This window comes from Brassica napus, chromosome C1 (assembly GCF_020379485.1).
Source record: "Brassica napus cultivar Da-Ae chromosome C1, Da-Ae, whole genome shotgun sequence".
Taxonomy (NCBI): Eukaryota; Viridiplantae; Streptophyta; class Magnoliopsida; order Brassicales; family Brassicaceae; genus Brassica; species Brassica napus.
In genome coordinates, this window is record NC_063444.1 from 14,213,078 (window position 1) to 14,317,832 (window position 104,755).

At 35.7% G+C, this 104,755-nt stretch overlaps 9 protein-coding genes and 2 long non-coding RNA genes across 12 annotated transcripts; 7 read left to right on the plus strand and 4 right to left on the minus strand.

Annotated features, from left to right (window-relative positions):
- The first annotated feature begins 5,520 nt into the window (after positions 1 to 5,520).
- LOC106374474 lies at positions 5,521 to 6,539 on the plus strand. The gene is made up of 4 exons (XR_001274964.3): positions 5,521 to 5,709; positions 5,800 to 5,921; positions 6,005 to 6,262; positions 6,345 to 6,539. It is a non-coding gene; the product is annotated as an uncharacterized LOC106374474 (long non-coding RNA).
- Positions 6,540 to 37,160: 30,621 nt separating this feature from the next.
- On the plus strand, positions 37,161 to 41,835 carry LOC106373180 (plant intracellular Ras-group-related LRR protein 8-like). The gene is made up of 4 exons (XM_013813393.3): positions 37,161 to 37,701; positions 40,170 to 40,339; positions 40,403 to 40,814; positions 41,260 to 41,835. The coding sequence occupies exons 1-4, from the start codon at positions 37,414 to 37,416 to the stop codon at positions 41,584 to 41,586; spliced, it is 1,197 nt and encodes a 398-aa protein (XP_013668847.2). The 5' UTR covers positions 37,161 to 37,413; the 3' UTR covers positions 41,587 to 41,835.
- A 494-nt stretch (positions 41,836 to 42,329) lies between these two features.
- On the minus strand, positions 42,330 to 43,868 carry LOC106376079 (protein phosphatase 2C 56-like). The gene is given in 4 exon segments (NM_001316021.1): positions 42,330 to 42,688; positions 42,780 to 42,885; positions 42,991 to 43,281; positions 43,362 to 43,868. Coding segments are annotated over 4 exon segments (1,263 nt in total).
- A 2,115-nt stretch (positions 43,869 to 45,983) lies between these two features.
- On the plus strand, positions 45,984 to 48,077 carry LOC106376086. Its single transcript, XR_001275401.3, has 4 exons — positions 45,984 to 46,723; positions 46,794 to 46,915; positions 47,002 to 47,100; positions 47,622 to 48,077. It is a non-coding gene; the product is annotated as an uncharacterized LOC106376086 (long non-coding RNA).
- Positions 48,078 to 56,253: 8,176 nt separating this feature from the next.
- LOC106444477 (disease resistance protein RPS2) lies at positions 56,254 to 60,334 on the plus strand. Its single transcript, XM_013885947.3, has one exon. It carries the CDS (start codon positions 57,499 to 57,501, stop codon positions 60,220 to 60,222), a length of 2,724 nt encoding a protein of 907 aa, XP_013741401.3. The 5' UTR covers positions 56,254 to 57,498; the 3' UTR covers positions 60,223 to 60,334.
- Positions 60,335 to 60,522: 188 nt separating this feature from the next.
- On the minus strand, positions 60,523 to 62,437 carry LOC106376078 (glycylpeptide N-tetradecanoyltransferase 1). Its single transcript, XM_013816127.3, has 2 exons — positions 62,280 to 62,437; positions 60,523 to 62,011 (listed from the first exon to the last, which is right to left on the minus strand). The coding sequence occupies exon 2, from the start codon at positions 62,006 to 62,008 to the stop codon at positions 60,704 to 60,706; it is 1,305 nt and encodes a 434-aa protein (XP_013671581.2). The 5' UTR covers positions 62,009 to 62,011; positions 62,280 to 62,437; the 3' UTR covers positions 60,523 to 60,703.
- Positions 62,438 to 62,519: 82 nt separating this feature from the next.
- On the minus strand, positions 62,520 to 65,601 carry LOC106376077 (casein kinase 1-like protein 1). 2 transcript variants are annotated; one of them, XM_013816126.3, is made up of 14 exons: positions 65,249 to 65,601; positions 65,133 to 65,173; positions 64,875 to 64,944; positions 64,630 to 64,778; positions 64,440 to 64,535; positions 64,272 to 64,342; positions 64,101 to 64,162; positions 63,924 to 63,987; positions 63,757 to 63,841; positions 63,542 to 63,668; positions 63,386 to 63,468; positions 63,244 to 63,307; positions 63,032 to 63,159; positions 62,520 to 62,921 (listed from the first exon to the last, which is right to left on the minus strand). In XM_013816126.3, exons 1-14 carry the CDS (start codon positions 65,322 to 65,324, stop codon positions 62,655 to 62,657), a joined length of 1,383 nt encoding a protein of 460 aa, XP_013671580.1. In that variant the 5' UTR covers positions 65,325 to 65,601; the 3' UTR covers positions 62,520 to 62,654. The 2 variants fall into 2 exon arrangements, with proteins under 2 accessions (XP_013671580.1, XP_022550506.1); XM_022694785.2 differs by having other exon boundaries at positions 65,133 to 65,575.
- A 260-nt stretch (positions 65,602 to 65,861) lies between these two features.
- On the plus strand, positions 65,862 to 68,549 carry LOC106376076 (regulatory protein NPR1-like). Its single transcript, NM_001316011.1, has 4 exons — positions 65,862 to 66,513; positions 66,826 to 67,561; positions 67,804 to 67,971; positions 68,053 to 68,549. The coding sequence occupies exons 1-4, from the start codon at positions 65,959 to 65,961 to the stop codon at positions 68,331 to 68,333; spliced, it is 1,740 nt and encodes a 579-aa protein (NP_001302940.1). The 5' UTR covers positions 65,862 to 65,958; the 3' UTR covers positions 68,334 to 68,549.
- Positions 68,550 to 89,367: 20,818 nt separating this feature from the next.
- Positions 89,368 to 92,031, plus strand: LOC106396840 (nucleosome assembly protein 1;1). Its single transcript, XM_013837340.2, has 12 exons — positions 89,368 to 89,588; positions 89,676 to 89,719; positions 89,900 to 89,989; positions 90,169 to 90,261; positions 90,373 to 90,460; positions 90,552 to 90,613; positions 90,709 to 90,893; positions 90,991 to 91,165; positions 91,233 to 91,276; positions 91,376 to 91,562; positions 91,656 to 91,673; positions 91,771 to 92,031. Exons 1-12 carry the CDS (start codon positions 89,543 to 89,545, stop codon positions 91,840 to 91,842), a joined length of 1,104 nt encoding a protein of 367 aa, XP_013692794.1. The 5' UTR covers positions 89,368 to 89,542; the 3' UTR covers positions 91,843 to 92,031.
- Positions 92,032 to 98,381: 6,350 nt separating this feature from the next.
- On the plus strand, positions 98,382 to 101,154 carry LOC106390207 (regulatory protein NPR2). The gene is made up of 4 exons (XM_013830621.3): positions 98,382 to 99,065; positions 99,145 to 99,880; positions 100,338 to 100,541; positions 100,614 to 101,154. Exons 1-4 carry the CDS (start codon positions 98,526 to 98,528, stop codon positions 100,949 to 100,951), a joined length of 1,818 nt encoding a protein of 605 aa, XP_013686075.1. The 5' UTR covers positions 98,382 to 98,525; the 3' UTR covers positions 100,952 to 101,154.
- A 1,272-nt stretch (positions 101,155 to 102,426) lies between these two features.
- BNAC01G18140D (pathogen-associated molecular patterns-induced protein A70) lies at positions 102,427 to 103,622 on the minus strand. The gene has a single exon (XM_013836857.3). The coding sequence runs from the start codon at positions 103,544 to 103,546 to the stop codon at positions 102,683 to 102,685; it is 864 nt and encodes a 287-aa protein (XP_013692311.1). The 5' UTR covers positions 103,547 to 103,622; the 3' UTR covers positions 102,427 to 102,682.
- Positions 103,623 to 104,755: the final 1,133 nt, after the last annotated feature.

Below are 104,755 nucleotides of genomic sequence, written 5' to 3' on the forward strand. Positions count from 1 at the left end.
ACCCGTAGTATCAACATCACAACCAGGAGATCGGCCTATATGGCCAAAGATCCCCTAGAAAACAACATTTCCACAATCTCTGCACAAACAATAATCACTACCAAGCAATCATCACTAAGGCATGTCTAATCCATAGCTAATCAACCAAGTAGTAAATAATCAAGACATGCATCTCATCTTAATCTTAATTCACCTATAATCGATCATCTTAGTCCTATTCAGGTTAATATCTCAGTCTTAATTCCATTTCATCTCAGCATAGCCCGTGCTAAACTGAGTCCGGTGTAATAAATAACCCTAAGGACTCTATCATGCAACAGTGTAAGCATTCTACTCAATATGAATACTCAATCTTCCCTAAGTTCCAAGTGGAACTCAAACAAACCAACTCACAGTGTTCTAGGCGAGAAGCAGCTGGTTGATCGGAGAGGACTTGGCCAAAACCCAAGGGACGACTTGAATGGACTGGACTGAACTGATCTCGACTTGGACAGAACCTCGGCTTCGCCATGAAGAAACTGATAGGCCTCGACAGGCTGATCTGGACTCGGACAGAACCTCCTCTAGCTTCTGGACAGTTCTTCGGACTTCCCGGCGGAGTATCGAGCAGAACTTTGACTGATCTGAACCCGTAGAACTGAACTAACTCCGGACAGCATCTCTAGCTGATCATCAAAGGAACTGAGTGGCCTGGACGAATTCAGTTGGACAGAACCGTCCTTAGGCGCTGACTCGAAATCAGTAGAGAACTGACCTCGTAATCTCTCTAAAATTCTCGAAATAGATCGGAAACTCTTGCTTTCTTTTTCTACTTTTCTCTCACGTTTTAAGGTGATTTGGACAGGTCTGGATGTGATGAAATGAGATGGGGTTGTGGGATATTTATAGAAGACATCAACCAATCAGCTTCAGGTTGGTGGCATCCCGTGTGTCGCTTCGCATGGCTCCGGACGCATGCGCGGCGGCACCTCGTGCTCCACATGGCTGGCTGCATGTCCAGGACACATGCAGGACGCCACCACTCCTCCCAGATGTCATGCTGCATGAATAGAACTCATGCAAGGCGCCACAGCAGCACACACATGTAGATCAGCATGCTTCAGTTGCATGCGCGGAGACACCTCGTGCTTGATCGATCCACCTCGTGCTTCTACATGTCAGGCTGCATGTACAGCTTCCATGCACGACGACACCTCGAGCTTCTGTAGACACTCAGGTTGTTAGATGGTTGACACCACGTTCTGAACCCATGCAATGAGCCACGTCGAGCTTCTCGGTTCATTCGCTTGATTTCGGTCCTTCCGGTAATTTTCTGATCCGCGATTAATCCCGAATATTTTTCTACTCCCATTCTGATGTTCTGAATAATTTTTAATAAACTCCAGACTCCATTATAACCTTGATGGTAATATTTCCCGAGCCTCCGGCTTCTCCGAAAAATATTACAGAATACCAAAATTAGGGTTTCGTCCAATTTTGGGTTTTCCCGTCGTGCTTCGATCCCGTCGTGCTTGATTCCCGTCGTGCTTAATTCCCGTCCTGCTTCCAATATCTTCGAAATAATATTCCGCTGATACGAAGTTTCGCGGAAAACATCGTGCTGAAAAAATGTCATTCTTCCAAAACGTCGAGCTTCTAAACCGTCGTGCTTCCAAAATTGTTATGCTTCCAAAACGTCAGTCTCATCAATCTATGACATCTTCTAACTATGGTCGAGCAACTTATTCGACTCATAGTTCATTCACGATCATTTCTTCGCCCACCTCGTACTTTAAAACTTCTCGATCGATTCTTATTGCCCGCGACTCGACCACCACAAAGATACTCGACCATTCTCTTTTTTTTTTTTAACGGGTTTCTACACTATATCTCCTGAGAGTATTTCTAGCAAGCGATACATTTTTGTCTTGGTTGATGACTTTTCAAGATACACCTGGGTGGACTTTCTCCGTAACAAGTCTGATGCTATAGAGAGTTTCAAAATCTTAGCATTTCAACTGAAACAACAGAAATGTGGGATCATTCAGATCAAGAGTGATCATGGTGGTGAGTTTCAGAATGAGCAATTCGATCAGTTCTGTCAAAGTCAAGGCATTCGACATCAGTATGCTGCTCCCAGAACCCCGCAACAGAATGGAGTTGTGGAAAGGAAGAACAGAACTTTGCAAGAGATGGCATGGGCGATGTTGTGTGGTAACAATGTTCCATCTGGGTTTTGGACAGAAGCCATTGCTATTGCGTGCTATGTGATGAACCGAGTGTATGTCAAACCTAAGACTAAGACCACGCCATATCAGATCCTCAAAGGAAAAACCCCCAACCTCAGTCACATGCATGTTTTTGGTTGTCTCTGTTACATTCTCAATGACAAGGAACATTTTGGAAAATTTGAAGCTAAAAGCGATGTTGGTATGTTTCTGGGTTACTCAACAAACAGCTCAGCCTACAGAGTCTACAATCAACGCACTAAGTTTATTAGAGATAATGTGAATGTTGTGTTTGATGATAATGTTGGTTTCTATCAGACAAGAGTAACACAAACCATGGAGTGTGTTACACAGACTACAACTGCACCTCTTGAAGCTAAGGTTAAAGATGAGTCTAAAGATCAAAACGAGCCTTATGGTGAACAAGTCAATCTGGATGAAGGACGAGTTCATAAAAATCACTCGTCTGCTGATGTTATTGGGGGAATATTTGATGAGAGAGTCACACGTAAGAAGCAGATTAGCTTCAAAGATATGGTCAAACTGGCGTGTTTCATTGCTGAGATGAAGAAATTGGAGTGCTTTGTCTCACTAATTGAACCAAAGAACATACAGGAAGCTCTAGATGATGAATTCTGGACAGACTCAATGCATGAAGAAATGGAGCAGTTTGATCGTTTTCAAGTTTGGGAGCTAGTTCCTAGACCCGAAAATGTGAACATTGTGGGCACTAAGTGGATTTACAAGAACAAGACAGATGAAGAAGGTAATGTGGTCAGGAATAAGTCAAGACTTGTTGCTCAGGGTTACTCTCAGATTGAAGGCATTGATTTCGATGAAACATTTGCACCAGTTGCTCGGCTTGAGTCAATTAGACTCCTTTTCGGAATTGCTTGTCATTTCAGAATCAAGCTTTATCAAATGGACGTAAAAAGTGTGTTCCTGAATGGGGTGTTACAAGAAGAGGTTTACGTGACACAGCCCAAGGGGTTTGAAGATCCTCATTTCCCTGATCACGTCTACAAGCTTAAAAGAGCTCTTTACGGCCTGAAGCAAGCTCCTCAAGCTTGGTATGAGAGATTGACTGATTTCCTTCCCAAAAACGGTTTTCAGCAAGGGAGAGTTGACAAAACTCTGTTCATTGAAGAGAAAGGAAAAGGAATTCTGATCATTCAAGTCTATGTAGATGATATCATATTTGGAGGAAACTCTCAGGAGATGGTGGATGAGTTTGTAAAAACAATGACTAGGGAGTTTGAGATGAGCATGGTGGGTGAGCTGAACTACTTTCTTGGACTTCAGATCAAGCAATTGGAGGATGGTATCACGGTTTCACAGAGCACACATGCTAAGAATTTGTTCAAACGATTTGGTATGCAAACGAGTAAGATAGCAAGAACTCCTATGAGCACTACGACTAAGCTCTCTCGGGATGATGAAGGAAAACCGGTGGATGAGAAGCTATACCGGGCAATGATAGGCTCTCTTCTCTATCTAACGGCAAGTCATCCTGATTTGTGCTTGAGTGTGGGGATATGTGCATGCTACCAGGCACATCCTAAGGAATTGCATCTCAATGCTGTCACACGAATTATAAAATATGTGAAGGCTACACTTGATTTTGGTTTGCATTACACTTTTTAAACTAACGTGAACCTTGCAGGTTATTGTGATGCTGATTGGGCGGGCTGCTTAGATGACAGACGAAGCACCTCTGGTGGTTGTTTCTTTCTCGGAAATAACATGGTGTCGCAGCACAGCAAGAAACAAAATTGTGTGTCTCTTTCGACAGCTGAGGCCGAGTACATTGCGTTGGGAAGCTGTTGTACTCAGTTACTGTGGATGCGTCAAATGCTTGTGGATTACGGTATCATCTCTGATCCTTTGCTTGTTCACTGTGATAATATGAGTGCAATAAATCTGTCTAAGAATCCTGTTCAGCACTCACATACCAAACATGTGGATATCAGACATCACTTTGTGAGAGAATTGGTTGAGTTAAAAGTTGTGATCCTCGAGCACGTATCATCTGAGAAGCAACTGGCTGTTCTGTTTACTAAACCACTAGATTACAACACCTTTCTGGGTCTCCGGAAGGCGTTGAGAATCGTGAATCTCTGAGAAAGTCATGTCTGACAGGAGGGTCGCTGTAAATATGTGATGTTGCATGTTTCGATGTCACCCCAACATCAACACCTTGAACCGACACGTTCTCTCTATGAAAGCTATTCATCTTGATTTCTGATCCCACACTCGTCTGATTCACTTGTGAAAGACATTCATCTCGGACCAGGATGCTACAACATTTCGGTTTGAGTCTTGATCACTGTCTGGATTGAATGAGGAAACAAGCTGAGTGCTTAATATGGAGAAGTCTGTGTGCTAAACAGCTGAAACAAAGTGTTGCACAAAAAAAGGGCCATTCGGATTCGTCTAAGGAGTAAGAGTATCATACTTAGTTGTTACTTAGTATTTGATCTTTCTAACTTGGATTTTTTATCTAAATGTGCAACTAAGCAGGGGGAGAGTATGACCAGTACGTGGTGCAACAGGAGGTTGATGAAGATGAAGATGAAGACGGTGATGTTGATGAAGACAGCAACAGTGACGGAAGTGCGAGTTCTTAGTTGTTCGGTTTCTAGTGTGATGTATCAATTGTCCTTCGGTTGATGTGTACTTGGTTATTTGACTTTCTTATTTATGTGTTGTTAAAACTTCTCATTGATGTCTGACTAAGAATGTGTTTCCAGTTACATTTCGTGTGCTATGGTTTGAGATAGAAAGTTATCTTTGTGTGTGGTTGTTTGGCTTGTTGTGATGTCCTTGCAGGTTGCTTAGGTTGTCACATTCAGATAAAAAAGGGGGGGGGGGGAATGTAAGCTCAAGAGAACTGAGCTTGACTATGTGGAACAGAAGAATGTGTTACACATACTGATCGATGTGAGATACATGATTACGAGTTTGTTATGGAGCGATGACGTGTCAGATTATCATTGGGCCCAAAATATTACTTTGGCGTAAAGTAAAGAAGATTTGGGTTTAACACAATATTAGGAAACAAAATATTGTGGGGAACGTATATAACTAGATTACCTTGGGTAGATTTAGGTTAGACGTTCAATTGGAAAAAATCTTGAGCAAGAGGTGTGTTCTTGTCAAGTAATCGTGAACAAAAGCAAGTGTCTTGTGAGAGCAGCTTGGCTTTTGTGATTTGAGAATTTAGAAACTGGTCCGACTCTAGTCGTGTGTGACTGAGAATAATTCAGATTAAACATATCTAGAAAGATTGTTTAAAAGGTTTCTAATATACAAGAAAGAGTTTTTGGTATCTTTTGTGTGTTCCTTTATTTGGTTATCCCTGAACTTTCATTCGCCGTCACAGATTATACCAACTCCTCCAAAGTGCCTGTCTGTGGTTCTCCAGTTCCTGAACCCGCCGTCCTCCACTCAACACCAAAACGGTGAATTTATGGGAATAACTCATCTCTTCCTAGATGAAAAGGTAACTAGATCTTTCTTCTATCACCACTGATCTGTTGCTTCTCTTCTATAATCGATTGTCTAACTCTGTCTCTTATGTCTAAATATGCAGGATTCCATGATTCATGGGTTCATTCCCGCTGGTTGTGCCAATCACTGCCAGATTTGATTGCTGGTTCAGATTTGATAAAATTAAATGGATTTAGAAGATTTGGTGGGGTTTTGAAGATTTTGGTAAGGATTTATGTGGGGGTTTTTGATAGTATTTTCTTTTAAAAAAAAATCCTGACAAGAGGAGGACGTGTGTTGTATCTCAGTTTCATCCGAGGAAGATATTATTTTTGAGAAGGAAATATCAGTTGAGATTGGACATGGGAGTGTGCTAATGAAGAATCCACCTTCCTTTGCTCGGGAAGAGGTGACTAAAACCAGCTCACTCTCTTCAGTTTGAAAACAAGTCATTCATCAGTGAATCAGTGATGCGTACTCACATTCCTTGAAGCGTGTTGATATTGGAGCAATAAGAGAGATTCAGAGTATGTTGGAAAAGCAATAAAGAAAGAGCAACTCAAGAGGTAAAATACCCTTAATATATATCTTCAAGACGTTCTGTACATAAGCTCACAACTCAAATGTTTTTTTTTCTATTGTTGACAGGAGGACCAAGACTAAAACTGGAAGAGTGCTTGTCCTTGGGAGCCATAATCAGTAGCGGCCAGGACTTTCAGTGGGCTGGAAGCAAAAATTGTATTTTGGGCCACTAAAAGTTATTTTAATTAAAAAGTAGAAAATGTAGGCTATATTAATCGAACCTGTCACCTGAAAATAATATGAAGAGTACTTACCAGTCAATCTAGTCTAACTTTCACTGTAAAATTGGCCTGAAACATTTTTATAAATTTAAAGGCCGGAAGCAGATGCTTCCTTGGCTTCTTGCCAGGGCCGGCACTGGCCATAATTCACCACTTTGTAGTATAGACTTCAAGATGAGTTTCAAGCGACTCTGTTAATGTGTTGAATATCTGCATCTGCAAGTCTCATATTTAAGAATTTGTGACAATGGCCGTGAAAAATGATACTTCATTGTAGGATGTTATCAGCTTTAACGAGTTCATAGAACAATTCACCGAGGAAAAAAAAAAGATCATAAAATTGAAAAAACTCTGCTCTTTTTTGATATAAATATATACAAAATGCATTTCCGAGCTCAAGAAACTGTTCGTTGAGCTCATCTCTACGTATCTTCTCACACGACCGTTTGAATATTCCGGTAAAAAACTGACTCTTTCTTCACTTCCACCATTTTCTCATGCCTGAAGAAAAAAAATAGCAACTGAAAACAACGAAAAAGCTTCAAACTAATACATTTTCAAAGCCTCAAAACCTGATATAAGAAGAAGAATGAGGATTCATCAGATAAGGAGAACTCAGAAGAAGTTTTGAGCTTCTTTGTTTGCTCCATTGCAAATTAATAAACTCTCTTCGTGAATAAAAAGGATATTTTAAGAGATCAAAGATAAGTTGGTTTCTTCTTCTTCTTCTTGGTGACTATATAAAAACCGTGGTGACAATGGTTGTGGACGCCGCCGAGTCAAATCAATAACTTGCTTAATAATACAGAACCTAATGCAAAACAGCTTACCTCTCTACCAAAGACTTAAAATACTAGAACCTATTATGATTTCAAACATGTTGATGATGATTCATGCGTATGGTTAAGTTAAACTCATTTAGTATGATGAGGTATTTTAAACAACTGAGCTTAGGTACACTCTAGAACCTCAACGATTCCGCATATAGTTAATCAAATAAAAAAACACAGCATAACACATCACCATCTTCAGATTCTTATATAGAACAACGATAATGCCAATGACCCGCGTTCGCGCGAGACTATGCCCCTAGTTAATAAAATATCGCAGTTCCAACATTATTAATTTATAGAGTTTTTACTTCACTGTGTTGGAAACACAATCTGTTCACACCTGTAACACGCATGAAAGGCCACATTCTAATACTACGTCTAATATCTTTAATTTTTTACATCTATTTTAGCCAAAGTCAAAGTTCATCGTGTTGAAATATATTTTCCAGAATCGTTTTTTATTAATGGTCAACTTTACATTGCCATATCAAGAGACAAAGTAGAGAGTAGGGAAAGTATAAAGATCTTAACTGTTAGTGAGGAAGGGGAAAGGGATACAAAAACAACTAATGTTTCTAGAGATTTTTTATCAAATTAGAGCATCATGAATCATCTTTAGGTGAAAATAAAATAATAAGCGTAGCCACTACAAAAAAAAAGATAGGGATCTTCGGAACCGGGAAGATGATGAATCCCAGAGAAAGGTGATGAAAATTTTCTAGCTAAATGCAACTTCTTAGTTAGAGTGCAGTCATCTCTTATCACATTTGTCGAATATTTGACTAGAATAATAACTTTTAGTGAAAGATATATTTAATTCGTGATCAAGTAATTTAATAAAAGGTGAAATTAATTCGTGCATAGCATGGGGTAACACTAGTATCTATATAAAAAAACAACCAATTCTTTCAAATTTAAACCATCAACAAATTTATCGATATCTTAGAATCTAACTTATTCATAAATATTATGTATTTTTGTCGAAAAAACTATTATCTTTAATATCAGAGAATTTTATCCATCTTTGTATACATGCAAAATGAAAATAAATACCATGAGGCTTTGGTAAAAAAATATATCAAATGAACTATTTATAGTGTGATTGTTTGATTAAATATGAGGTATTTCTAAACTTTAAATTTGTAACGTCTGTTAATCCTGCAATTACAAAAATTATAGCTTAATTTTTCAATTCTATGAAACTCCTAACTTATATTTACTTATTATTCTAAAATTACAGCTTACTTCTTCAATTATACAAAGAATCATATTTATGCAATAGTAGAAGGTGACGATTTGGTTATTAAATTCAACAATAAATTAGCAGAAAGGAAATCAAAAACTATTAAAACACTTAAAGTAATTTTCTTACTGTGTTGATTTTAGGACCACTCCATACCGTTTAATATACAGTAGAACCTCTATAAATTAATAATATTGAGACTTTAAAATTTTATTAATTTATAGAGATATTAATTTATAAAAAGTTTCCTTATTTAGATTTTTTATTTTAAGATATATTTATTCTAAGATAAGAAAAATATTTGATTTTAGTATATAGACATTAATTATTATTTTTTAAAATTTTGATATTTATATTAATTTATTATATTATTTGGTATATATAATATATATTGAGTTAAATGTGATTTTAGATATAATATTAATAAATCTCATCAAAAACATATTAAGTGTTAAGAAAATATTAAAATAATTTTATTGTAAATATAAAACAAACAATATAATAATAGATTCTTATTTATATAAAATATGTATACATATAAATTATTAATTTATAATTTTAGTGGGACCATATATGTACATAAAATTTTCTAAAAAATTATTATCTTATTATTTTACCGATTTGTGTCAAATTTTGAACTGACCAATTGGGACCAGCGAAATCTATTAATTTATAGAAATTATTAATTTATAGAAATTATTAATTTATCGTTTATTAATTTATAGAGGTTTTACTGTATGTTTTTATTGAATTGTTTATGTGGATCACTATGAAAAATTTCCAATAGAGACGCAGAAAAGATTGTACCAAATTTACATATTTTATAACTCGAAACATCAACAAGAATTTGTTAGTTGGTAAGCTTTTCTTTTATATACCAGAATTTTCAGCTATTTTAAGTGTTTTATTTCAAAAACATTTATTCATTACATTTCTCTTACGCAGATATAATAAAACAAATTATTAGTCTTAGACTTTTACAAAATCCTAATGCTAAGAAAAAGCCACTTCAAAAATTGATATTACACTAAGGGAAACAATGTAAGTTAATAACTAAATAATTTTAAATTATTTCTCAAATTGTTGATTTCATTAGTATTTCAACTTGCAAATATTCATAACCCCCCCCCCCCCCCCCCCCCCCCGAAAATAATTATTTAAAATAATCAAAGGTATAAAATTACATTCATAATAACCATACCAATCATAATTAACCAACCATACCAAACCTGAACAAAATTACATTCATAATAACCATACCAATCATAGTTAAACAAAAACTTTAACTAACAAACATAAAATTATACAAAAAGTATTGATAAATATTATATTTTAGTTTTAGTTACGTGCATGAGCGCGAGTAAATCACCTAGTTACATATATAATGTACTAGGTGTTTTCATGTACCATGTGCAGTGATAAAAAATTTAAATTTAAAAATAAAATTTTATTATTCTTTTCTATTTCATTATTTTCTTTTCAATATTAATATATAAATTTTGATTTAACTGAACATAAAATTAAGATAAAATAAATAATTTTGTTTATTTTAAATTATATTTAAAAATATATATGTATATATTTAAAATTATCATCTTATATATATTTTTATCTATTTATTTAGGATAAAATATATTAAATCATGTTGGATAAAATTAATAAAAAATTAAGTTGTATAATTATCAAAGAGTATAACAAAACAATATTTCTAAAATTTGTAGATATATAAAAGAAGCTAATAATATTACGATTAAAAAAATTAAAACTAATTGTAAAAAACTGAAAATCCTTTTTAGTAAATTTTTTTTATAGTTATAAGAAATATAAATAAATAATATTTCAAAATTTGTGAAATATTATTATATTATGATTATGTTATTTAATGTCATATTGAATATATTTACTTTAATAATGATGTATAATTTACTAACATATTCTAAAAAGTTTACCAAACATATAAATAAGCACTAAATCTAATTTTCCATGTTACATTTAGTTAGGGGTGGACACTCCGGTTATTTTATCGCTTCGGTTTGTATTCAGTTTGATTTGTGTTTCGGTTCGGTTCAATCGGGTTCCCTAATTTAGTTCTTTTAAGAGAAATTATGTTTTAAACATAAATGCATGGCTATGAAATCATCATGTTGGTGACTATGAAAAATAAGTTATGTAAATTAAATCTAATATAAAATTGAAACAAAAATCTATAAAAACATAATTTTTTTATAAGAATACAATCAAATGAAAATTAACTAAAGGTAAAAAAATTTAAAAAAAAAATCGTTAATGATGCCTCTTAAAAATAAACTATGTGAATTAAATCTATTATAATCTTAAAAACAACAAAAATATTATAAAAACACGATAAAACCAAAGTTAAGTAAAGTAAATAAAAAATTAAAAAAAACATCGTTAATAAAATTAACAGTGAATTTAGTCTTAGGATTTTAGTATATTGTATATTGCTAGTATGTTTAATTCAATAATTAAAAAAAACACATTGGTTTATCGATTCGGTTAAGTCAGCAATCTCAAAACAATCAAAGACTTATAATTAAGTCGTCTAGCAAGTTTTCCAGCTGAAAGACTTATAATTAAGTCGTCTGAAAAGTCTTCCAGCTGGAAGACTTTTCAGACGACTTAATTATAAGTCTTCCAAGACTTCCAGTAAATCGTTAACTTCGTCGTAACCGTTTTTGACCCCAACACTAACCCGTGTAGGGGTTGAATATTTTCTCCCTTCAATGTATCCAGTGAAGATGGCAAGGTACGCGAGCCGCTTGCGATCATCCCGAGACCACCCTTCGCATCTCTCAAATGCTGCTATTATCTCCTGAGTAGATGGCCAGCTTCGACCTGAACTCCCAACATCTCCCAGAAAGAAGTCAACTCCTTTGTAACAACACAGTGAGGTCTCTCAAGGTCCTCGATGTACTCGCAGTTTAGACCAGTGAGGTTTTCAAACTCTAACAGTGAAAACCTCACAGGTTCTGGACCAACGAGACTCCACAGCTCATACTTCTTCTTTATGTCCAGCTGGAAACCGAGCATATAGTGAACCAGCCTTGAAGCCCAATCAAATCTCAGCTCTTGGAACTTGATGAAAACTCCCAACTTCGACTTCGTCAGCTCTTCATATTCGTCATCATGAAGAGCTTTCTTTAAAGCAGTATGCAACGTCCAACAAGTATGATACGAAATGCTATGCACTGCGGGGGGCTCTTCCAAGTCTGGGAAATTAGGTTTTTCCAAGTTTCCTTATTTAAACGGAAATCGACAGTGCGAATATCGGTTCCCACAATTTGGCGCTAGAAGGAGGGGGGTACGGATCAATCTAACTCTCAACCACATCACGCTCAACCAGACATGTCAACTGACGACACGGATAACGTGCAGACTCCTCTTAACGGAGGCAGCGGCACTGATCTCCACACTCCCGCAGCGGACGTATCTGCGGCCAACGCACCAGCCAACGCCGTGGCGCTCGAGGAGTTTAAAAAGATGTTTGCCACCTACAAAAAAAGGTCGGAAGAACAGGATAAGCTCGTGAGAACCTTGACCAAACAAGTTGAAACTTTAACGGCAAGGACTCGAGCATTCCGCCCCCGCGGAACCACTAAAGTCCGCGTGAAAAGACTCGACTTTGCAACCCCACTCAACACCACTTCTAGTTGGCTTAAAAATTGTCTCTGGAAAGATGCTCGATTCGTACCATACAAGTGGTATAAGCCGAGAACCTATCGCGGACTTTAAATCGGTACGAATCAGGTAGAAATTGCAACAGGAAAACCGATAGCCGGCTAGTCACCGCACAAACCTTAAAACCGAGAGTAAACCTAGGTCTTGCCCTAAACCCATCGCATTGGTCTCAGACATCTCAAAGACATGATATCTAAACGATACGAGATCCTAAAACATGTCTCTTCGTTCATATCTTAACGTTCCCGAAAAATCGTAAATAATTTTTACGAAAACTCGCGTCTCGAACAAACTAACAGATTGAACGCCTCAACGAAGATAAAAATGAGACGACAACTCATGTTTACTTCAAAATCCACTCTAAACAAAGTAACTCAAACAAACATCCATTATATAAACCGCATAGCAGTAGGGGTTCAAAGCCACCAACGGCCAGTCCCGACAAAAACGGCCAAAATAGGCCATACAAAGTTCGAAGGCCACACTCGGCCAGACATATATGAACAAAGGCCACACTTTTGCCGCTACATACTAGATAAAGGAAAAACTCCTTCCCGTCAAAATGCTCACAGATCAAAGTTAAAACTCCCGGACAAGGAAGTTCCGAATGCATCCGCGGGAAAGTTCACTTCCTCATCGTCACCGGCAAAATCAGTCGTAGTTTCTACGGTATCAGGGGAAACCGGAATGGGATCCCAGAATCCCCGAATCTTCCCATCGATCGGAGGAATGGTCGCCTCAGCGTGAGCATGATCCTTCATGCCACCCTTCATTAACTCCATCTCCCTCTCGACGGAGCCGCGACACTCACAGAAGTCGCCCAGCGAGTTGAAAGAGCCATTAAGATTCTCGTACTCAACCTGGAATTGAGAAGCGCGAGTCTTCATCACCTCGACGATTTCCCTCTTGCCCTTCCGTTCCGCCCTACGAACAGCCCTGGCATGATCACGAGCGAGTTGAGCGTCTCGCGCCAGCATCTTGTCTCGCATGCGAGCAAGATCCTTTTCCGCCTTCTCCGCTTTAAAGCGATAGATCATGGCCTCTCTATGGCTCGCCTCAATGGCCGATCCAAGCAAGTTCAAACCCTATAAAGCCGATTGACACGTTATAAGCAAAAAATAATAATAACGATCGTCAGAATTCTTAAAGTATATACTCCGTTAATGATACGAGATCCTTTTGCAACAACTTTCGGCCTCCCTGACTCACTCGTGGCCTGAGGAGCGTCAAAGCCCGACGGAAGACCAGCGAAGAAATCATCGAAGTCCAGAATAGGGACCTCGCTGGTACCGCTTCCATCGCCAAAAGCAAGGTTTGGATCCCATCCTGGAAGCATGCAGTCGTCCACCGAAAACTCCAGGTCGCCGAGATCAATAGCTTTCCCCTTCAAAGAGTTCGCCCCCGCCACAATCGTGGGAGCGGCGTTGGGACCTTGGTCTTCAGGTTCGGAATCACTCCTTGTTTCTCCGCCCAAAGCAGGACCAGGATGCACAAACCTCAGCACCTTTCGAACACTCTTCCGCGTAAAGGAAGTCTAGAAAAAGGATCATTCCTGAGCAGATCCCTCATCGCAATAATGTCCTCAGGAAACGGAGCAAGAGGGTTGATAAAGGGACGATCGTTCGGCAACCTCCAAAACAGTGGGATACAACTCTCCTCAACGGACGCTGCGTCTACACGAACGACGAAGAAAAACTTCCTCCACGAGTTGAAGTTAGAAGTGATCCCCTTTACCACTGACATGAAGTTCCGAGGAACCAGCCTGTACGTGTCTGTGTCCCTGATAATCTGTAATAGAAGAAGCGCTTCAAAGTGATCAACGGTGAGAGAGAGACCATGCTCGTAGCTCAGGACCAGGATCCCTATGAGGTGCTGGATGCCAAGAGGATTCAGTTGGCTTATCGCCACCCCGAAACAATCCGACACACGGGCGATGATCTCGGGGATCAGGAACCACAAACGGCAACGCACTACGAATGCCTCGTAACAAGTAAAGAAGCCCTCCGGGGGACTACTAGCGCATTCTCCTTGACGAGGAATCCTGAATTCCACCGCGTCCGAAATATGGTAGAACGACCGAATGACCTCAAGGAATTCGCTAGTACTCCTACTCGGCACACCTGCCTCCACCGGGCGATGGTTCCTTGACCGGGAACGATTTTTCTTTGGGAGGTGTGATCGAACCATAACACGCCACCCACCATGAATCGTTCTCGACAGGGTCTACTGAATGAGGAACGAATTCCATCTTCGGCACTCGAAGCTCTTCAGAAACGTTCGCGGGCAAGGACCCTTTCGCATGACGGTTTACGCTTGGTTCGCAAGGATAGATAAATGTCAAGTTTCCGCGGATAAATACGAAATTTTGAAGATAATTTTGAAGATCGGAAAAAATGGAATATCTCCATTTTTATGCTATGGCGGCTTAAGGGCAGAAGAGGAAAAGCGTAAACCGACCTTGGAGCCAGTATATAAGGAGTCCTAGGCGGAAGGCAAGGAGGAGGACTTTTTCACAGCAAACTTAGCACTTAGAGCAATTTTAGGCAATTTTCCATTTTTGTTATTTGAGCTGCGACTCAATTAGGTTTTGCCGTCTTAGGGTTTTAGAACTAGGAATCTCGCCGACAGCTCTCGTAGCCCAGGCACTTACCTTGTTGTAAACGTTCAAACGCAGATTCAGAATAAGAACTATCTTGCTCTTTTTTCGATTTCTCATTTAATTACTGTTCTCGTTTCGTGTTCTGATTGCTTGGCGTGTGGTATTAGTAGATATCCGGGACCTCTGGGAAATTAGGTTTTTCCTAGTTTCCTTGTTTAAACGGAAATCGACAATACGAATTTCGGTTCCCACAGTTAGTCGTCTGAGAAGACTATCCAGACTACTAAATTATAAGTCTTTTAATAAGTCTTCCAGCTGGAAGACTTTCCAGACGACTTAATTATAAGTCGTGTACTAAGTCGTCCAGCTGGAAGACTTTCCAGATGACTTAATTATAAGTCGTCTGCGAAGTCTTTTCTTTCCATCTTTCTTAACCCGTCAAATATCTAAGTTCATATCTTCTATTTACTGCAGACTAGGGTGATAAACTTTGTTCAGAAGGACATTGGTGAAATGTTTCCAAAATGGGAGTTTGATGTTGAGGACACGTCCGCGGAGAACATAACTAAACTCATGTTTGTGAAGAAACCGTGAAAGTGGACCATGGATTGCTGGGAAGTCACCGGTACTTGGTTCAATACAAAGCCGACGGTTGTGAGTCCAGCGAAGAAAAAAGTTGTGAAGGAAGAAAGTCCAAGACCTCGGAAGAAAGCTCGTAAAGAGGCTAGTGAAGAGGCAGCTGCAGTGGCTAGTGAAGAGGCAGCTGCAAAGGCTAGTGAAGAGGTTCATACGACTGTTGGTGGGTTGACCAAAGAGGATATTAAAACCATGTTCAAGGACATAGTTGATGCCATTAGGGAAGGGTTTGGGACGTGCCTTAAGGAGATCAAGTATCTGTCAGAAAGGGTGGAAGCTGTGGAGAAGAAGGTTGGTATCACCACAAAACGGAAAGGGACATCAGCTCAAAACACTACCCCTCCACCTAAACCGACGCTCGAACCCGGGGTTAGTAACGAATCCTCTCCCATCAAGAGATTGACTAGACAAAGTCTTAAGAATAAGAACTGAAAAGTTGCATTTGCTTTGTTTCTTGTATGTCAGAACATGTGTGATTTGTTTATAGTGTATGAAATGGATCTTTGGACAAAGTCATTGGTTATTATTGTTTGAAATGAATCTTTGGTTATTATTGTATAAACCCATCTTGTATATTGCAGAGTGAAAGTGTTAATGGGACGAACGCGGGAAGGAATAGCTTGCCGGAGGATAAAGGTCCAGATGTGCCCGCAGATGCTAGTTCCTCGAAAGATAAAGCTCCAGAACCGAGCCTTGTTCTATTGGAAAAAAATTAATCCACTGTTTCGGATTTACAGAAGGAAGATGCTAGATATCTGGAAAAGAGGGATGCTGCTATGGCACTTTGCCGCGCAAAGAGTGATCGAACAAGGAAACTTGCTGCCTCACAGCAATCTCCTCATACGGCAAACAGCACACCCAAAGTGATCATTCCAAACAAAAAGCTTTATCCAGGCTATAATCCTTTTGCACCAATTGACAAGAAGAAGTTGAAGGAGCTCGCTGATTGGTTGAAAACTTGTCCGTAAGTGTTTGCTTTTTCCATAATAGCTTGCTTTAGTTTACAAAAACTGATTGCTTTTCAACATTTTGTGTTTGCAGTCAGTATAGAACACCTCTCGATAAAAAACCACGTACAAGTAGAACTTGGTGGTATCAAATCCTCCGGACCTCCTTAGAGTGGCTGGAGGACAGTGTAAGTCTTCTGCTATGACTTAGATGACTTACTGATAAGTTTTCTTTGTAGACGACTTACCAACAAGTCGTCTGGTAAGTCATCTGATATCTTCTGACTTGTACCCTATTTTATATGCAGCATATTGATGCTTGGATTAATGTGCTGAGGAAGAGGTACGACGCTAACCCACGACATTTCAGGAGCGAGAGAATGTGCTTCCTTGATCATCTCTTTGCTCAGCAATGGAGATTCAACTACAAGGATTTTAAGGACTCGGAGCCCGATCAGAACGGTTTAGGAAGAAGACTCCCTGGTGGGGCGTGGAATTATTATGCAGGCACTATACCATCATTTTGCCAATCGAACAAGGCTTGGGGGACGATATTGATGATGTCTATGCGCCAGTGAACTACAACGACACTCATTGGATTGCTATGTGGATATCGATCCCTAAGAGGCACATAGTCGTCGGAGACAGAATTTGTTCCAGTATCTCCCCAGAAGAACTCGATGTGGTAATGATCACCTATGTTTTTGTTTAATCTTACAAATAAACTTCAAAACAAATATACCAAACCAATCAACTCAACTAAAACTCAACAACACATACATTGAGTCAGCTAAACAAATATAAACTACACGGCCAAATATTTAACAATTTACAAACTTACTTTCACAGATGCTTATGAAGAAGACGAAGACGATAACCAAGATCAGTGAAATTACCTAAACAAAAAAGCAGAGTAAATTACAAACTCTGATACATATAACTAACAATGATTTTTGTTTACATATTACCCATCAAATAAAAGAGAAACAAACACAGCCACACCAGGAAATACAAGAGATAATCCCTACAGATACAAAGGCGGTAACAACATATGCACCTGCTCACTCCTTTTGTCTTATAAAAATAGCTTATATGCTCAATGTCAACATGCCAACGCTATTTTCTTCTTATGAGAAATACATGTATTCGTTTAAAACTCATTAAGACCCAAATACCAATCTTTAACAAATATTGAGATGAAACAAGAAATATGTCTACATCTCCGCGATTGCGCGGGGGCAATGCCCCTAGTTAATCTAGTGAATGAAAGGTAGTAATATTACATGGTTGAGGATGCTTGAGAAGGTGACACATCAACAAAATGGCATATATGTAATGAATTTACTCTATTAAGGTTAGTCTTAAAAATTGCTTCATTTTTAATAATAAGTGGATATGCTTTCAAAGTGCAAGTAGCAAATAGACAACGGTAATCAATTATAATTAACTACCATGGACTAAGACAATAGATAAACAGCTTCACTACAAGCCTAGAATATGCGTATAATATATATAAGCTCTCTCTCCTACAAGTACTAACATAATTTTAAAAGTGCTCGTAAATATTTAAAACTTACGGTCAACTTCCATAGCTGTTAAAGAATGGTATGTCATGTATTTAAAATGAATTCTTCTGTAGGAGGAACATATTGAGGTAGACACAACAACAATGATTGCATAGGCAAGAAAACTTAAATGGACATTTCCCATGTGCTCATAATTTGCCGAGCGGCGGATTCTGTTGGCGCTTGCACCTGAGCCCACCTCACTGCTTTTTGTTTTCTACACAACAATCAGTTAGTATACTAAAGAAAAACAAAATTGGAATCAAAAGAATAATAATTTAACGATAGTTACGAGTTTATACTTCATAGTATGTTTCTAGCTTTTGGGTTCAAGTATATACACATATTGAATGTTTTGTTGTATCTCACATACAAAATTCAATTAAATAAATTTATTGACATTGTTAATAAAAAATCCAAACGAGGAAAATGGATACGAAGTATTTATTGTTCTTAACGTTTGTAATAGACTCAAAGATTAATAAGAATTTTGCTCTTCTTATTGCTCAAGAAACTCTCTCAAAACTTAAGCTCTCAAACTCACAACTCACAACTCACACTAATATCCTTAACTCGACATTGGTTTATATATCACCATATTTATCCTAATCCTAATGGTAATAACTCATATTAAGATATTTCCTAGATACACTTTGATCCTTATCTCAAAAGACCATAAACCCATTAGTATTAGGACTTGCTTCTTTCTTAAGCTATCTTCAAGTTTGCTCCAACATTCTCCCTTTCAAACTTGACTTCCTTTTCTTCAACATCATGCACGCCTATGAGGTTTCGCATCTCCTTGTATTTAAGTCTTCCAAGTGCCTTGGTTAGTATGTCTGCCTTTTGTTCATTTCCCGGTATGTGCTCAACTGTCATCAAGCCTTCCTCCACGCATTCTCTTATAAAGTGATGCCTGGTGTGAATGTGTTTGCTTCGTCCATGAAACACCGGGTTCTTTGTAAGAGCTATGGCTGATCTATTGTCAATGCGTATGTCAGTCTTCTCGCGTGATGGTCCAACGATCTCTTGGAGTAGATCTTGGAGCCAAATAGCTTGTCTAGCCGCCTCAGTACCTGTCATAAACTCAGCTTCACATGAACTCAAAGCAATTGTATCTTGCTTCTGTGAACACCATGTGATTGGACTACTTCCGAGATAGAAGATATGACCCGTTGTGCTTCTACCATCATCAGGATCTACATTGTGACTGGAGTCGCTATACCCCACTAGCTTTGTTGCATTTCTCCCAGCTTTCTCAAACGTAATACCGAAAGATGTGGCTCCTCTAAGGTACCTTAAGCATTGCTTGATTGCCGCCCCATGTGATACTCTCGGACTTGACATATATCGACTCAAAACGCCCACACAATAAGACAGATCAGGTCTTGTATGGAGAAGGTACCAAAAGCATCCGATGATCTTGCTATAACCTGTTGTGTCGATCTCCTTCTCCTGTTCTGACTTCTCTAGCTTGAGTCCAGACTCCATAGGGATATGTACGGGGTTGCAATCTTTCATGCCTGCCTCCTCTAAGATCTTCAAGGCGTAGCGGTTCTGGTTTAGAGTGATCCCTCCATCATGTTGTGTTACTTCAATCCCAAAGTAATATGTTAATCTCCCAAGATTACTCATCTCAACTGTGCTTGCCATCTCCCTTTTAAACTCATTAATAGCCTTCATACACGTTACAGTCACGAAGAGATCGTCAACGTATACAGCCACGATCAAGAGCTTTCCTCCTAGCTCTTTTTTGTACACCGACGGCTCTTTATGGCATCTTGTAAACGCAAAGCTGAGTATAATCTTGTTAAGTTTATCATTCCACGCTCTAGGCGTCTGTTTTAACCCGTACAATCCTTTCTTAAGCTTATAGACCTTCACTTCACTGCCTTTTACTTCGAACCCCTCTGGTTGTGACACATAAACAATATATTTTAGCTCTCCGTGCAAGAATGCGATCTTTACATCTAAGTGATGTATTTCCCATCCATTTGTAGCTGTGAGGTTGATAAGTAAACGTATGGTATCAATCCTAGCCACGGGAGCGAAGACTTCTTCGTAATCAATCCCATATCTTTGGACATAACCCTTTGCAACGAGGTGAGATTTGTACTTGTTGATGCTTCCATCAGAGTTCCTCTTGATTTTAAAAATCCACTTTAAGCCTATAGGCTTTGCTCCTGGAGGAAGATCCACAAGCTCCCAAGAATCAAGTTTCGTGATTGATTTTATCTCTGCTTCACACGCTTGTAGCCACTCCTTGTATCTCTTAGCTTCTTCAAAGCTCTCTGGTTCATTGTTTAGACACATAAGTAGACGCTCACCTTCTCCCTCCGCAAGTAACAGCACATAGTCTTTTAGGTATTTAGGCTTTGAGCTGATTCTAGTTGACCTTCGTAGCTCCATCAGATCAGTTTCACTGGTCTCGTCAGTATCATCTTCACTTTCAGCATTGTCTTCTTCTTCTATGTTGACTTCATGATCCTCATCTGCTACCTTTTCCTCTATTTTGATTTCACCCGACTTTGTTTCTTGTAGGCCATGATTCCCAAAGACTCCGGCTATTATCTTGAAGTTACCAGCTCCGTTCTAATCTGTCACGTTGGTGCTCTAGTTCCAACCTTTTGTCTCGTCGAACACATCGTCTCTGCTCACGATTACCTTCTGGCTTTGAGGATCAAACATGCGATAGGGCTTAGACCCCGGTTCTGTCCCTAGGTGGACCAACATACGCGACCTATCATCCAACTTCCTCAACAGTTTGGCTTCCACCTTCGCATATCCTATGCAACCAAATATTCTCAGGTGACTAATATTATGCTTCTTAGACCGGAAAGCTTCATATGGCGTTTAATCCTTTACAACTCTTGTTGCGATCCGGTTCAAAAGATAGGTGGAATGTCTTACCGCCTCACCCCAAAGATAATTCGGAACAGACATATGTTTCATTATGCTTCGAGTCATCTCCATCAGTGTTCTATTCCGTCGCTCGACTACACCGTTCTGCTGAGGGCTATATGGAGCTGTAAGGTGTCGCCTAATGCCTGACTCACTGCAGTATGTGTTGAATTCCTGAGATACAAATTCTCCTCCTCTGTCCATTCTAAACGTTTGAATTTGCATCTTTGTCTCTTGTTCCACTAATGTCTTGAATGTCTTGAACTTTGTAAACGCCTCGCTTTTCTCCTTTAACAAAGCTATCCACATGTACCTTGAGAAATCATCTATTAGCACAAGTATATACCGATTACCTGCACTTGTACTTGGTGTGATGGGACCACACAAATCGCCGTGTACAAGTTCAAGTGTTTTTGATGCTCGATAAGATGTTGCTTTAGGGAAAGCATGTCTTGCTTGCTTCCGAAGTAAGCATGATCCGCACACTTTTGCTTTGACATCAATGTTTGGTATACCAGTAACCAACTAACGTTTCATCATTTACCTCATAGTATCAAGATTGACGTGGCCTAACCTCGCATGCCACCTGCTCGAGTCACTCGTCTTGGTAGATAAGTAGCACATTGTTTCTTTCAGCCCCATATGTACTTTGTACAGTCTGTTCTTTGACCTTGTTGCCTTTGCGATGAGCTTGCCGTCTCGATCATGCATTATGAGATCCTCTCCTCTCATTCTTACATCACATCCCGACTCAGTAGTCTGTCCAAGGCTGATGATATTACTCTTTTAGTCTGGAATGAAGTAGACATCTGTTATCTTTCTTGGCTCTCTGTTCCTATCAGTGAACTCTATCGTCCCTTTCCCTTTGACGTCGATGCGAGAGTCGTCGCCAAAACGCACTTTACCCGTAACAGAATCATCAATAGCCAAGACGTATCGCCTATCTCCACTCATATGGTTCGACGCACCGTTGTCAAGATACCAGACATTGTCCTCATTGTTGCTTGCTTCATAATTACTCGGCACTATCTTTCCCTCATTCAAGTAAACAACCTCGTGCATCATGAGCTCATCCGCTTCTTGTGTCTCATTATGCTCGTTTTGTTGAACTTCTTGCAACTTTAACAATCTATCTGGACATTGAGCAACGAAGTGCCCAACCTTGTCACAACGAAAACACGTAATCTTCGATGCATCACGTGTTTCGTTGTAGTTCCCATTGTATCTCCCACGTACTCGTCCTCTATATGGAGAGCGTCCTCCTCGACCTCTGCCTCTATACTCATTATTGTAATCTCGATTAGAAGGTTGCTCATTGTTTGCATACATTAGTTAGCTTTGATCATCTTGCGATTCCTCTTGGTCGGTTACACGCTCCTCATATGCTTTCAAACGGCCAACAATGTCTTCAAAACCAGTAGTCTTAAGATCCAAGACTTTTTCTAGGGCTGCCACTATATAAATATACTTCTTCCGTGGTAGACTTTTGAAAAACTTCTTAAAAGTTTGGTTTCATCTATATTCTCTCCCAAAGATGCTGATTTTGATGATATCTCTGCGAGTTTACCCGCAAAAACATCTATTGTTTCTGTATCATTCATCATGAGACGATCAAAGTCAGCCATTACTTGCCTCTTTAACTCTTTCCGCACCTACATGACGAGTTTTGATCGCTTCCCAAACTTTCTTAGCTGTATCCAATTCTCCAACTTGAAGTATAAGTGCCTCCGGTATTGATTAAAACAACAATGCCATCGCCATGTTATTCTTCTTGTCGTCTTCAACTTCCATCTCTATTATCTCCCAAACCTTATGAACTTTGAGTAAGATCTTCATTCTCATGGCCCATACAGTATAGTTTGTTGTATTGAGAATGGGACACTTGATTGAAGACCCGCCTTCTTTTGGTTTCCAAGCTGCAACTACTAAATCTCCCATGACCTAAGCTCTGATACCAAATATTGTTCTTAACATTTGTAATAGACTCAAAGATTAATAAGAACTTTGCTCTTCTTCTTGCTCAAGAAACTCTCTCAAAACTTAAGCTCTCAAACTCACAACTCACACCAATATCCTTGACTCGACATTGGTTTATATACTCATATTAAGATATCTCCTAGATACACTTTGATCCTTATCTCAAAAGACCATAAACCCATTAGTATTAGGACTTGCTTCTTTCTTAAGCTATCTTCAAGTTTGCTCCAACAGTATCCATGAAACACAACTTTCTAATTCATCGTGTCGCAGGTCCACCATATCGTCGATCGGTTTTTCGTTAGTCCCTCACCTCACAAACTCGAAAGAACTTAAATGTCTAGACGAAAACAGAAGAGCAATAACAACACAAATGTGGTCGAGTCATACGATAGGGTTGAAAATTAATGTGCTAAGCACCCCGGATTCAAAACTTATCAAACTCATATTTATCCGTTTGTGAGGTTTGTGAGGTTAGACTATATGAATGTTTAATTCTCATTGCAAGCAACTGAATTTATTGGGCGTCGATAGATAACCTCCAGAAGATTAGTCGGTTAGGTTTGGATCCACTGAAGAATAACAGTAAAAAAATAGGCACGTGAATGTCCATGCATGATTAGGTCTAAATATCCAGAAAAGGCTATACAAAGAGGAGGTTGGTTACTCTTTCCGTATATAACACTATGGTTGTAACTGGTGAATCAAAAAAATAATAAATGGAGTAAGATAAATGGAATGCAATAGAAAATTGAAATAGATTCATTCCTTTTATTCCTTAACAAAATTGTTATAAAATGGTTTGCTTTGTATTTTGTTTAATTTTTTTGGAATTGTTGGAATGAATATTTCATTCCATTATGGTAAAAAAAATTATAAAACTACTGGAATTAATCATTCCAAAATATTTCATTCCAAAAATAAATAATCCAATTACAGCCTATGGGTATGACTGGTTCCCCCGTTATCACCCGCAAACGCAGCTTTTGCGGTTGGTAGCGGTTGTTGGCGTTTTGCAACAATCACTCAAACCGCTATAAACCGCTTCAAACCGCTCTAAACCTCATAAATTCAACGATGATTCCAGCTAGCGTTTGCGATTGCGGACGGTTGCGGGAGGATAAATTTCTTCTTTTTTTTTAAACAATATAAATACATAAATAAAAATATTCAATAAAAATATGTCTATTATATGTTAGTTAATGTTATAAATTTTTAAAATAAAAATATTTTATATAATTTTTAAAAATTTAAAACTATAACTTTCTAAATATAATTTTTATATTTATTATAATATTATGGTTTTTGATATTTTTTTAATTATATAAAATATAAATATTGTTAATTTTTATTTAACCGTTGTTGCATTTAGTAGTTAACCAGTCATAAATATCCCGTAAACGCATCATTTTCTAACTGCATAACCAATCATAAAAATCTCTCAAAACTGCTACAAACCGCAACCATCCGCATCTGTAAATTCCCACGGACGCAACACTACAAGAAAACAGGGGGATTCTGATGGCCGAAATCGTCGGTAATTCGTCGGAATCGGTCTATTCCGACGAATTTCCGACGAACCCGTCCGTCGGTATCGTTTCGTCGGAAAAAAAAAATTCGTCGGAATTTCGTCAGAAATTCCGACGACTTTCTGACGAATACCAAGAAACGTTATTCTGACGAACTTCCGACGATATTACGATGCGGCTACACGAGACCAGAGTTCATCGGAAAACTACAATTCCGACGAACGTGGTTCCTCGGTTTATTCCGACGAACTGTAGGCGTCGGAATTTACCGACGGACATCGGTCGTCGGAATATACCGACGAACCACGCGGTATATTCCGACGGAAATGAGTTTGTCGGTAAATTCCGACGGATATATGTCCGTCGGTATATTCCGACGACCGTTGTCCGTCGGTATATACCCTTTTTTTTTTACAAATTAATTTTGCATTTTTATATATTTTTTGATATTAATAAATTTAAAAAATTGGAAATTTAAAACTAATAATATTATAAAATTTAAATTCATAAAAACCGAAATAGGAAAAAAACATTCATAAAGTTTAAAATTCATACAAACCGAAATAGAAAAAAAAAACATTCCGAAAGTTTTATAAAGCCGAAATAAACTAAGAAGAACTCGAAGACATCAAACGATCTAGCTTCTGCATAATCTCGGTGTTGAACTTCTTCTGGGATGCCAACTCAGCAAGGATAGTGGCATCAATCCGCCGCGAATGAACTGATGTAACACCAAACGCATCAATCTTCACTCCTCTATCTGGGGTGGTGTCATACCAATCACAATAGAATACTACACAACGCAATCCAACCATTCCAGGAAATTGGATTTCCAATATTTCTTTTATGTTGCCGTAGTAGACATCGTCACCAGAAGAAGATGAAACACCAGCATCATATGTTGTCTTAGAATGACCTTTCCTTGTGAATGCATATCCTCGCGTACAAAATTTAGGATATGATTTGACCACATAGTTTGGTCCCTGCACAAATTCGCGTACCCAATCATCGAACACAAGACCTCTGGCCAAACCATCATTCACCTATAAAAAAAAACATATATGATTGCAAAATTAATTAGTTTATATATATTAAATTTAAACTAATCATTTGCATAGGGTAATAGGATATATGACTCACATAACTACGAAGCCACGCAGCAAATCCGTTATCTCTAAGTTGTCGAAGCTCATCTTCTGTTGCATGCCTGTGAGTCATACGCAACTCCGCCATATATACACTATATACAAAAATATTATCAATATGAAATAAATTTATTGAATATTAATCTAACAATAAATGAATAAATATTTTTACCTCTCATATTGTAGAACATCTTCACAGTTGGTGAGCAAATATGTTTGCAAATGAGCGTTCTCAGTGTCCGTAAGTCTCCGCTTCGTGAATTTTCCACTAAGTCGTCCTATTTCCTTGAACATGCTTGGGACAGTAACATGATATGTTGCTCTCTCCCCTCTATCATCATGCCGAGCAGGTCTTCGGTGTTTTGTTTGCACTTCTGGTGGAAAATAATTTTCAGCAAAGATTGCAGTTTCTTCATTGATCACCTGTGCCACTATAGATCCTTCCACCCTGCTTTGATTTTTTGACCATCTTCTTCAGATGATGCATATAACGCTCAAAAATATACATCCATCTGTACTGCACAGGACCACCAAGTTCCAATTCTCTTGCGAGATGAATAGCAAGATGTTCCATTACATCAAAGAATGATGGAGGAAATATCTTCTCAAGGTTGCACATGCTGACTGGTGCGTTTGTCTTCAAATTATTAATACCCTCTTCAGTCAATACTCTGCTGCATAAGTCACGGAAAAAAACACTAATCCCTGCAATTGCTTCATGAACATTACGTGGCAATAATGCTGAAAAGGCAAACGGAAGGAGGCGCTGCATAATTACATGACAATCATGACTCTTCAAGCCAGTAAACTTTCCTTCGCTTCTATCAACGCAGTTCCCCAAATTTGATGCATATCCGTCAGGAAATTTCACTTTCTCTGTAATCCAATCAAAGAACTCTTCTTTTCTAGCACCATCTAGCCGATAAATGGGAAAAGGGGCCGTACCGTTCTCATCAACGTGAAGTTCAGAACGATCACAAATATCGACTAAATCCAACCTTGGATGTTAAGGACTGTGTTCATCAGATTATCGAAGAAGTTCTTCTCAATATGCATGACATCTAAATTATGCCGCAATAGATGACTCTCCCAATATGGTAGATCCCAGAAAATACTCTTTTTGTGCCAGTTATGTAGCTCTCCAACCGCATTGACTCGAATGTTTTCATGTCCACCTACATCTGGCGTCCTTTCTGCATCAAAATACCTAAACTGCTTCAACAAATCTTTCCCACTAACTTCCTCAGGTGGACCATCAAACACCTGCTTGTTCTTCGTAAACGAAGTCTTACTCCTGCGGTATGGATGATCAGGTGGTAGAAATCGTCTGTGACAGTCAAACCAACACGTTTTCCTTCCGTTCTTTAGTTGGAAAGCATCTGTGTCATCTTGACAATATGGACATGATAGCTTCCCATGTGTTGTCCATCCAGATAACATACCATATGCTGGAAAGTCACTTATTGTCCACATAAGTACTGCCCGCATCTGAAAGTTTTCTTTGCGCGAAACATCGTATGTCTCAAAACCATGCGCCCATAGTTGTTGCAACTCATATATTAGTGGTTGAAGAAACACATCTAGTGATCTTTCAGGATGATCTGGCCCGGGGACTAGAATTGAGAGAAACAAAAACTCTCGTCGCATGCACAAGCTCGGCCGTAAGTTGTACGGTGTCACAATAACTGGCCATAGAGAATACTGCCTTCCATGCTTTCCAAATGGGCTGAAACCATCAGTAGATAATCCAAGATAAACATTTCTTCTCTCTTCCGCAAATTCTGGATATGTTGACTGGAAATGTTTCCAAGCCTTTGCATCTGAAGGATGTCTAATCTCACCATTTGTGGAATGCTCTGCATGCCATCTCATTGCTTTTGCTGTGCGCTCACACTGATACAACCTCTTCAATCTTTCCGTCAAAGGCAAATACCACATTCTTTTGAATGGGATCGGAACTCTTCCCCTCGTCTCCTGATAACGAGGTTTCCCACAAAATTTGCATACATTCCGTGTCTCATCCGCTCTCCAGTAGATCATGCAGTTGTCAATACATACATCTATCACTTCATACGGTAGTTGAAGACCTGCAACAAGTTTCTGAACCTCGTAGTATGAACCCGGTGCAAGGTTATCCTCAGGTAGAATACCTTTGACAAAATCAGTAATCGCATCCATACATTCTTCAGCCAAATTATAGTCTGTCTTAATACCCATTAATCTAGTTGCAGATGATAAGACTGAATGACCATCTCTACAATTTTGATACAAAGGTTGTTTTCCTGCATCCAACATGTCAAAAAATCTCCTAGACTCGGGGTTTGGTTCTTCCCCTCTATAATGATCATGTACCATCTGCTCAGTACCTACACCATAATCTATATCCGTTCTAGATTCTTCTAACCTAATATCAGGCTGAGGTTCACTAACAGGCTGAGGTTCGCTAGTACTACCATATTCATAACCAGTTTCCCCATGAAGGTACCAAACTTTATAATTACGTGAAAACCCTTTCATATACAAATGAGTCCAAACATCAAATTCTTTTATAACCTTATTATTATTGCAAGAAGAGCAGGGACATCTTAAAATACCACTTTTTGCATCCGGTTGCTGTTGAACAAGCCTCATGAATTCTCCAATCCCTTGAACGTATTCTTCCGTAAGCAAATTGGTGTTCGGATCCAAATGAGGTTTATCCATCCACGAACGATAATAAACTTCTGAAGACATGATTTTCACGGAATTGTTATGACTAAAGAGAATGAAGAGAGAATGAAGTGTGAATGAGTTGAATGAGGAGGGGTTGTATTTATAGGAAATTGCTTACGGACCTCCGACGACTTTCCGACGAAATTCCGACGGATGTAAAGAAGTCCGTCGGAATTCCGTCGGAATTGTCCAATCCCAAACGGCTATATAACGGTCATATGTATTTGTCGGCAACGGTCACATGGTTCGTCGGAATTCCGTCGGAAAATACCGATGGAATTCCGACGACTTTGCTGTTAATCGGAATGTCGTCGGAATTTCGTCGGAATATACCGACGAACTTCCGACGACTACAACGGTTACATTTTTTATCGGAATGTCGTCGAAAAGTCGTCGGAAAATTCCGACGAACCGTATGTCGTCGGAATTCCGTCGGAAATGGCCGACGGAATTCCGACGACTTCATTTTTTTGGATTTGGTCGGAAATTTGTCAGTATTCCGTCGCAAATGTCCGACGACCTTGGTGTCCGTCGGAAGATCCGTCGGAATTAGGAGTGTTTTCTTGTGGTGCAATCACAACCGATGCGTCTGAACTAGCCTCGTGTCTTTATTTTTTTCAACCGTTTCCACCGCTATTCATCTTTGACTACTTGTATCTCTTCATCAAGTGTAGTAAAAACATCATATTCCTACTATTTTCCTTTACGTATTTAGTTCAGTTTTGTAATATTTAGATGAGATTATTGGCCCCAATCAATTTGCATTGATAATATTATCAGTCTGACTGAAAAATGCAACTTGTTAGAAATGTGTAATTACAAAAATGAAATATAAATATACAGTATAAGGTTATGAAATTACCATCTTTCGCTTTTGAAGGTCCCAGACTTTATATATATGATATAATTTCAAATTTCAAATTTTTACGTAATTTACAAAGACAAAAATAAAAGGTCAGACGGTTAGTTTCTTAAATTCTTTCCACCAAGATAAGAAGATTATCTACTACAGAAAAAATAAACCGCCGTACTATAATAACAGGGGCCGGGTATATATATTTTTGAGACAATGCTATATTAAAAAGATAATATATATATAATACCATAAAAAGTCGTCAAGTCTATAGTGAGCTAAAACTATATATTATTTACATAACCCGAATTGAGTAACTCACAGATACATTTAAAAGATGAAAATATTATCTTCAACGATCATCCTTTTTTATTATTTGAGGAGCGTTATTTTAAACTAACTTTGACCTCATGTGTTATTAACCAAATTGATATTTTTTAAGTGTCAACACTAGAATCACTCTCACACCCTTTAATTAAAAGTCCTCTCCTCATTAGACTAATTACATATATTGCCATTATTCATTATAATATAGCTTAACATAATATATTATATGATTCATATCTATATAACTGATAACTCATTTGATCATTCATTACCTATTTCTCACGCGGCCTCCTTCGTATTAATAGAAAGTCTCTTTTATTATTGATTTTTGTAGTCTCCTTAAGTTTCTATATCCATCAAGTAAATACAAATATATTTTAGTAAAAGTAGTATAACACAGGTTTTAGTTCAAGAAATATTTCTCATCTATCTCGAGACGCCTATCATCTTTATGATATAAGTACAAATAAAAATCGAATATAGCTCGAAACGCCTATCATCTTTGAGAATATAGAAATCTCAAGTATAAATTTGTTTTTGTATAAGTAAGAATGTTTGTCTCACTTAAATGATATCAACTATAAGGCAATTTCAATATTTTCAAAATGTAGAAGGAGCTATATGACTGCTTGCTCTATACGGTTTGTATTAATCAGAAGTCCTTATTGTCCAATGGTCATATGTTAATTTTTTTATATCAACCTCACATATATAAACTCATTATAGGTATAGTTATATTGAATATATCAAAAGATGTATTAAGCTATAACCTTGACCGGTTAGCTACGTATGTTATTATGTTGAATTTGAAAAATTCATTAGCCCGCTTGGACAAATTAAATTAGATATCAATTCAAAATTTTCATTGATTGTCTTTTTAAAGTCATTAAGTATTTACCGGCAATTACGGTTGTATATAAAAAAAGTCAGATTATTTTGCTTGGACAAATTAAATTACATATCAATTCCTAATTTTAATTGATTGATTTTTTATAATCATTAAGCTCATCTGTAATTACAGTTGTATATAAAGAAAGTTAGATTATGTATTCAGATTTTAAAAATTATATCACATGATTTTGTTGTTTAAATATCATCCTGAAATCGAGGGTGATATCGTTACAAGTGTTTAAATTGATTACATCATTTGTGTATGATAGTATTTACCTAATTTGATCTTCTTTGATTTATTATATCGTGTATTAAGGCAAGCTTTTAAAGGGGATTAAAGCGCAAGTTTTGTGATAATAATTAGTGAATATTTTATATAATTAGGGTGAGATTGATGGATAGAAGATTAATTTAACGTATATAAATACGTAGCCTTGAGTTTTTTGTTATTTCTCTTTCTAGGATTGTAAACCTAGAGTTCTAAAGACATTTTTCACATTAGTTGTGGTTTTATCAGTTTTTTTATTTGTTTCTTTATAATTTGTTGCTTTTGTGTTTTATTATTCTATTACCTATGTTTCGTTTCATATTATCATAATTTTTATTATGAAAGTAATAATTATATTCATATGTGTTGTTTTATCTTAAATTTATAATAAATTTATTTAATTATTTGCTTGCGCTTAAATATTCATTTCCATATAATATACTTCAATTACACCTAACCAATTACAGTATATAAATCCGCATAATTTCGTTCAATTTTTTATTATATCTAATATTTATGACTATATATTTTTACTTTATAATATCTATAGATTAAAAGTAATAATCTCTTTTAATCACTCATTCCGTGCAGGACGCGGTTTATCCCCTAGTTAACACTGTATTACGTACGTATGAGCTAATATTATAATCAATTTATAGTTGTAGATAATGCCAGTAGTGGAGCCATGACAAAGGAAGGGGGTCTTTGACCCCTATGAATTTCACTTACTTGTATTTCAAGAAAGAATTTGGTCAAATGTTACAAAGTAAACTAATATGACCGCTATAGCATATGGTTGGAATCAAATTGACCCCAGTGGAAAATTTGACTAGCTTAGCCACTGGATAATACAATATATTGATGGCATTCATATATTGATAGACCAGAAAGACATATTGTGGCTAATATTGTGGGGGTCGGAAGGTTTTTTTTTTTTTTGGGTCGGAAGTTTTTCAAAGTTACGTGACGGCCAAGTTGAAAGTAGTGTGGTATATAGATGGTGTATATACATACATACAGACATGTATTTGCGTTGTCTTAGTGTGGTAGTAGACGATGTAGTCATGTGGCTTCCTAACCTTCAAAAGAAAATATTCACCAAATTTAGTAGATCAAATATCTCTAAAATATCACAAGGTCGGCTAAAAATCTGCCGAAATCTTCTCTATATCCTGCCTTATTGTACACTAATCCAGATTTATAATCGTGCAACGTGGATTTGATTAACTCCAAAAAATCGTTGTCAAAAGAAAAAAAGATTAACTCCAAAAAATTCAAATTGCGTTTAATCAATCGAATTTATGTAATTCTTAATTTTATTTATAAACCGATTAGTTTACTAAACTAATCCCCTATATATTATTCGAGGATCTTTTAAAAAATTGTAACCTCAATTTTGTATTAATTACAAAATGATCTTTTGTTTAGGTGTCATCATCTCCATGTATCAATTAACTGCTGATTTGGCATCATTACAAAGAATTGGACAAACTTTAGTTGGTTTTAATTTCTCTAGAAAAAGTTAAGGACGAATACATTTAAACACCCATCCACGTAGATAACGTCAGGTGGCCTAGCGGCAGTACTGAACATTTCTCACACACGACTACCCGAGGTTGCCAGTTCGATACTCGGGAAAAGCGGGGTGGTACTGGGTTAGCTAAAAAATCCATACGGGGATTTCTGGCGAGGTGACCCTTCGGGACGAGCCCAGTCACTATAAAAAGTTCAACCTATACAGTTTTAACATTTACACGAAAAAAAACATTACACCAAAAAAAACACCCACCCACGTACATACAATTATAAAGACTTTTACGCAATATAGATACTATAGGGGATATAGATATTTATGTAGTCTTAAGGTATTGTACCAATGTTTCTCAACTAATGAAATGAAACATAAGTAGAAGTCTAAATTCGACATACATTCGAAATGATAAATTGGATCATACTCGACATCCATTCGAAAACGTCTCTCTTATTGGCCCTCCCAATTATTATCATTTGTTCTACAGCACTACAACAGCCACTTGAGCTTAAAATTGTTGAAGGTTCTTTAGTTTTCAAAGTTTGTTTATTCCTTTGTTCACCTACACCTTATAGACCTGAATAACAAATTAACAGACCAATAGAGAAAGCAAAGCTTTCATTATTGTAATTATGTGGTGTTCGCTACATTTGAGAAAAGCGAACCTTATAGATCATTACTGTGTCCGCACATTTGACAAACCTTGGTGTGACCAAGATTACAATTTTCGCATCAACTGAACTGAAGAACAAATTAACAGATGAATAGAGAAAGCAAAGTTTTTTTTATTGTAATTATGTGTTGTTCGCTACATTTGAGAAAATCAAACCTTATACAGTAAAAACTCTATAAATTAATAATGTTGGAATTTTGAAATTTTATTAATTTATAGAGATATTAATTTAAAAAAAAATTCCTATTTATATTTTTATTTTAAGATATTTTTTATTTTAAGATAAGAAAATTATTTGATTTTAGTGTATAGATATTAATTGTTATTTTGAAATTTGACATTTATATTAATTTTATTATATTATTTGGTGCATATTATATATATTGCATAGAACTTAAATGTGGTTTTAGATATAATATTACTAAATCTCATCAAAAATATATTAAATGTTAAGAAAATATTAAGATAATTTCATTGTGAATATAAAACAAACAATATAATAATAAGTTTTTACTTATATAAAATATATATACATATATATTATTAAGTTATAAAGCTTGAAATGACCGGTCAAAGGAATTGATCCAATTTTTCTTAATAAATGCTTTGATACAAAAGGATTTTTTTTAGTGAACATGTCACAGTTAATTAACTCCTATTTTATTTTAAGACGTTTTAATGGGACCATATATTTACATAAAATTTTTTAATATTATCTTATTATTTTATCGATTTATATCAAATTTTGAATCTGTCCAAGTTGAAACCGGTGAAATTTATTAATTTATAGAGATTAATAACTTATAGAGATTATTAATTTATTGAGTATTAATTTATAGAAGTTCTACTGTATGTAGTATATCGCTTTGTTTGAGACATGGTCTGGCCCATCAGATTGATGATTATATAATCTCTTATATATTAAAAAAAGAACCATTACAATATTTGAGGTAGTCATTTGTCATCACGATAATCATTTTTAAAATCTTTAGAAAAATTTGTTGGTCCATCTTAACATCTAATAAGCTTTTTATTAAACTAACCATAAATTAGTTAATAATGTTCTTCATTATTTCTTTAAATAAAAATTACGAAATTTCCTAATGTGGCTAAAGTATATATGAAAAATAATAATTTTGAATAATAAAGATTTGTTAAAAATTAGTGTATCCTCTATCATTTTTTAAAATTTTAACTTATTAAAATAAATTAAACAACCACATTAACCATATAATAAAAATTTAGATTTTTAGTATATGTTATATTTTGAATTCTTAAAAATGGCTATAAATGACTAACACTGTTAAAAATCTCAGATTGAAATTTTTGTAATTCATGGTTTAAAATTTTTGTTATGACAAAATACAAATGATTACAAAATCATATAAGTAGTAAGTCTCATTCAATAAATATTAATATATATATCATTTAAAATAAATTATATACCATATAAAAATAAATTACTAAAACTATTAAACATCCCACAATGATTTAAAGTTTTTGTTATAAAAAAATTAAAAGTGATTAAAAAGTATGAGAATAAAACATTATTTAACATATATCAATATTAAAAATATACTATATATATATATATGTTAATATCATTTAAATTTAATTATATATCATAGAAAATATAAAAATGTTTGTTTGAATTAATAAAATTTATTAATGTGCTCGCATCAATTTAATTACATACGTAACAGTTACTAAATTTTTAATTATTTGATATATAATTATTATTTTATAATATGTAAAAGAATATATAATACGTAAAAATAAATTATATATAATGTTCATTCCTAACCTAGTTACCAATTAAAAACACATTAGACGGTGCAGCGAAAACCACCTTAGATAAGATTGTTTTTTCTTTCCTAATATGTACGAAGAAAATCGGGTTGTGACTTGCTAGATTAGCGGATTACTCAAATGAAAAATAAAAGTCCACCCTGCTGAAAAGTTGACTCATTCAAATTACTGACGTGGCATACAGCTAATACGGGACCGTACCTTCGCTTCTCTTCTTGGACATATCCTTTTGTTTTTAAAGTATTTCTCGTACATATATCATATGACATATTAATCATTTAATAATGCGTAATAATCAAATTTCGCATAACGATATGTATTATAATGTCGTAGAAATTGTTGACAAAGCTCTAACGGATATCGTTCTAAAATATTCTTTAGCTTTATGTTTTTTTTTTTTTAATAGAAAAAGTTAAATCCAGATCTATTAAAGACACAGACCTAATCTCCGGATGGAGATACAGTCCACGGATAGACCCTCTCTTGGACATTCAAATGAGCCGAAAGCAATAGCTCATATCCGTGTGGTCAGCAGGGTTCGAACCAGGGTTCGCCGTATTAGGTTTATTTTCTCAAGCGCCACTGGACTATCACCACTGGTTGACCATTACTCACTATTCTAAGTCTTCATCTATGTAATAAAAATTTTAGGGTTGTTCAAATATACATATTTTTATATATAGTATTTCAACAAAAAGAACGTATAAATATTTAAAAATAAAGAGATGATGGATATAAGTTTTCAAATAAAAAATCATAAAAATCTCTTTAGAACTTCTCCAGCCACCTTATAATTGGCTAACTGTTTTAAAAATATTAAAATTCAATAATTTACAAAAAATATATTAAATAATAATATTTTATCGTTGAGATTTTTTTAGGTATCTCATTAAAAGAAGTGCTATATATCTCTTATACCTAATTACGTAGGTGGGGTGTCAAATTTTTTATACATATATATACATGTATATATATGTTCATAGGTTGGGACCATCCATAAAAATAGTTATCAACTTGGAAATTATCTTTAAATTTTAATTCTTCTGAACTATTATTGCGATTTTACGTAACAAATTAATAATCTACCGACAAAATTAACATCCATCGTCAGAAAACACAGAAATACCGTTTTAGGGAGGATTATTGGGAGATTAATTTGTGTAGAGTTTGTGAATTTTGAGAGTTGATAGATTTTAAAAAAGTTATGTAGATTGTGAAAATTTATATACATTGACTTATGAAATTTGATCATAACTTTTTTAGATTGATATAGATTTTCATGAATTTGTATTACCTTTTTTCTATCATTTTTTTGTAAAATAAATATAGAATATATTTATTTTCTAAATCATATAGCATGATTATTTATTGTTTGCTTTCAAATTAAAAAGAAAATAATATTGATACATACAAAATTGAACAATTTTCTTAAATAGCCATTTTAAAAGATTTTGTTACAAAAGAGCATTAAAAAAAGAAAATGACCAAAAGAAGTTTCGTTAAAAATGTAAAAGATTATTTTACCTCTTACGGTATAGATGTATAAGTAATAAAAATTAAAAATTAAAAAGTTGTTTTCATATTTTTTTTTCAAATTCGAACATTTTTATATTTTTTCTATTTGAAAAATATTTTTTTTGAAATTTTTCTTTTTGAAATTCGAAATTTTTTTTTGAAACTATTTAAAAATATATTTTAAATTATTAAGATTAGTAAATGTGATTATTATTATTTATATTAAAAATATAATATTTTTAAAAATAATTATATATTCAAAAATGTAAAAGTATATAAATGTAATGAATTATAGTTTTGAACATATAATTTGGATTTAACGTGCAATAGATATTTGGTAAAAATAATTATTTTGTTTTTTAGTATTTTTATCACAATGATTTTGAAAATCACATGGATACATATGATATTTTTAAAGTTGAGTCTCATGAGTAAAAATGTATAGAATTCATCTCCCAATAACACTAGATTTAGTTAGAATTAGATAATCAATAATAACTAAATTTTTTGAATAACAAGAGATTTGAATGGATTTTGAAAATTCTTAAACCAATAATAATGGATTATACTAAAAAATTTGAAATCCAAAAACCAATAACAATGGATTCATAAAATTCACAAAATTTACACTAATTCATCTCCCAATAACCCCCTTAGTTTCCAGAGCATGTTATTTTGATAATTACAATACCATAAGGAGATGGTTTCAGTTTATAACTAAATAAGATAAATATAGAAAAAATGTTTGATATGTAAATATATAGGAAGAGCCAAATTATAAATATACTAGCTAGTATAAAATTAACATCCATCGTCAGAAAACACAGAAAATACAGTTTTAGTTTCCGGAGCATGTTATTTTTATAACTACAATACCATAGAAGATGGTTTCAGTTTATAACTATATAAGACAAATATGGAAAAAATGTTAGATATGTAAATATATAGGAAGAGCCGAGGTAAACAGATACTAGCTAGTATAAACAACACCAAAATCTAGAGAGAGATAAATTTCAAGTTTTCAATAATTTCAAGTTTTCAACGCCCTCTCTGATCATCCGTACATATCCTACATTCCAGTTTTCAACTCTCTCTCCGATATCTTTATTGTATATAAGTAGGATATCTTTTCAACTCATTTATAACACATCTTCATAACCTCTCTCTCTCTCTCTCTTTCTCCATCTCTTTCCCCTTAGCTCTCTTGCTTTGTGGGTTCTTCTTTGTGTATATAAATATATGCATATACACATAGGAAGATATGATGGGTTACGAGCACATGAATCAGATGACAATGACGACAACGGGGATGATGAAGAATTTCAATAAGGTGGGACCAATCAATATTCCACGTAAGAAAACGACGAGGAGAAGTGTATCGGCCATTGATGGTGGTGCGGCGGCGACAGCTGCTGCGGCTGGAGAAGGAGATCGCCCGCAGGATCTCAAGACTCTTGATCTCAGCGGGATGTCCTTGGCTTCCCTCTCAGCATCTTCTATCAACTTAGCTTCAATCTCAAAACTCGATCTCTCCAACAACAATATTCAGGTATATATATATATATTGGATCATATATACTTTTCATCAACCGTAATTACTCAGTTTTGACTAAAAATCCGTGGAAAGAAGATTTTTATGATGAAAATAGACATTTCTGTCGCTATTAAAAAAAAATTTATTCTTGGGTTCACCGTGGTGAACCACCAACCAATAGTATTGTGTTATTTTATATTCGATATCTTTAGAAAAAAACAAAATATTATCAAATTATATTATTTTTTAAATATTGAAAGGTAAAAAAAAATAATAAAAAAATAGTAATAATTACAAAAAAAATATTTTTAACGTCGTCAGCAAAACATTAAACCTTATATCATAATCTCTAAATCCTAAATCATAAACCCTAAACTCTAAGATAAATCTTAAACTCTAGGATAAATCTTAAACTCTGATCAAAATCACTAAACACTAAAACACTCAAGGGTTTAGGGTTTAGGATTTAGGGTTTAGAGTTTTAAGGTTTAGTGTTTTTATTTAGAGTTTAGGATTTATCCACGGGTTAGGTTTACCCAAGGATTTAGAGTTTACCCAAAGGTTTAGAGGTTACCCAAGGATTTAGGTTTATCCAAGGGTTTAGGGTTTAGGATTTAGGGTTTAGGGATTAGGATTTAAGGTACAGTGTTTTGCTGACGACGTTAAAAAAAAAATTTTTTAATTTTTTTTTCTGTAACTGCTATTTTTTTTTTTTTTAAACATAATATAACTGGATAATATTTTGTTTTTTTTTTTAAAAAGATATCGAATTTGAAATAATGAAATTCTATTGGCTAGGGGGTGAACCTAGAGGTTGAATAACTCTTAAAAAAAACTAATACGGTTTGTGCTCTAGTTAAATGAATTTTATTTAGTGGTGGGCTCAAATTAAATTAAAAAGATCGTTGCTAACTACAAAATAAAGAAATGATAAAGATCGTAGATAAAATTCCTATTGCATATGCATGATTTGTTGTATATTCCTTAATTTGTGGATTTTGTCATTTCCTGTTCGATTTTTCTTTGAAAAGATTCCTGTTTGATTTCATGAAAAAAATATAATTAAATGTCTATTATGTATAACAAAACAAAAGGTTTACGGATTAAATTTTTTTTGAGCAAAAGTATAGCACAACAAAGCAAATTTTTCCAGAAATATTAAAATCATCTTGGCATCGTGCACATAAAATTTCTTAGCCTATTTGTTTACGTCAACTCGAATCTTAGAAAGCATATTCGATCTTTTATTTACTCACCGTTTGGGTGTATAAGCAATTGAGCCACAAGTGTCCATTTTTCTTAAGAAAAGTACTCGTGTTACAAAATTATTATATATAAATATATAATATTTCATCCGTTCTTTACTGATAGACTTTTTAAAAAAAAATTGTTTCAGAAAAATGTATTTTTTTATGTTTTCTATGAAAAATTTGTAAATTTCAAAAAAATTAATTGACTTTATTGAATTAATATTGGATAAAAGTTATTGAAAACTGAAAATTACGGAAAAAAAACGATACATTTATTATGATAATTTAATATATTTTTTAATATGTGTACTGAAAAATTTATATTTGTCGACTATTCGTAAATATGATATCGATTTACTAACATTTAGTTCTGTATTTTACTCTGTTGTATTGAATATGTCTTCTTCCGGGAAGCGGGAGCAATATTATCTAGATAAAATACGATAAATACCCGTTGCCAAAAGATATTGACTATTCGTAAATATGATATCGATTTACTAACATTTACTTCTGTATTTTACTCTGCTGTATTGAATATGTCTTCTTCTGGGAAGCGGGAGCAATATTATCTAGATAAAATACGATAAATACCCGTTGCCAAAAGATATTGTCTGATACTTAAATAACACATCACCACTGATGAAAAAAACATAACATCAGTTTTAACAATTTTTTGAGAAAATATCAGTTTAAACTTTTAAATTTTAACTCTCTCTTCTCTTTTAAATTTTAACTCTCTTCTCATGGGTTGAAATCCCCGCCCACTCCAATGGGTTAGAGAGAATACTAAAATAATGAAAGAAAATATACGGAAAAAAAATCAAATTAGTTTTTACTGTTTATTCCGTTAGATTTTTTTTTTGGTCTAAAATTTCGTTATTCCGTTAGATTTTTCCAGCTAGGACAGCATGCAGAAGTCGTTATAGTAGTTGTAGGTTAAATGATACCTAGTAGTAGTACATTTTTATATAGTAAATTTTTTTTGTCAATATCGTAACATTTTTATTAGTACTATATGTATGTATATATATATATATATGAAGACATGTAAATTTGAACGTCTCCAATGTCCATCTGAAAAATACAATTGGATATATAAATATGATTCATCCTTTCTATAGATGTACCCTTCGGATTTGAATTTAATCCATTTCACTAGCCTTCTTTTATACATGTAAGACTTAATTAAAACTATGCTGTAATTAAGATTTATTTATCTTGTTTCTAATACAGCAAATTCCGGAGTCTCTAGTAGCGAGAATGTTAAATTTGTGGAAATTGGATTTGCATTCTAATCAGCTCAAAACGCTCCCCAACTCCATTGGATGTCTTTCCAAGCTTAAGGTACTTAATGTCTCTGGAAACAACCTACAAGCTCTCCCCAAAACTATTGAAGATTGCAGGTACGTAAGATCCTTACCTCGCATCCATATCATCCATATGTACTAAAACGCAACGACACGCAGATCGTTGGAAGAGCTGAACGCCAACTTCAACGATTTGACAACACTTCCAGACACGATAGGGTTCGAGCTAACAAATTTGACAAAGCTCTCCGTCAACTCGAACAAGCTTATCGTGTTACCAAGCTCCCTTGGCCACTTAACGTCGCTTCGTGTACTCGACGCTCGGCTTAACCATCTTGGATCGCTCCCTGAGGATCTAGAGAACCTCGTGAACCTTCAGGTCCTTAACGTTAGCCAGAACTTCCAGCACTTGAAGACGTTGCCTTACTCCGTTGGGTTATTGATATCTCTCGTGGAGCTTGACGTTAGTTATAACGGAATTAAGGTTTTACCGGATTCCATCGGCTGTCTCCGCAAGATTCAGAAGCTGTCCGTGGAGGGTAACCCCCTCGTCTCACCACCTTTTGAAGTGGTATGGATAACTTAATTTATCTTTACATTACTATACTAATGATTAAATTATTTTGTTCTTTTTGACGAAAGTAAAAAGAGACGTTTTATGTTTTAATAACAATCTATTTAAAGTTCTTATATAGTCGATATTTAATTAAGAAATGCATTCAACAGAAAGTAATATATAATACAGAGCTTAGATTGCTTCACAAGCATTACTATCTGTAGTGTGTAAGAAAACGCAAGTATTGATATTTATTTGGATATAAGTATTTGTTAGATTCTAACGCTAATTAAGATAATTCGTCTAATGCACTACGGAATTAATTAACATTTCAAAAGAAACTTCTTTTTTTTTTTTTTGGTAAAACATTACAAAAAAAACTTGAGAGTAGTGAATATATAGATTAATAACATATAATAAAGTTTGTGATATAGTTTTATGTTTCATGATAATACACCAGGTGGAAAATGGTTTGGAAGCAGTGAAGCAGTACATGAGCGAGAAGATGACCGAGTCTAACAAGAAAACTCCGACGAAGAAGAAGTTGTGGGGCATTGGTAAGATGGTCAAGTTCAAGACCTTTCACGGCCTGAGCTCATCTCCGGGAAGGTCTCCAGGAAGGAGAACCGGCGGTGACCGCCATGGAGACGAGAGGGAAGGTTTCATCAACGTCTCCGATTATCGCCAAATCGACGGAATCGCTTCCCCAAGACACGTGTCCCTCTTCAACCCTCGACGCCTCTTGTCTCCTCTCTCTGCGTATTTCTCTCCTCCAAGGTATAGGTAGACTTCTGTGTGTTTTATATTCACCAAACCGTCTTCACACTTTCTGTTTTTTTTTTTTTTGCATGCAACGTTGTTTCCTTAGTATCTATTTTTGCATGTAGCGTTCCTTTATATGTATCATAGACTTTTGGGTGGCTTTTGTGGCTGTTTTTCGTTTCAGTTTTGTTGAACACATTTGTAAATTATGACATAGACTTGTAGACTGATTCATGTCTGTATGTAATAATAATGTAAGATCGCATTTTGAAAATATTATCAGTCGTACTATGCAGTATCTTCCCCAACTAGGCCTGAGTCCGTCTGTGAAGTAAAATATGGGCCTAGCCGCCCAGATGAGACATTTGTTTGACCATTATTTTACCACCAAAAGTTATATTTTCTATCCACTAGAAGGGATGTTCTGAAATACATTGAGGAGATGTTATATGGCTACTGAGACGATTATTTTCGATAGGGAGCAAAATATGTTTCCATTTTCTTATGGAATATATTGAAAATTATCTGGATAAACAATAATATTAAATGTCTAGGTTTTAATGTATAATGTAACCATATTACAAATTACCCCGGGAGCAAAAATACAAAGGGCTTTTAGGACGTTACAAAGAGCTTAAACACATTAAGCTACATTCATATCATATGATTTTATAACGTGTTAGTTAAAAATATTAAGCACAAATTATAAGTATTTTCTTTGAGAGACCCATATTCATTGATAAAAATTAAGAAAAAGGACCCTCTGTTTCAGTTCAAAGGTTTGCTCTTGAATTTCCTCTGAGGCTTCAAATCAACAACCACCACAGTTATGTTGTCTTTGCTTCCTCTCTGTAAAGCCAGCTTTGACAAGTACTCAGCCGCGGACATCGCCGCCGGATCTTTCCCTTCCCCTCTCCTCTCATCCGTGTGCAAAGACGCATCTCCAGCCACAGCGTTCTTCTTGTGCCACAAGAGAATACGCTTCCTCGCCATCTCACACGCTTCCTCATCTGTCATTACATCCCAAACACCGTCACTCGCTAGAATCAGACAGTCATCTTCTTTGACTCTCCTCACAGCCGTCACTTCCGGATCAGGAATGATCGACGGTTTCAAGTACCTATCGCCTGTCACATACAATATAATGTTTTGTAAGAAAAAAATATTTTATTTCAAGAACCATTGATTCTTTTTAGTTAGTAATACAAGACAGCTTACCAATAGATCTTGACATGGCGAGAACACCGAACACACGAGCTCCGTTCCACCGGATCACTTTTCCTCCGGCGGCTTCAATCCTCGCCGCTTCATCTTCTCTATCCGGCTATACACATTACACAAAACATACATCAGTAATCTTTAAATTCAAGATCTTGACACAACCAATCTAACCAAAGATCCAAACTGGTTTTGTCGGAAAATAGATTACTTTGTGGTCAGTCGACAACGGAAGCGCAGTTTTGCCGCGGCAAAGAACGGCTCTGGAGTCACCGCAGTTAGCTACAAAGATATGAGTCGGGAAAACAACGGCAACCACCGACGTTGACCCAACAGTCTCCGGCGCGACCGACTCCACCTCCGAGTCAACGCGAAGGAACGAATTGAACAAAGCCTTCTTCCACTTCTCCTGCCACGTGTCACCATCGCAGAGCATCGGCTTCTCCTTCGCAATCTCCTCCGCCAAAGCCAAATGCATCCTCTCTCTGCAGTAGTTCGCCACCTACACAAAATCTCAGCTTTTTACGCAATAACTTGTCAGATCGAATCTGAAATCAACAGAGGAGAACCATCGATGTTTACCTGAGACCCGCCGTGACCGTCGTAGACACCGAAGAAATGAGCGGTTGTCTGAGGATTGAACCGACCATCTAACATCGAGTTTGTCGGAGACTGAAGGAACCTCGGTATCGTTGAGACAGCGTCTTCCATCTCCGGTCTTCTCCCACAGATCGAAGTCACACCGTACAAAGGCACACTCTTGAACTCGAACAGACTCCTACTCTCTGTTCTGCTTATCATCTTCTTCGATCTCTCATCTGAGCCATTGATCTCTTCTCCAGCGACAACTATCTCCGACGACGACGACGAGGATGATGGTGATTCCTTCTTCATGTTTAAGTTAGGTGAGTTGATCCGCGAGGTCAAAACTTTCCTAGACCCAGAAACAGAGCACGAGCCGTTCTCTAAATCTTGAGACGAGTACTGGCCGTTGCAGTAGCCTTTACCCAACATGATCCCTGCGAGCTCCATCTGCTGTTCAGGGAACGGCATGAAAGGCATAGCAACGGCCGGTGATACTTCCTCCATTGATGCTCTGTTTTTTTGAATTTTTCTCAGAATTTTTTTGTAAAGGTTTGAGCTTTTTTTTAGTTGTGTGGTTGTGTAAAGTTGGTTTGATCTATTAATGGAAGAAAAACCGAAAATTCGACAGATTTGTACAAGAAAATTTAAGAGATCAACTTTATTAGAAGGTATGGAGACAAGATTCCCATGATACAACCAAAACTTTCCCGGGAAAGATCAAATATTTATCAGGGTTTCCTGGGTTGTGGGTAATTCGTTGCAGCCTCTTAAAGATTGTATCTCTCTCTCTCTCTCTCTCTCTCTCTCTCTCTTTCTTCAATTAATTTTTCCAGCTAATGCTGTTTGTAGATTCAACTACCTAGAAGTTGAAAGAAGGCTCTCTTTTCTTCTTGTTCACAGATAAAAGGAGAAAGAAAGAAGGGAAGTGGAGAGATAGGTAGTGCAGAGGCAAGAATCCCTTCAAATCTGCTATTAATAGATATATTTATCTTTATTTTATTACATTATAAACTTCCGTTTTTAATTATTTTGTTGTTTTTGTAATAAGGGGAGATGTTTCGTTCTTGAAATTTTAAAATCAGAAAAAGACACCTGCTTTCCAACTTTTCTGTATTCAATATTTTTTTGTATTTTATTTTGATTCGTTGCTCGGCTTTTTTTCACTTTTAATAACTTTGACAAATAAATGTTGAATCATCAAATATTATTACACCAAATAATTCGTTTTTCTTGTCAAAAGAAATATGTTTAGCTTCTAAACTTTAGTTAGGTCATCGGTTTAATGAATTTATTAGATGTCTTTTACTAATAGACATACGTGTCACATTCGGATTTAAGGCGTAATTTATAAAATATTTATTTGTCATTAACAAAATTTATTAGAAACTTCTAAACATTGGACTAAAAACATACTCATATACCATTTAGATATTAAAAAACAATTAAACTTCTGTCATTTTCAGTATAAGAATAATATTCACAATATAAATAAGATAAGTAAAGAATTGGATGTTCTTATATTCTGTAAAAATGGAAGACAACCTGGATAATATCTAAATAATTATAATTTAATGGGAATCATTAGTCAAATAATCTAAAACTATATATCTTAGAAACTATTTTTGGTCAAACTTAAAACCTAAAAGCATTGTTTTTTTATTTTTTTTTTGTAAACTACCTAAAAGCATTGTTTGTATGTATATGTTAGCATATGAACATACAACCACTATAACCTAAACTAGATTTTTTATGTGCGGATAGATTTTCATTTTATAAATATATAACGGATACCATCGCAAAACTTTAAAAGATATTTATATTTTAGTATTATATATTGTGTAAATCTATAATGTTATTGGTTATGTTTCTTATTCGATATTATTATTGTATAATGATTTGTTCTATATATTTTACTTTATTATTAATTGTTATTATATATTAATATATTTTCGAGTTTGGTAAAATAAATTCATAGTATGAAATAAAAAAATTGAGAATCTCCTTTATTTTTTCTAATTTTTACAGACTGAATACAATACATTTTAAAATTTTATTTAGTTATACTATAAACTGATATTTTCTTAGCATAATTTATATTTGTATGTTATTTATTTTAGTATATTGTGGGATTTTATAAGTAAATACATTATAATAATAATATATTATTAATTATGAAATCAATTGCTGCATTAATTTAAAAATATTTTAAAATTTTATTAAGATTTTGTTAGGTTTTTCAACATATTTTGTTATAAGTAAAAATAAAAATAAAATTTACAATTAAAATTTATTTATTAATATCTATATAATTTATAAAAAAAATTAGAAATGTTATATATTAAATAAACCTAGTATGAATTTTTATGGTATTTATTTTAATAAAGAAGATATAGAATATAATTATAAAATTTGAAAAATAGCATACAGTTTTATTTTATTTTGTTTTATAATAAAATTTTGTTTAAATTAATGTATAATAGTATATATTATTAATTACGAAATTAATCAATGGTATTAATTTAAATAAAATATTTTAAATTTTTAGAAAGATTTTGTTAGATTTTTTTCTCAACATTTTGTTATAACTAAAAATAAAATTTAAATTTACAGTTAAAATTAATTTATTATTAATATCTTTATATATTGAATAGATTAATATAAATAATTAAATAAATGTAATTAATGAAATGGATCTAATAAGACTAGTATGACTTTTTTATGGTAGATAAAAAAGGTACTTCTCTTTTAATAGAGAAGATTATTCAATCTTAATTATTTTAAAATTTTATGTAGCCATGAAATGGTTATGCAGAGCTGAAAGAAATTGGTATTTTCTTGAGAATATGAAGAGAAGAATCGGTCTTGCAATTATAAATTTACACGAATCCCTTATATACTAAAGCGCAAGTCGTCTGGCGAATCAGATATTGCCATGTGGAAATTTTTTTAAAAACAATTAAAAAATTTAACACTTGCAAAAGTTTTAAAAACAATTATTTTTTTTCCTATATTTCAACAATTCAAATATTCAACTACCTATATTCCTAATTTTTCTCAAAAACCCACCCCACGTTACTCATATATTTTGAAACTGTTTTTTTTTTGTATAAAACTGTTTCTTCATCTCTAATATAAATTAAATTACTTTCTTCTCTCTATTGTATCTACAAAGCATCGTGTCTTCAAAAGTGAGACTCTAAGTTTTGACACATGGCGATCAAAGTTCATGTTCTCTGAATTGTACTCAGGTCTAAGCTTTACATAGAACAAACAATCAGTGCATTTTTTTTTGGTTTAAAAACAATCAGCGCATTGTTGCATTGTGTCTATACTCTACAGCACATCATCAAAAAGAAAAAGTAAGTGTTCCATTGTTATATATCTTAAGTTTTCCTGCAACAATAATATAAAGTTTATGTTTTTATGAAGGATTACGTTTTACCCATCCATGTGCAACAAAAATTACGTTCTTTACATATTTGCTATAAATGGAGAGAACAAATGTGAAAAGAGATCATGAATTTGAGTGTAACCAAAGAGCTATGATGCAGGTTTATGTTTTTTCTATCAATTTTCTTAGAATAATTTTTTTCTTTTTCTCTAATACATAATCCTTTCTCTCTTCGGCAAAATTTAGGTTGAAGATGTTACCGGAATATATTGCTATTTCCCAGCTCAATTAATTTCAAAAAATGAAAAATTAGAGTACTGGTCTCTCGGATTTTTGGATGAAAAGGTACACAAATTTTGATTTCTAAAATTATGTTTCATATGAAGTTGATGAGTGTTTGCGTAAATAGTAGTTTGTTTTCTAAAAATATATTGTAGACTCATGATAACATTAAATGCTTACAAACATATATGAACATATCTATATTTTAGAAAATCAGATATTTTGTAAAACAGTTTCAGCATATTTGCTTCAATATTATATATGGTTCTTTATGTGTAAAATATTAATTATTTAAATTTAAAATTATAATAAAATAATTAAAAAATATAAGAGATTTGATCCGAGTAACACTAGTACGTTAAAATCTACGTGCATTCATATTCTTTTGATTTTTTTTCCACACATATTGTTGTTGTCGTCGCAATACAGAAAATAAAAACATGATTCCGACTGAACATTATGATAGGACTCATCATTGACATAATTGAGCAATGAACCAAGAACATGAGAGAATTCGTAAATATTTTAAAATCTATAAATTTAAGAAAATAAATGTGAATAACAATGGGTCCCATGTTTAACAGAAACCGGTCGATGAGGGACACGTATAGGAAGAAAAGTCCGGTTTTGGTGACCGAGAGGGGGTGACGTGTACGGTTGGAGATGTGTTAGTTGGGTGGCGGGAGAGATGAGAGAAAGAAAGGTTCATTGCACCACTGACAAAGACAGACCTTTTAATTCCGTAAATATCTTGTCTTTCTCTTGTTTTATTTATTTTCCTATTCTTTTGGTTCTTAATATCTCAAATAAATAACATTATATTGGTTGTCAACAGAGCGTTACTTTTTTTTTGTGCATAACAGAACGTTACTACTATAAAACTATTTTACCAAGTTCCATATGTTTTATGCCACTTGTGTCGTATTCTTTGGATAATGTGTAAACGACATGTTATCTGTAAATGGAAATGTGAAAGTTGGTTCTGGATGATGGGCAACAGACTAAATACCCAAGACACCTCAGATTCAATGAACCAATCATCAACTATTCATGGTAAATATAATAAAAAGTAGATAAAATATTTGGAAATCAACATATGCTTAAATGAAACAAAAAAATGAGAAGATGGCCAAGAAAACATGGATAGTGGATATTTAATATTCCCTCTGTTTTTTAATATTACATATTCTAGATTTTTCGCACATTTTAATAAAACACATTAAATTTGCATATTTTTTTGTGTTTATCTTTGTTTCATAATTTTAAACCAATAACAATTCAATAAGTGCAATTAAGTTTTTTGAAATTTGCAATTAGTTAATAAAACATGTTTTGAAAATGTAAAAAATTGATCTTTTTAAAACAATTTTTTTTCCTAGAATAAATAATATTAAGGAACAGAGGGAGTAGTATTTTGGTTAATGTTTGCTTATTTATGTTTATCTTTTAGCTTTCCTTGAGGGCAACGCCATTAAGGGACGAAGTAAAGGTTGTTCAACTCGTAATTATAACCTAATTAAATCAAAGAAAGGTACTACTACTATATATCATTAATTAATTATATATTAGTCATGTTTTAAATTAAATAAAGAAATAATGTGGTGTTTTATTACATCCATACACGTCATCGATGCCTCCCATTTTCTGGGTGAAACAGACTATTCGATTCTTTTGATATGGAACATACTCTTCTTGTCTCCATTAACAACAGAAAAGCTTGTAATTATTTTTCAACTCTTCAGTGTTTTTTTTCCTTGAGCCCAAAACTCATGACACCATCATAAAGAAACTGGATTACTGGACCACATTCGGAATAATGTTTCTGTGAGCATCTGAGCATCAATTCATCTCAATTATTATGATGTGTTCATTCAAAGAATAGTCACGTATATCTAAGTACTAACTAGGAATCAGTGTGTAACCGTGTATCAATTAGGCTAATGTTAACCATTACTGCATGCGGTCGATTACCATATATAAATTTTGAGAACTTAAGAGAGAATCATTAAAAGGCCAATGTTATATGTTACTTCCTATCTTGAAATTTATTTAGCAAGTCAACGCAAAAGTCTATTGGAGAGAGATAAGACTAAAAAGCAAGGGAGTCTTGATTTGACAAAGCAAGAACCTGTGTAAAAGAAGGCAGTTCAATGTCTTTGACATACTGGAACAGAAAGACTCTTAATGGGCGAGTTTGTTATGATGGGTCTTGACTGGATCACAAACACGCAAACAACATTTCGAAGAACCATTAAGAGTTGTTATTGTTATAAAATAACTTATACTTTTATAGTATGTCAATAAGGGCAAAATTTTATACCTGTTAAAAGAAAATAACACTGATATATGATAAATATACGACAGGGAGAAGTTATTATAAAAAGGGAGAAGAGGGATGAGGTGCGAGTTAGTTTATATAGAAGTAAAAAGTAGAAGTTAATGTGCGTGCATAGTGACAGTAGGCTCCACATTTGTTTATAAAATCAACAATTGAGGCGCCTCTCCTCCTGTTCGTATTGCTGCGATACTTGACTTTTGTAACACTCCCCCTTGGGGACCAGTGTCACTATCGTCTTTTGCTTATCATCCATGTTGCCTCGTTAAAAACTTTTCCAGGAAAACCCAATGGGAAAAACCGTAGTTAGGTAAAAAGAGTACAATCACGTAAGCTCCCCCTCAAATTAACAGTCATAAATCCTTTTGATGACGCATTCCATTGTTATGGACATGTTTTCTGAATATTGAGGTAGGAAGTGATTTTGTGAAGAGGTCGGCTGCATTATCGCATGATCGGATATATCTTACTTCAATCTCTTTCTTCTTCTCGAGCTCTTGAGTGTATGAAAAGAACTTTGGATGTATATGTTTCGTTCTATCAGTTTTGATATATCCTTCCTTCGTTTGAGCAACACATGCTGCATTATCTTCATATAAAATTGTTGGGGTTGTGTCCTCGTTAATCCCACTGCTTGATCAGATATGTCGATTTATGGACCTCAACCATACGCATTCTCTACTTGCTTCATGGAGCGCAATGATCTCAGCATGATTTGAAGAGGTGGCTACGAGCGTTTGTTTCTGAGAACGCCAAGATATGGCGGTGCCTCCAATTGTAAAAACGTATCCTGTCTAGGATCGAGCTTTGTGTGGATCTGACAAATAACCTGCATCTGCAAAACCAATTATTTGACCTTTCGAATTTTTAGGATAAAACAAACCTAAATCAATTGTCCCTTGAAGGTAACGAAAGCCTAAATCAATTGTCCCTTGAAGGTAACGAAAGCCATGTTTAATTCCATTCCAATGTCTTCGTGTAGGAGACGAACTGAATCTCGCTAAAAGATTGATGGCAAAAGATATGTCAGGCCGAGTACAATTTGCAAGATACATAAGGGCTCCAATTGCACTTAAATATGGAACTTCGGGACCAAGTATTTCTTCATTTTCCTCAGATGGTCGAAAACGGATCATTTTCAACATTAAGTGATCTAATGACCATTGGGGTGCTAAGAGGGGTTGTTTTATCCATGTTAAAGTGTTTCAACACTCTTTTGGTATATGTAGACTGATGTACAAATATACCCTTTTGAGAATGCTCAATTTGTAAGCCAAGACAATACTTTGTCTGTCCGAGATCTTTCATCTCAAATTCCCCTTTTAAATAATCTGATGCCTTTTGTATTTCTTCTTGAGTTCTGATAATGTTAAGATCATCAACGTACACCGCGATTATCACAAATCCGGATGTTGTTTTCTTTATGAAAACACAAGGGCATATAAGATCATTTGTGTATCCTTCTTTTGTTAAGTGTTCACTGAGACGATTATACCACATTCGTCCAGATTGCTTTAAGCCATATAATGATCTTTGCAATTTTATTGCACATAACTCTTTAGGTTTGGAACTTAATGTTTCTGGCATTTTAAATCCATCTAGGATTCTCATATAAATATTAGTATCTAATGATCCATATAAATATGCCGTAACGACATCCATGAGACGCATTTCTAAATTTTCATTTGCCGCTAGGCTCATCAGGAATCTAAATGTGATTGCGTCTATAACGGAAGAATAAGTTTCCTCATAATCAATTCCAGGCCTTTGAGAGAAACCTTGGGCTACGAGACGAGCTTTGCATCTTGTAATCTCGTTTTTCTCATTTCATTTTCGGACAAACACCCATTTGTATCCAACAGGTTTCACATCTTTGGGTGTGAGCACAATAGGTCTGAATACATTTCGTTTGTTAAGAGAGTCACTACAAAAAAAATAGTGGTTTAACATCATTTATTTTAAATATATACATTAGTTATAAATGATGCAAAATAACTTTATATCACTTAATTAAATGACTCTGAAAGTGGTGATGCAAATAATTTGTATCATTTCATTAAAAACTGATGTAAAAAACTAAATATTTACATCAATTATTATAAATCATGTTAATATGTATCAATTGTAAGAAAATGATATCAAAATTTACATCGGTTTTTAAATGATGTTAGTTCAGTATCAATTAAAAGAACTGATTCTAATTATTTTTATTATTTACTAATAATTGAAATTTTATTTTAATTTCTAAAACTGATTTTAATAATTGTGTAATTTACAATTATCGAATAATATTTTCTTTTATCATTTGTAAATTTGAAATTAAATTCATGCCGTAGATGAATTCATTAAAATATTTTTTATTGATGACAATTGAAGAACAAGAAGATAATGAAAAGAAATACGTAGAAAAAAATGAATTCACATGGAAAAAGATTGTAAAATAGTAAAAAGCTTCTTCTTCTTCTTTGTTTTCATCTTCAATCTCCATTGTAGCATGAACGTGAATCATTCCACAACTGAAATTACTGAGACTCAATGAAGAATTTTCCATCGTCTAGCTTTTCAAAGACTTGACTCCTTAAATTTGCAAGGGATTCTTCATCTGCCAATGAAAAGAATGAATTCCAACAAAAAAATATTAAACCATAAACAGAAGGAAATAAACAATAATTTCCATACAAAGATAACTAGAAGAAGAACAACAAAAGAAAAATAACACCTTTTCAGAAAATTTCTTTCTGATTTGTCCGATTAGAAGACCCATTTTCTTTTCAAATCATGTATAAGAAAAACTTGTTTGACGACTTGTGAAGTAATTCATCGCAGCACAATCTGTTTCCTTTCTTCCTTATATTACTACTTTGAATTCTCACTCCATTATCTGATTTTTGAAACAGGCCAGAAAATGTGGAACTGTTAAAAAGTTTACAAAACTGAGAGCTAGGGAGACAAATCGATGAGTGAGAATATTAATAGAATTATATGCTTTTGTTGAGATCATGAGGCAGTTACAGAAGATCATGGATCAATTAAGTTGAAGCTACAATAAAAATAATTACTAAAACCACATAAATCGTAACTACTAACAATCACGCAAGCTGGTTTTCTAGAAAAGCTTTATATTAGAAAAGTATTTTAGATAATGCAAATTAAAGTTAATACTAAAAATATATATAGGTGCATAATTTTGTTTGTATCAATTTATTATCGATGTTAAGTTTGTAACACTTTAACAAATGATGTTAACCAAAAAAAAAGTAGATGCATCAATTATCTAAGTGATATAAAATTTAAAAATAATATCAATTTTTTGAAATGATACAAATTAATAGAAATTATATCATTTTGTTTTAACTGATGTTAAATTAGTTCATAATAACATCAATTGTTACAATTGATTTTAGATAATGTATATTTATATCATTTGTAAATAAGTAATTTAAAATAACAACACTTATTTTTGTGATGCAATTTAAGTGATACAACATGCACTTTTTTTTGTAGTGAGTCTAGTTCAACCTGAATTGCATTTTTCCATTTTATCCAGTCATGTCTCTTTTGACATTCATATACAGACTTTGGTTCTGGATCTTCGTTTTCTTCATCTATTTCCTTTGCTAAAAGGTATGAGAAAACGTCATCAATATCACCCATCTCATTTTGTTTCCATATATTTCCATTATGGATGTAATTAATAGAAATCTCATGATTTTCTTCACATGCATGATGCTTTATATTGTCGTTAGATTCACAATTCGCTTCTTCCAAAATATTTTCCGCTATTTTGGGAGTATCATGCCTTTCAATTTCTTTTCACTTTCTAGGATATTTGTTCTTTGAACCAATTGGTCTACCGCGTTTCAAACGTGTTTCTGATTCACGTGTATCAACTGCCATTCCACCGTTTTGTGGTATTTCAATACGAGCATGAGTATTTGCAGCGGGTATATGTGATTTAGTTACCATTTTGGTAACGGCAAATGCATCAGGTAGCTAATTTGCTATATTTTGTAAATGCATGATACGTCGAATTTCTAGTTCTGACTGTTTCATAGGAGGATCAAGGTGTAATAAAGATGGCACACTCCATTTGATATCTTTTCCTACTTGTTTATTGTCTCCCCCTAGAATTGGGAATTCTTTCTCGTTGAAATGACAATCGGCAAATCGTGCTGTAAACACATCACCAGTATGTGGTTCTAGGTATCTTATTATTGATGGAGAATCATAGCCAATATATATTCTTAACCGTCTTTGCGGTCCCATCTTTGAACGTTGTGGTGGTGCCACTGGAACATAAACCGCACAACCAAAGATTTTTATGTGGGAGATATTTGGTTCTCTACCAAATGCTAATTGTAATGGAGAATATCTATGATATGCACTTGGTCTTATCCGAATGAGTGCTTCTGCATGCAATATTGCATGTCCCCATACAGAGGTTGGAAGTTTTGATCTCATGATCAATGGCCTTGCAATCAGTTGCAGCCGTTTGATTAACGATTCTGCCAATCTGTTTTGTGTATGAACATGAGCAACTGAATGCTCTACTTCAATCTCTGATACCATACAATAATCATTAAATGCTTGGGATGTGAATTCACCAGCGTTGTCTAATCTAACTCTTTTAATTAGATAATCAGAGAATTGAGCTTTTAATTTGATTACCTGAGTCAGAAATCTCGCAAATGCCATATTTCGAGATGATAACAAACAAACATGTTACCATCTACTGGATGCATCGATTAGTACCATAAAATAATAGAATGGTCCACATGGCGGATGTATCGGTCCACAAATATCACCTTGAATTCTTTTCAAGAATTTTGGTGATTCTTTATCAATTTTAATTGGTGATGGTCTTATGATTAATTTTCCAAGAGCACATGCAGTACATGTCATTTTATTACATTGATATATATCTTGAGTTTTCATTGAATGACCATGCGAACTCTCGATGATTTTTCGCATCATTATAGTGCCTGGGTGACCAAGACGGTCATGCCATAATATAATATCTTCTGGATTTCTCTTGATCACGAGATGTGATTCTATTGCATTAATATAAGTATGATGTAATCCAGAAGGAAGTTCTGGAAACTTTTCCAGTACAAGGCTTTTGCCTGATTTCTTAGAAGTTATATACATATACTTCTTTCCATTCTCAGTTGCAGACTGAGTGTCATATTCTTGAAGGTATATATCTTTAAACTCAACAAATTTTTCTTAGAATATGGAGAATATAAGGCATTATCTATGGAAAACTTTGTTCCATTAGGTAACATAAAGTTTACTTTGCCAATTCCTTCGATCAATTCTGTAGGACCTGATATTGTATTGACAATCATTTTTGCTGACTTTAAGTTAGAGAAATATCTCTTACCTTTCAGTATAGTGTGTGTTGTACCACTATTTGGTATGCAAACTTCTCTACCAATTTGCTTAGCTGTTGTTTCATTTGTTTTCTTATCCATTTCCTCAAAGTGTTCATTAAGATTCGCTTCTTTTGCCTTGCCTTTGATGGTTTCTTGGTACAACTTACACAGATGCTGAGGAGTTCGGCATACTTGAGACCAATGTCCCTTCGATCCACATCTGTAACAGATGTTCTCGTTTTTACGAGTAGGATTTTCTTGGGCTTCTTTCCCTTTTGTCCGGTCAGATCGATTCCATGTGTTGGATCCTCTTCCTCTTGGGTTGTAACTCCTTTCATGACCACGATTAAATCGATGACCACGACCATGACCACGATAATAATTTCCAATTTCTGGATTTTTCACATCCGTTGCATTCACCTCAGGAAATGCTTTGGTTCCCGTGGGTCGGGTACTGTGGTTTTTAATAAGGAGTTCATTATTTTTCTCCGCTATCATGAGCGCCATGGCGAGTTCAGAGAACCTTGTATACCCGCGGTTTCTGTATTGTTCTTGTAGAACATAATGATTTTTGTGGAACGTTTGGTAAGTTTTCTCAAGCATTTCTGCTTCTGTTACGGGCTTACCGCAATATTCAAATTGCGCCGCTATCCTTAATATAGCGGAATTGTATGTTTCCACCTTTTCAAAATCTTGAAACCGTAGGTTTACCCACTCATCGAGTGCATGGGGAAAAGTTATTTTCTTCTGGTTATCGAACCTCTCTTTTAGAGCTTTCCAAAGATCTAGAGGATCTTTTATCCTTGCATAGTTATGCGTAAGGTTTTCATCTAGGTGTTTTCTCAGAAATATTACAGCCTTAGCCTTTTCATGAGAAGCTGATTTATTTCCTTCTTTTATTGTATCGAAGATTTTCTCCGAATCTAGATGAAGCTCCATATTTGTGATCCATGCCGTGTAATTTGCGCCAGTTATTTCGAGAGCCGGAAACTGAAGTTTCACGATATTTGCCATTTGAATTTCGAATCGCAGAGTGATCGCGCTGATAACGTGTTATAAAATAACTTATAATTTTATAGTATCGGAAAATTTAAATAAAGACAAAATTTTATACCCGTAGAAAGAAAATAACACTGATATATGATAAATATATGATAGAGAGAAGTTATTATAAAGAGGGAGAAGAGGGATGAGGTAAATGATCGAAATCGATCGTTTATATAGAAGTAAAAAGTAGAAGTTACTGTACGTGCATAGTGACAGTGGGCCCCACATTTGTTTACAAAATCAACAATTGAGGCGCCTCTCTTCCTGTTCGTATTGCTGCGATACTTGACTTTAGTAACAGTTATGATATATTTCTCACCATGAACTTTCACCAAAATATATTTATATTTAATTAAATTTTGTTTTTTTTAAAGCTCAAGGAAAATATGCCACCGCTTTTCATTTGGCATAATGTTTCAATTAAATATTATTTTAGGGTATTATATTCAGAGAAACTTCTCAACAATGGAAGCAGGAAACCAAGAAACAAATGCTGTTATATCTGAAAAAGTCAGGAAGTATTGTCCATCTATCTGGTCTCTTAATATTCCTCCAAACATAAAGACTTTCTGGTGGAGAATGGCACATGGGGGAATAGCTGTGTTGGATAATCTTCGGAGGAGAGGAGTAAAAATAGACAACACATGTCCGGTTTGTGAAGAACAGATGGAAACGCTAAACCATGCGTTTTTTCAATGCAGAGTAGCTAGGGAGGTTTGGGAGCTCAGCCCCACTTCTTTTACGGTCTTGGACCAGAGTAACAATGGAGTTATACAGAACATCAATGAAATGATTAGATTGGTGCAGAGAGACCAAGAAGATATTCTAAATTTGTTTGTGGGGTGGAGACTCTGGAAAATGAGAAACAAGGTTATTTTCAACAACAAAAAGGATCATATCATTCACATGTTCAATGGAGCTTTAAGAGATAGTGGAGGGAGGCAAATAAAAATATAGGGGATGAAGAGCAAAACAGACAAAATAAAAGTCTGAACAAGATTTTGATAAAAGATAAGCTTCCTCCTAATTCTAAATACCACTGCCTAGTGGATGCTTCATGGAAGTCTTCTAGAGAGGAGATGGGGTTTGGCTGGTCCTTACACAGAAGAGAAGGCACCCAAATCATGCATGGATCCTCAGCAGAAGCGCCTATGAATTCTATTTTAGAGGCTGAAGCAATAGCCCTCCTGATGGCAACACAGCAAATGGTCCAACTAAACTACTTTAAAGTTGCCTTCATGGGAGATTGTAAGAGTTTATTTGATGAGTTAAATCAGTTCAAATCTGAACAAACCATCAGAAATTTCCGTAGGCTGCCTTTGTGCTACAGGATATCCTTGAGATCTCAAGAAAGAGATTAGACTTTTCATTACATATCTAGAGATAATCTTAATGTTGTAGACTCCCTTGCTGAACAAGCTAGGGTACATAAGAAAAACTATGTTGTATCTTGGAAGTTTTAATGTTTTTAATGAAAATGTTGACAAAAAAAAAAATTATTAATGAGGATATATTTAGTATCATGAATTGTTTAAAGATCTACTCGTTTACTTGGACCAAGTCACAACAAGCCTATTGTAGTTGACTTGACTATATGAATCAACTCTCACCGTATCGGTATGATCAGATCGACCGCAGCAATTATCAACTTAAAATTAGTTTGCTCAGAGAGAGGAAGTGAAGAAAGAGCGAGAAATCTTCCAAATGGATTGCATCTCATCTCTAGTCGTGGGCTTAGCGCAGGCGTTGTGTGAATCTATGAATATGGCAGAGAGAAGAGCAGGACATAAGACTGATCTTAAGCAAGCCATCAGTGATCTCGAAACAGCCACAGGTGAACTGAAGGCCATACGTGACGACCTGAATCTACGCATCCAACGAGACAATCTAGAGGGTCGAAGCTGCACAAACCGTGCCAGAGAGTGGCTCAGTGCGGTGCAAGCAGCAGAGGTAAGAACAGAATCAATTCTAGCAAGGTTTATGCGTCGGGAACAGAAGAAGATGATGCAGAGGAGATGCCTTAGTTGCTTAGGTTGTGCTGAATACAAACTGAGCAAGAAGGTTTTGGGGTCACTGAAGAGTATCAATGAGCTGAGACAACGCTCTGAAGATATACAAACAGATGGCGGGTTGATTCAAGAGACTTGTACGAAGATACCTACCAAGTCCGTGGTTGGGATTACAACAATGATGGAACAGGTGTGGGAACTTCTCAGTGAAGAAGAAGAAAGAGGAATCATTGGTGTTTATGGACCTGGCGGGGTTGGGAAGACAACGTTAATGCAGAGCATTAACAACGAGCTGATCACAAAAGGTCATCAGTACGATGTACTGATATGGGTTACAATGTCCCGTGAATTCGGAGAGTGTACAATTCAGCGAGCTGTTGGAGCGCGGTTGGGTTTATCTTGGGATGAGAAGGAGACAGGGGAAGGTAGAGCTTTCAGGATATACAGAGCTTTGAAACAGAGACGGTTCTTGTTGTTGCTTGATGATGTCTGGGAAGAGATAGACTTTGAGAAAACCGGTGTTCCTCGACCTGACAGGGAAAACAAATGCAAGATAATGTTCACAACACGGTCTCTGGCATTATGCAGCAACATTGGTGCGGAATGCAAGCTGAGAGTGGAGTTTCTGGAGAAGCAACACGCGTGGGAGCTCTTCTGTGGTAAAGTTGGGAGAAGAGACCTCTTGGAGTCACCGTTGATTCGCCGGCACGCTGAGAACATAGTCACTAAATGCGGTGGATTGCCACTAGCGTTGATCACTTTAGGAGGAGCCATGGCTCACAGAGAGACTGAAGAGGAGTGGATTCACGCCAATGAAGTTCTGAATAGGTTTCCAGCAGAGATGAAGGGTATGGACTATGTATTTGCCCTTTTAAAATTCAGCTACGACAACCTCGAGAGCGATCTGCTTCGAACTTGTTTCTTGTACTGCGCTTTATTCCCAGAAGATCACTCTATTGAGATCGAACAGCTTGTTGAGTACTGGGTCGGAGAAGGGTTTCTGATCAGCTCCCATGGCGTTAACACTATATACCAGGGATATTTTCTGGTTGGAGATCTTAAAGCGGCGTGTTTGGTGGAAACCGGAGATGAGAAGACGCAGGTGAAGATGCATAACGTCGTTAGAAGCTTTGCACTGTGGATAGCATCTGAACAGGGGACTTATAAGGAGCTGATCCTAGTAGAGCCAAGCATGGGACTTACTGAAGCTCCCAAAACAGAAAGATGGCGACATACGTTGGTGATTTCGTTGTTGGATAACAGACTCCAGATGTTGCCTGAAAATCCCATATGCCCGAATCTGACAACATTGCTGCTCCAGCAGAACAGCTCTTTGAAGAAGATTCCAGCAAACTTTTTCATGTATATGCCTGTTCTCAGGGTCCTTGACTTGTCCTTCACAAGTATCACTGAGATCCCACTGTCTATTAAGTATTTGGTGGAGTTGTATCATCTAGCTCTGTCGGGAACAAAGATAAGTGTGCTGCCTCAAGAGCTTAGGAATCTTAGAATGCTGAAGCATCTAGACCTACAAAGAACGCAGTTTCTCCAGACAATCCCACGAGATGCCATATGTTGGCTAAGCAAGCTCGAGGTTCTGAACCTATACTACAGTTACGCTGGTTGGGAACTGCAGAGCTATGGAGAAGATGAAGAAGAAGAACTTGGATTTGCCGACCTGGAACACTTAGAAAACCTCACCACACTCGGTATCACTGTTCTCTCACTGGAGAGCCTGAAAACACTCTACGAGTTTGACGTCTTGCATAAATGTATACAGCATCTGCACGTTGAAGAATGCAATGGTCTCCCCCACTTCGATCTCTCATCACTCTCAAACCACGGTGGGAACATAAGAAGACTTAGCATTAAAAGTTGCAATGACTTGGAGTACCTGATCACACCTACAGATGTTGATTGGCTTCCAAGTCTAGAGGTTCTGACGGTACACAGCCTCCACAAGTTAAGCAGAGTGTGGGGAAATTCTGTAAGCCAAGAGAGTCTGCGGAACATCCGTTGCATCAACATTTCACACTGCCACAAGCTAAAGAACGTCTCATGGGCTCAGCAACTCCCAAAGCTAGAGACGATTGACCTGTTCGACTGCAGAGAGCTAGAGGAACTGATTAGTGACCATGAGAGTCCATCCATTGAAGATCTAGTATTGTTCCCAGGCCTGAAGACTTTGTCAATTAGGGATCTACCAGAACTAAGCAGCATCCTTCCATCTCGATTTTCTTTCCAGAAACTAGAAACTTTAGTCATCATAAATTGCCCCAAAGTGAAGAAACTGCCATTTCAGGAAAGGGTCCAGCCAAACTTGCCAGCAGTTTACTGTGATGAGAAATGGTGGGACGCACTGGAAAAAGATCAACCAATCACAGAGCTTTGTTGTTCACCACGCTTTGTTCCAAATTGATATGAAAGCTAGGAGCATTCTATACATATAAACATCTGTCAGTAATGTACATGAAAACAAATGAATGTTAAACTATTTTGCAAAAGAAATATTAAGAGCTTGAGCAGCCTTTACCAACACTGTCGCCTTTAGCATGTCGCTTTAGAGTAGAGAAGTAAACAAAACAAAGCAGCCACAGATGCTGATTCTTACCAGATTATGAGCACAGCAAAATTTAGAATGCAGAATATAGCTTAACAGGTCATGGAGAGTGCAAAAACAAAACTATAGAAAATGAAATCAGATTAAACGGCATAAGAATGGCGAGAAACCTGAGAATTTTATCGATCAACTTTGCAAAAGTTTCAAATTCGCATTGCCAACAACTTAAAAATAAGCATTCACTATCCCATAGGGAAGGAGTTCAGAGAAAAAAGAAAGGAAAAAGAAACCCAAAACTCCAGCTGAGTTCAGTCGAACATGAAGTTAACATGTGAGCAGCTCACAGGAGCACCAGCCCAAGTTCTGATGGCTTTAAGGCGCTTCTTAGACGATAGTTGTAGAGATAATAGTGAAGCTGCCCATCCCCTGGCCCAAACTTCAGCTCTTTGAGGAAACTCTCATTGTGCATAACATCCAATGCATTGAATACATCAAAACCCTTCTGTTTGGCGACTATTAGAGCATCATTCATCAGCTGAAGAAAAGTCGTCTTTGTTGCCACATTGTAGTATGAATAAGCAGCTTTCAGTGTTGAATAGTTGGGGTTCCCGAGAATTGTTGAAGGAAGGGTGTAGAAGCTACAGAAATCAGTAAGATCATGGGTCTCCGGGCTTTCTACAAGGTAACTGTCCACAACATCCTCCCTTGGGAGAAGCCAGTGCTCAACATCATTCTCATCAAAGTCTGTAGCAACGATAAACTGACTAAGATAATTCCTGAGCAACCGTGTCACAGCAGGGACATCACAAGGCTCCATTTTCCTAAATCCAGGAGTAGCTGGTACATCTGGCAACTTGTACAGTTTAATGGTCCTGCTCATAGTCATTCTTGCACCAAGCCTTGAAAATCCGACATCAATAAGCTTCTTCGGGTTCAAGGTCCTGTGCCAATACTGGCAAGTCGCAACCGGCGTCGGAAGCACCACCCCAGCAGTGTAAGCTGCTTGCCAAATATTCTCCAAATGAACCCTCCTCGTGACCTCCTTAATCATGACAGGTGCAAGCCTCTTCGACCTAAGCTTCTTGTGAACGCACAAGAAGTTAATCTCCGCCATTTTCACAACATCGTCACGCGCCCTTATCCTAGCTGGCACGCCGCTGATGAAAGCCACAAGCTTCTTCGATACCTTGGCACGAACTCCAATATGCCAGCTCTGATAGTACCCAGGCGGACGCAGAGCCCAGCTCAGAAACTCCTTAGAGTAATTGAACCTGAACATATTCTCATCATCCTCGACATAGTTGTTCTTCAAAAGGTTGTAAACCTCAGAGCAAACGTAATCAGACTTCATATCACACGTGGTCCATTCATAAGCAGCGGGAAGGTTGTAAGGCTCCTGCTTGACCTCAGACAAGGGAGTCGCAGCCTCGATGGGACCTTCAGGTAGACTCGTGTCCCCAATGTCTTTGAACTGCCCAACGGGTTGAGTCTCCCAGAACTTGTGCGTTTTCTCCACTGACATGGAGTCCTGGAATCTTCGGACTATAGTTTCCAGAGAAGCATCGTCCCCAACTAATGGAGTTGCTTCAGCAACTTGATCTGCTTTCTCTTCCAGAGAGCCAGCAAGTGAATTCTCGTCGCCCATTTCCTGAAAATTACAGTAATTAATAACGAATAAACTGCATCCAAATCAACATTTAGGAATTCGCAGCTACATCAATCCAAATCATTTGTAAAACCATCAAGGCAAGGCATAGTTATCTAGGCCTTTTATCAAATCTTCTGCTAGCTATAGCATGCTTTATCACAAAATATTCGTAACTAACTAACCGAAGTATTCGTGATCAACTCAGATCTCTCATGAGTCCAATTTAAGAATGAAACTATGAAGACGACGACGACAGACTAAAACTCACCGATTGTCGTTGAACAGAGATGAACCAAGACTAGCTCCGATTCGTTTCCAGTGAAGAAGAACAGTTATCAGATCTCGGTAGCAAATCTCCGAATCGTCATATCATCAGATTAGAGATTTAACAATTCTTCTATATTGCGTTTGTGCATCTTTTATTTTTAGTTATTGCACTGAGGCCCCAATACTAATAGATAGTTTACTTTAATGCCCCGGAAGTTATGAAATTTACAGTGTAGACCAATTTAAAGTGGATTAACTCGATTGTATTCAAACTTTCGTAGTGCGTAATTAAGAAGAAGAAAAACATATGAAACTTCTGAGGTCGTTTGACCAATACGGTGCAAGTACAATTAATGTTGTGTTATTATTATTATTATCAGTGGTGGTGGTGAAACTTGTCGTCGGAGGAGACTTGAAGATTATCAATGCCTTTGATGGCTGATTCGTAGTGTCTTCTCGAGGAAGAAGACCTCTTCCCAGCCTCCACAGGGGAGTTCCTAGAGATCACTCCTCCGCGGCTTACGTCACCTGTACGGTGGCTTCTCTGAAACTCTTCCCCGCTCAGAAGATTGTCTCGGCTGCTCACTGCCGCTACTCTCCTCGATGATCCTGCTGATTGTGCAAACATCGAGGAGCTCGGCATCTGCATCACAAATAAATGATCTTTTCTTTAACTCATGATTTCTCCATGTCTTACAACACAAGTTAGGTTTTAAGGGGAGAGACTAGAGAGTGAAACAGAACAGTTCATACCATGGATTCTCTGTTAAATGATGATGTCTGTTGGTTCGAAAGATTCCCTGAGTGGTCAAGAGTGCCTGAAGCTCTCCGTCGAGATGATTCCATATGCGAGTAACCAACCGGTCGCCCTTCTTCCTCGCCTGTAGTGCAACAAGGAACAATAAACAATATGAATGCTAAGTTCTGTGCAGAGAGAATGAGAATCACATGTTTGAGAGATCTACCTGTGTATCTATCAATGTTGGAAACGCCAGGTGGCAATGCTGCGCTAGTTCCAACCGCAGGGTTCTACAGAAGAAAAAGAAGAAGAGGCTCGATCAAAGAATGTCCTAACCAAATAGACTGAGAACACATAATCACACTTACGAGATTACGAGAAGGAGGAGCGGTTAGTTGTGATTGTTGGTACTTCAAGATGGTCCAGTCAAACACGTAATCAAATTGAAATCCTGCAACATAGAAATGTTAGTCCTCTTAGAAAAATGAATAGGTTTGTTTCAGAGGGAAGATGAATTTTCAAACCTTCACGGATAAAGAGATCTCTGAATATCCGTTTGAGATAAGCGTAGTCTGGTTTATCATCAAAACGAAGCGACCGGCAGTAGTGGAAATAGGATGCAAATTCTGATGGGTAACCCCGACATAAGACCTACGAGGGGGATAATATATGGATCAGATCAAGACAAAGTGAAAAAGAAAAAGGCAGCATGCTTGTGAGTTGTTAAAAGGACTTTTACCTCAATGGATGTGGAAACTTTCTTTTCGCTAATTCTCTCGTACTTTTGCTTCTTGTTTCCAGCTTTCAGTCCTTGCCAAGGAAGACTAAAACCGAGATGTTCCACATGTCATCACAATGAAAGAGTACAAGAAATGAAGTGAAGTGAGGCGTGTAGCAGAAACTCACCTTCCTTTGAGGAAATACATAAGGATATAACCAAGAGACTCTAGATCATCCCTTCGGCTTTGTTCTTGAGGTTCAACGATGGCAGAAAACAAATAAGTGTCAAATCTTGATATTCAAACATGTAAGGAGAGAAACTGGAACATATACATGTAAAAGAAGAGGTCTTGTCGAGCTTACCAATTCCCAAGTGGGTGTTCATACTAGCGTAACGTGCAGTTCCTGTCAGGTTCTTATTTTCTCTGCGAATGGGATCACAGGAAAATTAGTGTTTCAGTTATCATATTACAACGGCATCATGCTTGAAGTAAGAACATTCAAGAGGAGGTGATATAATGATATCAGCCTCACCTGTAGGGAATGTGCTGATGTGTTGTACTATCTCTGTACTTCTTAGCTAGACCAAAGTCGATGATGTAAACCTTAGAGAAGAAACAAACTTATAATTAATCAAATGATGTCTAAAAAAAGTAAAACGTGAACAAAAGTATACACTAGGTAGAATATAAGATGAGGAACCTGGTTGGCACGCCTTCCAAGGCCCATGAGGAAATTGTCAGGCTTGAGATCTCGGTGAAGGAAAGATTTTGAATGGAAAAACTCAACACGGTTGATCTTAACACAAACCCAAAAAAATTCAATTATTACTAAGAAAAAAAAAACAGAGCAAAGTGAAAGAGAAGCATGACAGGAAGACAAAGATGTTTACCATTTGATCAGCAAGCATGAGGACCGACTTCAAGGAAAGTTTCCTGCTACAGAAATTGAACAGATCTTCAAGACTCGGCCCTAGTAGATCGATCACCAAAACATTGTAGTCCCCTTCAACACCGTACCATTTCACATTTGGGACACCAGCTATAACCAAAGTTCAAAGGCAATACAGAGGTCAAAATAAACACAAAAGGAAAAAGAAGGAATCAACAGATTGCAGAAAAGATAAGGAATCATTACTTCCTCCTTGTAGAATCTTGTATAACTTCGATTCATAAAGCAGCTGAGGATGTTTCGTCTTCACACTTTCCTGAGAAAAAAACAAAAACAAAAACAAAGAAAAAAGATTCAATATCAGAGCTTTCAACATACAGAACATGATCAAACAAACCCATGTCGTCACAACAATGTTTACTAAATAGATCAAACTATTAAGAATGACAAATTGCATTCAACATTGATCAAACTCAATTAATGTTTAATACATGAGAGACTCACAAGCTTGATTGCAACTTCTTCATTCGTTTGAATATTAGTACCTGAAAAAAAATCAAACAATGCATCAATGTCAAACTCAGACAACGATTTTAAAAAATACAAAAAGAGTGACGAACCCAGATAGATCTCCCCGAAGGAACCGCTACCGATCTTCCGGCCAAGGCGAAACTTGTTTCCAACACGAGATTCCATCAATATAACCCACGAAACCCTAATTTAGAATCTCAACCCCCAAAAAATAAAGCAGATTCAAAAGCGGGAAGAAAGAAGGACCCAACAAGAATCAAAAAACCCAATAGCTATCTTCATCCTCCTCGTCTCGATCTGGAGAAAACACAATCCAATCTCAACGGAATGTCGTTTCTTAGACGCTTCTCTCTCCTACTAAGAATTGAAAACGAAGATTAAAAGACAGCTTATGATGGACAGAACACGATGAGGATGTTTTTTTTTTTTGTCCTTCTGAAAGTTGGAGAAGAAAAAAATCTGGTTTCTTGCTGTTAATAGATTCTGGTCCGGTTTGGTTTGGTTTTGTAAAGCTGAGCACATTTTCGGTTATTAATCGGTTAAAGTAAATATTCTCAAATTGCCTTTTCGGGAAACTTAACCGGTACTCGTGTAATAACCGTCGAGGCGATGCTTCCTCATCTCTTCTCTCTCTCGTTGACTTGGCGGCACTCGCTACACAATAAGTACGCAGCCCGTCAATGGTTAATCTTCTCTTCCGTGTGGATCTCAAGTCTTTCGATTGATAAGTATTCTTCGTTGATTCGGTCCTTCTTTCTTGGAGTCTTCACTTCTCACCATCGGATCTCTGTGACCTTTGATGGAGACCATTGCTGGATTTGATGATTTCTATGAGATCAGCAGCACTAGCTTCCTCGCCGCACCGGCGCCAACCGATAACTCCGGATCATCCACCGTCTACCCGACGGAGCTTTTCACCAGACCCGAGGTATCCGCGTTTCAACTCCTCTCCAACAGCCTCGAGTCCGTCTTCGACTCGCCGGAAGCGTTCTACAGCGACGCCAAGCTTGTTCTCTCCGACGACAAGGAAGTATCCTTCCACCGTTGCATTCTCTCGGCGAGAAGCCTCTTCTTCAAGGCCGCTTTGACAGCCGCCGAGAAGGTGCAGAAGTCCACCCCCGTGAAGCTCGAGCTGAAGACACTCGCGGCGGAATACGACGTCGGGTTCGATTCTGTGGTGGCTGTTCTGGCGTACGTTTACAGCGGCAGAGTGAGGCCGCCTCCGAAGGGAGTTTCTGAATGCGCAGACGAGAGCTGCTGCCACGTGGCGTGCCGTCCGGCTGTGGATTTCATGGTGGAGGTTCTCTACTTGGCTTTCGTCTTCCAGATTCAGGAACTGGTTACCATGTATCAGGTAATAATAACACGATCTCAGTGTTTGTTCAGACAGAACACACTTGAAGTAGTTTAGCTGTGTTGTTCAGACAGAGCACTTGAAGTAGTTTAGCTGTGTTGTTCAGACAGAACACAATTGAAGTAGTTTAGCTTTATTGTTCAGACAGAACAATTGAAGTATTTTAGCTGTGTTGTTCAGACAGAACACTTAAAGTAGTTTTTTTTTTTTTTTTGGGGACAAAGAACACTTAAAGTAGTTTAGCTGTGTTGTTCAGACAGAACACCTGTAGTAGTTTAGTTTTATTTAACTCTGTCTATTTGCATTTTTCAGAGGCATTTACTGGATGTTGTAGACAAAGTTATCATAGAAGACACTTTGGTCGTCCTCAAGCTTGCTAACATCTGCGGTAAAGCGTGCAAGAAGCTATTCGATAAGTGCAGAGAGATCATTGTCAAGTCTAACGTGGATGTTGTTACTCTAAAGAAGTCATTGCCTGAGGACATTGCCAAGCAAGTAATCGATATCCGCAAAGAGCTCGGCTTGGAGGTAGCTGAACCAGAGAAACATGTCTCCAACATACACAAGGCGCTTGAGTCAGACGATCTTGACCTTGTCGTTATGCTTTTGAAAGAGGGCCACACGAATCTAGACGAAGCGTATGCTCTCCATTTTGCTGTTGCGTATTGCGATGAGAAGACAGCGAGGAATCTCCTGGAACTGGGGTTTGCGGATGTCAACCGGAGAAACCCGAGAGGGTACACGGTAATTCACGTCGCTGCGATGAGGAAAGAGCCGACACTGATAGCATTGTTGTTGACGAAAGGGGCTAATGCATTAGAAATGTCTTTGGACGGGAGAACTGCTCTGTTGATCGCGAAACAAGTCACTAAGGCGGCCGAGTGTTGTATTCTGGAGAAAGGGAAGTTAGCTGCCAAAGGCGGAGTATGTGTAGAGATACTCAAGCAACCAGACAACACACGAGAACCATTTCCTGAAGATGTTTCTCCCTCCCTTGCAGTGGCTGCTGATCAATTCAAGATAAGGTTGATTGATCTTGAAAACAGAGGTATCCAACTCTTATTCCTTCATTTCTTAGGGGTGGTATCCGATTGAAGAATTTAATTGAATCTAAAAGAATTCAATTGATGATATAAATAATATTTTTCAAAATATTTTAAAGGATTTGAGAAAGATTTTAATGCATTTGTCTAATTGTGGTCGGAACATAAGATTTACATTTGAACAAAGCTACGTGTGCTCTCTTAGGAGAATTGAGTGAACTAATGATAACTATTATTTACTTTGTAGTTCAAATGGCTCGATGTCTCTATCCAATGGAAGCACAAGTTGCAATGGATTTCGCCCGAATGAAGGGAACACGCGAGTTTGTCGTGACGACAGCAACTGACCTACACATGGAACCTTTCAAGTTCGTAGAAATGCATCAGAGTAGACTAACAGCGCTTTCTAAAACTGGTATCATCAAGTCATTTGTAACAAAGATAACTGAAACAAACCTCTGCTTGACTGACCTTGTTTTCCTTTTATTTCTGCCAGTGGAATTCGGGAAACGCTTCTTCCCACGCTGTTCGAAAGTGCTCGATGATATTGTGGACTCTGAGGACTTGACTATACTGGCTCTCGTAGAAGAAGACACTCCTGAGCAACGACAACAAAAGAGGCAGAGGTTCATGGAAATACAGGAGATTGTTCAAATGGCGTTTAGTAAAGACAAGGAGGATCTTGGAAAGTCGTCTCTCTCAGCTTCGTCTTCTTCCACATCCAAATTAACTGGTAAAAAGAGGTCTATTGCTAAACCCTCTCACCGGCGTCGGTGACACTATTTGTTCGGGGTAATATTTGATGTACCATATATATATATTTGAGTTATCATGTGTCTTAGTGTCTCTGTCTATTGTTGGCTCAGTCATATAGTTTTGTTCGTCATTTTGCATCCTGTGTATTCCGCAGCTTTCGGTGTGTTTGAAGCAAATGCTGTAACCTTTTGAATCTGTGATATATCTATTATAATAAACCATGATGGGTGTTACAGAGTCTGCAAGAGTCGAGAGTGCGAACAAATGAAGGATGGTCTATCTACTTCTACCAAGAACCAAAAGCATAATCTATAACTGCAGCTGAATGTCTATAAGAATCCAGAATCTTGGAAAAAATTGTTCACGAGTTCCTCCTAGAACCGCTAACTCAGTTCCTAGCAATCCTGAAGGTCTTTGATCTCTCAGTGGATGGTATGCTTTTCTAACCATACCATCCCTCTTCGAAATACACTGTTTGGCTTTGGAAAATTCGAAACCTCTGTTGCATTAGCAATAGCAGTTGGTAATTGGCAAGGCCTAGTAAGTTTTAGTTTGCTTTTTAAGATTATGATTGAATGGCTTTGTTTACCAAAGCAGAGGAAGAAGCCAACAGCCTTCGTATGTCTTTCGTTTCTAGATGACAAATCCAAAAATAGATTTATCTTTTCATATCCTTGGCAGGTTAGTGTCCACGACAGATGCTTTATTGGCCTATGGAATATTCCTTATTGTAAAATCTTATTGGATAACGGCGAAATGTTTAGCTGTTTTTTGTTAAACCGGCACGCATTCCAGACTTCAAGTTGAGGAACTGAGGAGAAAATACAGATTCATCTTTTGCTTTTATTTAAAGCGAAATTGGGCTGTATAATGCTCAAAATTTTAATAATCACTCGATAGCTAATTTTTTTTTTTTTTTTGATAAAAGATTAAAAACTAGATGGACATGGTATTCGAACTTAGGCACTCGATAGCTAATTGCCCTATTATATCTAGAGTAATTGCACCCCATATTCACGTTAGAAACATTATTTAGGAGACCGACCCTCTCCATTGCGGTAACTGTTTCGTTTTTAATTTTAGACCGAAAAACCCCTATATGATGTGTCTGACACCTGAAAATCGGACAGCAAACCTAGTATGTGGGGTCTACTAGTCGTTGATCTAATAGGTGGTAAGTGATAGTTTCAATTGAACGTCGTGTAATTCACGCAAGTGGAGATAATTATAGTTGGTAACATGTGACAATTAATGCATATTATCCATCTTCTTCAGAAGATAAGTTTCTCTTTCATCGGGTTATATATGCAAATTCAAGGAAGAGAAAATCGAATAGATCGAGCAACTTAGAAAAGTTAGTAGTTTTATCTTAAAAACTGCCGGCGACGAAAGCAATGGTTTGTGTCAGGCTTGTCGACTCTCCTGATTCACCTGAAGAACACCCACCTCCGCCAATTCCTGAGATGATGTTTGCCGTCGGTGAAGAACCAGTAGGCGTGCGAGTTCTGACCTATCTGACATCAGGTGCCATTAATCGTATCTTCAATGCGTTGGAAGAGGAGGAAGTACAGATTATTCGGAGATCTGCGTTTGGAAAAATATTGGAAATCGTCGAGAAACCCGTTTTCTCAGGGAGATTTGCTCGATACATGCTTTCGAGGCAGTTGAAAACAAAAAAAAAGCATGAAGTTTGGTTCCGGTTTGCCGGTAAACCAATTAGGTTTTCCCTCCGAGAATTCGCAATTGTCACCGGCCTACCGTGTGGAAGATTCCCGATGAAATCTAAGATGAATCTGAAAGAAACCATTTCAGAGAAGCCTTATTGGCCTTCCTTATTTGGGAAGGTTGAAGTTGTTACTGTTGCAGCGGTAATCAAGATGCTTAGGAGGCGCACTGTTGAAGATCGTGTGGTTCGTATCAAATTCGCTTGCTTGGCGATATTATCCTCTGTTCTTCTCCCAACAAACTTGAAGATGAAAATTTGTAGAGAACACGCTGAGGCAATTCAAGATCTGGACCATTTTTTTATGTATCCATGGGGAAGGCTAGCTTTTGATATGCTTATGGTTAGCATCAAAGAGAGAGACGAGGTGGCTCTGTCGCAGAACAACATTGCTGTTAAAGGATTTGCTCTTGCCTTACAGCTTGTCATAGTGGAAGCCGTCCCCTCCCTCACCGAAGTTGTCCAGGAAACGTGTTCATCTTCTGAAGATGACAGCGAAGACGAAGTTGAGGATATTAGTGTCAATTCAAAGAGAAAGACTCTTAGTCCTGCTCATGCTAGAAACATCGACAGGCAAAGTGACGTAAGTAATTACCATGAAATTTAAAAGCATGAAATCAAATCTAATTACCCATTTTGTTGTTGATATACTGGTATGGGTTTGTGGATTATGGTTTAGGGTTTAAACTTCAACAGTTATTGAATTTATCCACCTGTCTGTATCTTTTTTTGGGTGTTCAGGTCATTGTAAGAAGCATAATTGATCAAGACCCTTTGAGACCCGTTGATGAGTCAAATTTAGTATGGTCTGACGATGAAGAAGATGAGAAGGTTGACAACATGGTATCGCTCATCAACACTAACTTTCAATTTACGAGTTCCATGTTTGTTGGGGGGTTAACTAAGTTAGAAGTAGAGCGCATGAGAGAATGTGAAAATGTTAACTCAAAGGGGAAGAAATCCAAGAAACACTCTCTAGCAACGTCCTCAACAGACCCAAGTTACATTGCTTCCGTAGTAATTGAAAAAAATTAAACCGGAGTTGCAAACAGTGGACGGGAACATCGTGGAGGCTTGTAGGAGGGTTGACGCAATAGAGGGGTCTATGGTTGGACTTGTTCAGTCTGTGCTTGCCAAGTTTAAAGATGAAATGCTAGAGTCGGTTAGATATCTGGTTACTGATTTGACTAAAGAAGATTGTGATGGTCCATTGAGAATTACACCAACTGGGACTACTGCAACGATTAGAGAAAATGGCAATAGGACACAATCAAAAGCGTGTGTTGTTACACAAGCAAATGATCTTACAATCCGTGACGTTCTTCGGGACATAAGTGCATACTCCACTCCCCCAGACTCACCGCGTCTAAGCCAGGTACATTATTTTATCGTCCTACCATGATGATGACTTCAAATTTGTTCTTAATTAGATTTCTTGGTTTTTAGGGGGGAGAATCCAACTCCGACATACAACAACCAAGGTTTATATGGTGAAGCTGCAGGTGAGAACGGAAACGAGAGTATTGCAATTTCAGCTCATAGCCATAATCAGAAAAGGCCGGTAGACCTCAATCAACTGGTGGTCTGAATTTTTAAATCTCTTGCTCCTATATATCAATTTTTGAAACATGGTGATTAAAGATTTGTTTAATTTATTAATTTCTTAATTTTTGATTTATTAAGGATGTTCACAACAAGGTGCATGGACCCTTCCTGGAGATGCCTTCTTTCTCTCTAGGTTTAACTCAGGAAGGGCCGCTTGAAAGAAACCATGCAGTTGTTAGGCACGATTGTGTGGTACACGTTCCCGCATTTACTGACAATGTTATTGAGAAGATGGAACGTCCACAACTGTTTCGGAAAAGCAAGAGACAAAAGTGTTTTCCTCCAGCGCTCGTTGAGGATTACGAATGTGGACCTCGTGTTTCATCACGTGCGAGAAAAAACCAGAATTGCATATTTTCATGCGGTGACATAAATGAGATTGAAAGGAAATATGGAAGACTTCGAAACAAAATTAACCGAGATTTGTAAGTATATTCTCTATTGGCTAATCTCTTTTTCAGAACTGAAGGTAAGATATTGACTAAGTAATTTTGTTATGCCTTCAATTTTTTTATAACAGTTTTATAAAGGTTGATGGAATTTCTGTTTGTGGAAAAGATTTGGTAGTAATTCCAGAGAGGACGAGGTTGCTTAGGGGAAAGGTGATCCCTTACAAAATGTGTTGATTAACTTGCGTTGTTTTTTTCGTTGTTTATGGTATAATGGTCGGTGCACTGATATTCGATTACCGTTTAATCCAGGTTGTTGATATACTTATACGACTTGTGCAATATATTATTCATCAACAATTTCGTGGAGAGAGGCATGAGAGGTATGTATTTCTTGACAGCAAATATGTTTCCGCCATCGGCAGGACATATCCCAAGTTTTGCAAGAGTAAAAAAAAGGATTCCTACGTTTTCCCCAAAGGACTGCTGGAAATGTTTACCAGAACCATTGATGCAAATATCCAGCCGAGCCGCTATTACTTTCCGTTAAATGTTGGGAAGAAACACTGGGTAGGTATATGCGTTGATCGCTTATGCGGAAAAATTACCGTGTTGGACTGTAATACGTCCATCTTCAGTGATGCAATTATTGAGAACCATCTACAGCCTCACTTGCTTATGCTACCATATCTTCTGAGACTCTCAATGCAAGCGTTTGGAAGTGCTGAGCCAGAGCCTTTTGCTGTTGACAGATCGAAAGATATAAGTGAAAGTAAAAATCCTTCCGACGATGGATTTATGGCTGTATTGTTTATGGCCACCCATGCTGTTTACGGTATTGAAGCATGCAAGAATATCAACACCGAAGTTCTTGTGTTAGAAGGTAAGAGTGCTGCCGTAATGGCTTCTGAATTTAAAGATATTGTCTAGATCTTGTATAATAAGTTTGTGGTGTCCTGTTTGCTTATTATCTGTAATATTTGGATCAAGAGAATCCTCTTGTTTGTATTTACTCTATCGGGTATTGTCTTGTTATGAAGTTATGTTTCAACTTTACAACTTTTTACAATGATTTTTGAATACCTGTTGTTACTGTTTTAAATATAGAAGTTACAGCAGATGTGTAGTCAAGTGTGTATGTTTATATAGTTTTTCATTCAGTTTCCGGTTTACTGCAAAACATTAGGTTTGTTAGTTTTTTCGGCCAAATTTATTGTACATTTCACAAAAGACCCTCGGGTCATTATTCTCGGTTTAAGTGGAAAAATAATTTGAAAGATGGATTCAATTGTATTGGTTCGATGATTCATGAATGTTAAAATAGGTTGTTTTCTTTAAACCAGTTATGTTTATGGTTTTTGATTTTTTTTCCAATAAACCGGTGCTATAACTTCTGCCTTAATGGTAATATGTACTGTTTTGTTGATATAAAGGTTAATTTAGTTACCAAAACGGGACTTTAACTCCATTTCCTTTCCTTCAAACCTATGAATCGATAAATATATTAATAGTAAATTGACACTCTTATTTATATTACAATCTCGGGGATACTACAAACCAGCCACAAACCGTGCATACAAATATTTCACAACGCATTTTTAATACAACCCACCAAACTTTTCTAACACCTTCATCATCCGAGATTTGACTCTTTATTATAAGGTAATAGCTTTTCATATAGGAACTTTGCATGTAGCTTTGTTGTGTCCACCTCCCTTGCAACGACTACAAACATGTGCTTTCCTTGGAGCTTTCAGCTGAAAAAAAAACAGTTAGTTGGATAGTTGTGTGTTAACGTAAAATAATAAGTGCAACATGTATACCCTTATTTCGCCGGTCGATAATATCCTGCTTTTACGAGGACGTCCCGGTGGGCGTTTTGTTGCTGGCGGAAGCACTTCCAAAACAACCGTTTCGTTGTCCTGATTAGCTCCGGTATTGGCGTCTGCGGCGGGAAATATATCATTTTGGTACGCAGATGCAAGACACTCCAAACTGTAAACTCCGGAAACAAGTGTTTCCAGGCTCACTTTCGCTTTGATTGCAGCAGATATGGCATGTGAACACGGGATCATGAGTGTTTGGAAGACATTGCAAGTGCAACTTTTTTGCACTAGATTTACGTGGAACAAATCCCCTTCCTTGTCTCGCACTTGATATTCCAAACTATTGATCTTGCTTGCAAGCATCCCTCCGCTCATTTGAAAATAACCATCTACAATCTCAAAAACGCGTGGTGTTAAGCGGCCGTTTCCCTTGATTGTCACATTACGCCTTTCGGAAAACCAATTCATCAATTTTGAACGGATAAACTCAACCAATGCCAATATAGGATACTCTCTTGCCTCCCGAAGAACAGAGTTCCAGCTTTCAGCAATGTTGCTTGTCATAACATTGAACCGGTTACCGTTGAAATGCACACGAGCCCAATGTTGAAAACCAATATCTATTAAGTATTCTGCGCAAGCTGCATTCATCGTCTTTATTTCGTTGAATACGTAATAGAATTCTTGAAGACGGTAAGCTCGTGCTGCTTTCCCAACAAGGTAAGAAAGATGCTTGTTCTTGAAATAAGTACGTATATTACGTTTCAAATGTAAAATGCAAGCACAATGTTGGGCTTGGGGGTAAACCTGCATGATCAAATAAACCACAATTAGGTTACATAATGCAATGAAGATATCAATTTCATAGTGCACCGTTAAATAGGATTTGCATATATAAATGCCCTATGTTTCTTCCATATATCTGTCGTATGATGTATTACATTTCGCTAATAAAGTGTCGAGAAAATATTTTGGTGCATTGACAAAATATATTCTTCACCTTTGATATTCCGTAGTAAATTGATGCATTCCTGTCGGAAACAAAGACGGTGTTCTCGTTGTTGGGAATGAATTGCAAAAGCATTTTAAAAAACCACTCCCACGCTTTGTCGTTTTCACTATCAACAACGCTGATTGCCAGCGGAAATACCTGATAGTTACCATCCTGTGCTGAAGCGGTCAACAAGCAGCCACCGTACTTACCTCGCAAATGTGTTCCATCAATTATAACGACACTGCGCATCATCTTGAACCCACTTACAGAAGCCCCCATAGCTAAAAACATGTACTTGAACCGCTCCCCAACTCCTTCTTCCAATTCCGTCTCCATTTGACTGAGTGTTCCTGGGTTTGAAGCCACCAGTCTCTGTAGATAATCCGGCAACAGGTTATAAGATGCGCCTGAAGATCCTTTAGCATTATCGAGTGCAACCTCTCTTGAACGCCAAGCTTTCCAGTAAGAGATGTTGACATCGTGATCACCCAGCATTACTTGCATAATTTCATTAGGTCTCGGTGCAGCTCCATTTCCAAGATATCTTGACCTCATGACCTCCCCAATGACTCCATGCGTTGCCTGTCTTTCATATCCTACAATAACAATTTTGAAATCAACTACTGGTTTAGATCATCGTTAACAATAAACACTGCAATGATATGGCCATTATGATTAGTTAGAGGATAAAAAAATTGATATGATCATTATGATCGTATAAGTAACTCACTTATTGAGAAAACCTACTTGGCTATTTTTAATAATGTTTTGGTTACAATGACATCAAACCATTATCAGCATCGATGGAACCAGTTTTATATAACAACCTTGTTGTCATTTTTAATAAGGTTTTGCGTGAAATTACCAACACGCTCGTCTACGGTACATGTGTGTTGTAAGATTGCTTTTCTGACTTCAAATTTCTCAACATTTTTCATCTTCGTTGCATACACACGCCAGCGGCATGTTTCGCTTGCGCACTGCATCACCATTCGTTGTGGTGATGAACGTGTACTTCTGAACATGAATTTCTTGCGCAAAGCGTAAAGTGCCAAGTGGTGTTTCAAGTGTCCTTTATTTTTAAATACCATGCCCTCACATAGATCGTCCATTGCGTTTGATTTGTTTCCTACAAATTTTGTTTGTGTTTTGGAAATTAGTGCTTCTGGACTTAGAATATAGCAAACCTATTTCACATTTATATTTTACATTACAAAAGGCAGCACACATTAGCTATTGCATCGTTCCGTTTTCCATATTAAACATCAAGGATTACCCCGTCGGAATATTTTACACAAAAGCAGGGGAGTTATTTATTTCAAGGATTTAAAAGAAGGGATCAGGCCCAAACCCACCGCCGTCACCGTCGGCGTCAGAGTCCGAGTCCTCTATCTGAATAATTGCATCAGAGGCTGTGTTGTTATTCATTCCAATACCAAGGGTGAGTTCGAGAGATGGGCCCCCGGTGTTTGGATTCTGAGTAACTGTTCCAACATGACCCTGTTGGGTTACTTGAGTTGTGTTACCGTTCTGTATAGCTGCTGCTTCATCTCCTGCATGTTCCAAGACAACTACTCACTTAACGATAAATATATTTCAAATTTATAATTCGAAAAGTTTTGGGTACTGCAAATTAGGATAAGTACAACCTTGCTCGAGTCCCTCGGTGATGTTAATAACATTTTCTGAGTTCGGTAATGCCGGAATCGAGTCGTGGTTATTGGCACCGTCGTTTTGACCGTCAGAAGAACCGGTGTAAGAGCCTTCATCATCATGACCAAGAAGAACAGTTGTTGGGGTTGTGGGTGCAGTCACCCTGCGAGTCTGACCATTTTGAAGGCCTAATGCACCGTTTGTTGGACGCGGGCTTCCAGTGTCATTGTCTTCAACCCCGTTCTCATCCTCAGGTAATGCATTCCAGTTCACCTGAACCTCATTCACGTCTGGTTCGATAATTGGGATTTGCGTAAGAGGTTCGACTTCTAGTGGCATTCCAAGGGGTTGGGTGTTTGGAGGTCCGAAATTAGGGTTTAGAAGTTGGAGGTGATCAACATCCATTGGTTCGCCATGTAAAACTAGCAGTAAAAAAACAAATGTCTCAGCAAATGAAATAACAAATATATTGCTTAGGAAATCCAACATATAGAACGCTAAGAGAAACCAAAATATATAACGCTACTTAGGCTTATAATTTACGTAGACATTACTTTGTTGCGAAAACGACAATGATATATGCATCGCTCCATATCTTTACGTACTTATATGATAACTATGCAGTAGCAAGTTTAATATTCTACATTGTTACAGAATAGTACCTTCTTGATTAGGTTCAACGTTCATTCCCCCATTGGTCTCAATGGGTTCACCTGCCACTATTATGATCATATCATCAACAGTTAAGCGTGGATATTCATTCCTTTCTTCAGCAGAAGGGGCATAAACCATCTCTATCTCAAGAGCAACACGATAGACAATGAGTAGCTGAGGTTCATTGAACAACATCTCCAACATATTCTTGCTGCAAACAATGGGGTGTCCCCCAACGAGATCTGAAACAAAATAAAATGAAATATAAACGGCTATTTAAAGTAAAAATGATTTATTTTTCATTTCTTATTCTGATTTTTTGTTTATTATTTATGTTAAAAATCATTAACCTTTTATAGCTTGTTTTTGCTGTTCTTCCGTTATCCCTTCTCCTAAGAAACTCCAATCGCCGATTTTGAATGGTGATCGACGGGGGAACTCGTATTTGGCGACCAGCTCAGGTCCAGTTGTAACATACATCACAGGTTCCGCCATATAGCCCGCAACAGCCATCATTGTCTCCACATCTCTGTCCGATGACAAAGTAATCGGTGGGGTCGTCGCACCTTCAGGATGGAGCATCCACTCAGGGAGCTGATACGTTAACGCGACTGGTGTCAGAATCCCTAGGTCAAGCCTTATACGAATCATCTCCACCAATCCTTCGTATGGGTGGTTATGAGTGATCAGCACAGTATCGCCTTGAAAATCCGTGTATTCATCAAAGACCCACTCCCCATTTGGGGTCTTTTCCCACACACCAAGCACGATTCTAACAAACGTTCCCATCTGCAACCATTAAACAAGAAATCTATAGTTAGTTTCTTTTATTCCAACTAGGAAAAAAGCGTATAAAACTTAAAGTATTAGAACTTTATTTAAAAAAAATGAAACCCTAGGAAAGAACCAGATGAAGACCTAAAAAGCTGCTGTAGAAAAGATTATCCGGAATATCCCAGACAAAACGGAAAAGGTGACTTGCTTTTCTTACTGAGTTGGTGTTTATGGCAGTCTCAATTTATAGCCAAATATGGTATATACATACGGTTATACATCTTTACAAAAACATTCTCTTGGCAGAAGTGCATTAAATGCACCCAGCTACCTATACATAGGCGTCACTATTCCTGATTAGTGTAGGATATGGAAATGAAAAATATCTCTGACACCGTTTCGATATTAGTAATGTTGATTAAAAGTCAAAGTAATTGTGTTACACCGTAACGCCCATCCGATATAGTTTGGTTACACCGTAATGCCAATTTCCTCTTTGGTTAGCATCTCTTTTCAAAACCTCGCCTAATTAATTGTCATAAGGTTTTGGGCCACAAAAAAAATTATATTTAATATTTAAAAAAATTTGTGGACCACAAAAGGTAAACGTGTTATGCACTAGAAGCTTCTGCTTTCGACATTAAAAGTCGACTCTCAACTCTCTCTATCTTTTGCATCTTTTTCTCCACTCATTTAACAACGATGGCATATAGTGAAACCTCATCCGCTTCGATCGGTTCTATTCCATCCTCTGAAGGTCCGCCTTGCCACTGTTCACAGCGTACGGTGATGACGGTTTCATGGACTGACGAGAATCCTGGAAGGAGATTTTACAAATGCGAAGAACATGGGTTTTTTCTGTGGCACGACAAGGAGAAATCATGTCCTTAGCAGAAGAAAAGTCTTTTGGAGGCAAGGGAAAAGATCCTTTCACAGAGGGAAGAAATAAAGGCTCTATCGGCTGCTCTCCGTCAAGCAAATGGTCAGATAACGGCGTTAGAGGTTTCTCGGTCATCTGGTTCAATAAACGATACTCTGAAGCGTATTGAAGATCATGTTTCAGCACATATCAATGAGACACAGAGGATGGTCCGTAAAGTTGTTGTTTGTTCCGGTGGAGGATTAGCATTAGCTGCTGCTTTAATGGTCTACTACCTGAAGAAGTAGTTTATTCGATTACCGTTTAAAAGGTCTTCTTACTTATGTGGTTGGTCTTCAAATTATCTTTAACTGTTTATTTCTTGTCTTTGCGCAACATGTTGTTGTTTGTTTGAATTAAGGTCTTCTAATAGTATGTTGTTGCTACAAATGATATAAATATCGTTTATGCTCGTTTGTAATATATTAAGCGTCATGTGAACTTTCATATAAGTGAAGTAATGTTAAAGTTTATTTATTACTATACTAGTGTGTAACAAATTAACGTATATCACTGTCTCATACAAGGAATTTGAACACTCATTATTCCATCACGTGTGAAAGACACAACTTGCAAGAAAAATATTTTCTTTAAAATATTACTCCCGTCTCATGCTTTTCCTTCACGCGCCCCATGTGTTAAATAGCGGAACAAGTGGGAATAATAGAAGATATCACGTCTCTTTCCTCTGTCAGCTCTGACATATTCTGTTTTTAGGTGAAAGCTATATAGGGGACATGAAGGTAATTTTGTCCTGATCGATACAGCCATATACCTGATATAAAAGATGTGTGTATAGTTACCTGATTATATTTGTTTCTTTGTATTTCCACCAAATTACCTCTTATATCTATATACCATGTGTCTTTTCTATAATAATGTCTTTTTACTTTCTGATGCAACTTGTAAACTTGTCAAGAAAAAATAAATTAAATTAATAATATTTCACCTTCTTATGTGGCTTCCTCTTAATTCTTTTATATGGAATAAGATGGTAGACACTCTTGACTTTTTATTCCATCGAATACATTATCGCCTCTTTCATCCGTCGACGTAAACTTCTATAAAACATTTTTATTCTGAAAAGGTACATTTTTATGTTTCTATTCTATCTGACTCACGTAGAATGGAACTGCATCTTATTTGCACCCCTATTCTAAATTGTACGGTTTAATATCACCAACTTTAACTTCTGAATTCTTCATAGTATTTACTATTTTCATATTTTGTATTTGAATTAGAGTTTATATTTTTATGTAGGGTTTAGAGCACCATTTTCGCTAAAACTGGTTTGGGTTTCTTAAAATTTTTTTTTGTTTTGTCTGATTTTAAAAAAAAGAAACCAATCGCGGACTGCCACGTGTCAGTGGGGTCCGCAAACAGTACAAGAAACAGACCAAAAGAGACTCTTATCTCGCGACTTCTGCAACCGGTTTTAATAAAATCTGCGGGATCCACTCCTTAAGAACCTTATTAAAAGACGGCGATAATCATAGCCTTAGTGATTAGTAGATAGGGTTTGGTTTATAGAAGATTGGGGTTGACATTGGAAAAAACATTAACTACTTCCATTCAGTCATAGACATTTCAAAATCTGAGAAATAAATGAGATACTATTTAGATGCAATTACATTTTTCATGTACATAAAATGCATCTTGTTGGCATACGGTTTTATATTGTATAGTTTAATATCACATAATGTAGCTTACAAATTAATTCTAGTATTTTTTTATTTTCATATTTTTCTATTTGTTTCAGGGTTTATATTTTCGTGTAGGATTTAGTGATTAGTTGATAGAGTTTAATTTATGTACGACTGGGGTGGACACTAGAAAAAGCATTACCCACTTCCATAAGGTCATAGACAAATCAAAATTTGAGAAATATGGTAAATGTTCTTTAGATTGCAACTACATTTCCCGTTTCTATTATATATGTCTTGTGTATAATGGAAATGCATCTTATTGACATTTTTGTTGTACATTGTCCAGTTTAATATCACATAATGTAGCTTCCGAATTCATAATAGTATTTACAAATTTTACATTTTGAAATTTAGGTTAGGGTTTATATTTTCGTATTAGATTTAGAGATTTGTTGCTAGTTTAGTTTATAGAAGATTGAGGTTGACATTGAGAAAATCATTAACTACTTCCATTCAATCATAGACATTTCAAAATTTGAGATATAAGTGAGATACTATTTAGAGGTCGATTGTTTCCAGTTTTTGAAGTAGTTTTTGGCTTTTGTTTTTCTAAAAACCATTTTATAGACAATCAAGCTTTTAGAAAAATAGATTTCCTATAATTTAGGGAAACTAGTTTTTCCAAATAGCTGTATTTTATAAAGAAAAACCAAAATCCAAGTTTTTTTGGTTTCTTCAAAATCTACCGACAGTTTTTCAATTTTTTTATTTTTAATTAAAATTTTGCTATATTTATGCTTTAATACAAGAAAACAAATAAAACAATAAATACTAGAAACAAATCAGATTTAGTAAAAATCATATGTTTAATATAGGGAAAATGAGCATTTAATTCCCGAAGTATTTGAAATCGGCAGTTTTAATACTCAAGTATTGCTTGCGCATATTTATTCCCCAACTAATAGTTGACTGCGCAAAATTGAGAACAAAATAGTCAACTGTTAACTGATGAACGGAAAAATAACGGTTTCCGTCAACTTTTTAACGGTGGAATATTTTAATCATGATTTTGCGCAGTCAATGATTAGTTGGAGAACAAATATGCGCATATAATACTTGAGTATTTAATTTGCCGATTAAAAATACTTAAGGAATTAAAAACAACACTCTTTTTTTTTTAGAAAATCATAATTTGAAATATTCTCAAGTTAGATATAACCAATATACAAAAGTTTTATCTATTAGACAATTATATGTTGTACATTGGATCTCTACTTTAGATGATCATATATAATTATATGTACTTTACACATTCATATATTGTATATCAGCAATACAATGCAAATGTAATTATCTTATGTTATTTTTTATGCTTTTATAAACTAAATAAATCTTTTTCCGGGATTAAATATCTTGTATATTATTTCAAATTATGAACCTTTCTAGCTATGAATTATTTTAAAAATCATCTAAAGTGATTTAAACATGAAGTACATCAACAATACGATGTAACTGTAATTATTTTGTATTATTTTATATGTCATTGTAAAAAATCAACAATCTATTTCTAAAGGTAAATATCTCGTATAATGATTTTATTTAACTTGAAAATATTTTTACTTATGTGTTTTTTTTAAAGGGATTGATGTTAGTGACTTTCAATCTTATACGAAATATAAAGAAAAAAATGAGTTTTTAATTCCTCAAGTATTTTCAATCGGAAAATTAAATATTCAAGTATTATATGCGCATATTTATTCCCCAATTAATCATTGACTGCGTAAAATCATGATTAGAATATTTTACCGTTAAAAAGTTGACGGAAACCGTTATTTTCCGTTCATCAGTTAACAGTTGACTATTTTGTTCCCAATTTTGTGCAGTCAACTATTAGTTGAGGAATAAATATGCGCAAGCAATACTTGAGTATTAAAACTGCCGATTTCAAATACTTCGGGAATTAAATGTCCATTTTCCCGTTTAATATATATAATACAAAAATAAATTTCAAATAAGAACATTTCTAAAACTTGTCAATAAAATTAATTTAAGTATTTAAATTTACTTTTATGTAAAGTTTACATGTTTTGTTAATAATATATTGGTGTTTTTTATATATTCTTTTAGTAATTTAAGTTTGTTTTGTAAAATCAGTTTATAAGTTGGAAAATTTTTAAAATAAAAGAAAACATTAACAAAATTTAGAAAAAACTTATTTTAGAAAAAAATTAAATTTAGAAATTAAAAAATCTAAAATCAAAAACCAAAATCCAAAATTTTCTAGTTTGTTGCTTAAAAAAATTTACATTTATTTTTAGTACAAAAATAAATTCATGATCCAACTTACGTAAGTTTTTTTAAACTAATCAACACATATTAATTGTTGATAATAGAATTTTATTTTTCATTTTTTCAGTATAATTTTTTTACTATTATTAATATTTTTCTTTTTAATAATATTAAAAACATAAACCAAAAACTAAAAATAAAATCTAGAACAACCATTTATGTTTTTCAAAAAACTAAAATCTACTGCAAAAACTAAAATCAAAAACTAAAAACCAAAATCTAAAAACTAAAATGTAAAAGCCAAAAACCAAAAACTAAAATCTAAAAACTAGCAAAACAATCATCACCTTAGATTGCAATTACATTTTTCATGTACATAAAATGCATCTTGTTGGCATACCGGTTCTATATTGTACAGTTTAATATCATATAATATAGCTTTCTAATTAATTCTAGTATTTTCTATTTTCATATTTTTTCTATTTGGCTTAAGGTTTATATTTTCGTGTAGGGTTTAGTTGATAGGGTTTAGTTTATGTACGACTGGGGTCGATACTAGGGAAAGCATTACCCACTTCCATGAGGTCATAGACAAATCAAAATTTGAGAAATATGGTACATGTTCTTTAGATTGTAACTATATTTTCCGTTTCTATTATATATGTCTCGTGTAGAATGGAAATGCATCTTATTGACATTTATGTTCTACATTGTCCAGTTTAATATCACATAGTGTAGCTTTTGAATTCATAACAGTATCTGTGACAAAAAAAAAGAATTCATAATAGTATTTACTATTTTCACATTTTGAAATTTAGGTTAGGGTTTATATTTCCGTTTGGATTTAGTGATTTGTGGCTATAGTTTAGTTCGTAGAAGATTGGGGTTGACATTGAGAAAGCATTAAGTAGTTCCATTACGTATAGACGTTTTCTTTCTCTGGTCTCTCCCCAAATCAGCCGTCAAAACCTAGTTTTCAAATCTCGATCTGCTTGTTTTAGGAGGCCGAACGGCACCAATCGCTGTCGGTCTCCTCCCCCACCAGTCCGTGTTTCGATCTAACCACAACCACCATTTTTCTCAACCGACGTTGCTGCTTCTTTGTCTTCGTGTCTCTGGATTTCTACCGCGACAGTCCTACACAGAGGCGGAGGTGCGTGCCTCTCCTCTCTGGAGCGCAGACGAGGCTGCGACAGGTCGAGAAACTCGGTGTACTTGTCTCTTGCCTCCACCGGCTGTTGGCGTCAGATCTGGGTCAGATCTGAACCCAAGACTAGGTGTTTGTTCGGAAGTGTCGCGGCCTCCTTTATTCCTCCTTCGTCTTGCCCCTGGTAGTCTCGTGAAGTGCGAAGTCTCAAGGTTTATAGAGCCTCTCCTCAAGGAATCTTTCTTCTGAGAACGACAGAATAGTGGTTCACCATTGAGAGCCTCTTCCTCTAGCATCTAGTATCAGCTACCATGGTATCTTCCCCTGTTTGGCTTGTGCTCTGTCCTCTGTATTTTGAAGGTTTGATGCGTAGGATTTTCGAGGACAAATCAGGTGTGTCCCTTCATAGTCTTGGAGCTGGAGCCTCGTCTTGGTGGTTTTCGCATGTTTAGAGAGGTCCTCGGACATCTCGTGCTCTTCATTCCTAATTGCAAGCTCCAGGTGGTTCCCTTCTGATAGCTTCGAAGTCTTCGCTATCTTTTGTCGCGTAGCCGGTTTTGGGGAGCATTGTACCGCCTGCGCTTGACTATGGTTCTTCTCATGTGTTCACTGAAGTGTCGATTTCCCTGTCTCATCCTGAAGAGAACTACCCGAGAGGCTTTTGGTTAAGGTTTCAATGAAGTCCCCCTCAGCTAGCACCGGAGCGGATTGCCAGGCCTTCTGTCGTCGCAGCTTGAGAGACCTTCAGATTCGTCTTCAGCAAACCATCTCCGCTAAGCCTACTCCTCGTTACCTTTTGATTCTGTCTAGGTTCTTGGAAGTGCTTGTTAGGAACTTAATAGTTGATGTTTGTTGCTTGCTTGAAGTTCTAAGGTTTGTTCCCATAAACAATCTTAGTTCTTAGATGGATGTAATAGGTTTTTTTTTAACTTTTTTTGCAGTCTATTGCATCAGATCAGCTTTCAAGCAGATGAGATTGCAACACTTTGTAATCAGACTATCATTAACCTGTTAATGACATTTACAGTTTAGAAAAAAAAAAAGTTCCATTACGTATAGGTTGGCATGTCTTTCATGATCTATACTATTTTGTTATATAGAATAGCAATGCCTGTAACTTTTGATATTTCAATAGTTAACATATATTTTGTAACGTGTACTGCTATAATCCAATCACTAGGTGGTAACCTGCGCCCTGCGCATGGTGAATAAAATAAAATAGAATAAAAATTTTAATTTATAGATATTAGAAATTTAAAAATCATAGTAACAAATATTATATATTATATAATGAAAAACTGAGCGAAATTTTGCATGTAAGTTTATATAAAGTAAGCTTCAATTTTTAAAAAAAACTTGTGTAATTGAAGTATATTTTGTAGAAGTAAATATATAAGAATAAGCAAAGACTAATATAAACAATTGTTTTTATTTTGAAAAAATACTTATTTTAATGATATATGAGATTATTTTGATGTACGTGTTGGCCACCTAAACATATATAAACATAGTATTAGTAATAACAAACCTGAATATAATATTTCTCACAATTAAACATAGTATTAGTTAACCAAATCATTAATTGTTGAAAATAATATGGTCAGCTTTCTTAATGTACATGAAACATATACAAAAAAATGAGAAAAAATATTTATTTTCTCACAATTAAACATATACAAAAGAATAGAGAAAATCATACGGGCCTAAATAAGCACATGATTGTCTCAAGTGTTACCGACCCACAATTTAAGTTCTTTTAATTTTAGTGACATCACCCAAAACAAAACAAAAATTAAGGAAAAGAAACTTAGGTTTGAATAAACTTTATCATAGTCCAAAAGTTAAAGAAAATAAACTTAGAGTTGAAAATGATTATAGTAGTTTCGATGTCTAGTCCAACTTTTATGTGGAGAATAAATTTTATAAATTAAATGAATAAGATAAGGAAACTTAGGTTTGAATACCGAATATGATTGAATTATAAATGATTTGTTACATTAATAGTCTAATTTGACTTTTCAATCAAACCAAAAAGATTGCACATCATGTTTTATGATTTCAATAATTTCATTTTTTTGTTAGAGCGTTTATCCAAAAATATCAAGGGACCCCGAATATCAATTTATTAAAAAAATTTAATAACAACCATACCAATTTTGATCTTTTCAAAAAAAAAAAAACCAACGATAGATAATCAGTACGATATATTTGTACGTAAAATAGGTAACAATATGAAGATCTGGTCACGCAAATTTAATGTAAAAATATCCTCCGTTGCAAAAAGTATGTATAAATCAACGATGGATAATCATGTATCCGTAATAACTTTGACGTGGTGAAACCGTATTCAAATAACAACGATGCAATATCCGTTAAATCCCTTATATAGAAAACTCCTCTTTTCACGTCAATTTTGTTTCCATTATCACGCTAACATTGCCATTGACAATAATTCATTTGATCCTGTGATTGACAATTCAAATTTGAATCATATATTATGGGAAAAATCGAAATGGTAATGTATTAACTTGTGTTGCCTTGAATCTAAACTATCATAAAATGATCGTCGATTACAATTGCATTGATAATTATGGAAACGATAAACATGGTTAACATGCAATGGAGAAGATTTGAAACTATTCTTAGCTTTTAACAATATAATATATTTCAAAGTTTTATGTCATTTAAAAGAAAAAGTGTACGTATATATCTATTAGATTTTGCCATTATGTAATAATTCTTGAACATTGCAATTGTGATTGGTATCTTTATCTAATACGGAGAAGAGTTGCAGCAACATATATATAAGTAGATATGTAGATACATACGTACACAATGGATTTTATGTAGTCTAGCTATGTAGAAAGACATTAATATATAAGTCAGACTATATAACGAAATTGATCATTATGAAGAATCTCAGGTTATGGCAATAAAATATCTGCGTATTTAAATTTGCTGTTTCTAATTGAAGCGTAGCAAGCATGGCGCAAGTTTAATTATTTTGTTAGTCAATAAGCTTATAGTATATACCCAATTTTTAATGTAATGAGCAATAGAAAGGGTTTTTGAATATATGAGGTGAGAGGGCTTGTCGTGCTGGCACGTAGGAAATGACACACATGTAATAAACACATGAATTAAAGGTTAGTTTTATATAATGCTCCTCAAATAATAAAAAAATGATTAATAACAACCATACCAATTTTGATCTTCTCAAAAAAAAAAAACCAACGATAGATAATCAGTGAGATATGTTTGTACGTAAAATAGGTAACAATATGAAGATCTGGTCACGCAAAAATAATGTAAAAATATCCTCCCTTGCAAAAAGTATGTATAAATCAACGATGGATAATCATGTATTCGTAATAACTTTGACGTGGTGAAACCGTATTCAAATAACAACGATGCAATATCCGTTAAATCCCTTATAGAAAACTCCTCTTTTCACATCAATTTTGTTTCCATTATCAAGTTAACATTGCCATTGACAATAATTCATTTGATCACGTGATTGACAATTCAAATTATTATGGGAAAAATCGAAATGGTAATGTATTAACTTGTGTTGCCTTGAATCTAAACTATCATAAAATGATCATCGATTACAATTGCATTGATAATTATGGAAACGATAAACATGGTTAACATGCAATTGAGAAGATTTGAAACTATTCTTAGCTTTTAACAATATAATATATTTCCAAGTTTTATGTCATTTAAAAAAAAAAGTGTACGTATATATCTATTAGATTTTGCCATTATGTAATAATTCTTGAACATTGCAATTGTGATTGGTATCTTTATCTAATACGGAGAAGAGTTGCAGCAACATATATATAAGTAGATATGTAGATACATACGTACACAATGGATTTTATGTAGTCTAACTATGTAGAAAGGCATTAATATATAAGTCAAGCTATATAACGAAATTGATCATTACGAAGAATCTCAGGTTATGGCAATAAAATCTCTGCGTATTTAAATTTGCCATTTCTAATTGAAGCGTAGCAAGCAGGGCGCAAGTTTAATTATTTTGTTAGGCAATAAGCTTATAGTATATACCCAATTTTTAATATAATGAGCAATGACAAATTCTGTAATTAGTCTAGTTAAGAAAGAGTTTTTGAATATATGAGGTGAGAGAACTTATCGTGCTGACACTTATAAAATGATACACATGTAATAAACACATGAATTAAAGGTTAGTTTTATATAATGCTCCTCAAATAATAAAAAAAAGATTTCATTAAATCATATGTGGTAATTAGATTTGGAACACGTGCTGTCTATTGTTGTGTGATTGTTAATGTGTCAACACAGATACACTACGTCACCTACTTTATAAATTGCAACCAGAAACTTGTTAAACGATAGGGTAGAACCGAATGGAATGTGGGTTAAATGTATTGTATTGAATTATGTCAAAATCAATATTACTCACTTAATTTATTTCTCAAATATGGTTGGTACGCAAATAAGTCCTTATTTAAATATAGGGTATGAGGTGACTAAGAAATAACGATCAATAATGGATTTTCTAACGTTCCTAAAAAAATTACCATTCATAAGAAATAATTTTTCTTTTTCATTTCCTATCATTCTTTTTTTGTGAAGAAATAAAAATTCAGATCGGTGACTTTTCGGGGAACAAGATGAACGAATAGGAAAAAAACGTATAGAAATAAAATAGAAAGAATGAAAAACAATGGTTGTTCATTTTCAAATTTAATAAAAAATAATTTTATTTTTTATTTTTCTACAAAAACAAATGAGAATGAACGAGAAGAAAAAAATATTCCCTCTAAATGGTGATTTTTTTAGGAAAGATAGATAATTGAATATTCTTTGTTATTCCTTGGTCACTATTCAAAGTCATGAACAAAATTATTTCTTGTTAAATCTAAAAAAGAACAATCATTCCTTATCATTCCTACTATTATATATTTCTTTCCTATTTGTTCAATTTGTTTCCAGAATGGTCAATAGTCGGACCAGTGATCTTAGATAATAAACTTGTTTTTTTTTATTCGTTCCACTTGTTTCCAGAAAAATCAACAGTCAAAATCGTAATCTAAGATAATAAAGTTCACAAGCTTTTGTTCTATCCTAAATATAATTAATTAAGATTTTGTAAATATTTATTTCTATAAAAATTTGTTCTCTCTCAAATTTCGATAATATTGATAACTCAAAATCTGAATGTTTTTTAAACACTGACATATCGTATTATAAATTATAAAAAATACATCAATAGTCTTATATGTTTTACGAAGATTCATGTCTGAAAGTTTTATTCGTATCATTCTAAGTAGTTTTTTTTTAACATTTAGACAAAAAGAGAAAAAAAATCTGTTTTAAATAATAAAATTTAATAAATTGAAAGAAAAAGAGAGAACATGATTTTGTAAAATTAAATGAATAGAAATAAATGAAAAAGGGCAGTTGGCTAGGTTTATAATTTTGGTGAGAGAGAGAGAGGATATAAGGGAAGCCACGTTTATAAGTCCGCCTCCTGAAAACCCTCCTCTCTCCTTCTCTCTTATCTCTCTCTCTCTCTCTCTCTCTCTCACTCACTTTCAAACGTCCAGAAATCCTCAGAAACATGAGCAACGACAAGGACAGCTTCAACCTCGCCGATCTAACCGCCGGTAAGGCTTCCCCCCCCCTCCCTCCGACTTCACTTGCTGCGCTGTGGTTACTGACTGTTCTTCTTTTATTTTGATTTTGTTTTGTAGGTCTTAAAGACGAGGATCGAGCTGGCCTTATGAACGCTCTTAAGGTGAGTTTTGTTTTCTTCTTTAAAAAAAGAAAACAGTTCTGCAATCGAAGAATATGAATGGTTTTGATTTTAATGTTGATATTAGAGACACCGTAAGGCGTGCCTTGATTTGATTTATTGGGGTTCAGTTGGGATTGTTTCTGAGTTTTTTTTTTTGTTGTTGTATATGTTAATCCACAGAACGAGCTCATGGCTGGTCAGCGTTCTGATGTGCTCGAGAGTCTGACTCCTCAAGTGAGAAACCGTGTTGAAGCCTTGAAGGAGATTCAGGTTAGACAAGTTTCTTATCATATTATATTATATTTTATTGAATTGTGTAGATTGATTGATGTGGTACCTTTAAATCTGATCTTTTGGTTAAGGATATTAGATTGTGTTTATTCTCCTTCCTTATTCGAATGTCAAGTTTCAAAGTATGGTGTTTGCCTATTGTTTACCTCTGAACGCAGGGCAAGTATGATGAGCTAGAGGCAAAGTTCCGTGAGGAGAGAGCTGTTCTTGAAGCCAAGTATGAAATGTTGTATCAGCCTTTGTATACCAAGGTAATTGTTACTGAGAAAAAAAGTCTTTAATTTAGTATATTTGTATATATATTCGTCTAATTTAGTATATATAGTATATATATTTCTAACTTGGTATCTTGTAATACACAGCGTTATGAGATTGTGAATGGAATTACCGAAGTTGAAACGACTCCAGAGGATACGAAGATGGAACAAGAAGGGGAAAAAACTGCAGAAGGTAACTTCAGGAACATCGTTTCTTCTTTTTTAAAGAATTTTTTTGGGAAAGATGAGAACAGTTTGACATGTTTCCATGTGTTCCATCGCAGAGAAAGGAGTTCCGAGTTTCTGGCTGACGGCCTTGAAGAACAATGATGTTACTTCCGAGGAGGTAAGCTATATTCAGTTTTGGTATTCATTTTGTATGCAACTCCAGTCCAGTCATAACCATGGAATATAACTCTAGCTTAATGTCCTTCATGTCAGGTCACAGAGCGTGATGAGGAGGCTCTCAAATATCTTAAGGATATTAAGTGGTGCAAGACTGAAGAGCCTAAAGGATTCAAACTTGAGTTTTTCTTTGACTCGAATCCCTACTTTAAGAACGCTGTCTTGACAAAGTCTTATCATATGATTGATGAAGATGAGCCACTGCTTGAGAAGGCTATAGGGTAACTGCTTATGCTCTTCTACAAATGTTGTATACGTCATGTATTCTGTGCCTAAGCTGGATATTTGTCTTTACTTGTATTCTTTCCGTTAATGCAGGACAGAAATCGATTGGTATCCTGGAAAGTGTCTGACTCAGAAGATTCTTAAGAAGAAGCCTAAGAAAGGTTCAAACGCCAAACCAATCACCAAAATGGAAGATTGTGAAAGCTTCTTCAACTTCTTTAATCCTCCACAAGTCCCGGAGGAAGATGAAGATATCGACGAGGACAAAGTATGATATCTTTCTTCTGATCTTTTTTAGTTTAACGCATTTAGTAATGCCTCGTTCTTTGATGCAGGCTGAGGAACTTCAAAATCTGATGGAACAAGATTATGACATTGGGTGCGTCCTTTTCTGAAAATACTTGTTCTGTTTGGGTTATGGGTTTGATTCTACTTTATGAGTTGCTAACTATTTGATTAATCTTCTTGCTTTCTGCAGATCTGCTATCCGGGAGAAGATTATCCCTCATGCTGTCTCATGGTTTACTGGTGAGGCTATGGAAGGAGAGGAGTTCGATATAGATGAGGAAGATGAGGATGAGGACGACGATATTGACGAAGATGAGGATGAGGAAGACGACGAGGATGAGGAGGATGATGAAGAAGATAGGAAGACTAGAAAGAAGGTACGAAGTGTTCCAATTATTGTTTTTATTAAATTGGTCCTGCCATATCTATGCTTACTAATGGTTTTGAAATTGGTTAAATTGTTTATGCAGCCATCAAGCGGACACAAGGTATGTAACTGGCATTTGTCATTTTCATGAGTCACTTTACTCATTTCATGATTATAGTAGGAATACATGTAGTTATCATCTTTGTTACTTTTGGCAGAAGGGAGGCAGATCTCAGGTGGTTGGTGACGGTCAACAAGGCGAGAGGCCACCCGAATGCAAGCAACAGTAGTGATGTCCTACGCTCTACTGAAAGAAAAAAAGCATGCTTAAAAAAACATATCTTTGGTCATTCGCTGTTCATCTCCTTATTGGTGATGCTCTCATAGGACTTTTTTATCATTTAATTTTTGGTGTTTATTTTCTTAGATTCACTCAAGACTTTTCCATAGTGTTTATCAATCAATGAATTATTCCCTCTTTTGTTTCTGCCCTCACCATTGTGAAAAGTCAACTGTTATATAGTAGTATATTTTAGGTAACACATTTAAGTATCATTTTTAACAAAGATGAAATACACGACCCAAACCTGAAAAAACTCGCATTTTAAGAGCATGATTATTGTGCGTTCACAATCGAGTCTTGAAGAATATGGCGTGCACTGTATTTATTGCACAAACTAAGCTTCAGCCAATTGTTAAAAATTATCTCTACAGAGGAAGTGTAGACATGTGTGTTTCTAAGAAGATGCCACCAAGAGGTTTCTTCGGCGAAATTGCTGCTTTGTGTGATGGTACTTGTCGCCCGCCACAGGATTTGTCAATTTCTGAAGAATGTAAAATTACTTCCTAATTTTCATTCAAAAAAAAAAAAAAATTACTTCCTAATTTTCATTCAAAAAAAAAAAATTACTTCCTAATTTGAAAGAAAGACCCGTTTTTTATTTTGCTTTTAGCATTCTAACAATTGTTGACCAAAAGAGAGTTTTCCAACTTTTTGTTCTCTGATTCGGACCAAACTAGTTTGACCAATCGTTATCATTGTATTGTAATCTGAACGGGATTGTTATCTTTTAGTTTACCATTTTACTCTTTGTCATATACTACTGTTTATAAACCTTGACCATTTATTAGTGAAGAGTATGAGGACTAAATATAGATGATTTGACTATTACAAATTCAGTCAAGTCAAAATCTATCAAAATCAACTCACCGAATCCTCCATTAGTCGCATATTAAAACCTCCTTTTTAATGTCCAATAAACGGTATACAACTAACGCAAGAAATGTGATCCGCACGCATCAAAACTTCTTTTTTTTTTGTTCTTCGGACATACATAACAAACACACTGCATTGTCTAGAGAACATGAAAACATGCGCAAGAGGGACCCACAGCCAAGAACGGAAAACCGCTTCATTCAGAGCATTTTTTTTTGAAACACTCAGAGCATTTTATTTAGGGAGAATTCGGTGAATATTCATAAGAGACATACAAATTAAAAATATGTTCATTCTACGGAACAAAGCTCTAGATGTGACAAGTTTCCCCCAAAATTGCTCGTAATGGTCTTGATAGCGCGTGCGCGTGTGAATATGCGCGAAAGCAAAAAACATGTACAAAAAATAATATATTCTATACCATTTAGGTTGTGCTGAATAGATTTTCTGATACAAAATAATACTAAAAACTTTGAACAGCACGAGGGGCATAAGGCATGTAAGAAATGATTAACAACCTTATGAATAGTATCGCCATATGTAACCTTACCTTTTGTGTTAAATAAATGAAATGTTCATATTCTCGTCATATTTTCTCTTTAAGTGGAGACTGAACTCACAAAGTGCATATGTAACGAACAAATGGTTAACATTAAAAGCATGCTCAACATGGGCAACGTAACTAGCAGACTGTTGTCTCATCAACGTCAACGCCACATATATTTAAACATTTATGGTAATTCAAATGATCAGCGACCTATCTATACTATTATTTATGAAGTGATTCTGCTGATTTGTAACATTTTTCATGATTTTAGCTAATTTTGCTTATTTGTCATATTCTTATTAGTTTTTAGATTAAATAATCAGTTTCTTAATTTAGATAATATAAATATTTTAAACTTTCTAATTAATTCATTAATTTAAATAATATAAATATTTTGAAATTTCTAATTGGAATATGATTATAATTATTTTAACTTTCACGAGATTCTTATTAGTTTTTAGCATAAATCATTAATTTATTAATTTAAATAATATAAAACTATTTCTAATTTTCAAACTGGAATCACAATTATAATTATTTTACACAAGTTAAGACCAATTCTTATTTTCATATGATGTAAGATTTTTTAAAATTCTATAGTTTCATTTTTCTCATTCATTCTAAATTGTCACGATTATAATTTTTGACATATATATATTTATGTACTTTTGATATTTGTTTTTTTAGTTGGAATTCTATATTTTTCTTTCTTTCTTTGAGTTTGAAAGACTAGAGCAAGTCGGTTTTGTTACATGGAGTTTGGAATTATGAATTAAGTATTCTGAATTACTTCTGTAGTTATTTCCCGTGTATGTTTAATTATTGTTTAATCTATAAGAAAAATATGTTTTGATATTAAGTTTAGAGAGTTGCATATGCAATCATGTTATGAAACGACTAAAATAGGTATATTTTTAATTAATAATTAGATTTATCATTATATAATTAACCATAATTTAACTTTAATAATAAAACTATCGTTATCTATTTTTTCTTTTATTAAAAGTAAAGTTATGAAATATTAAGATAAGTCAATGTATATATTGACCAAGTAAACCAATGAAATATTGTCATTTTCTCAATTCGTTTTTTTTAAAAAGTTTTCTTCTAGATTATCATTGAGCTTTAATTTTTATTTACTTTTTATTTATTTTGTTCTCGCTTGGATTTTGTGTGTTTTAGTGTTTTTTTGGTAATTTAATACAAGTTTCTGATTCAAAAATACAAAGTAGATTAAGAGAGACCAAAAAATTCAAATTCTTAATTTAATTTATTTTGTAGAATATTTGATATGTAATTATGTTCTTATAGTCTCATACTGTTATAGCTTTTTTGTGTTAGGGAGACGTAGACCGAAATAAAAATCGAAGAAAACTAAAATGATTAAGAATAAGTTATCCTCATGTTTAAATCATAATACATATATTAATAACTATTATTACATGTAGTATGTACGCATAATCAAACACATCAAGGAAGATCACTTTCGAGAGGGTTCCAATATGTTACCCATGAAAGAAGATGTTTAAAAGGAAAGGGGGGGGGGGGGGTGGTGGTTAGGCAACTATATATGACTGGCCATCATAACCCTATTTTCTTTTTCATTTGAACGATATACTATAATATAAATGCCATAGTATGGTAACTGATGTTAAATATTCTTAAATATATAATGTCAACAATGTTGAACAAAAATGAAGGTGGACAATTAATTATTATTCTGGCGATTGAGACAATTATTAGTCTGGCGATTGAACAACTATACAGTTAATGGAAACATATAAGTAGTCATAATCGTAATAGCCGCTTAGTACATAAGTAAAACATAGGGGTCGAAGCACCCGAGGTTTTATGGGAGTTGTTTGGGGTGGAATGTCGAGAAGAATTCAATAGCATATGTCCTCGCTACAATTGCTAGTGCCTCTTCCGTCAGATGCACAAACTGATTCAGGGATTGTGTAGCATTCATTTCTATGAGCACAAGAGATGCAACACATGATGAACCTGGAAAATATAAGCAATGTCAGTGAACCTAACAAAACAAATGGATGACTATTGGCAACTATTCTATTTACCAACTTCAGTTACATGTTTGTTTACACATATGTGAACGGTATACTATTTTATAAATACCATCGCTATTGATCTCATGCCCATTAACTAGAAGATATTTTTGGGAGGAGGGGGGGGTGGAAAAGTCGGGTAACTAGACTATGAACGGCAGCCATATAGTATAGGAATGACTTCACGGTATATGTCACTTGCTACCCCACAGCGAGTGCACTCACAACATACAACAAATGACCTAAATCAAAACCATGGCTGAAGGCCGAAGTTCTTTGCCCCATTTCACCTATTTGAATAAATTTAGTATAACTATACTATGAACTTCTACCATATATAATAGAGATAATTTGCTGTATATACATCATGATGACTAATATTAAGAAAATACCCTGAATAACATATAAACCAGCAAAATCTGTAGTAAATGTACATAAACTGTCGGTTTTGTCCCTGCTCTTGTCTCTGCCCTTGCATCTAACTCTGCCCAGACCATCCATTTTCTTTTTCTTTCTTTCCTTTTTCTTTCCTGATTTCTCTATCACTGTCGATCATTTCTTTTCAAAAAATTTAACAACTTTTTCTCACAAGATATTGATCTCTTCTCAATCTTAGTAAAATCTTTTTGTTTCTCAAATACATAGTCAATTTTCTCATCAAATTTTCCATTTTTTCCAACTCCATTTCCTCCACAAATCTTACATTAAACTCCTCTTTTTCAACTCGTCTTCATTACCTTCACATCACTTCGTTGTTGAATACGCCAGCCATATGTCAATGAATCATAAACTCCAAAAGCTAAATCTGCCACAACGCTCTACCATCTAACAATCTCAAACAAAATGAAAAAGTTTTTTTTCCTAATTTATGGATCTCGAATTGATAAATTAGGAATTGTGATTGGTTACAGTACTACGCTAAACTTTAATGTTAACTGTTACGTGAATTATTAATGGATAACTAGTTTAGTAGAAAATATACTTTATCATGAAACGAAAACAATCTAATATGTTATTTACCATAGAAAATATAGTATTAGATGTAAATTTTCGGTTTATATATGATACAATAATTGTTAACCGTTAAAAAAATTAAAAGTTAAATAGATAATGATTTAATTAACCTGATAACTTATTTTGTAGCATCTAAGAAACCGTGTAACACCTAACACATCTATTTTTTTCTAACAAGAGGAGTGTAAAGCTAAGTTTTAACGTAAAATGTTATGAAATTTTAATAGATAATTAATTTATTAGAAAATACACTTATAAAGTAACAAAAGTAAGGACCTCAATCAAATATGATATTTTATGTAAAACATTAAATTAGATGTGATTTATTAGTTTATATGATATAATAATGATTAACTGTTAAGATTATATAATCTAAATACATAATGAGTTATTTGGTCTTGTAACCTATTTGGTAGCATCTAAAAAACCACGTATCAGCTATTGCTACCTATGTCAACTAGCGGCACATTTTCACTGATAACAACTAACGAAACTTATATCTGCTTACAAGACTTAATTTATAGCATAGAATCATACATTTATCAGAAACTTAGTTACATAGCAACTACAAATACTAACACGATTCGTTACCGTCAATCTTGAAAAAAAATCACTCTTTCTTAACTATACGGCTGATTCACACGGCCATGCACTTTTATCAGCACGTGCATCGAAGTTTTCTCTCATATATTGAGGTTGACATTGAACAAACTGACGGAGAAGACGGTAGAAGAACTCGTTGATATATAGATAGTACTCACTAGATCTAGACATAGTATTGAATGAAATAATACTTAAATGAAAATAAATTCTCAAGAATAAAATTTAAAAAAGGAAAAGAAGAATCAATTAGAAGAAATAGAAAAAAAATGTGTTTAGATAAGGAGATACGAGAGATAGAGAAGGAAGATTGTTTTCTGGGCAAGAGACTTTGAAGCAAGAGAGAAGGAAGATGATATCTTGGGCAGAGGTACTTTCGGATTATAAAATTATCAATAGTGCTTGGGGCATTTACTTAATTATGGTTTTTTCTAAATACATGACACCTAATTTCTCTATATAATAAGCAAACCTTTGAAATCATATGCCACTTTCCACCATACTTGAAACGGGTATTACAGATGCTATTATGTTACATCTACCCTTACCATAAATGTAGTCACAACACAAAATTTTCTAATAGACTTCTACCATTTCACATATAGGCTAATGTGAAATGTTACCGCATAACTATACTAATTAATTTATTCATATAGTATAGACATCTCTTACAATTCACTATTCATTGTCTCCCCCACAACCCAATCCCACAAGCGTATGTTCTCCATCAGATGTTTCAATACAGTCCTACACTTAGCTAGTTCCCATTTTCATGCTAAAATATTCAACTCATGCATGCAGTTTCCCAATTTTACCTTTTTCCTCTTCCTCTATTGCTCCCTTCACAGCGGAACGACGACTCTCATTTAATTGCAAATATGGGTTCATCGGAAACTGATGATTTGTTAACTAACGCTATTCAATCTAACCTTGCTTCCTGGCCTTCCGATTTGCAACCGCTCGCGCTGCAGGGAATCTGCAATCGTTCCCTCCGCCTTAACTATCATTGTCCCTTTGGAACCCTAACTTTTTAATTGTTGCCTGTCGAAAACACCGTTTAGCGATTCACGACCACGTCTCACACACTCTATTGCGATTTCAAAACTATGTCTTCTGTCTCGTATGCTTGTGTTTTAAAAGTAAAACTGCATTTTTCAGTTTCCTAGTTAAACAGAAGAAGCAAACTATCCACTTCCCACACGCAAATGAGGACATTTTCGGATAATTACAAAACATTATATAACATATCATAGCCATGTCGGTCTTATGGTTATACTTATACACTTAATTTTTTGTTTCTTATGGTCATGCCCCCTAATCTCCCTTTTATTTATTTATAATTTTTTCTAGTCTTTGCTTTAAATCATTTTCGAAGAAATTTACGACATGCTCTACAGAAACCGTTTTGTTTTGTTTTGGTTAAATAATACGATTAATTCGGTCACTACTTATTGACGCCTCAAAACAGTTACACTGTACACATTCTTTGTTTCTTTCCCTCGGATCTCGACTTTATTTTTCAATTCTCTTTTGATGGCCACCATCGCTGGACTCTCCGGTTCCTATGAAATCACCAACGGATACAGCTTCATCGCCGAGTCCTCTATCGACAACCCCGCGGCGGAGTTTCTAACATCACCGGAGTTTTCGGCGCTGCAACTCCTCTCCACCTGCCTAGAATCAGTCTTCGACTCGCCGGAGACTTTCTACAGCGACGCCAAGCTAATTCTCTCCGACGGCCGCGAGATATCCTTCCACCGCTGCGTTCTCTCGGCGAGGATACCCGTCTTCAAGAACGCGCTAGCATCCGCCGTGAAGGATCGAAAACCCGCCGCCGTCGTCAAGCTCGAGCTAAAGGAGATCGCGAGAGATTACGACGTGGGTTTCGACTCGGTGGCGACTGTTTTGGCTTACGTATACAGCGGCAGAGTGAGGCCGCCGCGGAAAGGAGCTTCTGATTGCGTTGACGATGGTTGCTGCCACGTGGCGTGCCGTCCAGCTGTGGAGTTCTTGATGGAGCTTCTCTACTTAGCTTACGTCTTCGAGATACCCGAGTTAGTTTCTTTATACGAGGTAATTAATTAAACACACGTTCTTTGTCTCAAATTACAAGCAGTTTCATCATGAGTCTTCTCTGTTTTGCATTTTTCAGAGGCAGTTCTTGAATATTATAGACAATATTGTTATAGAAGACATCTTGGTGATATTCAAGCTCGCTAACATCTGTGGTGAAGCATACAAGAAGCTTTTAGATAGATGCGTAGAGATTATCGCCAAGTCAGATATAGAGATCGTTACTCTCGACAAGTCTTTACCCCAAGACATCGTCAAACGAGTCACCGACATCCGCAAAGAGCTCGGTCTCGAGCCGCCCGAGCCGGATAAACATGTCATGAACATATACAAGGCCCTTGACTCCGACGATGTTGAGCTTGTCAAGATGCTTTTGACAGAAGGACACACGAGTCTAGACGACGCCTACGCTCTTCACTACGCTGTTGCACATTCCGATGTGAAGACGGCCTCTGATCTCATTGACATCGAGCTCGCTGACGTGGACCATAGAAACCCGAGGGGATACACGGCGCTTCACGTTGCTGCGATGCGCAACGAGCCGAAGCTGATGGTTTATTTATTGACTAAAGGTGCGAATGCGTCGGAGACGACGTTTGACGGTAGAACGGCTCTGGTGATTGCGAAAAGGCTCACTAAAGCTTCGGAGTATAATGCTAGTACGGAGCAAGGGAAGCCTTCTCTGAAAGGAGGGCTATGCATAGAGGTACTAGAGCATGCGTGTAAACTAGGTAGGTTGCCTAGAGATGAGTTACCTTCTCTTCCAGCTACTCCTGATGAATTGAGGATGAGGCTGCTCTATCTTGAAAACAGAGGTATGTCTTCTTCCTCGTATGCCAACCTTTGTGTGATCTAATGATATAACCATGGCCGACCTTAGGGGACATGAAACATTCGCGTTGGCTCCCAAATTTTTAAATACTTAATGTATTAGATTATCTGGTCCAGACTATCCAAAACATATATATGTATGGATCATCCAGCTTTTATAATGTAATTATTTTAGACTCCATAAATCTTAGGACCGGCCCTGAAGATAACTACTCAGAGCCGGTCCTAGACTTTTCAAGGCCACAAGCCCAAAATGTCTGAAAATATAACTATGCACATGGGTGAACTCGAACTCAACCTCTTCCAGAGTCCTAATGCACAATTAACCACTAGATTATAGATAATTTTTGAGGAATTAAATACTTACTAAAATGGCGGCCGGAAGCCCATGCTTCCTTTGATTTGGGCCGGCTCTGACTATACCTTGTGCTTACTTTTCAGTTGCACTGGCTCGAATCCTATTTCCAGTGGAAGCTCAAGTGGTAATGGATATCGTCAAACTGGAGGGAACATGCGAGTTTACTGCTTCTAGTCTCGACCCTGACCAACACAGTGGTGCGAAGAGGACATCACTGGACTTAAACATAGCACCTTTCGTAATCCGAGAGGAGCATTTGTGTAGACTAATAGCGCTTACTAACACCGGTATGTACATGGATTGATTTTTACTTTTCTTACCGTCAAGAAAATCTAATTGATGTCAATTTCTGTCATCAGTGAAGCTAGGGAAACGATACTTTCCACGCTGTTCGCTCGATCACTTTATGGACTCTGAGGACTTGAATCATCTGGCTTGTGTAGAAGAGGACACTCCTGAGAAACGGCTACAGAAGAAGCAAAGGTACATGGAACTACAAGAGACTGTGATGAAGACCTTTAGTGAGGAGAAGGATGACTCTGGAAAGTCTTCCAAAACAAGATCAGTGAGGTCCAATGGTAAGCTCTCCCACCGGCGCCTAAGGGTGGACAAAAGAGATTTAGAGAAAAGGCTTTGCAGGAACAGGAAGGGGGATTCAAGAATAGAAAAGCATGTCACATTTCAAGCCCGCAACTAAAATTATGGTAAGTTTTGTACACCCCTGCGTCTTTTTTAAGACTCTTCGGGTAAGTTTTGTTGTATATATGTTTTCATATATGTATTATTGTCTGTCTTTCTCATCTGCGTCAATATGAGGTTTGACCTTCACTTTGCATCCTGTGTATTAGTGTATACTTTGTGCAAGCGTATTTTGAACAAATGTTAGTCGTTTGTTAACCAGTGATGTGATTATATGTATATTTTCTATGTTGTTTACGCTAATACATGAGACTTGCGCGATTTAGATGGAAGAAGCCTTTCATACAAAGTCCACGAGAATAGTATGTTTAGTTATCAGTCTTTAACAAAACATACCTACCGTTCAAATTTTCATGATGTCTTTGTCACGAATCAAAATTGTTTATCTTTATTGTGACTTCACTACCTTTCACACTATCAGTATTGTATGAGTGAATTTCTGATACGACTTTGTAACAGCAGACCAGTTGTTCTATATATGTTCTTGGGTCCATATCTCTGCCTACTCTTCTCCCGTGGTAACTATCATTGTCCACGGACACCAGCCTCTTGGAGGTATGGTCATGTTGGAGTACACACAACACATTCATTCACATATGCATATATTTAAATAATTATATATAATTATTTTATAGAAATTTTACAATACTCTTACTTATTAAATTGATTATTTTAGTTATTAGATTTAAAAAAAAATATTTTGTCATAAATATTAATATTTTCTATTATTTTTAGATATTTTTTTATTTTTTAAATATTTTTATTTTATTTGTACTAATCGAATCGGATATCCAATTAAAATCATAAAAAAATTAAAGATATCCGAATTCGTATGAAACGGATTAAATCAATAATTAATTATTCGGATGAAACGGATCAATAACCAACACTTCCAAAACTTTGGATATTCTAATGTGAACTGAAATATTTGGGATATTCCATATTGCTCATACGCAACGGTAAAATATCTCTATGAAAATATCTGTGACCTTGACCCTTGAAACATCTACAGTCACATCTCAAATGTATACTTATTAGTTTCTTGCTTTAATCAAACTTCATGATATAACTGAAGACTTGTTTGTTTTTCTTTGTCACGATATAAAAGAAAATTTGATCAGTTTGTTCCGTTGTACTTATCCAGTCACTAGATATTTTTTTTTCTGGATGATTAGTACTTGAGCTTCATACATGTTTGTTGATCACACGCATGTATGTGTATGAGAGTGAGAACCGTCGTTGTCATTAGTGGTTCAATAAATAGTAAACTGATAACAACTACCTGCCATACGAAAATTTTTGATAGAAAATGTTCAGATTTGTATGCAGTAACCAACATAGATGATATGATAATGATGAAAGAAAGTAACAGATAAACCAATATACCCATTTTGGTCAAAACAAATATAGTATTTAATCAAAATAAATTACTAGTACGTTATATATTTAAGAAAATTAAGATATTCAGTGGTGTTGATTTAAAGAAAAATATAATATTAGGATCACCTTTTAACGCAGTGCCGACCTAAAACGTAAAAGTAAAAAAGTGCAGTAGAAGCCAGATCTAGAAATTACGAACACGACACAACTAGTTTGTGAGCACTCATCACCAAATCTAAAGACAAGCAATATGTTACAAAATGACCAAAAAGCCCTTCAGACAAGGGTATTTCCCTTTTTAACCAAAGTAAATTCCATTCCGACAAAGGGTAAAACAGTAAATTTCGGATCAGTTGTTCTTGAGCATCTCTCTGTACCTGAGAAAGGAATCCAGCCTCTGTAGTTTCAGCTGCTGCTTAAACTTGTTGATGAAATCAGAGGCTTTATCGTCGACACCTTCTTCTCCTTCATCGATCGACGTCGTCCTCTCGACTCTTGTCGTCTCCGGGCGTCTCTTCTCCACTGCCTCAACCGTCTCCTCCTCCCGGCCAACGCCGACTTTCTCGCTAGCAGATTTCGTCATCTTCTTCACCGTCTTCTTCTTCTTCTTACTCTTCATCGCCGGCTTACTCGACTCCGACTTCGTCCTCTCCGGCTTTGGCTCTTCTGAGCTCTGTTCTGGCTCTGATCTATACAATGAAGGGAGCTTGATGGACTTTACCCGCTGCAAGAGAGACGGACCTCCGGGTCTAGGTTGTGTCGGTACGTTAACTTCATCTTCCGGGCTCTTGACAACCGGGTCGACCCGGTTCGTATCTTCGGGTGGGGTCGTCAGTGCGTAGGCAGCGTAGTCTCCTTCTGAATTGTGTTGCGGGAACTTGAAGGAAGGCATGTTGAAGGATCTGACCCGTTGCAGGAGAGACCGAGGCGGGCTCGGGTTAGAATCCGACCCGTTGAAGTGGATCTCGGATTCATGGGAAGGAGAGTTGTAGAGACTGAAGTTGATGGACTTGACTCTGTCTACGAACGAGGGAGGTCTGCCTAACTGCGCATTATCATGGTTATGACCTGGACCGAACCCATCTTGATGAGGTTGGTGTTTCTTGGAACCGGAACCTAACTTGTTGGTGAAGAAAATGGTGCCAATGGTGAAGTTGAGGAGGAGGAAGAGAGTCGTCGGCGTTAACCAGCTGGCCAAGGTTGTGAGCTCCATAGTTGTGTGTGTGTCGCAGAGTGAACGGTGAACAAATGGATAATATTTATATTAGATATTTTTTTTGTTTGGTTAATCATTAATATGAGCTCTGCGTAAGATTTATTTATTTTTCATTATTTTGACTTTTCGGTGTGGGTCTTTTTTTAACCCATTTTCTGTGAGCTGGTTCAGTTAATTTGACAGTTGTTATAAGATAAACTTTGAAATGATCCTCCACTCCTTTACCAACTCAAGCACTATGATCATCTACTCATCAAGCACTATGATCATCTACTCATCAAGCACTATGATCACCCACTCATTTACCAAATCAAGCACCATCTTTGATATTTTATGTATTGTTGCTCACTATAAATACCATCACTCATCTCACTCTTTTGTACACAATTACATCTTCTTCTTCTTCCTTATAATAAACTCTTTCTCTCATATTAAGTGTTATTTGCTTCCTACGGGTATTGAATTCTACTCTTATTTAAATTTCCCGATACTATAAATTATAAGTTATTTCATAACACGTTATCAGCACGATCACTCTGCGATTTGGTAAAATTTATTTGTATCATTTATACCCTGTTATAATGGTCGGTATACCGCCTCTACTATTATTTATATCATGTTATAATGGCCGGAATACCGCCTATATTATTTACTAGTAATTTAATTTATTTATTGGTCGGCCGAGCCGCCTTATATCCTGTTTATTATTTATTGGTCGGCCGAGCCGCCTTATATCCTGTTTATTATTTATTGGTCGGCCGAGCCGCCTTATATCCTGTTTATTATTTATTGGTCGGCTGAGCCGCCTTATATTCTGTTTATTATTAATTGGTCGGCCGAGCCGCCGTATAATTTATTTATTATTCTGCATTGATCGGCTGAGCCGTCGCATGATTTGTTGTCATATAACATAAATATTTCATTGTCATAATTTTTCACTTTTATGAAATTTTATAGATTTGATTGACCGTTTAATACGATATTTTCAGACTAATTTTTGGTGCACTCGATTTAACCCCAACGGTCACAAAGAAAATTTTTCAAAAATTTCCCCTTTCTCCAACGGTCATGAACAGTAATTTTCATCTATAAATACAACTCATTTTCACTCCATTTCATCATCCAAAACATTTCATCTTCTCTCAAAAATTTCAAATCGCTCTCCTCCGATTTTTCATTTCAAGAAAGATGATTCGCGCACTTTTG

Bases quoted from the DNA above. Each gene is read 5' to 3' on its own strand.
- BNAC01G18140D (XM_013836857.3), bottom strand. From the start codon at position 103,546: ATGGAGCTCACAACCTTGGCCAGCTGGTTAACGCCGACGACTCTCTTC.
- LOC106444477 (XM_013885947.3), top strand. From the start codon at position 57,499: ATGGATTGCATCTCATCTCTAGTCGTGGGCTTAGCGCAGGCGTTGTGT.
- LOC106390207 (XM_013830621.3), top strand. From the start codon at position 98,526: ATGGCCACCATCGCTGGACTCTCCGGTTCCTATGAAATCACCAACGGA. The intron at 99,066-99,144 runs GTAATTAATTAA...TGCATTTTTCAG, and splicing joins AGTTAGTTTCTTTATACGAG to AGGCAGTTCTTGAATATTAT. The intron at 99,881-100,337 runs GTATGTCTTCTT...CTTACTTTTCAG, and splicing joins GCTCTATCTTGAAAACAGAG to TTGCACTGGCTCGAATCCTA.
- LOC106396840 (XM_013837340.2), top strand. From the start codon at position 89,543: ATGAGCAACGACAAGGACAGCTTCAACCTCGCCGATCTAACCGCCG. The intron at 89,589-89,675 runs GTAAGGCTTCCC...TTTGTTTTGTAG, and splicing joins CCTCGCCGATCTAACCGCCG to GTCTTAAAGACGAGGATCGA. The intron at 90,262-90,372 runs GTAATTGTTACT...TGTAATACACAG, and splicing joins ATCAGCCTTTGTATACCAAG to CGTTATGAGATTGTGAATGG.
- LOC106376076 (NM_001316011.1), top strand. From the start codon at position 65,959: ATGGAGACCATTGCTGGATTTGATGATTTCTATGAGATCAGCAGCACT. The intron at 66,514-66,825 runs GTAATAATAACA...TGCATTTTTCAG, and splicing joins AACTGGTTACCATGTATCAG to AGGCATTTACTGGATGTTGT. The intron at 67,562-67,803 runs GTATCCAACTCT...TTTACTTTGTAG, and splicing joins GATTGATCTTGAAAACAGAG to TTCAAATGGCTCGATGTCTC.
- LOC106376078 (XM_013816127.3), bottom strand. From the start codon at position 62,008: ATGGGCGACGAGAATTCACTTGCTGGCTCTCTGGAAGAGAAAGCAGAT.
- LOC106373180 (XM_013813393.3), top strand. From the start codon at position 37,414: ATGATGGGTTACGAGCACATGAATCAGATGACAATGACGACAACGGGG. The intron at 40,340-40,402 runs GTACGTAAGATC...AACGACACGCAG, and splicing joins AAAACTATTGAAGATTGCAG to ATCGTTGGAAGAGCTGAACG. The intron at 40,815-41,259 runs GTATGGATAACT...ATAATACACCAG, and splicing joins TCTCACCACCTTTTGAAGTG to GTGGAAAATGGTTTGGAAGC.
- LOC106376077 (XM_022694785.2), bottom strand. From the start codon at position 65,324: ATGGAATCTCGTGTTGGAAACAAGTTTCGCCTTGGCCGGAAGATCGGT. The intron at 64,536-64,629 runs GTAAACATCTTT...GTTTGTGTTAAG, and splicing joins TCATGCTTGCTGATCAAATG to ATCAACCGTGTTGAGTTTTT. The intron at 64,343-64,439 runs GTTCCTCATCTT...TTCTTCTCTAAG, and splicing joins TTGGAAGGCGTGCCAACCAG to GTTTACATCATCGACTTTGG.